We start from the raw sequence: 144,179 nt of genomic DNA on the forward strand, positions 1-144,179 counted from the left end.
GACGGGGCCTGGAGGGGTGCCTATCCCTCTTCAGGCACACTTGTGTGCTTGTGTCTACCTGCATACACACACTCACACTCATAGTGAGCATACATCTGGGTCCTATGAGATGGATGTCTGTGGACGCCCAAGGCTGGGTCCATGCCACTGCCTGATATCAAAACCACCAGAGGACTGCCACTGTGACTGTTCAGTGAATGATCTTGACCAAAGGGGCCAGGAGACACAGGAGGAGGGCCAGGGGATGCAGACCCCTTGCAAGGTGAGCCCCACCCGGGCCTGCCTCCCTGAGTCCCATCCAGCTTATCCAGGTACTCTTTAGGCTCCCTCACTGACCCCATCCCACCTCAAGCAACTTTTCTAGACAGAAGAGTGAATGAAATAGGATGAACCTTTTGTCATAAAAGACAAAACACTTACTTTCTTTTAACTCCTTACTGGGCATCCTGGTGTGCTCAGCTCCTCTGAATCATAGATTTAAGTCTTTTTGCTTTGGGATGAAAATGCCTTATTCTAGTTTGGGGATGAAGACAAATCAGTGGTCCAGGTGGGGAGACTACCACTCTGGGGTGAGATGGTCTGAGGGTCCAAGGCGCAAAAGGTGTGTCTCCGCTTGAAATGCTTGGCTGGAAGCCTGATGGTCAGCCAGAGGGGCCCCTCGCCCCTGACCTCTCCCTACACCCTGCATCAGCTGCAGCCAGCCAGGGTGATGCCCACAGTAGGACGAACGGACCACAGGCTCACTAACAGGGGCTGGCTGGGCATCATGGTCAGAGGTGTGTGAGTACTGGCTGCCTGAAGGCAAAGAGCTTTAAGGGGAACACAACTCAAGCACGCTTCTTTGAGCCTGGCTGTCGCTTGCCGCCAGGAGCTAGTGAGAGTCATGGGACGTGAGGTCAGTGCAAAGAGTAAACCTGGGAGCTGACAGGACCCTGGTCAGTGTGGTCAGTGGGCTCTAACAGGGCTCCCTCTCCCCTTCTCTCCCTCTCCCCATGTATCTGCTTCAGTTGTACGGGGGTCACAGCCCATCTGATGAACATGAACGGAAGGCCTGGGATTTCCTTGCAGAGGAGGAAAAACAGCAACAGCAGGTGGTTCTAGACACAGTTCCTTTATTATCATGCGCCCGAGCTAGAGACCAGCTAAGGAAGGGGCGTATTTACCACGAGAGCACTTTCTCCATATGCGACAGGTTAAGGCAGCTTCACTGTCTCTAAAATATTGTGACAACCCATACCCAGGGCAGCCAGTTCCAGTTGCCTGTCTGGCTTCAGTAACGTTGGGCTGCCTGGAAGTATTCGTGGTGCTTGCACTGGTGTCTGTGGTGCCCAAGCAGGAGGGAAGAGGGCACAGGAGGCTGAGGGCACATGGGGCTGGGCATTGTGCTGAAAGAGAAGATGGGGGCTGAGAATGGAGTGGGGCAGGAGGCGGTGGGAAAATGGGGCTGGACTGTGAACCTGTTCCCTCTGGGCAGAGGACCTGGGCACCTGCTCTGCCAGTCAGGGTCACAGACCCACTCAGAGAGCCCCACTCAGTCCTAGTCCAAGGTCAGGGCTGGTGCTGCAAGAATGCGCAGCAGGAGAGGCACGTTCCTGGCTGCGATGAACTGCCCACAGAGGCACCATTTCACCCTTCCCGCTCACAGAGTGGGACCCAAGCTAGACATCCTGATGGGTTTCTGATCCTGGGGCTGACATACCAAAGAAGGTGACCAAGTGTCCTCCTTAAGGATGTGATCTAGAGCAGCAGTTCTCCAGGTGTTGTTCCAGGGCCAGCAGCATCCACGTTACCTGGGAACCAGCTAGAAACACAAATCCTTGGCCCCATCCCTCTGATTTGAAGCTGGAGGGGAAGGAGAGGGCAGTGATCTGTGCCAAAAAGCGCTCCAGCCCGGCTAGCATGGCTCAGCAGTTGAGCATTGAACTATGATCCAGGAGATCACACTTCGATTCCCAGTCGGGGCACATGTCAGGGTTGCGGGCTCGATCCCCAGTCAGGGGCGCACAGGAGGCAGCTGATCAATGACTCTCATCATTGATGTTTCTCTCTCTCTCCCTCTCCCTTCCTCTCTCTGAAATCAATAAAGATATATTTTTTAAAAGCCCTCCAGGCAATCCTCATGCGCACTCAAGTTTGATCACTGCCATCCTTGGCGGATGTGAACGCCACTCAGCGGTGACACAAGATATGGGTGTTCCTCTTAGCCAGTCAAACCACCTTCCCCATTTCTGTCCCCAGGCCCAAAGTGGCCAGTAAGTAGAAAATGTTTTCAAGGCTGACAGTAGGATGGGTGGTGGTGAAAGTAACTTGCAATTCACGTCCTCTGCCTTGAAGCCCTGAAGATGGACCTGGAGTAGCAGATTCTGAGACCAAAACTGGCCATGGGGCATGAGGGTCCTGGGGACACATCACTCTGGCACAGCACCCCCACCATCCTCAGTGCCAGGCCTGTGGCCATGCACAGGGTGGGCATCCTGATGAGATTCCAGGCCCAAGACAGCTCACACTGTGCCCACCCAGAGCCCCGTATTGGCAATAGAGGGGAGGGAAGGAAGGCAGGAGGTGGTCACCTCCACCACCCAGGGACTTCCTCCCTGCCCGGGGTGGCTCCCTGAGTGCATGAGGCCTCACGGGGCTGGGAGAGGCATTTCCTTCTCTCTTGCCAGCCCTCCATGCCCCAGACAATGGTCTCCACAGGGGCATGAGATTTCATATCCTGCTTGAAGATTCTGCTTGCTGAGGGAGGTCTGCGGCCACTTTGGTGTCAACGCTGGCTCCAGAGGTGATAGGCCAGGTGCTCCCATCAGCAATGGCCCCCAGGCTCCTGCCTGAGACACTTCGCCAGGGAGTCAGCTGTCAGCCTGAAGGAGTCACACTTCTCTTCCAACCTGGACTGTGCAGGGCTCCAGTGCTGGGGCCAGGTGGATGGTTCCGTCCAACTTGGGGGGGGGGGGGTGAGGCTGCCGCTATTCCAGAACACCCCCCCAAGGGACACGCTGCTCCTGAATGTCAGCCTGGCAGTTCATTACAGAGATGGAGAACTGGGGATGCTGGGGAGGGAATGGTGTGACAACAGCCATTGCTGCTGACCAGCAGGTCTCTTTTTTAAAAATATGATTTTTATTGATTTTTTTTTTTTAGAGAGAAAGGAAGAGGGAGAGGGAGAGAGAGAGAGAAGGGGGGGGGGGGAGGAAACATCAATGATGTGAGAGTCATTGATCGGCTGCCTCCTGCGCGCTCCCTACTGGGGACTGAGCCCAAAACCCAGGCATGTGCCCTGACTGGCAATTGAGCCGGGGACCTCTTGATTCCTTGCTCAACGCTCAACTGCTGAGCCACACCTGCCAGGCGACTGGCAAGTCTCTTAACTTCTCCGAGTCTTAATTTCCTCATCTGTGGAGGGGGGGAGTATACTGCAATCCCTACGTGACTAACACATTCTAAGCACACAGTAGGTCTTCAGTAAATCCAAGGCCCTGGACACCCACCCCTACATGGCTCTGCCTGAGGAGCTCCTGGAGCTGGGGAGAGAGAGAGAATGGTCATATTTTAAACAAGCCTTCATCTCCCGACTAAAGGCCAAGTTACACTCCTGTCTCCCCAAACTCACGTTATCCATGGAGTAGGGGTGTGCCACTCCCTCTGGGTGTGGCTGCCCTGTGAGCTGAAGGAGAGAAGGGCAGCTTGGGGAGTTCAGGGTGAGGGTGTGGTGACCTCAGCTGTGGTAAGACCTCTACAAAATGCTGGCTCCCTTTCTGGACCTGGTGTGCCAGGCCTTCTGCCTACACAGGACTGTGATTGCTGTCAGCAGGCATGCCCTTCTCTCTCCCAGGGGTACTAATGACAGCAACAGCCTCCTAGCAGTGACCTGGGGGAGCGGTCCTGGGTGCAGAACTGCATGCTCACAAGCAGGACCACACACCCTGTAGGGGACGTGGCCCCAGCTCTGACTCCAGCCTTTGGGTGCCCCTTGGGGATCCTGCCATACCCTGGGCTCAGTTTCCTGTCACTGTGTCTCATTGCCCAGACCATTGGCATAAAGTAGGTCACAGTTCCAAAAAGTTCTGAGCTGTTCTCTCCCTCTGCAGCTTGGACCAGCCAGCATCCTTGGTAACTCTCTGGACAAGATGATGCCCAGCCCAGGAGTCACAGCTCATCCTGCCCTCTGCCAGGCTGCCTAGTGTGACAGGAAGTTGGGCAGGATGTGGGGCTCCCCTGGGTCTTCCCCAGTGACAAAGTTGTGCAAGTGATGCCCACCCAGCACCCCTATCCCCATCTCCACAGGCTGGGTGACCTCAGTAAAGAATGAAGGGACCCCACTAGGGCAGTCATGTAACAGGCCACAGCAGCTCCCTCCCACTGGCAGCAAGAGAGCACGGCTCTCTCTTTCTCTCACTTGGTGAGATTTGTGGGTCTGACTCCTGGCCCTGCAAAGAGCTTGGGAGTCACCGTCACCTTTTATTTATCTGCATGAATCCCGGGAAGCTGGAAGGCAGCAACTTCCCTTGGAGGACCACACCACTGTTTCTTTTGTCCTTGGAAGAATCTGGGATTTTTAGGAAAGCTGGTCTCCCTCCTAATGAATTTGTATCAGCCACCCCAAGGACCTCTAGGTGGGAGAGCTCAGCCAGCCAGGGTCCCCACCAGCCCCTGGAGAGTCTCCAAGGCAGGGAGGCAATGTGCCCTGGGAAGCTGGTCCTCCCTTTGTGGGGGAGGCCGCCTCTGTTCTGAGCGTGTGCAGTTTCTGCACAGTTGAGGGCTGTGCTGGGGACAGCAGTGACCGTGTATGGGAGAGATAATACCCTTCACCCAGGACTGACCCAACTCAGCCAGAGCTGAGCTCATCAGACTGGGGACTGGACCCAGTGGGGAGGCAAGGGTGGCCTTTCTTGGCCTTGGTTTTAGCATAACAAGAGCCCACCTCTTGCAGGTGGAATGGAAAGAATGGAGGAGGGTCTCCAGGACCCTGAACTGCAGGACTCAGTAGGAAAGTGTGGAAGACGTGTGGGGTTTTCCTGTTTGCGCCTCCCACTTGTCACAGCCTCTTGGAGGGGTCTCTGTAGCTGTCTTAGAAGTTGACGCCTATTCTTTGCAAAACTGCCGGCATCTACACTCTGTATTTTCTAGGATTTGCTTTCTGTTCTTAGTACCTGGCAAAGTTCTTCCTGAAGATTCCCCAATTCAGACACACGAGACAGAACCGTAGGAAGGGACTGTCTTCACTTTGGTGAGCAGAGCGAGGCCCCTGGAGGCTGCGTGGTGGTGGTCCCATGGTCAGGGAGCGTGGACCCAGGACAACAGACAGGGCAGAGCACCCCTCTACTTGGAGCTTCACCTTCTCAGTGGCTCCAGCTTTGCAGGCTCTGCAATTTGGTCTTCACCGACATTAAGAGTTAAAAGTTTAAAACCTTGACAATCCTGAGAATCAGGCCAGAGATGAGAGAGATTCCTAAGGGGCAGATTCCTAGAGGCTGGGGCTTGGGGCCCTGTCTCCCTGGGGTCCTCTCCTGGGGAAGGCCCCCAGGCGGCCAGTTCCAATGCAGCATGTGCTGGTGTAGCCAACTCTCCCCACCTTGTTCCCTGCCTGCAGCTCCACCAGGCCGACCACTGCCCAAACCCGGCTCCTGGCTGCCTGCCTCAGTTCCCTCCACTCCCAGTCCCTGCAGCAAGGAGCCAGGCCATCGGGATACTCCTTTCCCTAGAGAAGGTGTTTGCCGGTGGGCAGATCAAAGGCCTGGGCCTTCTGGGGGCAGAGAGAACACTAACTGCCCCACCCTGACGCATTTCTGGAGGCTCGAGCAAAGCCCCCAAAGCCTGCGCAGAGGGAAGAGGAGGGCTGCTTAGCTCTGGTGGGGTCACCCTGAATGCCGGGTCAAGTGGGGTCGAGGTTTGCAGCCCTTCGATGTAGTTTCAGGAGCTGGGAGGGAGCAGAGTCCAAGTCTCTCTCACCTCCCTGTGGTCCATGGAAGCCTCTTGTCTGTTGTCCCTGGCAGGGTCAGTCCCCTCAGGGGGTTCTCGCAGGGAGCACTCAGAATTGGAGGGAGTTGCTGAGGGTCCCAGGAACTGCAGGAGCCATGGTCTTGGGTACTTGGTGGGTCTGAAGGGGGTGGGCACAGGGAATGGGGACTTTCTGGGGGTTTCTAGGTGAGCTGATGTTGACTCCACAGGTCTGGCAGATAGGATTTGGGCCCCTGTCCTTGTGAGGGGCAATTTGGAGGGGGACACGGTTGGCCATCAGTGAAAATGCAGCTGGAGCCTCCGGTGCAAGCAGCAGGTGAGGACCATCCCACAGGTCTGCCAGGTGGAGAAAGCAGAGGGGCAGAGAGATCAGGACCCCAGAGTTATGCAGGGCAGTGCCCTACAGCTCCCTTCTTATGCGGAGTGCACACCTGGGACCTTGATAAAGGCAGGTTCCCACTCGGGAGGCTGGGGTGGGGGATGGTGCTGAGATTCTGCAATTCTGACAAGTTCCCGGGGATGCTGGGGCCTCGTGCAGGGGGAACATGCTCTGAGAACTATCACCCAGGGACCTCGGTTTAGGGCAGATGACAATCTGTAGGCCTGAGTGGGGGCTGAGGTTCTGCACTGCTAACGATCTCTCAGTTCTTGCCGCTGATCTGTGGTCCAGAGTTTCTCCAGAGACAGTAGACTGGTGCCCGAGCGGCCTTTCTCTAGGAGAGTCTGCCTGCATCCTGCTGCTCCGACTCCAGAGCAAAACCAGTGGCCACCATGGATTTTGGCTGATGGACAGAAACCACTGGGAAACCGAGGCTCTGGGAGGAGCAACTGGAGGTCACCAGCTCATCCTGTAAATCAGCATGGAACGTAGCACCAAACAAGGCCATAGGAGCCTGCCTGACAGCCCCATCCTCACACCCACTGGATGACAAGGGGCTAGAGCATCCTGCCCAGAGCAGGGCTGTGCTGGGAAGTCGCTTTTTCCTGGTCTCACTTTCTAGTCTCTATACCGCAGAAGCCCATTGCTCTCCGCCTCCATTCGCTCTTCATTTGCCTCCTTCCTCCTTCTGCCTCTTCCTCTCCTCGCTCCCACCCGAGGATGCAGCAAGGACAAGACCGGGATGTGTTAGACCAAGGAGGCCCACGACTGTGATCATGCTCCTGACTATGCTGTTGGATCCTGGGGCCTGCCTGTGGGAGAGGGGCACAGCCTGGGCAGCCCCGTGACCGTCCTGTGGACATGGGCCAAGGTGCATTTCCCCAAATATGGGAACAGTGCCCCGTCTTCCCCAAACCTTCCAATAGCTGCTGCTGACCAAAGGGAGGAGGGCAGGCTGGTGAAGGCTCCTATGGGCTGGGGCACTCAGATTCTCTCCACAAGGCTGGCTCAAGGAGGTGGTGAAGGATACCCCCTTCCTCCCCCCTCTCCACCCAACGTGGGAGGACGGTGGGGCCTGTGAACAAGAGCAGAGCTAATCCACCGCAAGTTGAAAGGCGGCTTGAGAGGCTATTTTGTCTCCCACTGGCTTTTAGCAGGCGGTTGTCACAGCCATTCCACCCAGATGTCATGCAGCGTGCCCTCTTCTCTGTCCTCCCTCATGGTTTAATGGCCTGTCCTGTGGGGTTATCTGGATCTTTCTGATCCTTGCTAAGGGGGAAGCCAGAGGGAGCAGGTAGATTAGCACAGACTTTTGGCTACATCTCTTACACCTCATGCCAGAAGAAGACCGGGAAGGCTGAGCTCCCCAGCATGCACACTCTGGTATGAGATGTGTGTTCCCAGGGTGCCTCCCAGGGTAGGCACAGTGAGGATGGAGGTGTGTGGGCCAGAATCTCATCAATGCATGTACACACACACACACACACACCACCCTTATGCATGCAGTGTACAGGGGTAACGGATGCACTCATCAATGTGTGTGCACATGTACACACTCGTGCACACACACACCACCACCCTGATTCATTCAGAAGGGTAATGGACACTGACTATCAGATCCCTGAATGAGCGGCAATGTCTCCTTCCTGGCAGAGGACATCCAGAAATCAGCACAGACACTCAAGCAACCAGACCAGAGTGAGCAGAGAAAACACACAAGTTGACTGCAGGGGTGGGAGATAGCAGATGATGGGTCCAGACAGGCCACCTGGGCCCAGCTTACGTGGGATATGGCGTCCCCTTCTAACAGCTGGTCTGGATGTAGCACTTGGCACACACGGGGCTTTTAATCCGAGAAGCCCACATTCTTTCAGCTTCTTTTGAGGTTTTTGAGCCAGCACCTGGCTGTCATCAAGAGCATCAAGGAAGGGCCAGAAGGCCCCAGGAAGCCATTCCAAAGTGATCTTTGGTTTCCCTTAGTGCTAGATTCCCTGCAGATTCCAGTGTCACTGTCTTGTGAGTTTTCTGGGCTCTGTGACATGTTTCTATCCTGCAGTGTGGGAATGTTAGGATGGGGTTGGGCTAACTTCTCTTTGGAGCTGTGTGGCCTTGGGTGCAGTTACATCCCTCTCTGAGCCTCAAATCCCCTTCTATCAATAGGAAAACCTCTGCCTTCAAGCTAGATTTCCTCCAGTTCCTGGGGACCAGGGAAACAAGACACCATCTTGGCCCTGTCTATCCTGAGCCTTGAGGACCTTTGAAATGCCAGGCTGGACATGTGTGGGAAGGTGCCTGGTGCCTGCTCCAGCCGGAAGATGACTGTGAACCTGGGGACAGGCCTGGTGTGAGCCCTCCTTCAAGGCTGGCAGCAGACCTGGACTCAGGTAGCTTAGTTCCAGCACTGGCCAGCAGAGGGAGCTGTAACCCGAAGCTTGGCTGCTGCAGAGCCAGCTGCAGAGAAATGGAGGGGAGAAACTGGGCCAGGACTTGGGGTCCACGGTGGTTGCCAGGAGAGGTGGTGGCCAAGCTCTCTCTGCGGGACAGTAGGAACAGTTCCACAGTGAGCTGGACCAAGACTTCTCATGGTGGAGGTATGAGTGGGGAGGAGGCATCTGTGGGCCTGCAGGCGTCCTGCCAGACACCCTGCAGGCAGTGTGCACTTGTGCCACCTTGACCTTAGGCTCGGGGCACTGGCCATCAGTCCCTCATTCCTGTGGCTCCACTGCCTCTGTCTTCAGCTTCTCCAGGTTCTCCAGGCCAGAGAGGTAGAAATAAATGGATGGAGAAATGATCCCGGCCGGTCAGCGTCCATGCGGAGCAGGCCCCTCAATGCCTGAGGCAAAGAGCAGGTTTCTGGAAACCTCAGGTGATTCCAGAGCTGAGCAGCCTCTTTCCCAGACCCCACGGCAGCTCCCCTTGGGGATCAGTATGTGGGCAGAAGGCCTGCTCTGGGGAAGTACAAGATGGGCCATTTTACTGCCACCTGGGGTTCCCTGGGCCTGCTCCTGAACGGGGCAAGCTGGTCTGGCCAGGAGATGACCAGGGCTTTTGGGAGATATAATGTGCCACGTGGAAATGATAAAAAGAATGATGGGGACTGTTTACTGAGCACCTGCTATCTGCTCGGTGGTGAACCATGTGGTTTACATGTATATTGCATCATCCTCACTAGTCACCAAACTAGGTATAATTAGCCCTCTATCACACATGAGGAACTAAGGCTCAGAGGTGGATAACTGGCCCTAGGTTGTCTTGTCTCCCTCCAGAAGGGAGGGCCCAGTCAGCTAGCCGGGAGCTGGGCCCTCTTGGCACTCAGGCTGGTGCGGGCCAGCAGCAGTGATCTGGGAGACACCCACACTGCTCGCCACCGCCACTCCTGCTTCTCTTCCCATGGAACTGTGTCAGGGGAGGGAGTTTGGGAAAGCAAAGGACCAAGGAGGCCTGGGTCACAGCTCAGAATGAGACCCTCAGTAAGTCACCTCTCTGGGTCTCAATTTTCCGATCTGTAAAATGGGGAGGAAACTGTTACTTGCCCAGCTGGGTCTCAGGTTGTGGGGAGCCATTGAGGGAAAGTATCGGAGCCACTCTGAAGTCTACAGTTTCCACTATGGAGGCCTTCACCGGTGCTGGGTGCTGCTGGTGTCGAGAGCACCACCTTGTTCTTATCTGGTTGGGGAAATGATCCACGTTTTGCAGGTGACATTGAGGGACAGGGAAGTAACTGCTCAAGGTTGCACAGGAGCAGAGGCAGGGTGGGACCCAGGTCCTCTGACGGGGAGCCACTGCTCTCACCTCTTCCCTTGATGGTGCTTAGAGTACCGGGAGTGGGAAGGGTGGAATGGGACTGAGCTCCCTCTAGAACCTGCTGGGCTGCAGCAGGAGTGTCAGGCGAGGTGGGCATGCAGGGCCCTTGCTCCCTGTATCTGCCCCTGCCCCTGGGGGTGCCCTTCCTGACTCCTCTCCTCTTGACCTGGGACTAGAGTGACCCATGAGAGTGACACTAGCTTCCTGGATGGTGGCTGGGGGAGGGGCGGAGTGGTGAACCAGAGCAAAGGGAGTGGCTCATGCTCAGAGCAGAGCTGGGTGCACACAGGGGAGCACATATCCATAGGTGTGTGCACATACATACACACATGCACAAGCACACCTAAACACATATACGTGCATCCAATCCCCACCATGATGCATGCGGACACACCCAGGGCCCCACACATACACAGCAGGCTGCACACACACCCGCACGTGCACACACAGGGGTGCATGCACATACCTGAGCCCACACTCACACTCCTCTCAGGTCTCTGTTCCTTACAAGTTCAAGTGGGACCCCCGGCCCCAGGCATTTTCCTTCATGTCTCTGAGAAAGAGAGTAACCATGTGACTCATCTTTGGCTGCAAAGGGAAGGGAAGAGGAGGGCAAAGCAGAATGTGGGTGTGCAAAGGGTCAGTGGTTTGAGATCACAGCCCACGGAACAGGGGTTCAGACTCTGCTAGACAGCCCCTCTCCTCATCTCCTACTCACTCACCTGCAGGCAGGCCACCCCGATGCCCACCGCCCCCATGAGCAGCAGGTGGTTGGCCAGGAACTGTTCCAGTTTGGTGATGCAGCCTCCCTGTAAGGTAACAACAGATCACACATCTTGACCCAGAAGTGGGCGAGGATGGGGAGAGAAGGGCTGGCTGGGGTGCTGCATCCAACTGACTGAGGGAAGGCTGGAGACTTAAAGGGCCTGGCCCAGCCTTTCAATGGCCCACAGGCTCTTTGGGTGACCTAGGGCAGGCCATGGTGTCCTGGAATCTCTCAGTAGCAGGTGCTTGTCCCTGTGGCTTTGTGCAGATTTTTGAAGGCCCAGCACGGTTGCTTTCTGGCCAATAAATAAGTGGGCTCTGCTCCCCCTGTCTGCCCTGAGCCTGCCTTTCGGGGCACCTGGATGGCCAGCTGGGCCCTCTGCATGCGCCAGCTGGAGCTAGGTTGCTCACCTCCACCTTGTAGATGTTGGAGGGGTGGGCCCTCTGGCCGCAGCGCACCACCACCGTCTTGCAGCAGCTGTCGGGCACCAGGCGGCCCTCGGCCTCCCGAGACAGGATGTAGGCGCTGTGCCGCCAGTCTGCAGAGCTGTTGCTTCCGCAGCACTTGAACTGAGAGAGACAGAGACTGGGGGTGAGGAGCATGCATGGGGCAGGCTCCTCCAGCAGCGTGGCTCCAGGGAGCAGTACCGTTATTCAATAGTAACCAGCCCGTTTTGCTCTCGCTAGGATTCTTCCCTTCCCTGGTTTGGAGCAGGGGTTGGTCTCATTTCAGGCAGAATTTGCCTGCAGGTCACCTGAAGGATGGTATTAATGACTGATAATGCTTAGCGGATTACCCTCCAATGGACAATTGCTTTTGAGCTCAGCATAAAGCCTAACTTAGTTCAACAGAACAAATCACTACTGATTCAAGGTAGACTCTCCAATTAAACACCCAGACATTTAAAGAGACTATGCTGGTGCCTTGGGGCAGGGAGTGTGTGTGAGAAGATGGGCCTCGAGGTAGATGCAAGTGGGTCCCAAGAGTGTGGGGCTGTGTGCTTTGGGGGTGGAGCCGAGGGTAGGGCCATAACCATAAGAGATGGTTTTCTGGTCATCCAGGGAGGCAGAACCCCAGGGACAGGGACCCAGCCTTGCCAGAGGTTCCCAGGGCCCCATTCAGGCCTTGAAACCTCAGAGCCCCCAGCCCTGCAGGAACACAAAAGGTATCCCAGAGGCTACGGGGCAGGCAGCTCAGCAGTGACCAGAGGGGAAGGGTGTGAGTGTTGACTTGGGCCCTGCGTCTTGCTGCACCACCCCAGGGCAGGGACTTGCCAACCCAGGTCTAAAGTGATTATAAAACAGGAGATTGGTTATTTCTTGCCCTTCTGGTTTGGGGACTGAGACATACAGACAGTCCCTACCTTGGCCACAGGACAGGGCTGTGTGAGGTGGTCTCTGGAGTGAGAGGTGCAGGTGGGGTGGGAGGTGCATTTAGTCTATTCAACAAGTGTTTGTTAAGCACCTACTGTGTGCCAGGAGTGAAGCTCAGCACTGGGCTGAAACATGAGTTTATCAAAGCTTATCACTGCCTGTCCACTAGTAGGAGAGACAACAGGGGCTTGTGTGTGGCAGAGGAGGAAGCAACCAATGGCTCTGCTCATGGGACAGGTCCAAGGACGAGGAGACGTCCCAGGAGTCAGCAGAAGGAAGAGCACATGGACAGAGCCTGGAAGAGCAGGGCCTGTGCCAGGAGTCCTGTGCATCTGTATGTCTGCGTGTGCATGTCATCTGGACAGGTAATTTTGCCTTTCTGGGCTTCACTTTCACCATTTGTAAAGTGGAGATAACAGAGTGCCTCACACCGGCTGCTGTGAGGACTATGAGGCGGTTCACAGACAGCCCTTAGCAGAGAGTCCTGCCCAGGGTCAGCAGTCAGGGAGAGACATCTTCTGCATGAATCTTTGTCACAACTGCATGAATAAAGGTAGGCGGTGTCATTCAAATATTCGAGGTGAGGCTTGCAGTCACTGCCTTCTTGGGGCTCAGTTTCCTTGTGCCTAACATTCGGGCCTGGGCCCACGGTCCGTCATGGACCTTGGGTTTTAACTGCTCCTTGCCAGTGAGAGGACCCATGTCCCCATGCCCACCCACAGAGGACTCCGGCAGTGGCACCATGCTCGCGCCCAGCTATGCCCTTCCACCTGGGCAAACCCAGGCCCTCCTTCTTGGTCCCTCCAGGTGACCTCCCCAACCATTCCCTCCACTCTGAGGGTCCCCCCCACCTAGCACTGACTGCATGTCACCTGTTGCCCGGAGGGCAGATATTTGGGCACAGTTACTCATGTGGGAGGCCCAGCAAACATGGACTGAACTTTAGATGGGCTGACCAGCAGGGAGCGGGCTAAGCATACAGGTGTGGGTGCACCTGTGTGTACATGGGTGACATTGGCCACTAGTTGAGAGGACAAGAGACCCCTTCATGTGGAGCTGACCCGGAGCTGTGTGTCTCAGGGAGATGGAGAAGGTGCCTCCCAGCTGAACTAAGGTGCCCCTAGAGCTCAGAGCCAGCCACCCTCTACTTCCTCTCGTTGCCTTTGTTCCTGCAAAAAGGTCAAGGTCTCAGGCTGGGTCTGTAGTTACAGGACAGAGCAGAGACCAAAGAGTGTGGGTAGGGTGGCAGAGTGGGCAGGCGGAGCTGCCTCAAATGCTCAGACCAGAACCACCAGACCCTGGAGTCCAGCTGTCTAATAGGAACTTCTCTGATGACAGGAATGCCTCTAGCTGTGCTGTCCAACTGGGAGGCCACGGGCCAGGTCAGCCGTGGGGAACTGGAAGTGAGGCTAGTGAACAAGGAACTCACTTTCATGTTACATTTAAATAGCCACATGTGGCTAGTAGCCACCGTTTGGGACCACACAGGTCTGAGGCCTGTTTGTCCCTCCCCTCCCTCTGGCACGACCGTGGGCCTTCAGGACAGATTGTGGAGACTCTTCTTGGAAAGTCCCAGTGTTCTGCCAGACGGTGCACATCTTGAAAGTTCTTGCAGTGGCTTAACCGAAATACCTCTGCCTGTCACTCTTATGGGGCCTCAGCTGTCCTCACCTCTCTTCCCCAGGGAGAGCAGGTAGCCCAACAGTGGAAGGAGCCGGGAGGTGGAGCTCTCCTGGGACAGCCAGAGGGAAGGCGGCAGGGTGGGGTTCAGAGGTAAGTCCCCGGAGCCAGGTGGAGGGGAGGGCAAAGGAGGAGAAGGAAAGGTCAGGACTCAGAGCCCTTTTCACGGTGGTGAGGCTTCTACATACGTACACACTTAATGCTCACGCCCTATGAGCTACTGAAGTCAACAGAAGGTAAGTGACTTGCCCAGGGCCACACAGACAGAAGAGACGGAGTCAAGATTGGACCCATGTCTGTGTGGCCTTCAAGCCCAAGGGAGGCTTACGTCCTGCTGTAGCCGGTCTACCGAGGTGGTGATCTCCGTGGCTCCAGGCTGCCCATAGTTCTCAGACAGAGTTTGGGCCAAGTGCTGCTTCAGTTCATCACTCAGCTGGAGGGTGGAAAGGGGAGGTGGATTAGCAGAGCCCCCACCCCCCCTCTCATCCTGGTCTCCAGGCCAGCTCCTAACCACCCCAGCTAACTCTAGAACCCTGGGTACTCCCAATGGTACTATGTGGTGGTTTCCCAGAGAGTGTCACGGGACCCTCAGCACACAGAAGACAAGGGCAGAGGTGTTGTGGGCAGAGCTGAGAGCCAGGCTGGGGGAGGTGAGATGATATTTTATGAGATGATGTTCAAAATATTTACAATCATTATCCTGTGGACACCCATCAGTCCTATAGGTGCTGGCTTGAAATAACCAGCATGGTCAACTGTCCCTACCAGCTGAATATCAGCCTGGTCGTGACGCTGAACCCCTGGTTCAGAGGGCACCCAATGGGAGTGGACCTGACTGGCCCCTTCCTTGTCTACGCAGGCAGGTGAAGCCTGGTGCTATCTTCATAGTCAGCACGTAACCCTGGCCCACGCCTTTCTCCTTGGATGTCCAACGGCCGGATTCATGCCCCACTTCTCCTAAGAAGAGGAGAAAACCACCCCCTTCTCAAGGAAGCTTCCCCTCCTGGCTCCCATGTCGAAGACATCTGCATGGACAGATGGATGAGAGAACTACTGGAGCTGGGACAAAAAGCAGGACCCAGATGTGCCGAGGGATGCTGGGGTCTGGGGAGCAGGATGGCCCTATGTGCTGCTGTCTCAGTTTCCCTGTCACGCTGCACCCCTCCCCCATGCCGTTGCCTCCTGGGGTGCTGATAGGGAACGTAGAGGAAGAACTTGCACTCACCCTCTGGTAGTACACGTGGGCCAGGACCCCCGCCACCAGCTCCACGAGGAAGATCACCAGCAATAGGCAGAAATACTAGGAGCAAGGAGAGATGGTCACTACGGGGATCGGGCCTGGGGAGGCCAATGGCACTTCAGGACTTCTATGAAAATGTTTTCCTAAAGCACTGAGCAGGAAGGGTCTACCTGTCAGGGACCCCACCACCAGGTCATCTTCCTTTTCCCAGCAGCCCTGGGCATGCCCACCTCTGCTGGCTGCTGGCATGGAGTTCTCCACTCACCAATCTGCTGTCAACCAGTTAATCCATCCATCCATCCATCCATCCAATACTTATTAAATACCTACTATATGCAGGTTTCATAAGTAAGATGGTTATTGCCCTCAAAGTTATTGGTGGTAGGGGGACAGATAAATAAATAATCATAACGATGTATTCTAAATGCTACTATGGAGCAATGCCTAGAAACTATGGGTGGTTCCTGGTGGGGGCAGGCAGTCAAAGAAGGCTTCTTGGAGGAGGTGACACCTGAGAGGCATCTCTAAGGATGAGTGGGCATTTGCCAGGTGAAGAAGTGTATGCCAGGCAGAGGGAAGAGCATGTGTGAAACCCGGAGAGTGCAGAAGCATGGGGTATTTGAGTTCAGGGATATGGCTGGAGTGTAGGGGCCACAGCAACCAAGGCTCTGGAAAAGCACAGGCAGAGACCCCAGGAAGGGCACTGCAGGGGGTTCTCAATTCCCTCACCACTGTCTAGCCTGCTCCAGGCTCGGGCCGCTCTGCATGCTTCACAGCCCTGCTGACGCTGCTGGCTGGTTTCCTGGCCATGTTCTCAGCTGTGACAGGCCGCATCCTGCTCCCACTCCCACCTGGTTTTACAATGAGGGGGGCTCGGGACAATGCTGGATCCTGGTGTGTTCTTGAAGGAGACAACCGGTCAGAAATGCGCGTCAGACACACGTGACTGGGAGGGGGCAGGGTGAGGGAGATGGTGCAGGCTACAGGGAGGGAAGAGGGAAATAAGGGGGGTACGGAGGAACGAGAGGAAGAGGGGAACACGGTTGCCTGAAACTGTCCCTTCTGTGCAAGCACAGCCCCTTCTCCTGAGCTCTGGCTGGTGCCACCTCCTCCCCGCTCCAGGCACTGCCCTTCTGCCTGGCCACATGAGGGCAGCAGCCCACGGTCCCTGGGTCACTGGGCTGTCTGCCGGGAAGGGCCAGCCTGCAGGTGAGCTCTGCAACGCCAGGGTCCATCAAGTGTGGCAAGAATGTGGCCAGAAGGGCATGAGGGCAAGTAGGAGACAGCTGGCAGGGGCTCCCCAGGGTTGACTAGTGGGGACAGCAGGAGGGCAGGGGCTGTCTGGCCATCGCAGAGGCAATGCCAGTCCATGGGCCTGGCCTGTAGGCCTTGCCCACTGGCTCCCAGGGTCCAGCAGGGGGCTTAGCAAGGGCAGGATTGAAGCAACACAGGGGAGCGGGCTTTTCACAGAGAAAGAACTTTGACTCTAGAGCAAGGCTTCCTTTTGAGTTACGTGAACCACCTGCTTCTCCCTCAGGCGTTTTATTGATGATGGCTGGGAGCCATCATCTCCCAGCACCGGAGCTGCTGCCACCAAGCGAGAGGGAAACCTTCAGTCTCTCAGTAATGGTGCCAGGCCTGTCCCTATCCCCATCACTGTGGGACCCCAAGCAAGAGGACAAATGGAGGTTCTTGGCCCCCCTCTTTTCCTGCCCCAGGCTCTGTGCTGCGCCAGGAAAGGCCCCTGGACTGCACGTCGCAGTTCTGTCCGCCCTCCCCACGCCCAGGCCCCGAGGTTCCCCACTTGGTGAGGGTGTGGAGGAGGCTGGGTGTGGTGGAGTGTGTGTGTCGGGCTGGGGGGGAGGGCACACCAGCCTCAGGAGCCCTGTGCAGGCTCTGGACAGAGGCTCGGGTATCTGCAGAGGGTGTTCCAAGCTCCTGGCCCCAAGATGAGGTCTCAAAGTGGGGAAGGTAGAGGCAGGTTCCTTGGGCCCCATGGATTCTTCCTGCCATGGGAAGGGGTTTGGGTAAAGGGGGCTGGGTTTGGATAAAGGGGGCTGTGTGTGCCCGGGTTCTCAGAAGGTGCTGAATGTGGCTGGGACCTCTCTGCTTGAAGAGCCTGGGTGTCTGATACAGGCCCTGAAAACCTGAAGCACGGTGGTGGCATGTCAGCTGACTTGGCTTGAGTCCAGGCTCTTCCACTTGCTGGCTCTGGACGGGTGGGTGACCTCTGGCACTTTGGTGTGAATGAGAATGTGCTCCAACGAGAAGAATGTGACTCAGTGAGTTGGGGGAGCTAGATTTCAGCCTCCCCGGTTCCCTGTATAAGACGCAACCTCCAGGGCCATAGGCGGTGGCCCTGCCTGTGCAGCTGAGCCAGTGGGTGGCTGAATCCTGCCCTGCCTGCCCCAGGAGGACCCGACGGGAGGGGAGTTATGCTTCATAGCGATCTGACCTGCTTCCTGCTCCCAGAGCTCATGGCGAGAGCATGAGGTGAGCCGCACTTGTCAGCCAGTGGCAGGCAGTCACCCAGGCCAGCTGGTTGCCCTCCTGAGAGCTGCCAGCCCACTGGAGAGAGCGTGCCAGCTGGTTGCCCTCCTGAGAGCTGCCCAGCCCACTGGAGAGAGCGTGGCTGCGCTGACACCCACCCCCCCGGTGCATGCACTGCAGGGCCTTGGGGATGTGCCTGACCCACAGCTCCTCTCGGCCATGGGCGCACCTTCCTGCTGGCTCCACATTTATCCCCTCCCCCTGCTCTGGGGGAGGCCAGCGCTCATCCTGCCACAGGAACGTTTGGGCAGCGGCTGCCAGTTGCTCCCCAAGCTTTCTGGTGCACCCCGCGTGTCCTCTGTGGTGTGGGAGGAAGAGACGACGGGGCCACTGCCAGCTTGGAGGGCAGCATCTTGCTACCTTCCTTCTGCTGGGGGCGGAGAGGCTTCTCTCTCTGTCACTGCTGTTGGGTGAGTGTCGCACATGGATGGCGGCCCTGGGGAGGTCGTGTTGTGCTGCTCTCTAGGAAGTCATTGCCACGGTTGCTACTGAAGCCCGGGGGGCGGCGTGTGCTGAGGAGGCGGAGAGACTGAACCATGTCCAGGATTCAACGGCCAGCATTTAATGGATGAGCACCCCTCCTGCCCAGAGCTCCAGCTGTAAAGATGCCCTTGGGGATAAACCAGGGCCAGGTTGGGGCTCTGGGGGGACTAAGGGTGGGTGCCAGGGATTGGACCTGCTGGGTGCTCAGTGAGCACAGGCGTTGGCTCCAGGCAGCAGCTTCAGCAGGTGTGTGACTCACCTGGCAGGGGAGGCCCTGAATCACACCTCCTGGCGACAGTCCCTGAGAAGCAGGTTCTGCTTCCTGGAATCTTGCACTGAGGGTCCTGGCATCCCTGCCTCCGGACAGAGCCTGGCAGTGGGGCAGGCTGATGAGGCTCCTGCCTGGTGAGGCCATGAGCGCTAACAAATGCCCCACCTCTGCGTCTCTGCCCTTCACTTCACTGGTCTTCCCTGGCTTCCTCCGTCCAGCCAAGTCATCACAGGGTCCTAGGGCACGGCTGGCCTGCAGATCTGCGCGCGAGCATTCCTTTTGTTCCTGCACAGTCCCTCCCTGTCCCTCAGTATGCAGCTCAGTCATGGCCTGCACCTCCCGCCCCACGAGGGCTTCGCCTGCCTCGGCGAGGACCTCCTGCTTTGCTCCTTCGCTCCTCGGCTAGACTTGGATCCACCTGTGTCCTCCAACTGCCTGCATGCTGTTCCTCACGGGACAGTTCCTCGTCAGCCTTGGCTGGATGAGCCACATAACATTAGTCACTGCTCTGTAGAGGTGGCTACTGCTTCAAGTGTCACCCCTTGGTCACCCCAGAATGACTGTGAGCTTCTGGGAAACAGGGGCCACTGTGCAGCTCCAGGTCCAGCCGCATGCACGGTGGACATGCCTGCTTTCAGATGTGCGCACATCTCACAGAGCACCCTGTGACACAGCGGGGACTGGCCGGAGCAGGCCAGTGCTTGGGGGCAGGAGCCTAATCTTTCCTGGTCTGTGGGTAGCACAGGATTGTTACTTTAATGTAAACCAATGTCTGGAGACTTTTATGTTGTTGTCACAACTGGCAGAAGTAGTGCTACTGGCATCTGGTGGGTGGGGCCGGGATGCCACTGATACCCCACAGTGCACAGGGCAGCCCCCCCAGGAGCTCTCAGGGTCTAAGGCGGATGCTGGAACTCGATTTGCATGTGTCCCTACGCACTATGGGAGGCACAGAAAAGATCTAAGGAAGGTTATCCAGGCCCTGAGAAGCCTGAACTCAACACAGAAGTAGATGAGGGGTTTTACTCTGTACCTTCCCCCCCGAGGGGTGGAACCTTTGCGGCACCCTCACCTACACAAGGGCCAGTGAGGCAGAGAGAATGCCACCAGTCCAGGGACATCCAAGAGCTCTGGGTGCTTCCCTGGGGACAGTGTGTTGTCTGAAGCAGCTGTAGGTCCCTCCCGCTGTCCCTAATGATCTGGGCAGTGGGACAAGCTGCCATAAAGGGTATCTGACAGATTGACTAGGAGGCCTAAAGGTGCTGGAGTTCTCCTTTGCCTTTAAGTTTGGTGTTGATTTTGAATTATTAAACAAAAGTCAGTAAAAAGTTCTGATACCCTGTGTAGTATTTCGAGCAGTCAGTATTTACTGGCCCCAGGCCATCCTGCTTCTCCCCGCTGACCATGCCAGGCAGGGCCCTGCTCCTCCAACGAGCCTTCTGCTCTCTTGAGAATCCATCTCCCAGCCTATGGCCTAGGTTTGGAGGTGATAACCCAGCTCAGGTTGCTGGCCTCGTTTCTCAAAACCGAGCCGAGGAGCAGAGGAAATGCTGTTTTCCTACAGTGGGAGCAGTGGAGAGGCATCCTTTACACACCCCCAAATAATAATAACAATCCTTCCATGGAGGAATCAGCGTATTATCACCTGGGTGGCCCCCATGAGAGCAATGCCAGCACGTACCAGCTCTCCCCAGGTGCCAGCCCCTCTGTGAGCACTTCCCATGCCTGCTGCAGCCCCTCAGATGGGAGCAGAGCACCACTCAGCACACCACCGGGGAGGGCAGCAGCAGCCCCACTGAGTCCGTGAGCGCGTGTGCATGGAGAGCTGGAGGAGCCTGTCCAAACGCGATTGGCAAGAACATGTTCGAGTCAGGACTGAACACAACGATTCTGGCTGCAGAGCCTGTGTGCCTCCCTGCGGTGTGCTGGCGTCTCCTAACAGCTGGTGGGTGGGGGTGAGCTCCTGGAGCTCCTTAGGGTGGAGCCAGCAGGTTCAGGTGGATACAGGTGTCAGGAAAGGTGTGAGAAAGTTGTGATGGAGAGACCAAGGGGACATCCAGGAAACCCCTAACCCTAACACGTGAGGATCTCTCAGTCCCCATTCCTCCCGGCCCTGCCAGGCTGCCCTGTTCCACCAGGTCCCCCCAAGTCCCCTCCACCACCTGCTAGCAATAGCACAGCAGTGGCACAGCACGGGTTCCAACGCCTATGCCGGCCCCCTCTCCCCTTCGCCTTACTCAGCCCAGCCTAACTTATCTCAGAGCCTAGTCACTATCTGCACACGCTGGGCTGGGCCACACTCCCCGCTGCGCACGGTGCCTGAGCACAGTGAGGCCCCCGCTCTCCCTGTGCAGCCTGCCTGGGGCTTGTTGCCCGACCACGTCTGTGTTTCACAGCTATCAGCCATCAGCCTCAGCTCGGGCAAGGCCCACAGGGCCCTCCCTGAGCTAGAAGTTCCTGACCTTGACCTCACTGCCGACATCCTCCTGAGCCCGATCTGACCCGCGGGCCTCACACCGGTCCCGCTCCCGGGACTATGTACACTCTGACCCTTGTTTGCCCTCCTGCTCTGACCTGCATCTTGTTCTGTCTTCACAGGCCCTGTGCATGGGCGTGAGCCTAACCCTTCCACCCCAACTCCTCCCTGGCCTCCAGCCCACTCAGGTTTTTGCGCCGGGCCTACCCCTGCTCTCAGGGCTGCCTCCAGTCCTTCCAGAAGTGGCCACCTGAGTCTTGGCCGTTCGGAAAGCAGAATGAGAATTCCAAAGAAAGCTCTTACAGCTTCTGCCCCAGAGCCCTCAATAAGAACGATGCTATTTCAATATGTGCCCAACTGGACCCCAAACAGAAGGAACCGTTTGGTAAGCACGAAATGGGCCCCAGTCACCTCCCTCCTGTACCATTTACAAAAAGTTTTTTCCTTTAATTCTTTAATGGAACAGTTTGAACTAGAAGTTGGATATTTCCTAAAACTATATATAGATCCAAAATAAAGCTGGGCCAGCACAGTACTTTCTGAATCAAACCAACACTTTCCTTAATGAGAGGCTCTGCAGGAAATATGCAGTGATGTTTCTCACTGTGACATTATGGTGACTAATGATAAATTGAGTCTTCAGAGGGGCTGAGGAACCTCCGATGCATGGGATGAGCTAAGGTCCAGGTATGGCTTCTGTCACTGGTGCTATAAGACAAGGCAGCTCAGCATCAGCTGGAGCCATCCTTGAGGTAGGTTTTAAGAACTTTATACAACTGGGCTTCTGGAATTTCTCCATTGGACTGATTCTGCCACGAAGAAGGGAGCTTCACCGAAGCTTTGCTCCTCTGTCTCCACCATTCTGCACAACTATAGATGGAAACCAAGCTACGCTCAGAAAATGGAGGCAGAGTGTCCAGGGACGGGAGGAGGAGCACCAGCGTGTTCTCAGGGCAGCGAGGCAACAGGCAGAGAGAACAGAGATGTTGCCAAGGTCAAGTGGCAGGGAGAAGGGCCAGCCTGAGGCTCCCTGCTCTGCTGTGCGTGAGAAGATTACAGCGTGAGCTGAGGGAGAGCAGGGAGCTCAGAACAGCCAAGGCCAAATGGGAAAAGATGGAGCCAGCTGTTTAAGCGGCAATGACCTCAGGGTGCATTATTTTCTGGCCATTAACCATGGGCTGGAGGCAGTCAGGGCTCAGAGGTGCAGCTGCCTGGCCTGCTTGTGCAGAAAAGAGAGGATGTGGATTTGGGAGCCTCAAGCCATTCCTGCAACAAGATGTCACTGTTGGAAGGATGAAGGTGACCTCCATCCCTCCTGGCCCCAGCCCAGAGCTCACAGCCTGGGCCCTGCAGCCACAGCCTGCTGAATGCTGGGACTCAGCCACCACACCTGGGGCTGTTCTCCAGGAGGACTCTGGGGTGTGCTCTGGCTGATGGCTGATGCTAATATCCAGCTCTGGCCCAAGGGGTCAGGAGCAGAGAAGAGGGCCAGGGCTGGGGCGAGGAAAGCTGGGAGACTGAGTGGGGCAGTTGGAAGAGGGCAGGGGAGGCGCAACCAGGCCCGGGGAGGCAGGAGATATTCAAGAGAATCAACAGAAGGCAGCCAAGGCCACCCAAAGTCCCAGCCAAAAGGTTGAGGGGAGCAAAGATCACACTGTGGGGGTTCTCAGGAGGAGAACACAGTTTCAGAACTATAAGCCAGAGACAGGCGTCCACTGGATATCATGCCGGGACAGCTGAGTCCAGACTGACTGGGCTGAGACAGCAGGTTCCAGTGGACAGCAGGGCCTGGCCAGCTGGCTGAGGGACGACTACCAGACTTCCCTGAGGGCACACAGCCCAGGGAACTCGGAGGATGCTGCTGCCCAGTGGATTTGGCCGTAGGGCAAGTAACGAATTGCTGCCTCCTACTAGCCCCCCTGGAAGAGCCTAGAGGTTCCTGCTGGCTCTCTTCTCACAGGCTGTGGACAGACGTGGTGCAGCCTGCAGCCACCTGGGCACATGCCTGGAACAGAAGGGATGAGCATGGGCCAGGGCAGGACAAACAACTGTGGCAGGGATGCCAGGACGGGAGTGATGATGGTAATAGAGTTGGCTACAGGGGGAATGGGAAGGCTGAGCAGGGGAAATTCCTACCTCGCCTAGAGGTTAGGAAAAGTCCTAGGGCTCAGAGAGGTAAGAGCTCTGATCAAATTCAAACAGGAATTTAACCTCCACATGGTCCTTTGTCTTTTAATATAGGCGTTTTGTCTTCCTCTCTAGACTCCAAGCCAAGAACCAGGTTTTAGTCTCTTTTGTGCTTCCTCCCCTTCTCACCCCGTCTTGTGCCCAGCAGGGCAGGGAGTTTTGGAAATGTGTTGGAAATCTTGTGGAGGTTGATGAATTAGGCAGCCTCATCAATGGAACGTGGTGTATGAGTTGCCAAAAATCAGAGAGGAGGAGGTGGTGGAAATTAACTGGCTGTGAAAATTGCTGTGTATGGAAAATTTGCTGCCTCAGGTGGGCAGTGATCAGGTACATCCCCTGCAGCCGAGAAAGGTGGATCTTGAATCCAGGATGGTGCTGCTCAGAGAAAAGAGTGACGTCACACAGGTGCTCTGGCTTGGGAGCCCAGGGCCAGCTTTCTTCTTTGAAGATGCTGTGTGACCCTGGGTGAATCACTCACCCTCTCTAGGCATTCTACTCAAAATGTGGGGCTTAGATGGGAAGAATGCGTTGGTGCTGCTGCTCCATCTGTCTGTGCAGTGTCAGGACCAAGCCTCTTCTCGCCTGGCCTCCTACTTTCCAAAGGGGACACCTGGAGGAACACCCCTGCTTCTCCCCCTTTCCTTACTTGCTGATCCTCTTATCTGTTTGGCGGGAAGGCCTCCTTCCCTCCTCAGGACAGCCTGTCATCAAGATGCCATATTCTCTTGCCCGGCCGGGCATGGCTCAGCGGTTGAGCATCGACCTGGGATCCAGGCGATCGGGGTTCGATTCCCGGTCAGGGCACATGCCCAGGTTGTGGGCTCGATCAATGACTCTCTCATCATTGATGTTTCTCTCTCTCTCCCTCTCCTTTCCTCTCTCTGAAATCAATAAAGATATATTAAAAAAAAAAGAAGAAAAAAAAGATGCCATATTCTCTGCTCTCCACCATGCAATGAGTTTCGTGAGGCAGTTCAGTGAGGTGTGCAAGCTTGTCCTTGCATAACCAGAGCTGAAGGGTTGCTAAGGCTTCTGCTGCAGGGATAGAGCCACACACCCCAGCCAGCAGCATTAGTACTAAAGATGACCTTTGACGGTCATCTCTCTATCTCCGGGTCTCATTTTCTTATTGATTCTAAGCTCCTCTAAAACAGTGTGATGTATGGTTTGATGGGGCAGGGCACTGAGAGTCAGATAGAGGCACAGCTTCCCAGAGCCAGTACCAGGACCTGGCACGAGAGGAGCATGTCCAGACAGCTACCCAGCCACCACTCCGGCCCTGGTCCCACAGGTGTGGGGGGATGTGCGGCTCTGAGTGGGTCCTGCCCTCTCTTCTGCCCATGGCTCTTGGCAGGGAGTGCAGTCAGCTTCAGCTCCCTGGTAGGGAGTACCAAGCAAAGTGGGGTACACAGTGAATCTTTAAATGAGTGACTTGCCTCCACATGCCCTTTTATCCCATCAGCCCGTGAGAGCAGAGAGGTAATACCGACCACCCTCAACAACCTCCACAGGACCTATGTGGAGATTTTCCACCCAGATCAATTTCCTCCCTGCCAGCCCACTGCCAGGCCATCCTTGGGGGGTGCTTGTGCAATAAGGTTCATCTTAACATCAACAGGAGTGAAATGTCACTGGGAAGGAAAAACATCTGCAGGGACCCATGGGCTTCCCCATAATTGGTTGAAGGACCACCTGCTGTTTAGATCATCTATTCTGAAGCTCCCCTCTCTCAAGAGGCTCAGTTATCAGGGTACTGATCACTGTGCTTCCTTAGGTTACAGGGTCTGTAGCTCGTCTCTTTCCAGTTATGTGGTTAAACCCAGAATCCGCCAAGGAAAGGAAGCTGAAGGACGGAAAGGCAGTGAGTGATCCCCAAGTAAACTCTTGGATTGGGGATGCAAACAGATGCTGCTTACCTGCCACCCCCACCTTCCTGCAACACAGACACACACACACATAGACACACACAGACACAGACACACAGACACAGACACACAGACAGAGATACACAGACACACACATACAGATACAGATAGACACATACACTCTGTCCCTCTTGGTCCAGCCCTGCTCTGAGATTTGCTCAAGGCTCAGGTTAGGAGTGGGGAGACAGGGAGCCCCCTATGGCTGATACCGTCCCACATAAGCTGAGTTGAACTTTTCTCCAACTAGGTGTAAACACTTTCCATGGCGCACTAACAGCTGATTTCTGTCACACTGCCAGCGCCCTGAGGCTTGCTCTCCACTGCTGAGTGAATCTGGAGGCAGGCAGCTAGATCACCGACCTCCAACCCTTACCTCAGTGCTTCAATTTCCAGCTGGCAGGCAAACCATGGGTCCTGCCTGAGTCATAAGAAAGGTCAGTCCCGTTCCCTGTGTGGGAGGCACCCCGAAGGAGGGGCATAGGCCAGCCTGGGGAAGCAAGAAAGGCCATGGAGCAAGCCTTGGGTGTTGACCGGGCCCTGCCAGCTCCTGGCCTTGCAACCTCAGGCAAGTCTCTCTCTCTGTGGCTAAGGAGGTGTGGGGACCCTGGGAGCAATGGCCCTATGAATCACTCCATTTGTTTAGGTCCCTTCTCAAAAGAGCTTGGTCATCGTGATGGTGATGTAAATGTAGTTACAGCCACATTTTATGATCTTTACCTAATATGGTGACTCGTTCCCTAAGACCTAAAGTGCCTCCTCATTATCCTCACACCTCACCCCATATAAAAATGGGGATGTCAAGGTGGCCAGGGGTGGCCGACTGACCTCCCTGAGGTCCCAGAGCACTTTGGGGAAGCTACACTACAACCTGCTTCCAAGCCCTAGTCCTTGAGTCAGGACCTATTGCCCTGGTTAACCAAGTCTGCATGTTTTTGATGGAAGTGTTGCAATTTGCAGGCCCCTCATTTTCAGAAATTGGTTCTAGAACTTCTTACTTTTTAATCCATCCCATAAATACAAAAGAGCTCCTGACAAAGACCCAGGTTAGCCTGGGCCATCTATCATAATCTTCATCTGGCTTAAGACATAACTGGTTTCAGGGCCCATGTTCAAAACTCTAAAAATATCCCTTTCTTTTGATCAGGGTGGCATCTGTCCTGGTCATCAGTCTCAGGCTTAGACGGCCTGAACTGTCTGGCTTTCTCATGCAGCCTTCCCTAAAAAAAGAAGGGCTGGTGTGAATAATTTAAACCCCATTCCCGTTCCCCTTTCAGGTTTCTGATGCCGAGTGATCATCATTTAAGCACCAGCCAGGATGTGCTATTCCTGTCCCTGATGAACATTTCCTTCTCGGGAAAGTGGCTTTGAGGGGCTGCAGATGTGCCAGGAGGAAGGGCCCAGGCGGGCATATGTGCGCCTGTGTGAACTGGATGGCCCTCCCCCAGTGGTTCTTGGGACCTTTTGATGCCAGGTCCCTCCCTCCCCCAGTCCAAGTTGGACGCACCTCATACAGATGCCTGGTCTTTCACCTTTCCCTCTCCTCTTGGGAGACCACTTTGAATAGAGCTCACAGAGATAGACTCACTGCACGTCTCTTCTGGAGTTTCCTTCAGCCTTTAGCTGATTAAAGATTTCAAAAGAAAGTTAAGACAGGCATTGAAAAAAATGCAATGAGACCAGAAAGGAACCTTCAGGAAGCACAGACACGTTTAAGTTGCCTTAAGCACACCACTTGCCTCTAAATGGGAGCCTGGGTTTTAAAAGTCCTGCTTGTGTTAGCCCAAGAAAGGTCTTGCAGCCACCTTCTCAGTTTACACAATGAAGTGCTCAGTAATTCAGGGGCTGATGGGCCAGGATATGGGATTCCTCAGGACCCGCTGCTGCACCTGTATTCTGTCCTTGGGCCAGTTCTGCCCCTGGGTCTTTCAGAGGGGTGCAGGGAAAGCAAGGGAACAAGACTCTAGGCTTCGCGGTTTGCTGTTTATTAGCCCCTGTCTCCACACTCCTGGACTGGGGCTGTGGGCACGCGTGTGTGCATGCATGTGTGCGTGCATGTGTGTGCGCGTTTGCACTTTTCCCTGACCTCACTTTTGAGCTGGTGCCTCTCTGATGTGTTTGGTTAGTGATGTTGGAGCAGAGGATTCTTCAGTTCTGTGTGAGATGGGAGTAAATGCAGGCAGTGGGTGATGTGGCTCTGAGAAGAAGGAAGGTATCTTGCCTGTCCTGCAGCCCCTGCGCCCCCAGCTCTGCCTCAAGGCCCAGGGGGATAAGAAGGTCCCCCTGTTGGCTGACCCTCTGAAGCTGGGGTGAGAGGTGTGCACCAGCTGCAGGCAAGCCTGAGGCCCTGGCCTCCTTCAGTCTCTTCTTCCCTGCACAGCCCTGGGCACAGGGCTTGGTTCCCTGACCCAGGCCTCAGACCACATGCCTCTCAGGCTATGACTGTTGACTCCTCTTTTCTTAATGGCTCAGCCTAGATGGTGGGACAAGTCTTGCCAATGGGTCGTGTAAGAAGGGAGTGAAGAAGGGGAGGCCATGATTGGCGGCTCAGGGAGCAGAGCACTGTCAGTTACAGCGCCTCAGATTTTCCTTCTGGTCTTTGAGACTGCCAAGGGGAGGGGCTCTTCCATGAGACCGTGGGCACGGGGAAGCAGGGTAGGGAGGGCACATCCTTCTTCCCGCCCCTGACTCCTTCCAGCTCAACCTGATTTCTCGTGGAGACCTGGATTGGTTCCGGCCCTGCCCTTCCCTGCTGATGCTCTGTAGTCTCCTCTGCCCGCGCTGGTCTTGGCCCTCAGGAGGAGATTAAGGGTGGGGGAGCCTGTCCTGGCGGCAAGTGCACGGGAGTTAGAGGGTTGGTCTGGCAAGTCCTGACTGGACTCTGGCTCTGACCCCCGCAGTCACCCTGCCTCCTCTCTTGACACCCTGAGCCAGGTGAGGAAAGCTGAGGAAGCCTGTCCAGGAGCCCGTGCTGCCCATAACACCACCCATGAAATACTCTTGTACAAACAATCCAACATGAATCCAATCAAGCTTCTAGATTCATACCAGGAGAACATGTTAAATAGCATCACAGGGATGTCATCGGAAAAGCCAGACTGGGAGAAACTATAGCACATGTGACCTGGGTCCTTCAGCAAATAAATAGCAAGGGAGAAAAAAGAGAGAGAGATTGATGGGAGAGCTTAGAGACTAAGAGAGACCTAGGAGACAAATGGACCGATTTTAATAGATGGACCTAATTTAGATTCTGATTCAAACAAACTTAAAAAAAAAACAGAAAACAGTTCATGGGTCAATTGGGGAAATTTGAAAATACCTAGTTATTTCATGATATTAAGGAATGACTGTTAATTGTTTTTTTTTTTTAAAAGAATAGTTTGTTGATTTTAGAGAGAGGGGAAGGGGGAGGGGAAGGGAGAGAGGGAGAGAAGGAGAGGGAGAGAGAGAAACATCTATGTGAGAGCACAACACTGACCGGCAGCCACGACCCAGCATGCACCCTTGACCTGGAATCGAACTGGCACCTCCCCGAGTGGAGGACAAGGCCCAACCGATCGAGCCACACGGCAGGGCATCTGTTCACTGATTTTCGGTGTGATAATGGTATTGTTATGTTTTCTAAAAAAAGGACCCATAAGTTTTCTAAAATAGTTCAGGTACACCCTGAACTATTTCAGATGACCAGATGCCTGGGATGTCAGGGCTGGGGAGGTGCCAGGTACAGATGAAACAGGAATGGCTCTGAGAAGAGTGTTGTTGAGTCTGAGAGATGGGGCGTGGAGTTCCACTATGACATTCTTTTCATTTTTGAGTAGCTTTGAAAATCACCATGATAAAATCTGGGAGAGGAGGAAGAGAGGAAGAGAAGGGGGAGGAGAAGGAGGGGGGAGGGGGAGGAGGGGGAGGGGAGGAGGGAGAGGGGGAGGGGAGGAGGGAGAGGGGGAGGGGAGGAGGGAGAGGGGGAGGGGGAGAGGGGGAGGGGAGGGGAGGAGGGAGAGGGGGAGGGGGGAGGGAAGAGGGGCGGGGAGAGGGGCAACAGCAGCCCTGGCAGGCCTGAGACCGCCCCCTTGGCTTAGCTCCCAAGAACCCCGAGCCTGAGGCGGGCCGCCCACCCGCGGGCAGCGCAAGGCCCGTCCCAGGCTGCGGCCACCACCATGGGCGGGGTTCTCAGGGCAGGAGCCTGGCTGGGGCACAGGCCGGCGGTGGGGGCTCCCGCTTGGCTCCCCGAGGCCCCCCAGGTTCCCTCCTCCCAGCACAGCCCTGGGGGGGGCACTCACCGTGGAGAGGCAGCCCCGGTCCTCGCGGAGGATGGCGCCGAAGCCCAGGAAGCCGGTGACCATGACGAGCGCGCCGGCGAAGAGGAGGATGTAGGCGGAGGCGGCGAAGGTGCTGGAGGCCAGGACGCCGAGGTAGCCGCTCTTCTCCACCAGGGTCCACACGCCCACGGCCAGGCCCGCGGCGCCGCCCACCTGCGGCCCGAGTGAGAGCAGGTGGCCGGGAGCCACCGCCGCCCCTGAGCGAGCGCCCGCTGCCCCCGCCGCCCCGGCGCCTCATCTCAGCGTCCTCCGGGGAGCCTGCGAGGACGGCGGGCCCCGCCTTTGGTGAGGAACGCGAGGCTGCCGAGGCCGGGACCGGTCCGCGGTCACACGCCCGGGTTGCAGGGGCGGATTCTGAAACCAGGTGTGACTCCCAGGTCTGTGCTACTCACCACGTTACCTGTGAGTTCCCGTCCCCGTGAGGTAGGGGCACGACAGCAACTGTGGGACGACCTGCGTTTGAGCCCCTTCGCCTGCGGATTCCCAGCCACCCTGTGCCCTTCCTCCCCCAGGGTGCTCCTGGCTCTTGCCCACATTCCCCGGGGGCACGTCACCCCCCCCCCCCCATTTCATCCCTCTGTTTGCCCGTGGGGGAAGCACCAGGGGCTTCCGTCTCTCCTCTGCAGGCGAGGAAATGGAGGCTCACAGAGGAAGGGCGAAGTGCCCGAGGGCCTGCCTGCCTCTGGTCAGAGGCAACGGGACGGGGCGCCGGGCAGGGACAAGAGCTCAGGATGCGGCCTCCAGGGTTGAAAGGATCTGTACTCCACAGCTGGAGTCTCTCTGGGACCTGGGAAGGCCCAGCAGGAGATTTTTCTTCTTTGCTAATTGTCTGATTCCCTTTAGGCCCTGAGAAGGGGGCAAGGACAAGACCCTGCTGATTTGCAGGTCAAGGGTGTGTCCTTAGGGAGGGTACCTGGAAACAGAGCTGAGGTGGCTCCTTGCTAGGTGCTTTGTGCAGTGGGGCTGAGCAACCCCTGTTGTGACCGTTAAGCTCAGCAGAAGTGTGTGTTCCAGATGGGGACTATTAGGATGTGTGCCCAGGGTTGGGGTGGGAGCAAGACCCCTGGGACCTCTGACCATTTCTGCCATCTGCTCCTGGGAAGGCAGACTTCTGTCTGGCCCCCGTCTCCTTGCCACATTTAGGGATGAGTTTTCTTCCTCAGTGGGTGAAGACTGCTCCCTCGGGGGTCCTGAGTGTGGCCAAAGTGAGAGTAGCCCCACTGGGTTCAGTCCACATATGCTGGTCCCTGCACGGTGTTCCCATCATCCCCAAAATGACTCTGCATGACCCACCCTGTTACCTAACAGCTCTGTTCTCAGGAGTCACAGGCATCAGCTGAGCAAACAGAAGGTAGTTCTTAGCAATTAATATGCACTAGGCACCTACATTACTCAGCTTACCATTTTATCTTCTGAGCTCTGCAATAGTTCTGTGAGGATATGGGGGGCACATATTATCTTTCTTTTGATGAAGAAATTGAGGCTTGCAGAGAGTAAGAATAACATGCTCAAGATGACAACACTGGGAAGTTTCAGAATTGAGATTCTGAGGTTTGATCCAGGACTTTGTCCTTGGATCCCACAGATTGGGCTCCACTTGCTCCACTACTCATTTGTGCTTTTAAAATAATCTGTTTTCTTCAAAGTGCCATTTCATCCCCCTTAGCATCTCCATTAGGTAAGAAAACCAGGTGGAAGACACACAGCTGTGTGGCTCTGGACGGAGGGGAGAGGCTAATGTGAGACATTTTGGTTCCATTTTTTTCCTGACGTTTTTACATCTCTAAAATTGACATGCATCTTGTGATTAATGGCATCTTACAATTACACTTGGCAGTACTTTTTCTTAGTGGTACAGAAAACAATGATGTATCTTACAATTGATGTTATCTCAGCTTGAATGAAATCCTGGACTACAATAGGCTTGTAAATTCTTGGCGAGTGTACACCTTCTCTGGCCCTCACAACCCCCATGACCAGTGAGGAACTTCCTGAGTCTGGGTCCATGGAATTATGTTAAGTGAGAGTTTCCAGCAAAATGTCCTGTATATTTTATTTCTGCCCCTACAGCATGCCTAAGGGTAAGGGTCCTAACTTTGCGTAACTAACTGTGTGACCTAAAGATAGTACCATGACCAATCTGGACCTAAGTGTCCTCATCTCTCAAATAAAGGGCTTGTATTAAACCAGTGGTTCCCAACCTATAATCACCAAGGACCCCTTTAATTACTTTTTCCAACGGATCTTGTGTTTTGAAGGTTTTTGCCTACCAAACCCAGTGCATTAATCAAGTAATAATTCATTTCTCATTTTTTATTAATTAATCAAAGGCACATGACAGTGTCAGGAAGAGATTCTGAGTAGCATGAAATAGTCAACGTGACCGCACTGAGTTGATCTAGTTTTTAATTGCTGTAGGCTCTTAATAGAAACCTGCACATTACCCATTATCCATTAGGCTTGTCAACCCCATAGCTGAGCACCGGATCTGACACTACCTACAGGGGCACATTTGGACTGGACTGGGGACACTTAACCGGTTGGGGGACATGGAACCCACTGAAAATCTGATAAAAATACTTTGGATGCTTTGCCCAGAGAAATGGTGAGAGTTCAGGTTTGGGGGCTGGAGCCCAATCTGTCCCATGCAGGGAACCATCCTGTACCGCATTGTCGCTCTAAGGCAGTGTTTCTCAGCCTGGATGCACAGTTACCTGGGAAGCTTTGTAAAACCTCAGCCACATCCCAGCCAGGTGACATCTTTAGGAGTGGGACATGAATATTTTATTGTTTCCATGCGGTTCCAGTTGAGAACCACTGTGTAGATGTCATGTTTAATAGAGGGTCAAAGTGTCCTGCTCCTCTCTTCCAGTAGGTGGTGCTGTGCTGAATTTCATAGACCACACTGCTTCCTGGAAGCTTTGGGCCCTTAGCCTGCGGACAGGTGTCTTTGACATTTGTTCAGGATTTGAACTCTATCCTGTTCCATCTGTGTTAGGGTGTTTGCTTTGTTAGAAGGTGAGGTAATGAGGAGCAGAATTTTCAGTCCAAAGGGGTGAAAATCAGATTATGTAAGACAGGAAAAAATCCATGGCTCCCCAGGAAGGAGTGGGGGGGGGGGCTCTGAGAAATGCAGCCCCAGGAGAGGAGCAGTACTGATCCCACTAGGACAGGGCTTGCAGTCAGAGAAAGGGCTGAAGTCTTGCAAACAGGCAGAGCCTAAAGGTCAGCCAGGGTGGCAGCAGGGCCCCTGGAGGTAAGGGAGGGTCTGAGGGGTATCTGGAGGGACAGAAGAAATCAGGAGGTGAGTATGAGTCATTGGGGACCCCCTCCCCTCACCTGGGCTGTCACATCTGGTGGACACCGAGTGGGATTTGCCATCAGGAGCAAGAGGAGTTTAAGTCCAGGGGGTCTCCTGCTTGGGACTTGGTCAGCTTTTTAGAGAACAGTCTTTCCTCTGGATAGGAAAAGTAAAACCTGCTAAATGTCAGAGTGGGGCACCTGAGGGTCTTGGGAGGGTAGAAGCCAGGAGGCCCAGGTGCTACCCTGGCTGTGCCCCTCACTAATCACCTGACTGTCTGCCAGACACTTCCCCTTTATAAACCTTAGTTTCTTCTTCTGTAAAGTGGCGGTGCTGGACAAGATGATCTCTGAGGTCCCTGCCACGTGGGTAAAATGTCTCTATTACTTATCAGGGGGACAACCAGTGGCTCATCGCTTTCACTCAAGCCATGTGGAGACTGCCTAGGTCAGCAGAATGAGCAGTGGAAGGAGAACTGAGGGGAGGACTGAGGGGTGGGGAGAGCTCTGACCCCAATGAGCTATTTCAACAACTATTTGCATAGAGTTGTTTCAACAGTTTTTGGCTCTTCACAGAAACTGTGTTGGTTTTCTGTGGAATATTAACTACATTTTCAAAACCAGAGCCTGTAGTCAATTAGCCAGAAAACCCTGCAGAGGGTGAAGTTGGCCTTTTTACCAACAAGGACACAGGCAGGCCAGGGGGCAGGCAGGTCACCCATGTCCTGTAATTTTAGGAACCTCCCATTTATAGAAAAGAAACATTGCCACAAAGTTGCTCACGTCCTGTGGGGAGAAGGATTAGCCTTAGTAGTCACACATGCTTGGGTCCTGATAGACATCAGGCAACAGACTGGAAAAAAGCAGGTGGAGAGTGTATTTCTTTGTTAGGGTACCAAAGGGTTTCTGTGCTGGAACCTGGGGGAAAGACCAGTGGGATGGAGCAGGAGCCAGGACCGTGGGGGCTCCCAGAAGGTGGGATCCCCCTGGGAAGAAGAGGTCTCTGCCTTAGTACGAGGGGAGCCACTGCATGGGTAGGCGCAGGGGGTGGTGTGGCTCACTTCTGTAAGTGTCTGCTGGGCACCTAGGTGCCAAGCACCACGCTGGACTGGGAAGGGTTCTGGGCAGGATATGTGTTCACCCATTTGGAACCTCACTTGTCATCTACGCTCCTCCTCCCCTGGGCAGTCTCATTAACAGCACCACTGCCGGCCCACACCAGATCCTCCCAGGTCACTATGGACTCCCTTCTCTCCATGCAGGGACAGTCAAGTGCCAATCCCACCCAGCTCCATTGAGACATGCCATTCACTGCCTGGCTTTGCCCCGTGCCCCCCCCCCCCCCCCGTATTTGCCTCCTGGCCTCTGCTCAACCCAGGGGCCAGCTTGTTGTGGTGGTGTGCTCCCAGTGGCTGAACCACCAGGCATTCCTGGTGGCAAATCGCCTCGACCTCCCCAGCACCCAGAGACTAAGCCCAAAGCCCGGAAGGGCCTCGAGGCCCTTACATATCCAGCCTTAGCCTGATTTTTGGCTCCGTCTTCTTCCCTTCCTCCACATGTGGGCTTTTGTTACTATGAACTAAGTAGTTGCTTTTCCTGAAAACATTGCAGGTACCCAATAACTAAGGTAATAAAGTACAGTGCTGAAGAGGCCAGTTGCCAGTGCCCGAGCCCCAGCTCCCCTATTGGCTGTGTGAATTTGGGCCCCTTACAGAGCTTCCCTGGGCCTCAGCTCTCTCATCTCCCCTTGAGGCCCCTCCTTTCTCACACTGTTCTGTCTGCCCTTCCTCTTCCTCTGGCTCTCTGGGCCCGGGGTGGGGGGGTGGGGGGGGTGTTTCCTGGGCCTTCAGTGTAGCTCTCAGCATGAGTGGGAACCACACCTTGCTCCCCAAAGAATCCCCAGCTCCACACATGGCCTGGCACACAGGAGCCACAACAGTGGGGGTGGACTCGGTGGGTGGGACTTGGGCGGAGGGCGCGGGACACAATACAGTGTGCTGCCCGCGAGGCCTCTGTAGGCCGAGCCCTGGGCAACATTATTAATTCTTGTCCTTGTTTTCTGGCAATTTTTAATTTCAGGGGGAGTCTGAATCTCAGAGGGGAATGGACTTTTCTGCAGGGCCCTAGGAAGACCTTGGAATGGCCTGGGGTAGCACCCACGGGTACTTAATGCAGCCGAATGCTTCACTACTCTCCTTCTCTCTCTTCCAACTGGCATCCTGGGCGCGCCTACTCTGACCAGGCGCAGTGCCGGTAGCGGGGCCCAAGCCTGACGTGGTCTCTGCCCCATGCTGCTTGCAGGTGACTGGCTGAGAAGACCCTGACTAATCACAAGGTGATTCCCATTGTTAGGAAGAGGTGGGGGCTCAGGGAGAGGGCTGGAGACAGGGTCTGAGCAAGGCTCAGTCTGCTGGGGCTGGCTGAGTCACTTCTAAAGAATGGTTCCCCATTCCCGAATCCAGAGTCAGCTGAGCCCAGGGCTGCAGCCCCTCGGTGTATGCCGAGCCCCCTGCTCACAGGGCTGGGGTGGGGGTGGGGGACCACACTCCAACCACCCCCAACGCCCTTCCCGGGGAGCACAGGTGAGCTTGTGTCAGGGACTGCTTGCTCTCCACCTTATTAATGAGCAGCACCTGCCGGCACCTGGCGGGCATCTCTCCCAGCTGCCTCACATGCTTGTGACCTTGGCACTAGTTCTGTTTGCGCTGAACCTTCAAGGATAAGCTTATTATGCTAAAGGCCACTTTCCATGCAAGGCATTCTTTTCTTGGCTCTTTGACTTTAAAGAGCCCCTGATAAAATAAATCAGCACTACCTTCCCCTCCTCGCCCTACCCATCTACCTTTAGAATAAGAGCAGGCCTCCTAGGACTTACTGAGCTGGGAGGTAGTAAAGATCACCTGTTCCTCTTCCACACCCTGCTCCGAACCTGGAGGGAGCCTGCCTTGTGCCGTCACTGCCCCCACTCCCAGCAAATCCTTGTGTCCTCCCTGCTAGCTCCATGCCTGGGTACAGGTTTCTATGGTTACACTCATCACAGCATATCTGCTGCATTTGTTACTTTGTCTCTCCTTTTAGCCTTGTGGTTAAATCTCATTCATCTCAGCGTTCCTGGCGGAGTGCTACACATGGTAGATGCCCAGCAACTCCCCACGGGAGGAGGGAGGAGGGAGGAGGGAGGAGGGAAGAAGAGCAGAGGGAAAGAATCACGTCTAACCCCTTTTATATTCTGAATGAAGAAACTAAGGCCCAGAGAGAGGCGACTGTTCCAAGCTGCCATTACTAGCCAGAGGAGGAGTGGGGACTAGAACTCAGAACCCGTTTTACCAACTGGACTGCTGACCCACACAGAGCTCCTTTGCCCATGAAGCAAGCCACCTGGTGTCTGGGCCACAGGCAGGCCTGGAGTCTCTGAGTACAGCAGGGGCAGCTCAGAGCTGTCCCCACAGGCTTCATCCTTGAAAGGTCTCATCTGCAATGGCCCTGTGCAGACCCCTCAAGTATGAGCCTGTCCCCCAGCAGCTCCTGACAGCACAGAGGCAGAGATGCCCTGAACACCTTGGGGGTCTTGTGACTTCAGCACCTTAAGAAGGGGCGCAGCAGAAACACCAACCCAGGGCCCTCACGTGTTCCCTCTCTGATGACATGGCTGCGAGGCAGGCAGGGCCATGTTCCCTGGAGGAGGATGGGCTAAGTGAAGGGCTTTGTGGTAGGAAAGGAGTAGAGGCTCTTCCCTGACAGTGGCCCCAGGGGATCCTGGGGGGATGTGTAGATGCCCTTCAGCCCCCTCACTCTCCTGGCTGGCATGAGTGCCCCAGCACCTCTGCCTCCTGTCTTGACCCAAGTTCCCCTTAAGGGCTCCCACAGGTTTCCTGGAGGCTGAGCCCCCACTGGCCCCCAAGGGAAGCACCATGGCCTCTGCCAATGCCCCAGGCAGGACAGAGCTTCAGGAGCAGAGGAGCTGCTCCAGGCAAGGGAGCCGCCACTTCCCCAGCTCTCTCTCAGCCTGGCACAGCTCCTGGGAGGCTGGAAAAGTTTTGGTTATTAACACTGCCAAGCAGCTAATTAAAATAGTAAATTAGAGAACAACAATGCAGGGTGATGGGAGGTGTATGGAGCGGTGCAGGAAGTGGGAGGAGGAGGAAAAGCCACATAGGAAAGCCTGGGTCACATTTTCGGTCCAGGGTCATGAAGGAGGCACGAGAGTGTTGGCATTTTTGGTTTCTGATGCAGAACTATATCCAACGGAGCCTCCCCTGCCCAGTGAAATGGTCACGATCAACAATGAGTTAATCACAATCCAAAGGGGGTGGGGTGGGAGTCAGGGATAGGGTGATGGTAAAGGGTGGGGGCTCAGGCATGGGTTGAATGTTGGGGGGTAGGGGTCCAGAGGTGGGGTGGAGCTGAAGGACAGGATGTGGGTGTCTGTTGTGATACTGCTTAAGTCTTGCTTATATTCTTCATACTCTGCATGTCCAAATGCCCCTACTGTCCTTGAATGCCCCATCAACCTTGAACCTTGGGGACATTTTTGGATTCCAAGTAAGCATCAGATCAGTGGGCCTAAGGCTGTGATTATGAGTCAGTGGTCTATGGGAAGAGCACTAGACTGAGTTAAAAACCCAGAATTAAAATAGAACTTTGCCAATCATCTGAGCCTCAGTTATATCATCTACAAAATGGGAATGAAGATAATTATAGAGTGGTTGTGAGAATAATCTGGAATGTAAAATGATTTATGACCCTCAAATTATGCTACATTGGCAGCTGGTAGAGACTTGGTTTAAAGTCTCATCAAGAACACCAGGCCTGGTACAGGGTCACAGGCACCTGAGTTGTGCCACATCCAGGTGGAGGTGATGACTGCTCCCACCATCCTACTGCTCTGGATTTTTCAAACTTTGGAATGCCACCCATCAAGGCTGTGAAATAAATGTGGTGGGTTGTAACCTGCACTAAAAAGCAAACCCCCCAAAACAAAACAAACCCCACAAAATAGAAGAGAAAATATCAGTAAGGGCATCGCACACAGTAAGGGTAAGCTTAGTTTCATGAACAATGCTTCATATAAGCATTTCTTTTGCTTCCATGTATTTTTTACATGGGTCATTATCTCCACAATCTTAAAGCCAGTGCTATGGACAGAGAAAGCTGTAGGGTGAGGCACACCCCTTAGTCTAACCATAACATTTGCACATAATAGCTAAGCACCAACTATGTGCCAGAAACTGTGCTAATTGTTTCTCTAAATATTAATCTTTGATTCTTACAGGTACTGACACTCCTATTAAATGTATGAAAAAAGTGAGGCTCAATGAGATTAAGTGATTTGCTTAATGTTTTATAGTCTGTTCAAGTTGCCATAATAAAATACCACAGCTGGGTGGCTTGAACAACAAATTTATTTCTAATTCTCATGGATCTGGAGGCTAGAAGCCCAAGACTGGCTGATTGGGTTTTGTTGAGGACCCTCTACCTTGCTGACAGCCTGCTAACTGTGTCCTCACATAGCCTTTCCTCTGTGCATGCTTAGGTAGAGATCTCTCTCTCTTCCTGTACTTGTAAGGCCACCAATCATATTGGTTTAGGGTCCCACCCTAATGACCTCGTTTAACCTTAATTACCTGCTAAGGCCCCATCTCCAAATACAGTCACATTGGGGGTTAGGATTTGAACATATGAATTCTGAGGGATCACAATTTAGCCCATAGCACCCAATGTCCCACGGCAAATAAATACCAGGATCTGAATTTGAACCCAAACTGGAGCGGCAGTCTTCCCAGAATGCTCTGCTGCCTGGCTAATCCATGTATACCCCCAAAGCCACTGCAGGAAAGTGTGGGAGTGGAGCTGGAGGAACAGAGCCTGGCGGCCAAGCACACAGGCTTAGGGGTCAGAGAGAGCTGGGATCCGGCTCTGGGACTTTGGGTAAATTGCTTTCCACTCTGTAAAATGGGGCTCTAAGAGAGTCACTCACAGCGTCGGGGTGCTGGGAGGGTTAAATGGGACGATGCAAGTGGAAGGACAAGCACAGAGGAAGCCTACAACAGTGAGCTCCAGGAAAGCTGGGGGCTCTCTCCTCTGAGGAAACCCCAGTGCCTAAAACAGTGCTGCGCACTTGGTATGTGTTTAGTAAACATTGAGGAATAGATTTTTTCATTGTCATTATTAGCGACCAGAATACCTGGTTTGTCAGCTTCGCTTATCACCACTATAGTACCCTGGGCAAGATTCTGAACTGGGTGAGCCTGTCCCCGTCTGTGAAATGAGGATAATAGTGACCGCGACTGCCAGGGTTGACGTGAGGATCACATGCGGTCTTTATCCAGGGCGCCTCACAGATGCTGGGCACCATAACCACCGAAGACACACCTGGGCTTCCTAGCCTCTCAGTGCCGGATTTTCATAGAATGTGGCAAGGTGCTATTCGGCAAAGAATCGCTGTTCTGGGGAGAAAGCAAGTTTGCGGGTTCCCCCCAGTCAACGGAGCCAAGAGCATCCCCCTCTGCTGCCAGGCTCACCTACTGCGTCTGTGCAGCGCAGCGGTGGGCAGGGCGCTGGTGACCAGCGGAGCGGCACTGTCTGAGGGCCCCCTTGTTGAGGTGCATTTCGATTCTCTGAAGAAGATGGAAGGGTGGGAACCACGCGGGGCTAGGGCAGCACTGACCAGTGTAGAAGCTAGCATTTCTACGTGTCTTAGAGGGGCTCAGTGGGGAGGACCAGCAGCTGGACTCGGGGGTGCTGCACGGAGGGAGCCTTCTCCTGTGGGAGGGATGCAGGGGTCCTCATGGACAAGGCCCATTCTGGTAAATTCTGGTAAATTCCCAGGGATTTTGTGCGCTGCAGAATGTGGTGGTGTTGTGGGAAAGATGGGCCAGCAGTCTGCCCATATCTACTTATGAGAAGATCATAGCAGGTCCAGGGGACAGATGCCAGGAAGAGGCAAGGAGAGATTCTCAGTGTCTCAGAGGGAGCACGACCCTGTTGACATCTTGATTTTGGACTTCTACCCTCCAGAGCTGTGAGAGAATAAATTTCTGCTGTTTAAAGCCACTTAGCTTATGGTACTTCATTATGGCAGCCCTAAGAACCTAATATCGTGAGATACTGGCAATTTTTATTTTCTTATTTATACTTTCCAGTATTTTAGAGATTATTTGTAGTGGCTACAGAAGACTTTTCTGATCAGGAAAAGCATACTTCTTCTTCTTACTATTACTTTTAATTCTCACCTGAGGATATTTTTCTGATTGCTGAGAGTGGAAGGCGGGGGGAGAGAAAGAGAGAGAGAGAGAGAGAGAAACATCAATGTGAGAGAAACACATTGACTGTTTGTTACTGGCTGCCTCCTGCACTTGCCCCGACTGGGGGCTGGGAGGGAACCTGCTCTTGACCTGGAATTGAACCAACAACCCTTCGGTGCAGGGGCTGACACTCTAACCACTGAACAACAACAGCCAGGGCAAAACATACTTATTATTTTTAAATATGTTTTTATTGATTTTTAGAGAGAGAGAAAAGGAGAGGGAGAGATATTAAATTGATGAGATCCAGAGAGAAACATCAATCTGGTTGCCTCCTTCATGCCTCCTACTGGGGATTGAGTCTGCAACCTGGGCAGGTACCCTGACAGGGAATCGAACCAGGGGCCTTTTGGTACATGGGCTGATGCTCAACCACTGAGCAACAGTGGCCAGGCCATACTTAGTCTTTAAAAATAATCCTCATTCAGCAAGTATCCTAAACACCCTTCTGGATTTATCTCTGAGAATCAAAGCTATCTGCACCCACACAGCTTACTGATCAGATCAACAGAGCTCTATTATTCCACTGTCTTCATCAACACAACTTCACTATTTCAGGAAACACTTGCCCAGAAAGATAAAAATTGCAAATCAGGTCATTGTTTGTTTCAGGAACTTCGCAGAAAAAAAACATTTAAACAAACATTAAGTTGTTCGACTTGTTAACAGCATCAAATGACCGTCTACTCTCCAAGGCTCTTTGGAACCCTTGCCTTATTGTGTCCACCAATCCTAAACCAGTGATCGTCCCCAATCTTAACCAATTTCATCAATCTTAATGAAATACCCTGAAAATGCAGATGGATCCCATCTCTGCCTTTGCCTTTCTGAGATCTCCTAAGACTTTGTCCAGGGGTGAACCCCTTCCCATGGTGAGCAGGCATCTCAGCTTGGCCTCATCAGCATGTTGGGTTGGTAGTATTTTCAGGCCTTCTACATCTAATATATCTGAAATACTGACTTTATCAAATGCCTTCTGTGTGCAGAGACTGCTAAGCACTTAATATATACCACTTCAGGGTATCTGCTAAATGAACTGTTAAAAGATAAACTGAGGCATATTAAAAAGTTTAAGTTTATTTGACCAAAAATCAATTCAAATCAGGCAGCAGGTAGAAAGGAGCTCCAAGTCTACAAAATGAAAGACATCTATAGGCAGAAGGGAGCCAGAATAAGGAAGTTATACCAGACAAAAAAGTAGATTGGTCACTATAGGGTTGCTTCCTTTTAGGGGATGGCAGGGATCCATCTAGCACTTAAATAGTGCTGATCAGGTGATTCCTGGTAAACTGGTTTAACATCCATTTCTGGGAGGACCAACACTATCATTAAGTTAAGTCCCAGTTTGGGACTGTTGTCTTGGTTTTGACAAACCCCAAGAGTTTAGGAATGACCCCTGTTTTGTAGCTGGGGAAACAGACTCAGCCAACATAAGTGGCATGCCCAAGGCCACACCATTAGAACAGTGGAGCCTAGGTCCACCTGACAGCAAAGCCTGCACTCTGAGTGCCTGCCTCTCCAAGTTCAGTGAGACTGTAACACAAAATATACCTATTCCCGTGCATGACTATTTTGGGGAACTAATGGTACTCTCCTCCCAATTATCCTGATAATTGCCTCAAGAGGACAGACTCCACTCCTGGAAGACCTCACCTTGTGGGTTTCCCAAGGGGAGTTGCTATAGACCATTCCCATCTCACACAGAGGCAGCCCCCACCCCCAGGACTTCTGTTTCCCTGCCCAAGCCTGAGACTGTGAACCATGGAAGGAAAATGGGCTTTGGTGGAAAACAGGCAATTATGTCAGGCAGTCACATTTCCCACAAGGCACTGGTGCAACAAGTTAGCACGGAAGAAAGAGCTGGACCCTTTGTACAGCCAGCAGGAACACAGAGCTCATTGTTATGTTTATGCATCCTTCATTCAGATGGCATGTGGTACAGACTCCATGCCAACCTGCAGACCGGATTCTTTTCTTCCCCCTCAGTAGCAAATGTACATATTTGCTTTAAAGTAGGCAGAATTTGCCCATGGGTGGTCTTTGATTTGGAAGAAATCAATACCAGAGTGGTGACTCACAAAACAAAGGTAGCTTAACTCATTTGGTGCTGGGGAGGGGTATGTATGTGCAGAATTCACTTACCCAGAAGAAGAAGTTAAAGACAAAGAGTAAATACTTCAGGTAGACGATCAGCCAGTCATCCTGCTCAGCCTTGTAATGGGCCATGGTTGCTGGGCCTGCAAAAAGGACACACATGCTGGGTTGGGGGTCTGCAGAGAATCTCATCCTTTCCAGAGCCAGAGCTCCTTGGCAAGGTGCCCCTCAAAGGGCTTGGTAGCCTGTCTGGCCAGGGGAGTCTAAGGCTATGGATGTTAAACCTTGAACAAAGAGCAGGGAAATGCAAAGGCTACTGACACATGAAGGTGAGTTGTGCAGAATTTTCAAGATCTTGGTTTTGTCCCTTTGACACAGGTCTAACCTACAAGTCTTCCCAAAGACTTTGCAATAGCCTTGTATGTTCTTACTCTCTCCCCCCGTCTCATCAGGTTTGCAGGACACAAGTTTACTTGTCTTATATGCGTGTATGCACGCACGCACGACACACATCCACATACCCCATACCTGCTTTGCGTAGGAACCCTGCACTCTGCATCATTTGAATTGGACCTCCGCATGCATGAGCCACAAATCACAGCATCTGTGCTGGAAAGGACTTTGACAATTGACCAGTCCACCCCACCTCCCCCTGCATCTTGACTTTCCAAATGAGGAAGCAGGTCGGCAGGCTTAGTAGTTTGCCAGGGAGAAGTACAAGAGCTCTGGAGTCTGACTCCCTGAGATCAAACCCAGATCTGTCATCATATGTGTGAGACTTCCAACAAGTCCTGTTCCTCAGTGTCCTCATCTGTAAATGGGGATAATGATACTGACGTTGCAGGGCTGTTCTGAAGGTTAAGTGGGCTAACCTGTGAGAGGTGTCTGGCACCTCTGTGGCACAAAGTAAGTGCTCCATAAATGTTAGCTATCATTATTACATGGAGCAGAATGAGAAACCACAACTCCTGCCCTAAGGTTCCTAGTCTTTGCCCCAGAACCATACTTCCTTTCCTTGCCCTGATGCCCACTGACAGACTCTCTGGGAACTGTGACATCAACTGGTGACAAAGGTGGAGAAGATCATTGTGCCCAGAGTCCTGTTTGCCTCTCAGTAAGTCTGAACAACAGCCTGTGTGGTTTCCTCTTCTCCTCAGGCTCCCTGTCCCCAGCACCTACACACACATACTCTCACACTCACAGAGAAGTGGCTCCTTAAGAAACCATCCCCTTCTAGGGGACCTCTTTTATTCTAGGACCATAAGCAGTGAGGCATTGGTCTGGCCCATTGCTGTGCATTTTCCCTCACTTCCCACCTCCGTTTGGGCCCTCTGTGCCACTACCCTGCTCCTTCTTGGCTGGTGCTGGGCTAAGCCCAGATGACTTCCTCCTGAGCCAGCGCTCTGCCTTTTATTTCAAGCTCCTGGGCTCCTGGGACAGGGACAGCGGAAGACAGAAAAGGAAAGGTGGCTGTCTTGGCATTTCTATTTGCAGACCTTGAAGAGGTAATTTAAGACTTTTAGTCTTGTTAAAAAAAAAGACAAAACCCATTTTTCTCTGATTTAGTCTGAGACGCAGGGTAGTGGAAAAAAATACAAAAGGAGAAAAAAGGAAGCCTATAAAAAAGTCTAAGCAACGGTGACAGATAGGGTCAGCCAGGCGACTGCAATGGGAGCTATCATAAGGTCCTCTTGCAGGAGGCCTCAACAGAGCTTCTCTGGGCCACTGCAGGCCAGTGGTAAAGTGGCCATTTGTTTGGGGCCTGGCTTTTCCTGTCCACTTCTCTCCTCCATTTGCCTGGCCCCTCCAAGCCAGGGCCCACAGGACTCATGTCACAGAACATTCTCTACACCTGCAAACCAAGGGGTCACAACCTGTTAAAGGAAAATTTTTTTTTCTAAAAAAAGTTCAGGAACAAGACAAGATTTATCAAAAAGAAACACATTTCTAATGGTAAAATTCCAGCCATTCATGGTAGAGACGACAGAACCACAGAATGTCAGGGTAAGGTAAGGGGAAACCTCTGGGCTCATTTTAATCCAAACTTCTGCAGAAGGAATGAGAAGTAGACACACGTCTGAGTTAATATACACATTTTTAAATGACCTCTCTGAAGTCATAGGCTAACTGTTGGTAGCAGTTTCCTATCCCCATTGTTCAGCGCTCTTTCCCACCATACCTCATGGGATGCAGGGCCTGTGCTGGGTGGCAGAGGCCCCACAGAAGTATCAGTGCCGGTTTGGAGCCAGATGCTTGGGTCTGAAAGCGAGCCTTGTCCTTTACCAGCAGTGTGACCTTGGCCAAGTAACTTAATCTTTCTGTGGCCTCATCCTTGGTTTCTCTTGTCCTCTCTGCTCTTTTTCTTGGTGGGGTATGGGTAATAGAACAGCCATGGGCTTTGGGAGACCTTTAACTGTCTTTTTTTTCGTTTATAAAAACATTAAACTTCAGTTCCAGAGAAACAAAAATCGCACATTCCCACTGAACACTACTAAGGGTCATGTCTTCTTCATAACTTTTCTGTTTCTCTTTTGCTCATTAATGCTTTTAAAAACAAATGAGTTTTGGAGAGATTAAAGATGGTGGCAGAATGAGTGGAAGCTACACTGACATTCTCCTGGGACCAAACTGGAATTACAACTAAAATATAGAAAAAATCATCCTGAATAATCAACTGCAACTGAAGACGAGCTAGAGATTACCCTCGTAACCAAGGAGGAAAAATGGAGACCACACAGAGACTGGTAGGAAGTGTGGAGGCGTGAGAGGGCTGGCCAGGCTCCCACAGTCAGCAGCTGAAGGTCTGGAGGGATATCTCAGATGTGGAGGGATCCCACTGACGACTTTGGGGCCTAAACCCCAGGCTGGGCTTCCCAGCCAAGAGCATCAGAACTGAGAAAGGTGTTCACAGAACATGTGGCTGTGAAAAGCAGAAAGGTCTCTGTCTGCCAGGGAGAGATGGCTGGAAATGCAGGGACCCTCTTAAAGAGGCAACATACAAAGTTTCCTGTGCAGCCACTCACCTTGGGCTCCAGCAGAAGGAGGACAGAGTGGACTGGCACTGTGTGAGTAGAATCTGGGGTTGTGGGCTCTGGACATAGAGCTCAGAGGGCACCCCATCTGGACTCTTGTGCTGAGACATTCCCCCATACTGCAGAGGCAGACATTTACCTTCTAAGCAGCTTTTGCCTGAGGGGGAAGCAATTGCCCCACTCTGCTGGAAAACTCTCACTCTACCCTGTGGAGTTTCTACAGTCTGAGGATCATTAAGAGAATCAGATTAATCAGCCTGCAGACAGAGGCAGACTTCAAAGTGTTTTGAGTCTTTGCCTGATCTGCTTCTGGACCTGGGCCTTGGAAAAGGAGACTTTGGTGTGCATCTTGGTCCTGTCCAAATGCACCCAGCCCCAACAGAAGGGACCTCAAACTGTGGGTTGTTGATAGCTCCAAACAGGGTTCTCAAGGCCAGTCACAAAGAATGTCTGACACTGGCCTGTGCCAGAGACCTTCCAAAAAAGACTGAGAGTCCTCACAGGCCTACCTAATACAAAGAAATAAACCCAAATAGGCAGCCAAAATGGGGAGACAAAAAACAAGCCCCACATGAAAGAACAAGAGAAGTTGCAGAAAAAGAGCTAAATGAAATGGAGATAAGCAGCCTATCAGATATAGAGTTCAGAATACTGATTGTAAGGTAGCTCAACAGCATGAAAAAAAAGATATGGAAACTATGAAGGAAATTAGGAATGACATAGCAGAAATAAAGAATACATTGCAATGAGTAAACAGTAGATTACAAGAAGCTGAGGATCAAATCTGTGAATTAGAAGACAGGGTAGAAAAAAATCAATCAGAGATCCAAAAAAGAAAAAACAATTAAAAAAACAGGACAGTCTAAGGGAGCTGTGGGACAACACGGAACATAACGATATTCGCATCATAGGAGTTCCAGAGGAGGTAAAAAGTAAGCAAGGGTTGGAGAATCTGTTTGAAGAAATAATGGCAGAAAACTTCCCTAACTTGGTGAAAGAAAAAGTAACACAAATTCAGGAGTCCCAAGCAAGAAGAATCCAAAGAGGCCCACACCCAGACACATCATAATTAAAATGCCAAGAATTCAAAACAAAGAAAGAATTTTAAGGCAGCAAGAGAAAAGCAACCTGTTACCTACAAAGGAGCTCCCATAAGGCTGTCAGTTAACTTCTCATCAGAAACTCTACAGGCCAGAAGAGAATGGCATGAAGTATTCAAGGTAATGCAAAACAAGGATCTGAAACCAAGAGTACTCTATCCAGCAAGGCTATCATTCAAAATAGATGGTGAAATAAAGAGCTTCCCAGACAAAAAAGGCTAAAGGAGTTTATCTCCCTCAAACCAGCATTCCAGGAAATGTTAAAGGGACTGCTATAATTAGGAGTAGAAATAGAAGCATTGCAAGAAATTGTTAAAGGGACCACTGTAATAACAATAAGAAATAGAGAGAGAAACAAAGACATAAAGAATTAAAATGGTAATAAATAAGGACTTATCAACAATAACCTTAAGGACTTTAAGGGAGAGATCAACCAATACAGTCATAGTCATGGACTTTAATACCCCACTGACTTCATTGGATAGATCTTCCAGACAAAAAGTCAACACAGAAATAGTGACTAAATGGCGCACTAGATCAGATGGATTTAATTGATATTTACAGAACATTTCACCCTAAAGCTGCAGAATCTACATTCCTCTCAAGTGCACATGGGCCATTCTCAAAGATAGACCACATGTTAGGACACAAAACCAGTCTCTACAAGTTTAAGAAGATTAAAATCATTATCAAGCATCTCAGGTCACAAGGCCATGAAATTAGAAATCAACTACAGTAAAAACACTCAAAAACATTCAAATACATGGAGGCTAAATAATATGATCTTAAACAATGAATGGGTTACCAATAAGATCAAGAAAAATAAAAAATTCCTGGAAACAAATGAAAATGAACACACAACCCAAAATCTATGGGACACAGCGAAAGCAGTCCTAGGAGGAAAGTTCATAGCACTGCAGGTCTACATCAAAAAGCAAGAAAAATTTTTAGTAAACTATCTAACCCTACAACTTAAAGAATTAGAAAGCTCCTGTGAAGCCATTTAGACCAGGGCTTTTGTTTGCTGGGAGTTTTTTATTGCTGCTTCGATTTCATCAGTTGTTATTAGCCTATTCAGGTTTTCTGATTCTTCCTGATTCAGTTTTACATGATCTCACTCATATGTGGAATCTAATAAACAAAATAGACTGAGGAACAAAATAGATCCAAAGACATGGAAGCATGGAAGAGACTGATGAATCTCAGTGGGAAGGCGAGGGTGGGGGAGTAGATGGGGAAAGATTAATCAAAGAACTTATATGCATATATGTATAGCATATGGACACAGACAATAGTGTGGTGAAGGCCTGGGGGGTGTGGATTCCGGGTGGAGGGTATCAATGGGGAAAAAGGGGGGGGGATACTGTAATATTTTAAACAATAAAGATAAATTATTTTTAAAAAACCACACAAATGAATTTTTATATGAAGTTTCTTTTGTGTTTTTTTTTAAAATATATCTTTATTGATTTCAGAGAGAGGAAAGGAGAGGGAGAGAGAGAGAGATAGAAACATCAATGATGAGAGAGTCATTGATTGAGCCCACAATTCCCGGGCATGTCCCCTGACCGGGAATCAAACTCCAATCGCTCAACCGCTGAGCCACGCCCGGCTGGGCTATATGAAGTTTTTAAAGTGTGTGGGGGAAAAAGAATTATCTTGAGGGCTTGATAAAACACAGACTGCTCTGCTCCACCCCAGGGTTTCAGATTCTAGGCTTGGGGTGGGAACCTGGGTAATCCTGGGCACACCGTGATGGTTGGCCACCCTACTCCCACATGCTGCTAATGTGGGGTCTCGGGACCACACTTGCAGTCAGGGTTCTTTGAAGCCCCTTCTGGTTCTGAAAGCCCATGACCCCGCATGTAATTATGCTCTGCATCTGAGCAAACATAACTGACTGGGGTGGCGGGGGAGCACCACATTTAGGGCAGTTCCTGATGAGATGTCAAAGATTTCCCAGACAGCCTGGTAATGCAGCCTCAGGGCACCAGCTCCTCCAGGCCAGGCTCTGGCTGCAGAACAAAGCTGGGATTCAGGGCAGCCAGCAGGCTAGGGGCTGAGAATGGCACAGTCAGGACCCACGCCATAGGCCATCTCAAAAAAGCAACTGCAGATGCCTTGATGGTGAAGTGATGGATTTGGGAGAACTTCACCAGAGCAGGACATGTAGAGTCATGGGCTGTGGGACTTAGGCATTATTGTCTCTTCTACTGCCCCCACCCCCATGTGAACTGAATGAGTCTCATAGTGCAGAGAAGACAAGGGACGTGCAGAAAGAGCCCAGCTGGCTGGCCAGATGCATTGGTGAGCAGGGCAGGGCACAGCAAGGGTGTGTCCAGGAGCAGAGTGGACCAAGCTGGACGGTGGGTGGGGGTAGAGCTGAGTCTTTCTTGGTGATGGGGGGGAGGCAGGCAGGGAGTCTTTGGGAATTGAATGTGCACATTTCACATGAATACAAGGTACTGTTGGCCCTGGGCCAGCCTCATCCTCCACTCATTCAGCAAACATGCACTGAGTCCCCAGCTTGTGCCAGAAGCTGTTCTTAAAAACTACTGGAGCTTATCCTTAAGGAGCTCACAGTAACTGTGGCAGCACAGAGGAAGTGGCATTAATTCTACCAGATTGGAATGGGGATGGAGGGGCAGAGAGGGACATTTAATCTGACCCTTGAGGACAGGCAGAAAAGGAGAGAGGGCTGCTCAGGCAGAGGGAACAGTGTGAGCAAAGGTCTGGCGGTATGGCTGAGCCCAGTGGCATGGGCTGCAGAAAGACTGAAAACTCAGGTTAGGGGTCCAGGGCAATCCTGTTGGCCACACATAGTTGAACTCTTCCCCTTTCCCACACACTCTACCCAGGGTTCTCACCAGCCTCTTATTCTTGGTCTGCTCCCATGAGCAAAGAGCTCAGGTTGGGGGTGCCCTGACTCTCCATTCCCTAAGGGGAGAACACTCCATATCAGGGGTGGGGCAGGTGGGCTCCTGGGGAGCTTGGTGATTCTAAAACTAAAACAAAACCAGCCCCCACCCCAGCCCCACCCCTTCAGTTAAAGAAGTGCTGGTTTCCACCTCTGGGTTCTTGGCCAACAAGAGGCCCTGCTACATGATGGTCAAAAACAGCTGGAAAGGAAACAACAGTCTAAGTGGTTTAATGTGTAACTTAATTTTGGCTCCTAATGAAACCTGGTTGCAGTGCTGCATGGTGTGTTTCCCTCCCCATGAAGACAGCCGTGTCCTTCCTTGTCTTCATCTCCCTCTTATTTAATTTCCACTCTTCTGACCCAATCCTGGTGGGGGTGGGATGGTCCCTCTGGAGCAGTCACAAACGTGGGGCTTCCTCAGACCCTCTGAGTGGGACGGTTGGAAGGAGCCAAAGGATCTCTAGCTTGGCCCCTTGGAGAACTGAGACAGGCGAGTCCAGAGGTGGGGGCTTTGGGGGAAGTCACACTGCTGATTAGTGGCAGGGCAGGGACGGGGACTCCTGTCACCACAGCCACCAACAAGATTTTGATTGGCTAATATAATAATAATGATAATAATCAAATAATGATTTTCTACATGTAACTAGGCACTGAGCTATATGCATTAATTAATTAAATACTTGAAATAATCCCATGATGAGATTATTACTCCTTTTACAGAAGAGGAAACTGAGTCACAGAACTAGAAAGTGGAGAGAGATGTACAGAGTGGGGACAGATGTTTTACTTTCCTCTGGGCAGTTCTAGTTTTGGCTTCTTGCAACCTCTTTCAGCCTGGTAGCCTTTGGTTGAAGCTAAGAATGAGGGAATCTTTCCTGGGCAGAGATCCCAGTCGGGGGCAGTGTTCTCTGATCCTGGAACAATGCGGGGTTGGGAGGACCATGGTGCTGTCACCACCAACACACCAAATTGCTTGGGGAAACACTCTGGGAGGATCATATTGTTTTCCCTGGTCCTCCATCTCCTTGATTTCCAGGCCAGGGATCTGGTGCTGCTGGTGCTATGGTGAGACGGGCTGGCCTGGGGTCTCTGGACGACCACGGGCTCTTTCTTTTACGTCACTGTGTTTGTTGTGTAAAGGTAAATGAATACAGGCAGTTCTCTTAGACCAAACTTAGGGTTTGATTGCTAACTACAGCAGCATGTGGATGGTGCTGTAGGCGGAACCTGAATTAAAATTCTAGAACTAAGAATTTTTAGTCTTTATGCCCTGAGATATGTTTTCCTAAGTACATGACTCTATTTTTTACTTCATTTTCAAGTGCCAACATGGATTTTATGGATTAGTCAGGGCTCCACCCATAACCTTAGACCCATGAAATGAGACTCCCTCAGTGCTTGTGACAAGAATCAGTGAACAAACAAAACAGTATTAGGCAGCAGGTTAGAAGATCTGGGTGTGAATACCAGCTGTCAATGACAGCAGTGTGACCCTGGGCAAGTCATGTGACCTCTCAGGCCTCAGCTTCCTCCTCTGTGTAAAGGAGCTGATGTTGGTCCAGCTTTGTATCCCTTGCAGGGTGGTCGTGAGGAACAAATGGGATGGAGAATTGCAAGAACTGTGTGGTGAAGGGATTGTTACAACTACCTCCTTAAGAGATTCTTGAACGAAGGAAATGTGTGGGTAACCCTATAGAAAGTCAGAGGCCACATATCTGATAGCTGGGGACAGTCTCAAGGCCTCTGCACCTAAGGCCATCTTCCTGCTAGTGGATTTCACCTACATGGCCACCACTGGAGACCCTGTGTCCAGGTGACCATGAAGAATTCACCTGTAGAAAATCAAGACCTTACTTTAAAAAAGTTGGCTGGTTCAAACAGGACAGTCATTTAAAAAGACGGGGATAAAAATATTAATAATATTTAAGGTTAATATTAAGATGAGCTTCAAAAATTATGAGAATCTATAAAATAACCAGTGGTGGAAGGATGCAGGGTAAGAATTATAGAGAATTATATTTTCTATAGAATCATAGAGAAATAAATTTGAGATTACACATTGGAAGGCAACTGAGAGTTGAAGGGGATGTTTTCCAGTTTTTAATGGCATTTTGCTTGAAAGTGTGACAAAAATCACTTTAGTTTGATAAATCTTTCTCAAAAGGTAGACATAGCTGAATGTTATCTCTCATTTGTAATTTAGTGTGATTTAAATCAGATAAAGGCTTTTCTAACCTTTCAAAATTAAAATTTAATAAACATACAATAAAGTATAGAAATCTGAAGTGTATAGCTTGATGATCTCTTTCAAAGTGAATATACGCATTTTTAAGGCTATGTATTTTCCTCTGAGTACTGCTTTGGCTGCTTTCTGATCATTTTGATTTGTTGTATTTTCACTATTCATTTCAAAGTATTTTCTAATTCCCATTGTAATTTATATTTTGATCTAAGAGTATATGTGAATTGCTTGATTTTCAAACATTTTCAGCTGTCTTTTTCTTGTTGATTTCTGGCTTGATTCTACTGTAGCTGAAGAATATGCTCTATATGATTTCAATCCTTTGAAATTTGTTGAGACTTGCGTTGTATGGTTCAGCAAATAGTTTCTTCTAGTGAGTGTGCCATGTGCATTGAAAAGAATGTTTATTCGGCAGTTTGGTTAATCATGTTATTAAAACATATATTTCTATTGAAGAAAAATAGATTTTAAAGGGGGAAAAGGCAACAGTTATAGTGAACATTAAGCACCTCATCTCAGTTCTCAACACAGCAAGGCACTGCAAGAGGAGCAGTGGGGGTGGGAGGAGGTGCTCAAAGACAGGGCTTCAACCTGGGAACCCATGGGTGGGTGGGTGGGAATCCCTGGGGCTGCATCTCCAGGCCTCTGCCATCAAAGCTGGGCTAATGAGGTCATTTAACCCAGAGGATGTCAGATGTCACCCATACCCACTCCTTTCCCCCACTTTGACTTAAGGAGGACTGGGCTTGCACCCAGAGACCTGGGTTCTAGTCTCACTTCTGTTTCTATCTTGTTCTGTGACTTTGGGTCTCAGTTTCCCTCATCTATAAAACTGGAATAATTCTATCTCCCTTGCTGGGTTGGGTAAAGACACAGCTCTCTTGCAGGACTTAGAGCTGGTATAGTAATTTCTGACCACTCCTGCATCATCTAAGGCTCTGTGTACATCATCATGTGCCTAGGAATAACAATGGCTAATACTCATTGATCACGTGCCTTGCGTTGGGTATGGTTCTAAGCACTTTGTATGGTTCTAAGTATTGCCTTTTTAATCCTCACAATAACCCATGTAGGCATGGCCATCACCCCCACGTTACAGATGAAGAAAGGGAGACAGTTTATAGAGTTTGCTGAGGCCACACTGTTAGTAAACCAAGGGTGGGATTTGGAGTCAGGCAGTCTGGCTTCAAAGTGGACTCCCCATAGGGGACCACGTGTTCCAGTTTGCCCACAATGCCAGTTTCTCCAGGACAGTCCCAGTTTAAACCTACTGTCTTGGCATGATTATTGTGGTGACCCTTTTCACTTAAAAATATCCTGGTTTGGATGTTCAATCCTGGCTCTTCACCGCTATGTTATATTGCTTGTCAATGAGAGTCAGCATTCCTCAAGCCTCTGAATCATTCTGCCCCACTCCCTCCACACGCTGTAGGTTTCTGCAACTTCCTGTGCTTACACACAGGGACACGAACACTCCCATTAATTAAGCCTAAGGCATTTGCCTTCACTATATTATTTGCTAAAATATGAGTTCAGTTCTGTGTCCTGAGTATCCACCACAGCTTCAGATGCACGGGAGTCAGATGCTGAGTGAATGAATGAACAATGGACATGGGCACTAAGGAGCCATGTGAAAGCACCTGCCCTCTTTAAGAGTTATGCAAATATTTCTCACTCAGTCCCCAGGACACTTAAGTCAAAGGTGATGAAAAGGAGAGAAGCCAAACTCATAACGTCTGTGGCAAGAACTTATGTGAACGTGGAGAGCAGTTCTGTGTGGACAGTTTAGCACAGACATCAGCAATTCCACCAACAGGGCCTCCCGGGAGTCTTGCACTAGTCAGCCCAGGAAGCTCCTCTTGTCTTTTTCTCCCAGAGCTTTCTCTGTCTTCTCTGCCTCATCCTCTCATTTCCTTCATCTTTCAATTCCATTCTCAGGTGAGAAACACAGACCTATATCCATGGCACATCAAAGTAGAAAATCCTTTTGGAAATAAACGGAATGAAGCACAAATAGAACAGGACAGCTCTACTGGTGGCAAACCCCTGGGGCATAGTCAGAGGCTTCCCAGAGGAGTCAGACCTCTGTAGAAACCACCCGGGGGGGGGGAGGTAGCTTTGACAGGCACTGACGATGAACATTCATCTTCCCCTTTTCCAAGCCCCATAACCTCTTTTCCTCACCTTTGCTCCAGCCCTTAAAAATGGCTTCTAGCAGAGGCCAGGAAAGCCAGGAGCCCCTAAGCCCACCCCAGTGGGATCTCAGCACTGAGAGCACAAGTGGCGTCCTCCCCCACCTCCAAAGATGCCCAGCATCACAGGCTGCAGAGCTGTGAGAGATGGAGTGTGTGTGCACTGGATCTGAAAGTAGCTTATTGAAGAAACAAATACCAGATCCAAGGGAGGCAGGTCATTCTGCCTCTGTTCTAGAAACCTATGATTTCCTAGTCATGAAAACAAGGTGTTTTAGGGCCCTGAGAAGCCTCCTCCAGCTCCAGTGCCTCTTCCAGACTCTGGCTGGCAGTCTGACACCCCAGCACCTTGCAGCTTCAGCCAGCAAATAGTGGTGGGGCTCCTCATTGGGGTCATTGTCTCAATGGCTCAGTGAGGCAGGTGCTTTCACCACTATTTTATGCTTGAGGAGGCTGGGAATGAAGCCCCGGTGTCGCGATGTCCTGGTCAATGCCTCGCCGTTCTGTCTTTTAGCAGGATTGGGGGAGAGAAGTCATTTCCATTTAGAGTTGATTTCTCTGTCCAGGGTAGGTTCCTGGACCACCGAGATGGTTCTTGAGAAACCTCTCATAGCAAGGATTGAAGTTTCAGCAGTGGCCCCGTCAGGCTGAGCTCAGGATCTGTACGGCTAGGAGCAGCAGCAGCAGGAAGGCCCCAGAGCTCAGGGTGTTGGGGTTCAGCAGAGAGGTGGCAAATGGGGATGAGACAAAGACGGGGTGGCCACATCAGCCAACTCCAGGGGCGCTGTATACATCAGAGTCCCCGTGAGTGGCTGCCCCTGGGTGGTGCAGGGCACAGTCTATGTAGGTGTGCACAGCTGCTAACTTAACAAGCTGCTTGTTTTTCTTCGCTCTCTCATTTCCAGTGGACCAGAACCCTTACCGCCTATCCTCCCTACCGGGCCCGGGCGCCTTTCTTCTGATGGGGTTGGCTGGGTGAAATTCTGACTTTTATTGGAAGTTGCCAAACAGGGACTGGGCGGCACAATATACAGTAGACGAGCAGGTAAGGATGGTGTCCACAGGCTGGGCTGCCCAAACCCAGTGAGACTGGGCAGACATTTGGGGGCTGGTATAGCTGATCAAAAACCCCACATGGATTACTTCAAACATACAAGCCTTAACTGGGTCTGTAGGTATATACCCTTCTCATTTTTCTAGAGGATGGGAGGTGCATTAAAACTCACTTAAATTTGATTCATAAGGTAGCCAAGACTGCAAGTGGTCTACCAAAAGTTGTTCTCGCCTTCCTCCATTATAATGAAGTTGTAGTTGGGCACATGGCCACCTACCAGTTGCTAAGAGCATGGAGTTTTAATTGTGACAAACTGGGTCTCAAAAACATCTTTAAAAAAGAATGCATTGCCTAGTATACTTACTACTCCCTCTAAAACTGGCATAATTATAGAGAAGAATTCAGTCTATAATTTTTCCCACACTCAGAGATGGATCTGTATTATAATTTCCCCGATCGTCTCCAATGAATGGATCTATGATTTCCACCAAGGAAAAACTGCTCCTTTCATCACCCACCTGCAGACACGTGCGCAAGGCCCTGTCCAGGGGGAGCTGCTTGGTCATCACCCCGGGGGAAGGCTGGCACTTGTGTGCTCCTGGGACCCAGGAGAGCTGTGGTATTTACAGTGGCATCGGCAGACAGTGGGACAGGCAGAGGCCCAGGTGTCGGGGGGGGGGGGGGGGGGGTGTCTAATTCAGGATTTCCCTCCCTACTTGCCAGCACCTTGGGCAAGCCACTGCCCCTCTCTGAGCCTCAGATTATTTATCCATACAATGACAAAGCAAGTTCTACCAGTACATTCTTTCAAATAGTTTTTTATCCTCACCTGAGGATATGTTTATTGATTTGAGAAAGGAAGGGGGAGAGAGAGAGGGAGGGAGGGAGGGAGGGAGGAAGGGGGTGGGGAGAGGGGGGAGAGAAACATGGATTGGTTGCTTCTCTTATGTGCCCTGACTAGAGATTGAACCCACAACCTGGGTATGTGCCCTGACTGGGAATCGAACCGGCAAACTTTTGGTGCACAGGACAATGCTCCAACCAATGGAGCCACCCAGCCAGGGCTGAAATAAATTTTTATGTAGAGCTTTGATACATAAAACAGATAAAAGTGTAGCTCCTCTGGTTAAAGGGTGTGCTAGGCCCCCTCACTTACTTGATTACTGTCTCCCTCCCCCACTCACCCTAGAGCTGGAACCACAGAGAAACCCAGCTTCAGCTGAGACCAACGTGCGGGCCTCAGGTCCTTATTCTGCAATCGCACATTGATGCCCGCCCTGTCCCTGGTCAAGATGAGCTGGGGTGGGGGGTGGGGGAGCTACAGGGGTCTATACCATAGGCCCACAAGATACTTTTAGAATTAAAAGTGACTTCCCAGATCATCTGAAAAGCCCTTCATTTAACAGATGGTTCAGCTTCTGTGGATCCCCACCTAGCCCCAAACTCACCCCCTCTTTATTTTTTTTTATTGTGGTAAAACGCACATAAATAAAATTTACCTCTGTAACCATCCTAAATGTACAATCTGGTGGCACATTTATATGTGACACATTTACAATGTTGTCCAACCATCACTACTAACTATCTAGTACCAGAACTCTTCCATCACCACAAATGGAAACCTCATTCCCTCCCCCCCACCCCCAGCTCCTGCAAACTCTAATCTTCCTGTCTGTGTGGATTTGCCTAGTCTGAATATTTAATGTCAATGAAATCATATAATATGTGGTTTTCTGTGTCTGGTTTCTCTCACTTAGCATAATGTTTTCCAGGTACATTCATATTCTGTCACTTATCAGTACTGAATTCCTTTTTATAGGTGAATAATATTCCGCAGTATGGGTATGCCACCTTTTGCTTATCCAGCCACCTGCTGACTGACATTTGTGTTATTTCCAACTTTTGGCTGTTGGGAATAGAGCTGCTATGAACATTCATGTATGAGTTTTTGTTTGGACACACGTTTTTAATTCCTCTGGGTAATACCTAGTAGGGGAATTGCCGGGTCATATGGTAATTCTATATTTAACTCACTGAGGAACCTCCAGGCTGCCTTCCAAGTCCAGCTCATTTTCTGAATATGGCACCTGCCTGGGAAAGTGGGCACAGCCTCCTCGCCCGGAATGGGAGAAGCCCCTGCATGCTGGCACATGGTTTGCTATTTAGAGTAGTTCTGACAATAACTAAGAGGTAGGTACTCTCAGGATCCCGGGGTCACAGATGAGGAAACTGACTCAAGGACATGCAGCCTGTCTGAAATGCAAATCCACCCCACACCCCCTCCCTGTGCTGCTCTAGAGGAGCCTCCCCTGGCTTCGGGAGAGCCTGGCAGACAGTCCTGCCCGTGCTCCTGGTGCCTGCCTCCCAGGAACACATCCCAGTTTGGCTCCTCCAGGCCAGTTCAGGAGGCTGGGCTGTCTTCCAGGTTCTGTTATTACATCAGGCTCCCAGTTTGCAATGAGAACCATCTCTGCCCAGGAGCTCTGACACAGCTGAGCCCTGCTCTGTGCCCTCGCCTAGGGCCAAGGGAACTGGGGGGGGGGGGAGGGGACTGGCCCCAGCTCCCACCTTCCTCTCAAGGCACCTCCCAGCACTTTCAGACTCACACTATGGACAACAGCTTTCTGGACCCCATGCTCAGGCAGGGAAACCTGGGCTGTGTCTTTGGAAGCTGCTCCCAGACCTCAGAGTCTGAGTCCACGTGACTACAGCAAGGCAAAAAGGCTGCTAACCGCACACAGGCCCAGGGGAGGCCAGTCAGCGGCGCCCTGCCCAGTCGGTTCTGCTCCAGCCCTCTCGGCGCAGTTAGGGTAGAAGCTTCTGCAGCAGGTCTTTCTTGTCACTCTGCCACCCCCCATGGGTAGTCAGCCAACTGCACACTAGAGCCTAGCAGAAATGACAGAAGGCCTGAAAGACTGGGTGACCATGACCCCGAGAGTGGAGGGAAAAGCTCCAAACATCCCCAGTCCCCAGTGAGCCAGTCCCCACAGTCACCAGATGCAGGAGACACACGCTGGGCCCAGGGGCCCCCAAGCTTGGATTCAGGACTCAGGCTGGAGCTGAGGCCCATGAGCCATCTGCTCTTAGGTGCCAGGGTGTGCCATCACTGTTGTGTATATGTGAGAAGGGAAGGGGCGTAAGACACGGCTCCTCAAAGCAGTCTAGAGGACGTGGGAGATATCCAGGCCCCAACTCAACAATGATTCCAGCTTTTAGACTCAATAAGGACTCACCATGCACTTGACCCAGGGGACCCAGGTCCTCAGATACAGGAGCCCAACAACACTGTCCCTGCTCCCAGGGATCCTAACTGAGTGTAACTCCTCAGAGCAGCCCCTCCCCAGGTCCACAGCTACAGCAACTCTCTGCTTGATGTGATAGTTTCCAAGAGCTGCTTGGGGAATGCTGGTTAGAGGGTAGAGGACCCATGAGCTTCAGGGAAGAGGTCCTCACAGGGTGGCTGATGCACAATCCTGAATGCAGGATGGAGGGAGCTTTTCTCCTGCCACCATGCCATGAGAGGAGCAGTGGGCTGGCAGGAGGGAGAAGAGGAGGGCAGGGGGGGGAGTGGGGGGAGTGATCTGGGAGTGAACATATATGGGGGGAAAATTGTCACCCTTATGGACTGTGTGACTTCGGGGGACTCATCTAACATAAGAGGGCAAGAACCCCCAGGAAGTGACTGTGAAGGCCAGTAAGTGCTGGTGACCACAAAGCCTGCCCTGTGCCCATCACACCAGCATAGCAGGCTCCATCAAGGGGATGGTGGCAGAGACCAGCCAGGCTGGAGGCAAGGTGCTTTGGGCAGAAGGACCCCCAACCCCACAGAAGCCATCATTAAGGTGCACAGTACTTCATGCTTAAGTACATTCCCAACCTGCTTGCTGGGAATCAGAAAGGCACAGACACTCCTTCCAGGCAGTAGGAAATGAAAAAAATGCCTGAAAGACACAAAAACTCATCTCCTTTCCCACAGAGGAGGATTTGTACAATTTCTCATTTGCTTTCAAAATAGTGCCTGTCTTATCTCTGGAGCAGGACACCATGGGTTAGCAGTGAGTCTAAAACACCATTCTTTCAAAGGACTTAAAACTTGGGGGGTGATGAAATTGTATGAAAAGACATTTCCATTTATGTGCTGGGGCTCCATAGGTTTTAGTGGATGCCCAAAGGGATCTATGACTTCCCCTCATGAGAAGGTTCAGGCTCCTTTTTGGGTAGGAACAGGCAAGGCCCAGACTCTCAACTCCCAAGAGAAGGGCCATGTTGTGGGCACAGGCTCAGAGACCTCATGGGCCCATGGCTGCCAGCAGAGACAGAGTGGGACTAGATGGCAGGTCTCCAGGGTGCAGACCTCTGGTTCAGCTTGCTGCCTACACAGCACACAGACTACAATCTGTGTGTGAGGGTGAGGGAGAGAACACTCATGCATCCGAGTTTAAATTCCAATTTCCACTTTGGGACTTGGATGTAAATCTGCTAGGTCTTAAGTCCAGGAGGGAATGCAATTTACTGAAGAGAGTTTGGAAGCTGTTAAGCTCCCTGATAAATAAACTGTGTTTCTTCATCTCAGGTCTGTGAAAACATATTTTCTGGGAACTGAGAAACCCTCTTGGAAAGTATTAGAATCTTCTCCCTGCAGGAGAGCCAAACGCACAGATAATTGTCTTTTTAAAGCTGCTTGACCTTTCTGGGCAAGGAAATAATGCACTCACATGGCAACTAACCAATAACTCTGCACTGTTACCCTAATTCTTTCTAAAAAAGGAATAACTTTAGTCCCATGAGTTATAGAGGGAAGATGCTATAGAAACAGTCTTGGCATCAGAACATTCTAGATGCTGCCCACATTGGCTCCCTAACCATGTACTAATTACATCATCAGCATGATCATCAGTACTCACTGTTTTCAAGGTTTGGGAAGCCGCCTGTATGTCCCAGGACTGAAAGAAAGAGAAGGAACCTTTGAAGTCAGACTACTCCCATATGTTGTCTGGAGAGACCCAGAGGATGAATGTCATTTCTCTATTCTCACAGAGCAAGGCTGAGAAGAGCTGTGATTCAAAACCTTATCTCTGGTCCCAGCTCCCACCTTCTGGGTTTGGGGGGCTGGCAGACTCACAGTGCTGCCAACAGTCATGATCTCTGAGCTTCCCCTGCCTCTGGTTGTAACCAAGGCGAACAACACTAGGACACCAGGAGCTAATGTGTTTATGGTGCTTTGGAGGTGCAAAGAGCTCTAAAAGGATGCCCTGTTATTAATGATGGTAATGATAATATGTAATATTTATATACCACTTTGGCTGCTAATTTCCAAAATGAGAATGGAAGAATTTAAAGACCCAGGCAGCTCTGTGGGTAGCAATTGTTCTTGACAACTCAGATGGAATCTTTATCTCTGGTTGCCCGGTGTGCCTCAGGTCTTTGAATTTGTTCTAAGATGGCAGGCAGCAATCCAACCTTTGGATGGTGTGGCTCACACCCTTCCAAGGACACACAGGACACTGAGCAAGACTTGGGAGAGCGGGAGATAATTGCTTTACATGTTCACAAGTTCAGCCAGTTTAGATTTATTGAACTGCCATGTCATACCTGTTCATGAACAAGCTTCTCCACCTCAACGCCCACCAATTTTAAGGCCAGACCTCCCTGGGTTTGAATCTCAGCTCTGTCATTTTTTAGCTGTGGGATTTGGGGAAGGTCTTTAACCTCTCTTTACCTCAACATTCACAACTGTAAAATGGGGATAATAGCACTGAATTTATAGGGTTGTGATAATTATAGGAGATAATATATGTTAAAACCTCACAAAACTTCTGGCACATAGTAGGCCATCAGTAGGTCTTAAATCCTATTACATTCTTATAAATGCTGCACATGCTATGTTGTTGAAAGGCAGGCAACTGGGGCAAAGTACCCCGTGGGAATCTGTCCTTCCTGGGCTGAGGGGGACGGTGGTTGGGACAACAGAAGTCACCTATCAGCTATGAGGTGAAGGCCAGCAACACAGCTTTCCTACTTCCCAGGTACATACAATGTTTACTTACATTATGTCAAGTCAATTCAGAAGTTGTAGTTAACCCCGTGTTTGCCAATGGGTACCTTCTATAAGTTAATATACCAGAGACATACATGTAGTAATGAAAAGTAGAGCCCAAAGCTAAGATTATTATTAATGACAACTTTCATTAGAGACGAGTCCCTGACTGTTGTTGGTGGTGTTTTCTTATCTCAAGCTCTGGTTCCTGCAGCTCATTTCCCCTCCCAGGGCCTCAGGTGAGTATAACATAACAATTAAGGTGCCAGGCCTTTCTGGTCCACCTTGCCAGCTTGTCCCTTTGCTCCTGCTGTCTCCGTCCAGCCCATCTGCCCATGAGCAGGTTTGGGTTTGAAAGGCCAAGCCTCAGAGCAGTGTTCTCACACTTGAGGTGCAGCAGAATCCCTGGAGTGTTTGTTAAAACACAGATGCTGCCCCTGTCCTCCTCCCCCCCCCATCGAGTTTCTGAGTTAGCAGGTGGGGATGGGGCCTGAGATCCATATTTCTAACCAGCTGGCGGCTGTTGAACCTGCAGGACCTCACTTCGAGAACTACTGCTTTTGGGCAGCGCTTTTCAACTGCACCCCAGGTGAATTCAGTCGGGCTGTAGAGCGCAGCAGCAGAGAGAGACCCTGGTTCAGAGGCTGGGCTGCCCTCTAACCACTGTGCCCTCTGTTCAGAGCCTTGGGGTTGCTGAGCTGTCAAAATCAGGAATCACAGGCTGACCCTGGGTGGATTAGGGCTCAGCGCACTTTCTATAAATGACCAGTTAGCAAATATTTCAGGCTTGTGGCCCATGTGGTCTCTGCCACATATTTTTCATTCTTTGTTTGTTTATTTCAACCTTTAAGATATGTAATATTAGCTCGCAAGTTACAGAAACACAGTTTGTGAACCCCTGGAGAACAGCCAGTCATGAACTATCAAGTTTAATGATGAAAATAGTTATTCACAGTTAGCATTACTTATACAATAAATTAAAACCAAGGTAGAATATAGATTTAGAGGAATTAAAGGTACAATGTAAATGTGGCTTCTTCTAACAGTTTTCCTTTATACATAAAAAACCGATGAGGGGCTTCCTTCCACCCTCCTTTTCTAGTTCATGGTATTAGAACAGCAGGTCCTCAAACAACGTTGTTTCATTCAACGTCGGTTATAGAGTTGATGAGATGCCATAAGAACTTAACTCTGGTTTATAACAATTAGCTGGCAGTAACACTGATTTCACTATGAGTCGTTTCACTTACAGTCTCAGAACATGTCAAAGACTTACTGTACTTGCTTCCTAGTACCTGCCTGGAACTTGGGTTCAAAGCCCTTTAGCTATCTGCTCAGCGTGATCAGAGAGTGTTAGCTGCCTTCTGAGTGTTTCATTCTCTCCCAGGGCTTCTAGTCCTAACTTCCTGTCTCACCCTCCCTCCCCACAGAGAAATTTATTTCTTCTGGAAGGCCTAGCTTTCCTAAGTCTGTGTGCAAAAAGCACCCCCAAATCTGGAGTCACATGGCACTTGCACATGGCCCCTCCCCGGGCTTCTCCTCTCTCCAACCACAGAGCACGTGCTCCCTCGGAAACTTCTGCCTTCCCCATCCCAGCCTACCTGTGACAGGACTGTGACCAGAGCAGCTGGCCAGGGGCTCTGAACAGTCCTAAGAGCTCCAAGCTTTTTGCTTTTCAATCTGTTCCAAACCTCAGAAAATGGACAGTAGCCACCTCTACTCCTGTCCTCTGTTCTTTTCTCTTGAGCCTTTTAAACACACTAGAGCCTGTTAGTAAATGACCGAAGCTGACTTTTAAAAAACAAACGATTTAAAGCAAAAGGGTGGAGACGTGGGTAAGGAAACAGAAGCCTCCGCTGTTTTCCAAGGACGTAAGTGGCTGACTGGAACCCGAGGGCACTTGAATGGCCCACCCATTTAAAGGATTTGTTCTGCCCTAACTAGGCTACTATCCAAAAACATGACTAAAACTGGAGGCCAAGGGTTGAGGCCTTGCTGGCTTCACGGGCCAGCAGTCTGTGGGGCTGAACGGAGCCAGCGCTGAAAAGGGCCTTGGGTGGGTTAATGCCCTGCCGAGGGCATCTTGGTGGGCACCACGTGAGCAGCGGGGAGATACACGTTTGTGTGTCCCGGTTCCGTGCTGCCTCGTCTGTCCAGTGTTCATGATGCCCGTGAGCACAGAATCCCATTTAAAAAATGTAAATGATATAAAGCAGAAAGTAGACATGAACAGTGAAATCACTATCAGTTACATGGTCTTTGATTACTTTTTTCAGCTGCAGAAACAAATTTTCATTTATATTATAGTTTGGCTGACAAAAATCTTTCAAAGCATGAGGTCAATTTAAAAAAAAGAAGAATCCATAGTTAGGACAAGCTGAGAACCACTTTGGGTTACTCCCTCTACCATCAAAGAGGATCAGGGAACGACTTCAAAGCAGACCAGGCAACCAGCAGATCAATTTCCCTTAACATTTCCTGACCCTCTGTAACTTCCTCAGTTCTTGAATTTGTGGTATTTTACAGTAAAGCTCCATAAGCCTGTAGGAAGGGCCATATGCATGCACAGGGGCAGTGAAAATGGGAGAGAGACGCTGTTCAGATACAGCTGCATTCCTCCCAAAAGCTGTGCACCAGAAAGGCACCCCAAAAAGAAAAGGGGTGCTTGGCTGGCCTGGGGCATAACCAGCAGGAGCCACGCACCCCCTGACCACTGCCAGGGGAGATCTGTTTAGACACAATTGTACAGCAGTTACCACCCAGCAAGGCACCTTCTCACCATGAGCCCTTTTCCAAACCGTTCACTGTTGTCAGCAGATGCCTGGGCGCTCCATGTCCTCGACTGAGTTGAGCTTTCCAGGCTTAACCCAGGCATCCGTACACTAGGCGAGGAGTCACGGATCATTTCCTCTGTTTCCAGGATGAGGAAACTGAGTCTTAGTGAGGTCACAAGGGAGGAAGGGGCAGAGCCGGGACTCTAGGCTGGGCTCTCCGCCCTCGGCTGGCACGTTTTCCTTGCCATCTCTGAGCTCCAGCCATGGCTGGGTGAGAGCCACGCAGTGTGCACTCAGCTGTGTTCCCATCTTTCCCTGGGAGAGATGGAATCTCCCCAACAATAGATGCTCGGAGGTCAGGGACTGGGTCTTTATGTATTTCTCAGGCCTGAAGAGTCAAGGCTCCTAGCAGGCAAGTGGTGAATCCATGTATATTAATACCCCCACCCCCGTCTGCTCCATGGTGTGCTGTCTTGTAAGTACATACTTTATGAACCTGGGAACCCACAAGTGTCAGCCAGAGCAGGGACATGTACAAGAAGCAGAGTCCGTAGTCCAATGGAATGAACGGGATTCTGATCTGTACTCGTCTCTTCTCTGCACTTCTCTCCAGAGTCCCCTCCTTAACCAACCACCTAAACAACCCAGCGAAACAGCCAGACCGCCTCAGCCCATGGGTATACTATTAATGTAGAATATCGTATATAAATAATAAATGTTAGATATCATATAACTATTATAGTATACATGGGATACACTAACTCTCATGGGGTTTAGTAAAGGTGGTGGTAAATACATATTCTGTCCCCAAAACCCGGCTACAGTGCTGGACACAGGAGCCCCACTGCCATTTGTAAATGTATTTATAGGAAGAGACATCATGAGAGGTGTTTTACATGGAGCTGACGTGGCTGCTGTAAATATGGGTCAGGGTAAGCCATTATGATGCTGTGCTCAGAAATCACCCAGAGAGAAGGGCTCCTCTCTGCTGCCAACTACTCAAAGAAAACGATGCTGAGTGGACACCTCCTGGGCAGAAGGCACATCTGGGCAGTTTGCCTGGGAACACACCCAACTGAGGACAGGGATAGACACAGTCAGTCACCTACAAAGGCAGCTTCGTCTATCAGCGTGTGGCTTACCACTCTGTGGATATTCAGTGTGTCCTCCAGGTCTAGTGCTTGTCCCACAGGCTTCAGAGTTTCCCACATACCCCTCATTGCTGTATTGGTGCAAAATCATTTTCATATTAACCCTGGTAAAAAATTCAGGGAATTAAGCCAGTTTCAAAAAACAAACCTATATGATGAATTCCATGGCCAAACCTATATGATGAATTCCATGTCTTTGGTGCTCCTTGAGGGCCAGGTGTGCATTATTACTATTTCAACTTGGAGTTGAAAAGGCCCCTATGAGTCTTCTGATACAATGGTTTCCTAGTTTTCAGTGGGAGGATGCTCTCTTCAAAGGACATCCTACCTGGAAGCCAACCCATAGCTCAGAGTAACCCTGATCAGTTGGTGCTCCCAGAGCCCAGCCTCTAGGGCTTGCTCCTCCCTCAGAAGCTCCTAGGAGCACAATTTGAAAACCATGCAGCTATTCCCCTGTATTGAGTCATTCAGTCACTCACTAACACAACCTTTCTTGAGTACTATGTGTTCTGGGTGCTGGTGAGCCTGCAGATAACAGGACAAGGGAGGCCCTGCTGCAGAAGCTCACAGTGTGGTCCAATGGGACAGACAGAAGTTCAGATGGTGGTAAGTGCAGTGAAGCAATTAGATCAGGGATGTGATTGTGGCCAGGAGGTGGCTACTTTAGATTGGGGATTAGGAAAGGCCTTTCTGATGAAGTGAGACATGAGCTGAGAGTAGAAGGACAACCTGGAAAGATGCCCTGGTTCTGACTCAAAGAGGAGAGTGACTTTCCCAGGTCACACGCGAGGAGGAAGCCGAGCTGGGACCTGACCCCAAGTTTCCAGGCTTCCTGCCAGGGCTTTTTCACAGTGTTTACCAAATAGCTACTACACTCAGAGAAGTGGAGGTGACAGGTGACATCCAAGGGCTGACAACCCACCAACCACATCCTGGTGTTCGGGGCTGTCTGTCATGACTCTTGACCTCCTACCTGCCCTCCTCAGCCCCTTACAGCCTGGGGGCTCTCTAAACCAGAAGTTTGACATCCTGACCTGTGACCTGGTTGGGAAAGCTTCCTCCTCTCCTGTCTCCCTGGCTGCAAACTGTGGAAAATGCTCCTTACAGCTTCCACTGTTGGCAGATGATAAAAGCAAGGCAGTGGGTATAAAGCCTCCTGGCTCACCTGCAAAAAGGGTCCCTGGAAGTCATGCTACTCCAGGGCTCTGACTTCAAGGCCATCCAAGCCAGTTTCCCCTGCAGAAGGGTTCACACAATGGCCCCACATGGACCTGCGTGTGTATCACACACCCGAGTCCAAAGAGCTTCACAGGCAGACACTTCCTGAATATCACAGGAAGCAGCATGCAAATGGCTCCCTCTATGACCCACAAACCAAACAGCTCCAGGCCCCCAAGTGTTGCCCACACCTCCCAGTTGGCACTGTGGGTCCAGCATTCGCCCTTTGCCCTCAGAGCCTTTCTGCTATCAAAGCACTTTCCAGACAATAGCTAATTTGAGCTTCATGAGGTAGGCAGACAGTGGCTACCAGTTTTGCACATGAAGCAACTGAACCTCAGAGTGACCTGTGCAGGGAACACTGCTACTGACCAAGTAACAACCACTAAATTTTCATTCGAACGCAGGTCTCCAGAGTCCTACAGATTCTTTCCACTATAACCCAACTGCCCACCAGTTAAACACAGACCATCCACCTTGACTTAATACCACCTTCATTCTCTTAAGAGTTTTTCCAGAAGCTGCCTCTTCTCTCCAGCCACCCCTGCCTCACCATGTGCCAACGTGCTGGGATCTCTGGAGCACTTACCCCTGCACACTCAGCACTGTGGCCCAGCTGAGATGCTCTCCCTTCCAATCCAGCTGAGCTCTCCTCCCTTTTGTATTTTCCAGCCTATCTATGTATGTGAACCCACACACATCACTGGTGAAAACCATACACTAAAACCTTCCACACCTTCCTTCTTTCCATACCAAACTAATCAACTGCACAGGCAGAAATTGGCAAACACAGATGACAGGGTCTGCAGCACCATGTTCCCCAAAATACACAGCTCTGCCCATGGGACTGGTAGACAGCCCTGCCCAGGCAGACAGACCACTGAGGACAGTCCTGTGCACACAGGAGGCGCACCAGCTGCCGGCATTTAGCAAACCCCACTTTACATGGGGAACAGAGCCAAAGGACTGTAAAATTTTAGTTAGGATCCCTCTGGATCTGTCACCTTATGCTTAAGAGCCAGTGACTAGAATTCAGGGTGGACAAAGGGAATGACATTTTGAAGAGAGACAGACACGCACTGAGCAAGCTGGACAGCACAAGGCACTGACAGGCCCGGAGCGCTCCCCCAAGGCCCGCGCGCAGAAATCAGCAGCACAGTTGTGGACACAAATGCTGGGGACCCCGCACAGACACCAGTGCATACGCACATCTGTCCTGAGTGTCCCAGGGTTCCTGCCCCACTCCTCACCCAAAGTCTGCCTGCCCCTGCTCGCCAGGGCCCCTTCGGTCCAGTTCCCGGGACCAGACAGGGGAAGTGGGGCGCCTCCGCCCAGCGACCCGCCGGCCTCGCGGGGACGCCCACCTCCCCATGCGCCCCAACTCCATCGGGCCCTCCGGAGGCCGACGCACTGCACTTACCGGCCGTGGGCCGCGGGGCTCGGTTAGCGGCGGGGGAGCGGAGCCCAGAGGCGGAGCGGCGTGCGTAGGGCGGCCCTGCCCGCAAGCCCCGCGCGCTCCCGCCCTCCCGCCCCGAGAGGGTCTGGGCGAGCGCGGCCGCCCCGCCCGGAGCCCGCCGGCCCTTCCCGCGGCCCGCGCCTCCGCCCGCCCCGCCCCGCGCGTCCCCGCGCCCACCCCGCCCGCCGCGCCCCTCCGTTCCCAGGCTCGCTCTCCAGCCGGCCGGCCGGCCTCCCCAGAAGCCCTGTGTGGCCGCGTCTTTGTTTGGAATTGGCCTTTTTTCAATTCACAGCACACGGAGCGCATTAAGCTGGAGTTAGGGGCAGCTGTGCGGTTGCCGGGGGATCCTCGTTAGGAGGCGGTGGGACGGCCGGGATGCGGGGGCGGCCGACCGATCGCCCAGTCTGCCCGTCGCCTCTCCCCCGCCCCGGCCTTGCTGCCCCCTAGGTCAGCCCCTGGTGGAGCAGGAAAAGGGCAGGGCCCCGGGAGACGTTGGCGCAGGAGGCTCAGGACTCCGGGGACAAGCCCAACTGGTCGCAAACAGCCTTCCGTCCCTCCTTTCCTCCTTCACCCCAACCGTGCGCGAGGAACAACACTACCATCACCGCCCTGTTCCCCTGAGAGTCCTGCTGACCCTCAGCTTTACATTTGCTGGGCCCAGGGAGAATCAAGATCTCTTTCTAGATGGGGGAATGGAAGACTAGGCAGAGCTCTCTGCCTGTGTCCTGGCCAGAGCAGTCACAAAGCTGCCTACAACTGGCTCTGCCCTTAACAGTGGGGCAGGCGTGTGTTATTTCCCAGACAACAAAGGCCTGTGCTTATCCAACCATGTTCTTTTGAAACTTGACTGCAGTGAGCAAGGTTACCCATTTACCCGGTTGCTGGGTCAGGGAGGCCATGGGAGGCAGGGAGAGCTCACAGGCAAGGCATGGGGGCACCAGCCTTCTAAATGCCCTGGCTGGTGAGAAAGGATGAGCAGGAGACGCAAAGTGGGGGTCTTCAAAGATGATTGCAATAGTCCCTGTGAGAGGAAGACCTGCAATGGGTGTGTGTTTGGGGGTGGTGGTGAATATGGAAGGTGTGTTTGGGGGGGGGGGGGTGAATATGGAAGGTGCAGCAGAAGGCTGTAGAAGGAGGGGTACAGAGGGGGGGTCTCAAGAAAGAGGCCCATGGTGGTGGTGTGGGTGTGGAATTCAGAGGAGGACCTGGAGAGATGTGAGGCTGAGAGAAGATGAGATGGGAGAGAGTGTAGATAAAGTAGAGAGGCCCGGGTTGAGGACAGAGCCCGGGTCTAAGCAGGCAAAGCAGCCAACGAAAGGAACTGAGACCATCCAGGGGGGTCAGCACTGTGCAGGGAGACAGCAGTCCAGAGAAGAGGGCGTGCTCAGTAGGGGCCCGAGCTTCAGGGTGACCAAAGAGGAGGGTGCACAAGAAAACAGGAGATCTTTGGGGACTTTTGAGAGAATTAGTGTTGGAAAGAAGCCAGATTGCCCATCCTTGGGGACATCTGGACATGCAGGTAGCCAAAGGCAGATCCCTTTGCTTCCGCTCTAGAGGGTCCTAAAGGGCTATCCCAGCTCCAGAGCTTCCCAAGGGATCAGCTGAGGCCTCTGTGGAAACTTCATCTCAGCTCAAGTTCACTCTCTGCCCAGTCCCATTTCCTCACTTTCTTACAAGTGGTGTTCCCGAGTACGTCCCAATGGACCTACTGCATGCTGATTTCCATCTCCATTTCCATGCGGAGTCTGTTTCCCAGAAACCCAACCTGAGATATAGGGCCGCTGAGAAAGGGAGAGTGAAAGAAAGAAAAGGTGAGGTGGTTACCAGCCTTGTTGTGGTGACTGCTTTGTAAGGTATGTAATGTGGAACAGCTATGTCATACACCTAACACTAATGTAATATTATATGTCGATTATAATTAAAAATAATTTTTAAAAAGAACATAAAGAAAACAAAAACACTAGGTGCATGGTGGTAAAAGAAGACAGCATGAACAGCCCATGAGCATCAGGGGGAAAAGACCAAGCAACGTGGTGGGAGAGAGGCCTGAGCAAGCACAGAACGTCGCCTTTCCCTCTGACTTCCTGCAGGACCCCTGATGAAGCAGACCCCCAGTGCAGACCTTGACCTCTAATGAAGCAGTTTTAAGAGACAGAGATTGTCAGAAAAAGAGAGGTGGTGTTAAAGGAAAAGACAGAAAGGGGGAGCAAGAAAAGAGTTATTCATAGTAGAAATACGATTGCAATGGTTCCTGTGACAGAAGACGTGTAGGTTTTCAAAGCACAGTAGAGGAGAGGGGGGGGGCAGGCCTTTGGAGGGAGAAGATGCTATAGGCGGGGCAAGGATGAGGGGAAGCGAGTGTTCACTAAAGTTAGTAAGTTAAAACAGGAAGGAGAGGGTTGGAAAATGTGCTGGAGGAACCTTTTAGCAGTATGAGAGGACAAGTGAGAAACAAACCCGTGGACCAGGATATCCTGTCTCCAGCACTATCCCTACTAACATTAAACACCTAGAGCAGTGAACCAACAGAAATATGATATGTAATTTAAAATCTCCCAGGAGCCATGTTCAAAATTATAAAAAAAAGTAACAGATGAAATTAATTTTAACGATACATCTTATTTAACATAATATATCTAAAATACATTTATTTGATTATGATTATTTCAACATGCATCAATATAAAAATTACTTATGAGATGTTTTACATTTTCTTCCTACCAAGTCTTCCAACTCTGGTGTGCATTTTACACTCCCAGCACATCTGAGTTCAGACACTACCTTTTCATGGAAACACCTGATCTGTATTTAGATTTCATAACATTTATGTTTGAAAACATAGATTTACAAATCTAAGTTGCCACATACATACTTATGCTTTCCAATAACCAAATTAAATGATAAATATTTTTATATTAATTAAACTTAATTGAAAGAAAAATTTAGTCTTTCAGTTGCACTCAGCAGAACCTCAAGTCCTCAGCAGCCACATGTGACTAGTGGCTACCCCATTGGGCCTCACGGGTCTGGAATATGAATTCCCAGACTTCTGGATTTGGGCCTTTGTTTTGTCTTCACCTTCTGTGAAAGAAATGGCTCGCCAACCACCCACCAAGTGCTGCCCCACTAACAAGACCCTAATCCGTCCCATCTTATTTCACAGAACGCACTTGAAGAAGATGAGGGAGAAGGCTGAAAATCCAACATCTGGAAGGGAAATGAGGGTTTGGCTTGGACAAATGAGTCAGGAAAGTGAGATATGAGTTGGAAGGATCCCATCCTGATTGTTACTCTGCTCACACGAGGACTCTGTGGTTTCTTTCCAAGTCGAATGCTCTGGAGATTGAACGGATAGTGCACAAAACAGCTCTTGTTGATGCGATCTCCTGTTTTAGTAGTTCCCTTGGAGCTCTGAGCACTGATTGAGTCCAAGACACTTGGGTGTGGCTGCTAGGTCTGGTCCTAATTTCCTGCATCTGCAAAATGGGGAAAGTAACCCCTTATTTGGGGCGGGGGGAATGGGAGGGATCAGAAAAATCCCAATTATGAAGATATAGAGAAGGAATGTTAGTCCCATGTTTGGAGACCGTGCCCTCATCCAGCCCGTGGCACATCTTCTGCTCCCCACTGGGTGCTGGCAGCCTCTGCTTTGAGCCCACACTCGGGCACAGTTTGCCTGCCTTACATCTGATAGATTCATCATGGGATGCTGGAGTGATGGAAGTTCTAGAGACTCCTTTAGAGATGTAAAAAGAATAATAACACAGATTTCCTTCCTTCGCTCTGAGGGTTCTACATCTATTACTTGGAGGTGCGGGTAGATCTGGTGGTGATACCATTGTAATTAGCTAACTATTATTATTATTATTATTATTATTATTATTATTATTATTTTAATCCTTACCTGAGGAAATTTTTTCCACTGCTTTTTAAGAGAGAATGGAAGGGAGGGAGGGAGGGAGAGAGAGAAACTCTGATGTGAGAGAGACACATTGATTGGTTGCCTCCAGCACTCACCCTGACTGGGGCTGGGGATCGATCTGCAACTGAGGTACATCCCCTTGGCCAGAATCAAACCCAGAACACTTCAGTCCATGGGCTGACACTCTAACCACTGAGCAAAACTGGCTAGGGTGTAGTTAGCTAATTATTAATAACAAGAAAGGAGCAAAGGGAAGGCCAGACATTATAGAATGCTCCCTGCAGAACACTGGGGGAAGGGAACTGGACAAACAGAAAATAGATGCATTCCCAGTAAAGTTGGGATGACATAGGGAAGGTGCTTGCTGTCACTCACACCTGGGAACAGAGGTCATTGACCAGAATGGGTATGGTCACTGCAAGCCCATGAAGATTTGGGATACTTAACCCCCTAAACAAAGGATTTTGCTCTCTTGGTCCCTCTTGGCATGCTTGGCTCATGGCTCATGCTTGGCTTCCTAGCAGTCTCCTGTGTGGGCCACGGTCATGTGGCCCCTACGCACAATGTACTAATGGACTTCAGCTAGCCTGATGCTATACTGGACCTGGCTCCAACGTGGAAAGGAAACTCTGGACACTGGCTCTGTTTCTGAACCCCAGCTGCATTTCTTCTATGACTGGACCAAGGGAAATAGGACTTTAGAAATAAAGATTTAATTCCACACAAATAAAAATCACTCGTTCTCCTGTGTGAGTCTCAGAAAATTCTTTTTCTCAGGGTACTGTAAGAACTCCACTCCAGCAGCACCCAGTGGGGACGAGGACCCCCCCCCCGTTTCATCTGATACCAGTGTGACCCCCTTCACACCAGCACTGGACCTGATAGCCTTGCTTCCCAGCAACAGCATCTATAGCCATTTCTAGAAATGGAGTCGCACAAATGGATGGACACACACACCACACGCACACATGACACTGATGAGCATGAACCAGTATTGTTTGCATCCCAGGATATATGGCACATTAACTTAATATTCAGGTTGTACCCTAAACCCTCACAGGTCAGAAATGTAGAAGTTGTATTTCTCCATCCCCTGAGTACAAGCCTGTTTTTCAAAACAATGTCTAGTCACTACCTAGGAGGGCTGCAAGGAAATGAAGTTTCCCGTAACAGCCTCTGCTCCTGTCTCCCTGACACTCCTGCTTGGTTAAGCTGCCGTCTTGATGTGGCTCTGATAAGATCTCTTTGTATGGATTCTGAGCCATCTCCAGGAAAAACAGCTATGTTCTCAGAGGTAGAAACACCCAGGTAGAAAGCACTCTCTTCCACATACACATCACACAGCTGTCAACCTGTTTCCCCATTTTTAAAATGAGGAGAAACTCATGAGATTTTTTTTACCATCTTAGGTAGTGGAAACTGGCTTTTCATCTGTGTGAAAATAGAGCTAAACAAGCTCTGATCAGCACCTTGGCCTCTTCCAGAAGGACTGGGAAATAACCAGATGTTAAATAATGACCAATTAATATTAGCTTGAATTCAACCTGCGTTTAACAATGAACTTAATGACTGAGCTTACTCATTTTTGCCACAATGCCTGGCACTTAATAGAGGTGGCAAATAAATGGTTGTAAAATTGAACCTCATGGTCTCAGGTATAATTCCCATGAAAGAGATGTTCCACCAGAATCGAGGCATATGTCCAATGACACCAAGGACATTAGTTGCACTAATTAGTGCTTAAAATAATGATTGAGCTTCATTAAAAGCATTGTTCGGATGTCCAACTGCTTGTCATGCTCTCTTGGCATTCTACATAAAGGACTTTACAGCTGGGTTCTTTCCCAGGAGAACATTATTTAAAGCAAAACACAGAAAACACATTTAGGGTACAGAAAACATAAGTACAGACAGCTGAGTAAATATATAAATAGTATGCAAAATGACACAAGTCTTTAGAGCTGGGACTTTTTGATATATGTAGCACACACTGCTAATCCCTCCCTTCTCTAAGAAGTTTTCTAGAGCCTGCTCTGCAACTGGGGCATAGGCTTCCCGGCGGCCAGGGTCACATGCCAGGGAGGAAGAGAAGCCTTTGGATAAACACCGTGAGTTTTCTGCAGCACCTGTGTTACTTATGATTTATATTTTGGGAATAAGGTTTTTAATATTTTAAAAAGTATAACATCTGTATATCTCGTAGAAAATTCTATCACTATAAAATATTAAAGAAAAAGTAAAATCACCTGAAATCTTAGCTATCAGAAATAATCATTGTATTATTTTCTTCTGTGGGTATATATGTGTGTGTATGTGTGTAACCTGATTTATTTCACTTTAGAGTATATTCTAATCATATTTTTATGTCAATAGGTTTAAGAACATATTAATCACTTTTGATGTAATATTTGGATATACTACAATTTATTTAACCAACACCCTATTCATGGATATTTAGGATGATTTCAATTTTAAAAATATTTTACAATGTGGTCATGAAACACTTTTTCATATATATCTTTGGCAACTTATTCAAGTATTTCTTCATGAAAAATTTCTATAAATGGAATCACAAAAAATATCATATATATTTATATAAATACCATGTATATGTATATAAAACATTACGCATAGAAAAAGTTGGAAGAATATGTTTCAAACTTCATGTAGTCATTACCCCTCAAGAGGGGACTGGGATTGGGGATGTAATCAAAGAGGAATTTCACCAAATCTATAATGTTTTAGTTTTCACAATGAAAAAAAATATCTGTGTAAGTTATAATTACAGTAGTTACAATTTAAGGTAACACCAGTGAAAAGAGAGAAGATAAAGTAGTTATCAGCTGATAAATCACACATCATTGGAAATAAAACTGTCCACTTTTTTCTGCTGGAAAAAATTAAAGGTAAATACCAGAAGAATAGAAACAAGATAGTATAAGAATTGTAAACTACCAAAAGAAAAAAAAAGGAGACACAACATCTAAAAGCTTGATTAATGCAACAAAAGTAAGGAATGGAAAAAAGAAACAACAAGAAAATATAGAAAGTACAAGTCTGTGGACAAAGTAAGTCTAGCTATACCAATGCTCACGATTACTGTAATTTGGTAAAGTCCCCCACTAAGTAGAGCAACTCTCACATCAGGTAACAAAACAAAAGGCAGTTATATGTTGCTTAAGAGGAACACATAAAAATACATGACACAGAAAGCTGCAAAATAGAGGAATGGAAAAGACCTATCAACCAAGAAAATGCTAACACCAAGAAACAGGTGTGACAATATTACTATAAGATAAAATGGATTTCAGAGACCAAAGAATTAATGGTCCAAGGAGAGGTTTTTTGTTTTGTTCTTGCCCCCTCTCAAATCTTTGTGCACAGTTGCAAAATGTATAAAGGAAAATGACCGCTCAAGTAGACAAAAAATAACCAAGGATTTACAGCTGTGTTGTCTGACATCGTAGCCACTGGCCACATAGTATAGCCAGTAGCCACCAGGCTACTGAATACTTAAATAAGGCTGGCCCGAATGGGGATGTGCTGACTGTGTGAAGCAGCTGGATTTCAAAGACTTGGCATGAAAAATTACGTAAAATATATCATTAGTATTCTAAAATTTTGGTTACATGTTGAAAATATCATATTTTAGATTTAAGTTAAGTAAAAACCTATTAAAGTTAATCTCACCAGGTTCTTTTTTCTTATTTTAATGCGGCTATGGAAAATTTTAAATAATGTACATATCTCACATTATATTTCTATTGGACAGCACTGAAGAGGATTTGAATAATACAGTTAATAAGTATAAACTAACAGATATATAAAGGGAGAATTTTGACCTCTCAGAGATTTACGCTCTTTTCAAACATTCATGCAGGCTTCACAAATTGATCAATTATCTGGTAGCCACATAAAGATACCGAAAATGTCTAAATAGGCTAATAGCTAACCACAGTGACTTCTCACAACCTCGGGGAATCCTTGGTGCGTAGCTCAAATGCCGTTGCCCTCCCCAGTGACTATAGGGAGGTGTCTGTGCAGGGTGGGTCTGTGGGTGGCAAGCCCCCCATGGTGGAGAATCTTCATCTAGGAGCCCAAGTTACCTGAGGTCCTGCTCTGCCTCTTGGCCCCAGCTCACAAGATTTGCTGCATCTGGACTCCCCTGCCAGAGAGCAGTGATGACAGCTTTACCCTGGGGGACAATGCCCATCGACTAACTGTTTCCTGTTTGTGGAAGACTGGCAGGGGCAGGCCTGACTGGCCAGCTCTTCCGAATGATTCAGCCAGGAACACTGAGGAGGATCCCCGGCTCTCTCCTCTACGTGGATCTGATCACTCAGCTCTTGGAGAACGATTCTTACCTTGAGTAGTTTATTCCACTCATGTTTGACTTGAGGTTTTTAAAATTCTTGTTTCTTCATCGATCTAATTCTTAAAAAAAAAATCACCCTCAATATTTCTAGTGTACAGGAGGCATCTTTCCTTGATTTGCAGCGACATTATAGATCTACATACTTTTCAAATGATTTCTGTTATTTCATGGGACTTTGTGAGTAGGTGGGGATGCAGAGGCTGGTATCCAGTCTGTCTGACACCTTGTAGATAGCAAGTTTTGTATATTTGTCTCATAACCAGTCACCTTCCTAAATACATTTTTCATATTAAAATAAACACTTATATGTCATTAAGAAGAATGCAAAATGTGCATGCATTTTTCAATGACACAGGAACCGTCAAATGAACTCTATGCTTGTGGAGGGTTGCTCTGCCCCAGATCCCTCGTGTTATTAGGGATACTTTGAGGACCAAATTTTGAAAGTTCAACTAAAAAAAGGATTTTGACTGCCTTGAGAGGCTCTCTCTCTTGCTCTCTCTTTCTCTTTCTCTCTCCACCTTTACCTCACCTTCCTCTCTTATCCAAAGAAATAAATCCATATCCCAATAAAGAGAAAAACTTACTATTAAGGCTTCCTGGTCTTCCTCAACTACAGGGCTGGCTTATGGGTATGCAAACTATAGTCACGCAAGGCCCCCTGCTTAAAAGCCTGTACTTCATTGAAGGCTCGGCTTTTGCTATCTTGAAATTCTTAATTCACACACTGGGTAACTGATCCTGAATATACACTTTACTTAGCAGAGCCTGATCCTTGATATTTCTGCAAAAATACTTAGCTGGTGTTACACATTTTTCATCCAAATTAAAAGGTTAAGGGTTGAGGCATTTTGCTGACCCCAAAAGAAACTCCATTATGTGTGTCTTCAGGATAATCTCACCTTTCGGCAGTGGTGGGGAAAAGTCTGATCAGAGTCACGGCCATTAGTATTCTTTTGTGAGATGGCTTCACCTTTACCTCTTGACACTTTTATTCTCACTTTTCTTTCCAGCCATATTCCCGCTTGCAGTTCAGCACACAAAACGTATTCTTTCTCCCACACATTCACTCACGTGGTCCCCATTGCTTCTGATACCCTTCCCCACCTATGCGCTTGATGGGCACCTACTCCGTCTTCGGCCTTTGAGTAGTTATAACCCCCTCTAGGAAGCCCTCCTCGGCCTCTCCAGGCTGAGCTAAGTGCCTTGCTCCTACTGACCTAGTGTCTCCAGTGAGGACTTATCATGGAGCTGGAATTCTTATATACCTCTTTCCCACTAAATTAGAGGTTTCCAACATTTTTGTGTCTGTTTAGTATTTGTGTGTGTGTGCAGCACATTTGAAAGCATTTAAATACTAAAACACATTAAACAAGTCAAGAATAATTACGATGCAATTACTGCTGCACTGTAGCCGGATCTCGGTGGATGTAGCAGCATCGCTGTTCCTGCACGACCACTTGGTCTCCCTTCAATGCTAGTTTGCTGTTCTGAATACGAGCTCTTGTATATCTCACATGTTACATTTTCTTATGTTCCAATAAACACCAAGTTGGATAGATTTTACATTTCTCACCTTTGGGTCTGTGTTCTATTTGACAGACATTGCTAATATACATATTTCATTAGAGCAAAAATATGTGTTCGACATCGATTGAAATCTGACAGCCTCTCATGACCACCAGGATCAGTACACAGATTGTTTACTGTACCAGGGTGCTCAGCTAAAAGGGCCAAGGGAGACCAATGACCAGCTATAATCTGTCAACAGATGATGTGCCCACCAAATTGCATCTGCCCAGAAAAGGGCCCCTTTTCCTGATTTGTGCAAAAGGTACCATTTGGACAAATGGGTGCTCTGACTCAGGACATCCAGGGTGCTACACAGATCAGCTGGGAACTGCTGGAGAGCAAGGACTGGGTTCTCTTCACCTCTACTTTGCCAGCATTTACCACAGTGCTTGATAATAACAGACCTTAATAAATGTGGAACCAATTATAAAACAATCAGGAGGCTCTGCTGATAGCATGTAACATAATATGGGCCTCTTCGAAAGCATTATTAACATAAATTTCCTAAATCTGGTCTGCTGGGGCGCTGGCTGTTAAATGTGTTGGATACACTGGCGTGATGTGATAAAGTTACAGCTGCTCCCGCCCCATCCCTCAGGCATCATACAGAGTCCTGGGTCCTTCCCATTTGTCCTGGGAGTGTTTCAAGCCCTTAGTCATTATTCATCCAGTGTACTGATGTTGAAAGAAAGGAAAAAAGAACATACAACGGGGTAAAGACAATCTATTCAATAAATGGCGCTGGGAAAATCGGACAGATACATGCAAAGAAAACGAAACTAGACCACCAATTTACACCATACATAAGAATAAACTCAAAATGGATAAAAGACTTAAATGTAACACTCAAAACCATAAAACTCCAGAAGAAAACATAAGTAGTAAAATCTCAGGCATTTCTCTTAGTAATATTTTTTCTGATATGTCTCCTCTGGCAAAGGAAACAAAAGAAAAAAATAAATAAATGGGACTATATCAAACTAAAAAGTTTTTGTACAGCAAAGGAAATCATCAACAAAATGAAAAGACAACACACTGAATGGGAGAACATATTCGCCAATGATACATCTGACAAGGGGTTAATATTCAAAATTTATAAAGAACTCATACAACTTAACACCAACAAACAAACAAACAATCCACTTAAAAATGGGCAAAGGACATGAACAGACACTTCTCCAAAGAGAACATACTAATAGACATATGAAAAGGCACTCAACATCACTAATCATTGGAGAAATGCTAATTAAAACCACAATGAGATATCACCTCACACCTGTCAGAATGGCTGCCATCAGTAAATCCACAAACAACAAATGTTGGTGGAGAAAAGGGAGTTGGTGGGAATGGAGATTGGTACAGCCTATAGAAGGCAGTATGGAGGGTTTTCAAAAATTAAAAATGGAGCCACCTTATGACTCAGCAATTCCACTTCTGGGCATATATTAGAGGAAACCCAACAAACTAATTCAAAAGAATATATGCACTCGTATGTTCATTGCAGTGTTATTTACAATAGTCAAGCTATGGAAGCAACTCAAGTACCCATCAATAGAAGAGTGAATAAAAAAGCAGTGGTACATATACAACAATGGAATATTACTTGGCCATTAAAAAAGAATGAAATCTTACCTTTTGCAACAGCACGAATGGACCATGAGGGTATTATGCTAAGTGAAATAAGTCAGTCAGAGAAAGACAAATACCATATGATTTCATTTATATGTGGAATCTAACGAACAAAATAAACTAACAAACAAAATAGAAACAGACTGATAGATACAGAGAACAGACTGATAGTTGCCAGAGGGGTGGGGGTTTATTGGACTGGGTGAAAAAGGTGAAGGGATTAAGAAGTGCAACTTGGTAGTTACAAAATAGTCACTGAGATCTAAAGCACAGCATCGAAAATACAGTCAGTGCTATTGTAATAACTATGTGGTGCCAGGTGGGTACTGGAAATATCAGGGGGACCACTTTGTAAAGTGTGTGATTATCTAATCACTATGCTACACATCTGAATCTAATACAAAATAATATTGAATATAAACTGTAATTGAAAAAAATAAATTAAAATAAATAAAGAAAGAAAGGCCAGGAGCTGCTGTACTAACGCACTCCCTTCTCACAAACAGGAAGCCCCACGACCTCTCTCCCTGCCCCATTTCCTGCAGAGCACTCCCAGAGTCTTAGTGCTGGAAGATGGCTTATGGGTCACCTTTCATTCTTATTCACAGTCAGGAGACTGAGACCTAGAGAGCAATGTGCTATCACACAGTCAATTGCTGGTAGAACAGCAACTAGAACTCAGGCTAAGACTCCCTCCCTCCTACAAGCCATGAGTATGCCTTCTTGTCCTTCCTTTTATTTGGATCTATTGCAGTCCCCTCCCCCCCATTCCATGAGCTGATCTCCTTGGTCATTCCCTAATCCTACTCTCAGAGATGGCAGAGCTGAGCCCAAGGAAGGGTAGGAATAGAAAATGGTCAAGAGGATGATCTTCTTTTCTCTTCAAAGTGCCAAGAGCTGTCCTGGGCCTCTGTCCTGGGACATCACATTGACACTGCCAGGTTTTGTGCTGATAAAGAGTGCTTTGTGCCAGACTCACAGGACAAGGGCGGCGGGAGGGCGGGTTGAGGGGAAGGTTGGCTGAGTGAAGGGACCACAAATGAGAAGTTAGTGTAGTGAGTGGCTTACTAACATCTGGCTTTATGTCAAGTGCGGCATCTAGAAACAAAAACCTCATGCCTTCAATCACATAATTCCTACCACATCCCTCATTTTGCCTCAGTGTTTGTATCTGGAGCCTTGAGTGGAATAGTGTAGCTGGTAGGCTTTGCAAAGAAGTCTTTCTGGGTGCCTGTGCATGGGGTTTGGCCCATGGAGATCGGGCAGGGTGTAGAGTTTCTCCCTCATGCTCCCTGCCACTCTGCTCCCAGTTTGACATGGGGCCTGCAGCCTGCTGTGGGACCCTCTGAAGCACGTCTGGACAGCAGAGTCAATCTCTGGGGGCATCTGGGCACTCCAGGGACCATGTGCTTCATTCCATTTGACAGATGGGGGACATTGAGGCTTCAGGAGAGAGGAAGCAACTCTCGAAGGTCATAAAAGGAGACCCTGTGTGAGAACAAGACCAAGGCCTTACATGCTTTGAGGGTCATCTGCTTGCACCAAGGGTCACAGAGCTTGCAGGACATGGGTATGGGAGAGAGGGATAGGGGTAAGAGACTGGGTCCCTGGGCAAATGTTTGTTTGAAGAGAGAAAGAGAGGAAAACGAGGAGGGAGAGCAACGGAAGTATGTCACTAGTATGAGGGCCCTTGGTCATCTTAAAGGTTATCATCTGAGACACAGTCCCTGACCCTAGTGATCTAAGCAAGGTGATCTCTGTTCTTTTCCACTACAGCCCTTACTACTAGTTGTAACTGCATGTTTCTTTGTGTGTTTTCTTGTTCTGTGTCCAGGTCATTAGAAGGCAGGTCCATGAAGGCAGGAAGCCTATTGTTTGTTTGCTCCCGGACCCAGCAGTGCCTGGCATGTTGCAGGCACGCAACAAATATTTGATGAGACAATGAATAAAGATTTGTTTTCGGTTTCATTTTTTAAACATTCATGATTAAGTTTGGACAATGCCATGAACTGAAACACCACTGATGGTTGAATGGCTGCAACTTGAGCACTCGGCATTAGGTGCGTGTTTAAGCCAGATATAAATGATATAAATGATTTTTTGCATCATCCATGACTCTTTTTCTAAGTTCTGGAGCAGACAACCAGGGGATTAATATGTTTTCCAATGGACACAAGTTACTTAAAGGTACAAGATTATTTTAGATTATATTATACCTCATATTTATTTCATTGCATAATTCATGATCCTGTCCTAGACATAGTGATTTGTAGTTTGTCTTACTTTAGTGTAGAGAAATGTTGTTAAAGGAGTTTTATTTTGCTCCTTTCACATGAATACACAGGGTTGTAAGTGTCTTTGAGAATCATAAGGGACTTAAAAGCTCAGGCCTGCTCTGCACAACTTCAGAGGATATTAATATTGTATTAGAGTTAGGTGAAGGGAGCCTGGAGATGGGCGTGTGGTTGAGCCTGTGAAAACTCCAGGTTTATTGTTTAATGGGGATGTGATCTAGAGGACTGTTGGCATTGCTGGTCAGCTCATCTCCCTCTTTTGGTTCTTGCCCCTTTTCTGTTCTTTCCATGACATCCAGAACAATCTTTTCAAAGCTTAAATTAGAGTATGGAGTTCATGTGCTTAAAAACCCTCAGTGACTTCTCATTATTCAGAACAAAAACAAATGCCTCCCACTGGCCGACAGGGCCCTAGAGGATGTGCCCTTGGCCTGAATGACCTCCTTTCTCTTCCTGCTGTAGTCAAGAACATTCCCTCTGGGGGCTGGCACCATTGCATTGTCTGCCAGGATGCTCTTCCTCTCCATCCTTGCCCAGCTGCCCTCTTTCACCATTCAGTTCCTAGCTTAATGTGACCCCCAGGAAAGCTCTTCCTTCACCCCAATTCTAAAGTACACCCTTGGTCACTCTCCATAACATCTTCCTGTTTGTCTTTCCAAAGAACTCATCGCTATCTGATATTTTCTTGTTTCTCTCCCTTTATTTACTTATCCTCTAGTATATTCTTATATACTAGAATATAAGCTCCATGAGAACTGGGTCATTATCTTTGTTGTTCTTCGCTGCATTTCCAGTGCTCAGAACAGTGCCGGGCCCATAGTAAGTGCTCTAGAAATATTTGTAGAGGATCGGATGAAAATCCACAGGGCAGTTGTTAGCGTGGCTTCCCAGCCTGGCCTGTGGTTGACCTGGAGACTCCAGGTCAGGAGTCTCCATAACAGTAGGAGCCTGTTATGCTGTCAAAAGCAAGTGACCTAAGAGTTAAGTGGCCTGACTCCTAGGCCCTTTTCTTATTGTTACCACTGGCTTCTTTCCAAGGGTTTCCGTTTCCTCATCTGTCCCGTGGGGGGATTGAATAGGGCAGTCTCTGAGGTCACATCTTGTGGACTTTGTAACCCAGTGCTCCACCCTTCAAGCACACAGAGGCCAGCTGCCTGGAGAGCAGAGGTCTGGGGGTAGCTGCAGCTGCAATACCTCCACTTTTCATAAGCTGCTGATATTGGAGGAGATGCCTGACTTTTTTTTAAAAAATACATCTTTATTGATTTCAGAGAGAGGAAGGGAGAGGGAAAGAGAGAGATGGGAACATCAGTGATGAGCAAGTCATTGATCGGCTACCTTCTGCACACCCCTTACTGGGGATCAAGCCCACAACCCGGGCATGTGCCCTGACCAGGAATCGACCCGAGATCTTCTGGACCATAGGTTGATGCTCAACCGCTGAGCCACTCTGGCCAGGCAAGGTGCCTGACTTTTTTGGCCTAAAACTGAGAGTTGAACAGCAAACAGTACTTCTGGAGGCAGCGAGTTGTACTGGCAAGGGTACAGGCACCAGATGGACCTGGGTTTGTGCCTCAGCTCCTTGCTTATCAGCTGGATGACCTTGAACATTTTCTTAATTTCTCTGAGCTGTAGTTCTGGGTGATAGGAATACTTATACCCTGTTTGCAGATTTGCAGCAAGGTTTACTTAAGTTAATATAGAGAAAGTGGACAGAGGTTGGCCCCCTTCCCATCATCTTAGAAAGCTTGAGCACATCCACAGGAACGGCCCAGTGCCTGGGTGACAGAAGCCAGCTTACAGGTTGTTCTCATTGACGCTGGCAGGGGCTGCAGGGCTATGACAGCCAGAGTGACAATGGGAGATGGGCTTAGCTCTGCCAAGGAAAACCAACAAAAGAAACTCATTTGTGAGGATTGCAAAACAGCTTGTTTATTTCTTTTGCACCAGAAACTTCTGGTGTGTAAACCTACAGATATGGCTGTGCAGAGCTGGAAAGGAGAGAAGTGTGTTTATCACTCTTTCCTGGGCAAACCTCATTTGCATTCCTAGAGAGTGTAGATTGCAGTGTTCTAAGAATTAAAATTGTTTGGTGGGCTAGCTTACCCCAACACAAAACACTCGTGTTTTTGCTTGCATGTGGAGGTAAAGAGCTGCTATTTGGTGAGCTCTACTATGGGCCAGAGACTGGGCTAATTCTTTTACATACTGAGGCAGACACGACAGATTGGGTCACTCAGCACCCAGTCACCTTCTTTCGCCCCACTCCTTTCTCTTTTATAGAGCTTGGGAACCTGAAACTCTACAGATGGCCATGTAGCATGGTTTTGGCCAATAATGTGTAAGTGGAAATTTCTTGGAGCAAAGAGAAAACACTTTATCTTCTTCTCACTCCTCCCTTGCTCTTGCCTGTGATACGGGCGTCATGCTCGAAGGTGCAGAAGCCTTCTTGTAACCATGAGGATGAAAGCCACTAGGCTGAGTCTAGTCCTTGATGACATATTGCCTTTCATTAGAAACACAATCAATATTGTAAAACACACCATTATTGGTACCATTAGGAAAGACACAATTAATGCTGCTCATTAACTACAGCCTGTTTAAAAGCACAGCCAGATTCCCAAGACATTAAAATGTGGAGTAAAAACAAAACAAAACAAAAACATGGGTCTTAGAATCAATGAGAATTGAACAGGTACCTGAAAACTGGAATATCTATCTCTAGATTTAAGTAAAAACAACAAACCCCTTCTTTTAGGTATGGTTGTTGGGCTTTTTGTTACTGATGGCAAAACATATTTCTAACATTGGCTCCTCATAATCACCTCCTAAGATGGGTATTAATATCTCTGTTTTACCAATGAGGAAACAGAGGCAGAGAAGGGAGATGGACTATAGAGCACAGAATCACACACACTGGAAATGAGAGCTGAGCCCACCTAGGGGTCTCCAAGCCTACCGTACTTGACCCTGCTCCTGACCTGCGCTGTTGCTCTTCTGCCTTGCCCGTGGCCTTCAAGGCACAGCTAAGAGGGCTGGTCAGCAGCTCTGCAGCTACTCCCTTGCCCCTGTTCCTGAGGACACTGCCTGTAGCTCTCCAGGACACGAAATTTGATCCTGGGAGCTGGGAGCCAGGACCACAGTGTTTAGCAATCACTCTGGCACAGGGTTTCTTAGTCATTTAGGCAATTTGTTTTCTGTCCTGCTTCTGCTTTCCTTCCTTGTCCCCTATTGAATGAAATCCTAGGATGTGAGAAAGCTCAGTGTATCTCTGGGGGAATTGCATATTCATACACTCCCTGGCTTTCTGCTGGTTTCCTGTTAGCCTACAGGCTTCTAGTATGCGGGGCCCAGGAGGCCACATGCGAAGAAGTTTGCAGAAGAGGAATCCTTGGCCAAGAGCCTCTTGCAAATCAGTCAGCTTTCCTTGGTCTGGTGAACCCCGTCTTGAGGACAACCTCCTGGAGGACAATGGGTGGAGAAAGGCCTGGGAGGGCCAAGCTCTCTGGACCAAGGATCACAGCTGAGGCAGTGACCTGCAGCTTAAAGAAGTGTTCCCTCCAAACTCTGATTTTTGTTTTCTAAAGCAGGAGGAGAAGAAATTGGTGAAAAACCGTTAGTGTTAAGTAAGAGAGAATGGCTTTTCCAGATCTCTGCTATCTGATTGGTAGAAGCTGAGAACGTAGGGGTAAATTAAATGGGATATCAGTTGGACTAATACATTAGAACATTATTTTTTAGTGTGTTGTTTATGGAATCACTAGAAATGCTTAAGGAGCCCATTAAGCAGAGGATTGCTCCTTTGGGAGTGACTCCTGTAAAATGGGCCCCACGCAAAAGCCAGGGTGAGCGGTGCAGCAGCCCCCAGGGAGGAGGAGAGGCTGCGCTGTGCTTCTTGTGTGGCCGTCAAGTTTTTGTCTCAGGGCCAGAGGGGAGAGCTGGGGGCGGAGGGCGGGGCAGGGGCTTCGTGCCATCTCCTCTGGCTTCCAGCTGAGGCAGGAGTGGGAGATGTGGAAAAATCCTATGGGGTTTTTTCTCTGACGTGAGGGAAAAACACTCAAACGACCCTTTTCTGAGAAAACCCATTGAGAACTGCCTCCCCCCCCTCCCCCCCACGCCAAGATCTACACAGTCCAGTCTGTGGGCTGGAGAACTGACCTTTAAAACCTTGTTTATGCACAACCATACCTTCAGTCTGACTCCAGCCTGGCCTGGCATCCCAAACCAAGGAGTTCCCGTAAGAAATGTTATTAAGGGCCTGCATACCTCACAGGAAGCCTTAGATTGCAAACATATGCCCAAACTGCTGACTTTGTGTAAATGGATCAAATCACGGGTCTGTGTTGGGGGGGCCAGTGTCTGCACAGGGAGTGGCAAGGACTTGCTATTTGTGCGCCAGGCTGAGTGGAGCTTCTGGCTTCAAATGGATTCAGGCTGAGAGCGGTTTCTTTTGTAAATCGGCTTGTGTGGTAGTTCTCCTCTCTTCTATATGCAAGTGAAATATCAGTGCACGTTTATCCTGACCCCACGCGGGGCTGGCTCACTGGCTTTTCCCGCTTATTCCTGTACAGGGCCTCCTGTTTCCAATCTCCACCACACTTGCTATGGGCTTCCAGGATCAACAGATCTGTTGACTGGTGCAGTTTTTAAAGATTAAACTTTTTATTTTGAGCTAATTGTGAATTCGCAGTTGCAAGACATAATGCAGAGAGGTTTCCTTTTCCCATTTTCCCCAATGGTAACATCTTACAGAACTATAGTACGATATCATAAACAGAATATTGACATTGAGACATTCAAGGTATAAGACTTTTTCACGATAAGAACCTCTAATGTAGCCCTTTTATAGCCACGCCCACACTCCTCCCTCCCATCCCTCCCCTCCTTTACCCTTGACAACCACTAATCTCTTCATTTCTATACTTTTGTCATTTCAAGAAAGCTATATAAATGGGATCATATAGTATGGAACCTTCTGGGGGTGGATTTTTAAATTTTACTCAGCATAATTCTCTGGAGATTCATCCAAATGGCTGCATGTATCAATGGTTCTTTTTTACTGCTGAGTAGTATTCCATGGTATGGATGTACCACAGTGTGTTTACCCATTCGCTCATTGAAGGACACCTGGGTTGCTTCCAGTTTTGGGCTTTCGTGCATAAAGCTGCTATGAACAGTGGTGTGCAGGTTTTTGTGTGAATGTAAGTTTTAATTTCTTTGGGATAAATGCTATTCCCTTGGGTCATATGGCAGTTGCATATTTAGTTTTTTAAAAAACTGCCAAATAATTTTCCAGGGTGATTGTACCATTTTGCATGACCACTGGCAATGTGTGAGAGATCATTTTTTCTGCATCTTCACCTGAATTTGATGTTGCCACTACCTTCTACTATAGTCGTTCTAATGAGTGTGTATGATGTCTTAACATGATTTAAATTTGCACTTTCCTGCCCTAGCCGGTTTGGCTCAGTGGTTAGAGCACTGGCTTTGGACTGAAGGGTTTCGGGTTTGATTCTGTTCAAGGGTACAGACCTCAGCTGCAGGCTCAATCCCTGGCCCTGGTCAGTCTCATGCAGGAGGCAACCGATTGATGTGTCTCTCTCATACAGATGTTTCTCTCTCTCTCCCTTCCACTCTCTCTGAAAAGCAATGGAAAAAATATCCTTGAAAAAAAAAAAAGAAAAAACATCCTTGGGTGAGGATTTAAAAATATTTTTGCACTTTCCTAATAGCTAGTGATGTTAAGATGTTAAATGTCTTTTCATGTGCTTATTTGCCATATGTATATCCTCTGTTGGAATGTTTGTTTGTATCTTTGGCCCATTTTCCAATAGGATTGTTTGTGTTTTGTTATTGAGTTTTAAGAGTTCTTATATATTTTAGATACTAGCCCTTTGTCAGATATGTGGTTTGCAATTTTCTCCCTGTTTGTGGGTTGTTTCTCATCCTCCTAACAGGGTCTTTTGTGTAGCAGAAGTTTTAAATTTTGATGAAGTCTAATTTATTAATTTTTCCTTTATGAAATATGCTTTTGGTGTCAATTCGAAGAACTCTTTGCTTAACTCTATACCAAAGATTTTTTTCTGTGCTTCTTTCTTAAAGGTTTATAGTTTTATATTCATTTAAGGTTGTAATATATTTGAGTTAATTTTTGTATGCTGTGTAGGACTTAGGGCAAGATACATTTTTTTTTTTTGGCCTATAAATGTCCAATTGTTCCAGCACCATTTGTTAAAAAGGCTATCTTTCCTCCACTGAATTGCTTTTGTACATTTGTCAAAAATCCCTTGGGCATATTTGTGCAGGTCTATTTTTGGGTTCCCTATTTTGTTCCAGTGATCTATGTGTCTATCCCTCTACCAACACCATCCAGTCTTGATCACTGTAGCTATATATCATGATATAATGTCTTGAAGTTGAGTAGACTGATTGCTCCCAATTTATTCTTCTATTTCAAATATTGTTTTAGCTATTTTAGATCTTTTGCCTTTCTAAATAAATTTTAAAGTAATCTTGCCTGTATCTCTAAAAAATCTTACTGAAATTTTTATAGGAATTGTGCTAAACCTATGTAAAAATTTGAAGAATAATTGACACATTTATTATGTTGAGTCTTCCAAATGATGAATGCAGTATGTCTCTTCATTTATTTAGATCTTTGATTTTTTTCAAAAATGTTTTGTAGCTTTCAGCATAAAAGTCCTGTACATGTTTTGCTATATTCAAACTCAAATATTTCACCCTTTTTAAGCTACCATAAATGGTAATGCATTTTAAATTATGGTGTGTATGTGTTCATTGCTAGTATATAGAAATATAAAAGACTTTTGTGTGTTTATTGTGTATCTTGCAACATTGCCCAGCACAGTTTGGTGTTTTTATTTTGTGCATTTTTTGAAATTTTCTACATAGAAAATCATGTCATATACAATAGGGAGAGTTTTCTTCTTTTCAATCTGTATGCCTTTGCCTCCCTTTTAAAAATTGTGTTAAAAATACACATACACTGCTCAGTGGTTGAGTGGTTGAGCATCAACCTATGAACCAGGAGGCCATGGTTCGATTCCTAGTCAGGGCACATGCCTGGGTTGCAGGCTTCACCTGGGTTGTTTGCAGGAGGCAGCCAATCAATGACTCTCTCATCATTGATGTTTCTATTTCTCTCTTCGTCTCCCTTCCTCTCTCTGAAATCAATAAAAACTTTTTTTTTTTTTTAAAAAAAGACCACTTTAAGACACATACACAAACACACCATAAAATTTACCATCCTCACAAGTGTACATTTCCATGGTATTATATATAGTGGTACCTCAGTTTTTGAATGTCATCCGTTCTGGAAGACCTTTCGAGTTCTGAAACGTTAGAAAACCAAGGGATCAACAGCAGACAGCTTGGGCCTCAGGATCTTGCATTCAGCGGAAGCTGTGTGGCACGTTCGACTTCCAAGGTGGGTTTGAAAACCGAAGTATTTACTTCCAGGTTTAAGGAGTTGGTAAACCGAAATGTTCCTCAACACAGACGTTCAAAACCCAAGGTACCACTGTACTTTCACACTGCAAAACTGAAACTCTATATCTATTAAACAAGTCTCCATCTGCCCTCCTCATAGATCTTAGCAAACGCTATTGTACTGATACTGTTGTGATTTAACCTAGTTATTAATAACTGGAAAAGAGCAAAGGGAAGGCCAAATGTTATAGGCATTCATTTGTGCAGCTTTACCAAGAAGCTGCAGTTTAGACACATGCCCAGTAAGGTCTGGGTGACATAGGGAAGGTGCTTGCTTGTCAGTCATACCTGAGAACAGGTCATTGGCTAGAATAGGGGTGGCCACTGCAATCGCAGGAAGATTTGAGATACTTTAGCTCCTAAACAAAGAACTTTGCTCTCTTTTGCTCTTGGTTCTCACTCTTGTGCTCTCGATTTCCGGCTTTTGGGGCTCTCATGCTCCTGCATTAGCCCACATGGCCCACAGCCACTTGGGTCCCACACAATGGACTGATGGACTGTAACTAACCTAATGCTGTACCAGACCATGGAAAGGAAACTTTGGACACTTGCTTTGTTTCTAGCTTTACTAAATCACCAGCTGAATGTCTTCCAGGACTGGATTAAGGGAAATGGGACTTTGCAAGACAAGAGAAGTAATTTCATGCAAATAAAAATCACTCATCCTCCTATGCAAGTCTCAGAAAATTCTTTTACTCCAGATACCTTAAGTACCTGACCCCCAGCACCCACTAAGGAACAGGATACCTCACTTTCACCGATAACAGTACTTTCTCTCTTTATGATTTTGACTACTCTAAGTGTCTCAAACAAGTAGAATCATACAGTATTAGCTTTTTGGTGCCTGGTTTATTTCACTTAGCATAATATTCTTAGGGTTCACCCATGTTGTACCATATTACAGAATTTCCTTCCTTTTATTTATTTTTTATTTTTAAAAAAATATATTTTTATTGATTTCAGAGAGAGGAAGAGAGAGAGAGAGATAGAAACATCAATGATGAGAGAATCGTCATTGATCAGCTGCCTCCTGCACGCCCCCTACTGGGGATCGACCCCACAGCCCAAGCACGTGCCCTGAATGGGAATCGAACTGCCATCTCCTGGATCCTAAGTTGATGGTCAACCACTGAGCCATGACTGGCCCGGCCAGAATTTCCTTCCTTTTAAAAGGCGCAATAACATTCCACTGTATGTATATAACACATTTTGCTTATCCTTTCTTCTGCTTGATGGAAACTTGGGTTCTTCCACATTTTAGCTATTGTGAATAATGAATGGATGTACAAATATTTCTTAGAAACCTTGCTTTCAATTATTTTGAGTATACACCCAGAAGTGGAATTGCTGGGTCATATGATAATTATATCTTTAATTTTCTGAGGAAACTTCATACTATTTTGCACCACGGCTGTACCATTTTACATCCCTACCAACAATACACAAAGGTTCTAGTTTCTCCATATCCTCACCAGCACTTATTGTTTTCTGTTTTTTTGGTAGTAGCCGTTCTGATGGATGTGAGGTGGCGTATCATTATAGTGGGTTTTTTTTTTTAGTGTTTTCTTAAACCTTCACCAGAGGATATTTTTTCCATTGCTTTTCAGAGAAAGTGGAAGGGAGAGAGAGAGAGAGAAACATCAATATGAGAGAGACACACTGATTGGTTGCCTCCCTTACCCATCCTGACTGGGACCTGGGACATGCCTGCAACCAAGGTACATGCCCTTGGCCGGAATCGAACCCAGTACCCTTCAGTCCATGGGCTGATGCTCTAATCACTGAGTAAACTGGCCAGGGCTCATTATAGTTTTGATTTGCATTTCCCTAATGATTAGTGATGTTGATTATTTTTTCATGTATTTATTGGTTATTCATATATCTTCTTTGGATAAATGTCTATCCAAATCCTTTGTCTATTTTTGTATGGAATTGTATGATTTTTTTGGTTAAGTTTTAGGAGTTTTCTATCTATTCTGGATATTAGTCCCTTATCAGAAATATGATTTACAAATATTGTCTACCATTTTGGAGTTTGCTTTTTTACTCTGTCGATAGCATCTTTTGATGTTTGAATTTCTAAAAACTTCATGAAGCCCATTTTTTCTATTTTTTCTTTTGTTACCTGTTGCCTTTGGTGTCATAGCCAAGACATCACTGCCAAATCCAACATTGTGAAGCTTTTGTCTTGTGTTTTGTTCTAAGAGTTTTATTGTTTAAGGTCTTACATTTAGGTCCTGAACCCACTTTGAGTTAATTTTTGTATATGGTGTTAGGTAAGGGTCCAACTTCATTATTTTATTTTTTATTTTTGTTTTATTGCACTGAATAGAACTTCCAGTATTATGGTAGTGAGAAAGGACATCCTTGCCTTGCTCCAGATCTCAGGGAGAAAGCATTTCATTTTTCACCAAGTTTCATGGTAGCTGTAGATATTTTTGCAGGTGCTTTTCATCATGTTGAGGAAGTATCTCTCTATTTCTATTTTTGAGAGTTCCTTTAAAAAAAATAATGAATAAGGTTGAATTTTGTCAAATGCTTTTCTGCATCATTGATATGATTATGTGAATCCTTTAAACTTTTTTAGGCCAAACAATGTATAATTCAGGATGCTTTGGGCTGCAAATAACATATCAAACCAGATTAAAATTTGATTAAGTTCATAAGAAATGCATTCTTTCTCTGAACAGGGTGTCTGAAAGTTGGCAGTTCCAAGTTTGGCTAATTTGGCAAGCCAGAAATGTCAGGACACTGTGTGTTCTCTGCTATTCTCTCTCTTTTTTTCAATTTATTTTTTATTGTTGACAATATTATAGATTTTCCATTCCCCCACTTTGCCTCCCTCCACCCAGCCTCTGACTGTCCCCTCATACTTGCAAGTTGGCTACTGAAGCTCTGAGTGTCATAGGTAGGCAGGAAGGTAGGAGATGTGTTCCTCTTTTTATCATGAGGAAAATCTTTCTCTGAAAATAATAAGCTTTTATGTCTTTCGGCCAAAATGTTTAACCCTAAACCAATCTGGCAAAAGGAATGGAAAGGGAAATGGAATTCCCACGAATAGTTTAATTTTGTATTTCTCAGTGGGGGCACTTTTGGCATTTTGGTTGATAATTTGTTGGACTGTCCTTCTCACTGCAGGACATTTATAATATACCTGGCCCTCACTTACTAAGTGCCAATGGAACCCTTGAGTCACCATGAGAGGTTCTTTCAAACTTCCTCTGGTGGGGATACCACCTCCCATTGAGAGCCATTGTTTAGTTTAACGTGATTCGCTGCCAGGGGTGGGGCCCATTTTTACCTTATAATAGAGCAAAGAAGGAAGACAGAGCTGCTGAGTAGATTGTCAACAGCGTCAGCCATGGGGGGGGGGCAGGAGCATCTTCAGGTGGAACCTGAAACATAATTGGATAAAAGGAGATGCCAACATTTCTTCCAGGGCCTCCAAATCCAGTGGGACTTACTCTTTCTGCCACCAGGTACCTCCAAGGTAGCAGCAGGGGCCCAGACTTTTCACCAGCTCTGGCCATAAGGTCAAAGACTGCAGTGGGAGAGGGAGCCTGTTCTGACCATGCTGACTTTTTCTCTCTCTGGTATCTTCTTCTAATAGTAAACAGTCTTAGCCTGGAAGGGACCTTGGAGATCATGAAAATTATTTCACAGATGAAGACACTGAAGCCCAGAATGGTGAAGTGATTTGCTCAAGGCCAGTCATAGAATGAATAAGCCAGGACTGGTTAGCTGAGCAAATAAATTATATATATATATATATATATATATATATATATATATATATATAGAGAGAGAGAGAGAGAGAGAGAGAGAGAGAGAGAGATCCCAATTATCAGTTTTTCTTTTATTTCTCATCTCTCAGTGATGTCTAATATTTATTGGGTGCTTACTATGAGACACAGTGTACTAATTGATTTATATCATTTTTCATTTTAATCTTTATAACAACCTTATGAGATATATTATTGTCCCCATTTACCAATTAGAAAATTGAGGCTTAGAAAGATTCAGGAAGTCACCCAAGGTCTAATTCGAGAACTGTCATGGCTCTCTTCTACACCATACCACTTTCCCAGTAAAATAAACCTTTGTTGCCCTTTGCTGTCATTTATTCTGGGTGGATTAGTAAGACATTATCCAAGGCCAAGGAAATCCTTTTAGATTGTACCAACAATTTTGGTCCCTCCCTATGTAGAGGGGAGATGAATAAATTTACTCCAGTTCTTTGTGACTGAGAAGGGGTAAGAGATGAAGACCATAATTCAGCCATATTACTTTGCTTTTTCTAAAAAGTCCTTATTAAAACAAAAGTTTAACTATTAGGCTATGCTAGGGTTTATGGTTCTTAAGAAAAGATATGATTAGGACAAAATTAGAATATGGCAGTGAGTATAAGTTGTCTCATTCAAGTACTGTTTTCAGTTACTCCTTATCTAAACTTTGGCTTTCTTTACTCTTTTGTATTTTCAAAGTGATTCCAGGCATTGTAAAGCTATTTTGCCTGTACAAGGCTTCCAGGAACCAAAATCAGCCACCAGCAGCTTTGGTGTAGAAACATCCTACAGAAAACAATCCCTTGTGCATTTCTGCTTTGCCTGTGTTGAGATTATTCATGACTGACTTCTCCATTCTTTTGTCTGCTTGTTTATCCATCCATCCATCCATCCATCCATCCATCCATCCATCCATCCATCCAGTCAGCTATTCTTTCATTCAACAGTGATTTAGCAAATGTGTACTTACTATGACGCTGCTATGTTTTATATGGTATACAATGTTCATAAAGACTTACTTAAGAGCTAGTTTTTAGTTTCAGACTGCCTTTCTCCTGTTTTTCAACTGTCACTTTGGTGGGGAAAATATATAGAAAATATCTTGCAACCAAGCTGTGGGACCCTCAGGCCAAAGGCAATGTCTTCCTGCCTTTGCATCCCCAGGCTGAACAGTGGCTGCAGTGAGGCGCATGCTCAGTGATGTTCGTGGAGCTGAACTGTGCTGTTCCTCTTCCAGGAGGTGTTGTGATGCTCTTTTGATTCAGAGTAGGTTTACCTAGGTGATTACATAATAACATTGCATTCTTTTTACTTCTTCCTCTCAGTGGGACAGATTTTATTAAAAAGGAAAATTATTTCTTACATTTTTATGTTCTTCTACTAAGATGCTTTTTATCCCAGATGAGATATTTTTGGTCCTTTAATATCCAGTTCAAATATCAATAAACTAGAGGCTCCCCCCTCCCACTTGCTAAAATCTTCATGTAGAATTAGTCCTTCTTTCTCTTTGTTCCCATATCATCCTCTCCATTCTTTTGTCTGCCCATTTATCACCATCCATCCATCCATCCACCCACTCAGATATTTTTTCATTAACAACGATTTAGCAAATGCCTACGTATTATAACACTACTATATTTTACATGCCTCACGATGTTCATGTGGGTTTTCCAGTTTCTTGATTATGTCCTTTTTCCTTTGACAGATCATGAGCTCTTCAAGTAGGACATGCAAGGGGCTCACTACTCTGTTGGTGCCAAATGCCTGAAACAGAGAAAGGTATTCAGTCAATGTTTGTAGAACTGTATTATCCATCCATCAGTGCCTTCTTTTCAAGTTTATTTAAATGGACATTTCTTTTCCTTTTTTAAGTTTTGTAGAACATTTAAAAAGCACAGAGAGACAATAATTTCATCAGAGTCTGAAACTTGCAAAAAGAGAAAAATAAACCAGGACAGAGTTCATATGAATTATCAGAGAGTGTCACCATCATAACTGCAGCAACATGGATGGATTTATCCCAACCCAAGAGATAAATTGGGTGTAAAGTTTGGGTTGGGTGTAAAGTCTGACTGCTTCATCATACGTATAATCTTTATCACCCTTTCAGCATCTCTCTTCTCTTTGGTGTTCCACATATGGATTGAATGTTCTTCCTGCATTCTAGATGGGAACACTGAATGCTGAAATGGCCTAGTGGCTTAAGCCATCTAACCATGGCAAGTCAGGAACTGAGAAGCAGGGATAAAACAGACATTTTTGGATGCTAATAGTGTCAATCAAATCAAGATTATCACCTGCCTATCATATTTACTATTTATTAAGCTCTTATTAAGTGCCAAGAGAGTTATATACCTTGTCCTTCCCCCAAAATCTTTATTTAGAAAAAATTTCAAACCTACAAAAAGTTGTAAGAATATACAATAAAAGATCAAGTTTCACTAATTGCTTTCTTCTTACACCTTGTTTCTTAGAACCAGTTTCACAGTTTTGCTTTAGTCCCTCCTCTCCCAGCCAAACCATTTAAATTACATGCAGACAGTGTGACTCTTGGCTACTAAACATTTCAGCATATATCCCCTCAGAACAAAAGCATTCTTCTACATCATTAAAATACAGCTCTCACGCTGAGGATGTTTTCCATTGGAATGATTCTGTTATCTAATACGTATTCATTATTCGAATTTTCCCAATTTTTCTAATAACCCTTCTTTCCTTCCTTCTCTCTTCCAATCCAGGTTCTCATCAAGGATTATGCATTGTATTTACTTTCCGTACTTCGTTAGTATCTTTAATCTAGAACAGTTTCTCGGGCTTTTTTCTCCCTTGATGTCACTGACTCTTGTGAGGAGCCCAAGCTAGTTATTGTGCCAAATGGCTCTCAATTTCGGATCTGTTTAATGTTTCCTCATGGAAAGTTTGGTGTAAATATAGATCAGAATTTACATAAGCGATGCTCGTGTCTCTCAGTTCATCGCATTTTGATAATTTGTACTTTATCTTTTTAAACTTGCATAATAACCTATGAAGGAGATAGTATTGCTCATATCTTTACAGTGGGGAAACTGAATTCTTAGAGAGATAAAGACACTTGCTCAAGGCCCCACAACTAGTAAGGGACGGAGCTGGGTTTTCAACCCTGGTCCGCTGTCTCTAAATTCCTCTGTTCTTATGACTTACTACACGATACTTCCCGGAGGTACATATCTCATCTTTTTTGCTCCAGGCAAGACAAGAAAAAGTGATATTTAAGATCATATAAGACACCAATTTTTTTTCAACTCCTGAGTCTTTTCCTTTTTACTCCCTAAGCACTTTTGTTTGTTGAAGCCTGATGCCTCTCAATTCACTTTGCTCTGGTTATTACCTAAAACTTGGTGAATAAATTATACTTTTGTCCAATGGTCCCTAGACCATGAATTTCTACTTTGATTTGATCTCAGGGTGCTGGGGACCCTGACGCTTGCCAGCACCACACTGTGACTGATGCGGTTGCCTTCAGTAATGGTGCATTCAAGTGAAGACCATGACATCACTCCATAGGGATGATCACGGCGAACTTCTCTCTAGTTCTTTCATAAAGGCTGACTTACGGGGTCTTGGGGTGGTGGATGGGAATATATTTTTCTATAGAATCAAATTTGCCAGCCAAGAATTGGATTAAAAAATCATAATATATTAAAACTGGAAGCAATCACCTGGCCCAATCCCTTTCTTTTTGCATGAAGAAAATGAGCCTTAGATGGTGAGTGGTGGCCAAGGTCATAGCAGGTGACCCACAGATCTGGGGCTGCAGAGATTCCATGCAGACTATGCTCCGAAATCACTAAGGTTATGCTCTCTCTTCGCCTTGCCGGGGGCCAACTGAGCCAGCTCACCTGGCCCTTGGTCTGAGTGCTGCCCTTTCCCAGCCTTTCCCTTTTCAGATTTGCCCTTTGAAGGCATTTGTTCATTCTTTCCTCCCTCCCTCCGCTGGTTTATTCATTCCTAACCAGCATTTATTATCCTCCTGCTGTATGCCAGATTCCGTGCTAAGCACAGGAGGTACAAATCAAAAAGAAACACATTGTCAGCCAGCAGGAGGTCACAGCCTGGATGGGGCGGGGAATACAATCCAACAGCCATGATATTATGTGATACTATAGTGACACTAGAGTGACACTGCTCATCTCGTGCTCCTGGGAGACAGAGAAGGGAAGGCATGTAAAAGTTTGCTGGAGAAGGTGGGACCTCCAATGGAAAGGGAAGAAAATACAGTATGGGGGGAAAAAGAAGGGCAGGGCAGAGTTTACTACACATGTGATGAGAGGATTCTGGAAGGGACCCAGAACACACGCTCTCACAAACCCAGGAGTAATTGGTGGGGTGGGGTGGTTGTAACTGCTGCTGGCGACTAGAAGCCTAGAGCCAGTTATTGGCTCAGCTCAGCTTAAGAGCTCCAGGGTCCTGCAAGGCTGCTGGGTGTCCAGAACCCTTTGTGCCTGTAGACCTGGGGGAGGAGGCAAGGGGAGGAAGCCGGGGAGGAAGCCGGGGAGGAAGCGGTGAGGCTGCTGAGAAGCTGGAACACACTAATTGCTGCTTCAGCTGCGGGAGGCCCTGTGATCTTCCTGCTTGCTGCTCAGTACGCTGCATAATGGACACTTAGCTATGGGATCTCACTGAGGCCGAACCTTATTCTGCACAAGGGAATAATCGTATCACGAGCTGGAAGGAAGGAGTTTAGTGCTGATTAGACCAAGGCATACGCAGGCTGCGAAAAGTTCTGGCTGCTTTTTCCGCTCTTGCCGCTGACTGATTGCACAATCCAGGCCAATTAGGAAACAGCTGCTTACATATATCAGCGAGCTGATGTAATGACTTCATATGGCATGGCCTTGGGCTGTGCTGCACCTCTCAAGTGGCCCTGCTTCTCTTAACAACAGTCAGCACAGCAGTTACAACTGACATTTTCCTGTGCCAGACAGTGTAAGTTATTTATAAACTACCTGTTTAATCCTCACAGCAACCCAAATAGTTAGGCAGTACTAAGAATCCAAATTCTCATAGGAAGAAACTGAAGTTCAGAGATGTTAAATAACTCGCCCAAGGTCACACAGCGAATATGTAGTACAGCCAGGACTGAATCAGGAAGTGCGATTTCTGAGCCCATGCTCCTGCCCACTAGGCCATATCGTCTCTTAGTCCCAGGAGGATGTGACTAATGGGCAGGTGTTCTAGTGCTTGTTAAAATGTGCAATTATGTTGTTCATTCACTTTTCCGCCATTAGATGATAAAGTACATGAGGGCAGGGAATAGGCCACTTTGTTCTAGGCCCCCAGAACCTAGCACTTTCCTTGGCACACAGTAGATGTTTAATACATCTTTTGGGCTGAATGAATTTTACTTATTTCTTGTTATGGCTCAGGCTACATAGCCTATTTTATATTTTGTCATTACCCGAGCAGGAGAAACCAGTGAATAACAGGTCTTTCTCTGGATCTGTATTTCTCAGTTATGTGAGCCCTGGGGTCTTTGGAGAGAGTTACCAGAGCTGTTCCTCTCTTCGCCCTTACTCTCATCTCCTGTCTCATGCACTCATTCTTTAATTAACTTATTTAACAGATATTTAAGGAACACCCATGCCAGATACTGTGCCAAGTACAGCAATGAACAAGACAGATAAAAATTCCTTCCCACATGGGTTTGCAATTCCCTGGAGGAGGCAAACAATAACAAGAAATAAGTAAAATGCACAGTATGTACAGTGGGATAAATGCTTAGGAAGGGAGATATGAAGTGTCAGGAAGAGAATGAAAATTTTAGACAGGTGGCCAGTAAAGGCCTCATGGAGAATGTGACATTTGACAACAGATTGGAAGGAAGTTAGGAGGCAGGTCCTGTGAATACCAGAGGGAGGAACTTTCCAGGCAGAGGAATAGCAAGTGCAAATGTCCTGGGGCAAAACCATGCTAGGTACTAGATGAACAATGCGGAGGTCAGAAGTCACTGCAGTGCGAGGGGAGAGTGATGGGAGAAGAGTTCAGGGAAGGAATGGGAGCCAGGCTGCGTAAGGGCTTCCAGACCAGGGTGGGTAGGAAACCACGGGAGCATCTGGGCAGAGGAGGGACATACTCTGACTTTCCATGTTATTCCGTAATGTGGTTGTGTACATATCTATCTCTCCTCCAGATTGTGAGCTTCTCAAAGCAGTAACCATGTGTATGTTCCCATGGCTGACTATGGGGCCTGGTACATAGCAGATGTTTCAATACACATGTAACAAATGAGTCAACACATGAAAGATACAAAACAGAATGAAACAAGCTAAATTGGGGTGCAAACAGAGGCCCAGAAGGAGGGCAAATACATTCTGACCTGAGGAATGAGGGATGTTTTACGGAGCAGATGCCTTTGAACCTAGGCCTAGACACATGAGAAGGCTCTCCGTCAGCAGAGAGGAAAAAGTACTAAGTTGAGCAAGGAACAAGAGCAAAGGTTTGGAGGCAAAGGCACAGGGAAAACTGACAAAAGATGGAAGAGATAAATATTTCTGGTGCACAGTGGATGGGAGGTCAGCATTACAGACGGGCGGATCACGTAATGACGTGCAGGCCAGGGTAATGAGCTCGGCTTTCCCAGTGCAGGCAATGGGGAGCCACTGCAGGATTTTACAGGTGTGTGTATCCATTTTGAAGGATGAGATTCAGCCCATTGGGTTTTGGCTGTTAACTCAGCCATGGCTTGCCGCCAAAGGGGGCAGCTGGCCATGCAAGAATGGTGTACAGGCAGGCAGTGCCTCACATCGCTGCCACAGCGTCACCCTCTAGAGTCTAAAATATACAGACCCTGTGTAGAAATACTGTTGGCGCAGGGGAAAGAGCCCATCTGTGGAGCCCTCTGACTTCGCACAATGAAGGACTTAGCAGTTCACTCAGGTGTGTTCCAACAGGCGCCTGTGTCCTGCTCGGGACCAGCTATGATTTCCTTACGCTGCTCACGCAGCCCCTCCGTCCTTATGTAGCATCGGTCAGCCATAGGCGCCAGGGTTATTGAATTTCTTCTTCTGTGCGGGAGGAGGCTGGCTGAGAGTCTGCACTGCCTGCTTGGCCCCCGAGTGGTGTGTGGCTCCGTTACTACCCAGTCCTGGAGCAAGGGAGTAGTCACAACGACTGAGGGACTTCTAGATGGGGAAGCTGAGGCTTCCACTTCTCATCAGGGAGGGGATGCCAAGGTGGCCTCTGCTGGGCAGGCCTGGGCTGTTCTGGCTTCTGCGTGGCTGGGGTGCTGCTGCTGGTGGGGAAAAGGCCTTGGGGAGGCCCTTTCAAAATGGAGATGGAAGTACAGGTCAAGGTGAGAGTTGTCAGCCACCCCTTGGAGGGGATGGGTTTGCTCCCACCTTTCTGCCTTGACTCGACACTACTACCAGGCTGTCCCGCTCTGTCACCTCTTCAAGCCAGCGTGGTCCCTCCAGGTTAACTTGCATGGCTTCATGGTGAAGCAGGCCTGGGCACAGCTCCCAGTGTGCAGCCTGGGCACAGGCTGTAACTGTCCCTGGGTGGTACACGGTTTCACAGACCCACGGGCCATACGCATGTCCTGCATGTGCCCAGGGCCGGGGATCGAGCCTGCAACTGAGGTGCATGCCCTTGACCAGAATCGAACCCAGTACCCTTCAGTCTGCCGGCTGACACTCTAACCCCTGAGCCAAACTGGCCAGGGCTACTAAAGAACTTTTTAAGAAATAAAAGTTTACAGATACAGTTGAGGCCTGTTTTGTATTCTTCCCTTCCTTACCTTTCCAGAGATAACTGTTTTGCTGAAATTAGTAATGTACTTTTTCCACCCAGAAATTATACTTTTTACACACACACATGTAGATCTCCATAAAAGTTATAGAGCATTTTAAAATAATTTACAGAAATGTTAACCTCCTGCAATGTGCTGTTTTCACTCAATACAATTTTCAAGATATCTATAGATGAAATTGTTTTTTATTGCTTTATGTAAGTATTCTAGCTACACAAATACATTTAATAAACTTTAAAAATAAAATTATAATGGTTCAAAGAGTTATCTCTAAGGGAAAACACCCATCTGATTACCTCCCAGGTCAAGAAATAGCTTTACCTGTACCCCAGAAACACTCCCTTATGCCCATTCCCAACAGCTATTGCTTTCTTTTCTCCCCCAGAGCAGCCACTGTCACTATTTTTAATAACATCATTTTGCCTGTTTTTGAAAATTATATAAAAGGGTATTCTACACTCACCAGTTAGTTCATTTGCTAGTTGTGTTGTTCATATCTGCCCTTCTTAATTATTATTATTGTCATTATTATTATTATTTGCTTCATTATCAGATATTGAGAGAGAGGTATTAGACTCACTAGGAATGTGGATTTGTTGTTTCTCCTTTTAATTTTGTCAATTTTTGCTTTAAATATTTGAAAGATACGTTATTACATGCATATATAGAGTTAGAATTGTGATAGCTTTCTGGTGAATTGACCCCTCTATGATTATGAAATGCCCCTCTTCACCTAGCAATGTGTTTGCCTTAAAGTCTACTTTCTCAGCTATAAGAATATCTACCCTAATTTCATTTGGGTAGTGTTTACACCTTTCCCTCCTATTTCATCGTTTCTGTGTACTTATATTTAGAGTGTCTCTTGTAAGCAACATATGGTTGGTTTTTTAAAAATCATTTTTATAACATACTACATTTATTTTTACATTTAATCTATTTATATTTAGTATTTGGCTTATTTGCATGTAATGCAATTACAGAATATTTGGGTTAATATGTGCCATTTATATATTTGTTTTCTCTCTGACCTACCTGTTTTATATTTCTTTTCTCCCCTTTTATGCCATCTTTTTGAGTCAGCAAATATATTTATTACTTCATTATTTCCCCTTGTATTTACTTGATGGTTATACATTCTTTTACTATTCTTTTAGTGCTTACTCCAGAAAATGTGCATCCTTGACTTAGTTACAGTCTAATACAAACCATTATTTCACCACTTCCCTAATAATGTTGGACTTAGAATATTTTATTTTCATTCACTCTTTCTGACCTTTTGTGTTGTTGTTTTCATGCATCTTAATTCTACATATGCTTTAAGACCCATTATATGTTAATATTATTTGGTTTTGTAAAGTCAATATTAATTTGTATTTCCCACATTTTACCTTTTCTCTTATTATTATTTCCTTCTTATATTCCCGTATTTTCCTCTGGAATCATCTTTCTTTTGCCTGAATAAGCTTCTTTCAACAATTCTTTTAAGGAAGGTTAGATGGTAACAAGTTCTCTGATTTTGTTTGTCTGAAATGTCTTTATAGTGCTTTAATTTTTGAGGACAAGTTTTGGTGTATACAGATTTCTAGATTCATCGTTATTTCATTTTGGCCCTTTAAAGCTGGCATTCTACTGTCTTGTGCTTCCACCATCTCTGGGCGAAGTCAGATTAAAGTCTTATTGTTGCTCCTTTGCAGGTAATGTGTCTGTTTTTCTCTGACTGCCTTTCAGATATTTTTTCTTGTTTTCAGCAGTTTCTCTGTGGAGCCCCTAGACATTATTTTATCTATACTTACACTGCTTCGGGCTCTTAGATCTTCCTGATTCTGTGAGTTGATATCCTTTATCCGTTCTGGAAAATTCTTGGCCATTATCTTTCAAAAGCTTTTTTTTTCTTTTTATCTCCATGGGAGTCCATTTTCATGTGTGTTAAAATTTCTCGCTCTAACTCCCAGTCTTTTATGTTTTTTGCATATATTCCATTTTTTAAAACTATCTTGTTTGGATATTTTCTATTGCCATGCTTTTAAGTTAATATCTTTCATCTTCTGTGTCTAAATTGCTATTAAAAATTTTGTTGCCTGACCAGTGTGCCTCAGGAGTTAGAGCATCGACCCGCACACCGAAGGGTTTCGGGTTCTGTTCCCAGTCAAGGCCATGTTACCTGGGTTGTGCTTTGCTCCCTGCCCTGGTCAGGGCGTGTGAGAAAGGCAACCAGTCGATGTGTTTCTCTCACATCAATGTTTGTCTCTCTCCCCCCTTCTCTCCCCTCTCCCCCATTCCATTCTCTCTGAAAAGCGATGGAAAAAATAATCTCACGTGAGGTTAACAACAACAACAAAAGTGAGTTCTTCATGTCAGATGTTGAATTCACAATTTCAGGTATTGTCTTTTGCGGTTCTATAACTTCTATTTGCTTCTTTAAAAAATAGATTCTAGTTCTCAGTTGAAATTTATTTTGTGTGTGTGCTAATCCTCACCTGAGAATATTTTTTCCATTGATTTTTAGACAGAGTGAAAGGGAAGGAGGGGAGAGGGGAGAGAGAAAGAGAGAGGGGAACATCGATGTGAAAGAGACACATTGATCGATTGCCTCCCGCATGCAACTCGAATGGGGCCAGGGATCGAACCTGCAACCCAGGTACATGCCTTTGACCGGGAATCTAACCCGAGACCCTTTGGTGTGCAGGCCAACACTCTAAGCACTGAGCCACACCAGCCAGGGCTCAGTTGGAATTCTTTATAATTTCATTTCTTTTTACCACCTTCCCCTCTGCTTCTCAGAAGATCCTCATCATGCATATTTTATAATCCTTGTTAACTAACTTCAACATCTGGGTAACTGACAGTCTATTTCTTTCATTTGCTTTTATTCATGGTGTTGGTCCTATGACCCATTTCTTACAATTGGCATGCCTTACAATTTTTTATTGAATTCTAGGTTATCATGTTTAACATTTTTTAGAGACTCTGGAGGTGATCAATATTAGAGAGGTTTCGACCTTTCTTCTCCTAGAGTGGAAGCTGATCACCTTGGTCAATTCAGGGACTAGACTGAGTCATGGCTGTGTTGCACTTTGGTAAGGCTCTGTCTACTTCTGGTCAGCTCCTACCCTGGGGCAGAGACTACAAGGTTTTCCCAGTGAGTCTCTGGAATGTTCACTGGTGCCTTTTTCCCTGGCAGATCTTAACCTCTAATCTTTGCCTCTTTAGCACCCTAAAACCGCCAGAAATTCTCTGCTTGGAATTTTAGCCTCCTGCCCTGTGAAGTTACAGAATTTGGCAGATGTATTAAGGCAAAAACCAGGCATATTTCTGAGGTTCCTCAGGTCTCCAATTTTTGTCACTTCTGAAGCTCTGATGGTTTCTCAGTTCCCCTGCAGTGACCCACTGCCTGGGAAAAGCATTCTCAGCTTTTTCTTGTCCACAGAACTGACAAAGGCCCCCAGGGAAACAGCAGCTGCAGGTCATCAGCTTCCTGTCTGCAGTTCTCCGCTCCCTGGAATCGTGTCCTGGATGGTCCTGGTTGGCACACAGCCTCTCTGCTGCCTTTAAATAAGATGTTTGCATTTTGTCTGCTTTCCTAACTGCACTCTATGGGGCATTGGTCTGCCACAGCTATTCCATCCTACTCAGTAGCGAAAGTCCTCTGGGCCTCATTATCATCTCTCTATATATTCCCAACATTTGATGTATATCTGGATGCCCAGCATTGTGTTTTGGGAAATTATAGAGGTAATTTGAGGTTCTGGTTGCTGTTATCTTCCCCTAGAGAAGATATAGGCTTGCTTCTGGCTGTTAGCTAGTCTGAGGGTAGGTCACCTTGATGCCATCAGGAATTGACTATTTGAATTTGGGCTTCAGTCTTTCTGAGGGCAGGTTTACTCTTGTGACCAGAGGATAGCCCTTTGGGGTCCCATCTGAATTCCTGGGACATTTCCCAGGCCCTTCCCCCCTCTCCATTCTGGTGATAGCAGTCCCACAGCCTATTGAAAGCTCATTGATTTCTCAGCCCCAGTCACTGCTTTTCTTAGGGAATCCAGCTCTTGCTTTGAGGAACCCAAATTCTGGGTTCATTTTTTATTTCCTTCCTCTTTCAGATGACAGCATTCCAAAATTTCACTGCCTTGATAATCTTCCAGATGCCTTAAAACAGATTTTGTTGTATGTTGTCAAGCTTTTCTAGTCCTCAGTGGGAGAGTCGGTCCAAACCCAGTCCTAGTCAATCAGTAATGAAGTTGAATTCTCAATAACACTTTTATTTTTTTAATTTTTATTTCATTTTATTATTGTTTAAAATATTACAGATGTTCCTTTTTCTCCCCAATGACCCGTTCCACCCCGTTCCTTCTCCCTCCCCAGTCCCTCTCCCCACCATTGTCCATGTCCTTGGGTTGTGTATATATGCATGTAAATTTTTTGGTTACTCTCTCCCCCTCCACCCACTCACCCTCCTCCATCCCTCTGACATTCATCAGTCTCATCTATGCTTCCATGTCATTGAATCATTTCTGTTCATCAGTTTATTAAGTTCTTTAGATTCCACGTATAAGTGAGATCATGTGATATTTGTCTTTCGCTGCCTGGTTTATTTCACTTAGCATAATATTCTCCAGGTCCATCCATACTGTCCCAAAGGGTACGAGATTTTTCTTCTTTTCAGCTGCATAGTATTCCATGGTGTAAATGTCCCACAGCTTTTTTATCCACTCACCTACTGATGGGCACTTGGGCTGTTTCCAGATCTTAGCTATTGTAAACTGTGCTGCTATGATTAAAGTGAAAGCGAAAGGCAGGTTTCAAAATCAGCATGTGCTGTGTGGTGCTAACTTGGCTAAAAAGAAAAGCATGTGAATATGCATGTATATGTATAGGTGGTTCTCTTTGGTTGATTGGATTATAGATGACTTTCATATTGTCTCTGGTTTTCTGTGTTTTCCAATTTTTCTATAATGAATGAGTTTTTCGTATTAAAAAAATGCTATTTTTGAGAAAGACAACTACCAAAAAATAGTAGGCAGAAGAAGGAAGAAAGCTAGAGAAAAGAAAGTACACCTGAGAAAAGTGGAGGAAGGCGGGGCTACGAGATTACTAAATAGCCCCTCAGAGCTGGGAAGGACTCAGCTCTTCTTAGTCAAACCCTTCATTGTACGATGAGGAAACCGAGGCCCAGGAAGCAGCATGGCTTTCCACCTGGGGAGTGACAGCACTGATCAGGAGCTAGGTCTTCTGGAAAGGCTAGTGCTCTTTCCAGGGCAATTTGCCGAGTAATTGTGGCCCATGGAGTCACGGTTGGTTCTCCACACAAAACCAGGGCCAGAGCCTGGGGCTGGGGCTGGAAGTGAGGGCATCAGGCTGGCTCAGCGGGCCCTTCTCAGGCAGAGAACTTGCTGGGGCTATGGCTGTTGGAATCACCTCACCTCTTGCTTTATTTAGATTTTGTTGGTGAGCAGTTATCTTCTCAAGGGATGGTGCTATCTACAAGACACATTTCTTAGCTTGACACTCAGAAGCCTTCTGTCTGCAGAGGTCCCCTTATTTCACATAGTCCTCTGCCTCTTTTACAACTCTTCTAAAGCCCACAACCCTATTCTGGTCATTCCATGCTGAGTAGTGGACTTACCATCCCCCGTATGTTTGGGTCTTTGCTCACGTGATCCCTCATCAAGAGCACCTTTCCCCTTCTACTCTAATTCTACCTGTCCCTCCAGCTTTAACTCTAACCCTCAAGTTCTTCAACCAGTAGCATCTGAGTCTTCATTTGGGAAGGATTCTGTAGGCTTTGCATTTTCTTTCATTAATTGTCAAGTCTCATTGTTGAGACTCTAAAGTCTAAGAGGCAGGGACTAATCCTTCCATATCTTGGCATTCTCCCTGGCACAGAAGTCCATGTCTTGCATGAGGTGGGCACGTGAGGAAATACAAATGGTGAAGCAAGTGGTGAGCTGTTTGAAAGAAACGTGATTGTGAGAGTCTGGGGCACTTCTAGGAGGAACTGATGAAGAATCTCAATGGGCAGCTGGAGAGGAGCAAGCAGCACAGAGCTCACTGTTGGAACCTGTCAAAGGCTTTCTGCTGGCTGTTCTTGTTTCCTTTGATTTTGGTGTTGGTTTCAGAAGGATGTAAGAGGACCCTGAGTGGGGAGGGAACTGAGGTGGAAAGGAGCAATATGAGTCATGCTGGTTGAGGTAAAGATAATTTAGAGAGGAAGTGATTAAGGGAATTTAGGTCTGGAGAGATGGGCAACTGCCTGGAGCGAGATTGCGCCCCAAAGTATGAACACATTTCCTCAGGTGTGGGGTGGGCTGGCCTCACAAACAAAGAACTGGAATGTGAGTATGGGCAGAGAACAAACAGCATGTAAGAGTTTTGGTGGCAAATAATAATGACAGGTCAGTGTGTTTGGGGTTTGGGGAGAGGAGGTACTTTCTGTTCTTTTGCAGAGGAGGCCTTATCGAGGGACCTATTATATTGATCTGAAGCCAGACTCAGGTTTTTGATGTTTCCATTAGGTACCTAAGCAGAGGCGTGTGGTTGAAGGGGAAGCCTAGGAGATTTTAAACCAAGGGCGTTTGGATGAGAGATTTGGAGTTCATAAACCTTGGTGTCTCTGCTTTGCAGCACTGAGGTTTATTTGGGGGAAAGGATTCGAAGTCTGTCATATTAGAACTAGCTGATGTAACAATCAAATGTCAGACCTTGGCCTAGAGATGGGGCGAGAGGGGAAATCTTGTGTTTACCTCGAATAGGAAACTTTGACAGATTCTCAGAGGAGAGGCTTATAGGAGTCACTCTCAGAAAAGAAGTCATGCCACAGAATCTCATTCAAGGAATTATCGGGAATGCAGAAGAGCACCTAGTTCTCCTGTTTCTTACAAACAAATAAGTTCCCTGTGGGCTTTTGAAGGGCACCCAAAGTGTCTCACTTTGGTGATATATTTGAGGAGAGTGAGAAAAAGGTACTAGTACAGGATGAACTTTATGTATCATGAAGTAGCATAATCTAAAGGGGTGATAATTTGGGCCAACTTAAAATACAACCTGTGCTCAGAAGCCACAGTGTTGGAAATTTCACCGTCAGGCATTCATTCCCTTCCTCCACCCTTATCCAGTGGAGTAAGCTCACAGAATTCCTCTCCCCACCACTGAAGGGGCTGAAGACAGCACCTGGGAAAAGAAGAAGTGGGACTAGGAGATGAAAATTCCACCTACTTGACCTCTTTTGCCTTGAGAGTAGCCTTGGATGTGGTTTGTTTTCAGAGAGGCCCTATTTGAAGCCACCTGCCTGGTTTCAAATCCCAGCTCTGCTGCTTTCTTGCTCGGGGACTTGGGGATAGCTAGTTAATCTCACTGTGCTTCAATTTCCATCTGTAAAATGAAGATAATAATAGTATTTAGTTCCTAAAGTTGTTGTGAGGATTAAATGAGTTAATGCGTGTAAAATACTTAGAACGGTTTCTGGCACAGAATAACTGCTCAGTAAACATCTGTATCATTATTCATATTAGCTTTCAGCATGGTGGCACCTGCTGTCTAAGGGAACATCCCATCTAGGTCCCAGCCAAGTGTGAAGGGGCCCTGGACTAAGGCTGCAAGAGGAGGAAAGCATTTCTGAGTTCTCTGTTTCCCAACTGCAAACTCTTTGAAATGCCCCTCAGCCTGTGTGATGGAAGGAGTGATGTGGGGACGTGAGCTAAGTGGTCAGAGAGGGAAGGAAAATCAAATACACCAATAAGTCACAGGCTAAGGGAAGCTGGGCTAAGGGTTTTTAAGAGAAGTTTCCTTGGAACACAAACTTGCACATCAGGTTTGGTCATCAGGCAATGAGAGGGCCCGCTGAACCTCTCTGCTCTCCTAGCTCCCTTCACGGCTCCTTCTACAACCTTGTGTTTACGACCGGGCATTGCTGGATGTTTTAGGCAATATTTGCTTAAGAAATATAAAAACAGTGGCATGAACTGAGTGTGGTTAAGGCCAATGCTCCTGACGGAACAGTGCAAACCCTCGGTCCTGGTCCTCCCATGATGAGCTTCTGGTCCAAATGAGCCATTGTATGGGCTGGAACTCCAGCTGGTCCAGCCCCACTATTGATGACATCAGCATTCCAGCCAGTGACAAGAATGGCTCGAAGTGGATCCTGAGATTGGCATCCTGCAGAGATCTTCCCCCTATTCTGAGCCTTCAAGCCCATGGTTGTGGTGGTGGTGTGTGTACACGTATGTGTGTGAACTCTAAGCGTGACTCTAAGTCCCTTCCCCTCCCTTCACTGGGTCCTAACTCTCCCTTCCCTCCCCTGCCCTTCGTCGTTTTCATTTAGATGCCCTGCTGCTTTCTCTTTTGGGAGGTGCCTGGAGCAGACCCAGCAAGGCGGTGTCTCTGGTGGCTTTTGTCTCCTGCGGAGGGCAGGTGGGTGGGGCTCTTTGCTTGAAGAGAAAAAGAATGAGTGTGCAGGGGAAACAGGTGATGCAGGGATGGTGAAGTGGCATGGGAGATGGAGGATTTAAATGTTAAGGGTGGGTAGAAAATGTACCAAGATATTTTGAGGGCTAAATTTGTGCTGGAAGTTAAATGCATAGAATGTGATGAATCAGAAGAACAAGAACCACTTAAGGTTTTTAAAGCTGTTGGGTTGCCCCGGCGATATGTAGACATTTCTGTGGAAGGTTTGCTATTAGCAGTAAACATTTACAGAGCACTTCACTTTCTCAAATATTCATCCACAGAACCCTGGAGTGTTATTGATGGCCAGGACACTGAGACCCAGGAGGACACATGATTTGCTTAAGGTACAGAACTAGTGTGCTGTGGAGCCGGCAGGAGATCGCAGGTCTCCTTACTTGCACTGCTCCCTGCAATGGGCTTCACTTTGCTGCTCAGCTTGCCTACATGCCCATGTCTTCAGACCCAGGACCAGAGAGGTCGGAAGGGGCACGATCCACATTGGCTAACCAAGGGGCTGTAACTGACCTTTCAGCTTCCAAACCTCCTGCTGAGCCCTCAACCCCTAGAGCCTCGCAGCTGGCTTTCCTGCTCACCCACCAGTGTTCTCTCTCTTGGACGATGAAACCACCGATCACCCAGTTGCCCAAGCAATTTAGCTTTTCCCTTTGCCCACTGTCCCCCCACCTTTTGTTTAATCAAATACTTTTTAATTCCATCTGTTTAATATTTATTGAATCTCTCCTTTTCTCTCCATACCCACTCCAACCACCTGTCTACCAGCCTACTAATTAATCTCTTTACTAATTAACTTCTTAATTTTCTCCTATCCATCCTCCAACTTCCTAAAACTTCATTAGGTCTCTCTCTGGCTGAAAACCTTTCCAAGGCTCCCACTGATCTCCAGACAAAACCTGAACACCTTATCACAGGCCCTGCCCTCTCTCTAGACTCATTCACTGCCCTGTCTCACATTCTACTCTCAGGCCAGAATGAAGTTGTGTTCTCTGAGCTCACCATGCTGTGGGTACTTCAGCAATGGAGCCAGAGAAAGAGCACAAGAATGGGTAAGGAGAGGGGGAAGAAGGCTTAGAGCCTGGGCCTGGGTTATACTGAGCCATTGGGCTGGAAGTACCCTCTTCATTGGAACATTTTTAACCTACAGGGCACTGTCATCAGACTCAGAGGTGGGTAGGATTTATCAGAGCAAAACTGTAAACTCGAAGCTCTCTGTCTCTCCAAACACCATGTCCTGGTTTTGTGAGCAAAACACAGTGACTCTTAAGAGGCTTGACATTTCTTACTGGCTGTGTGACACTGAGCTAGGCACTTAATGTAAGGAGGCTGTGAGTCTCAGTTTCCTCATCTGTGAAATGGGAATGATAGCTGCCCTACTGTGTGGATATTTATTTACTTATTTTTTTACTTTTTGCTGCAAAGCATATATGCTGCCCGCTTTTGGGGGGGGAATTCTTTGCTGTGCCAGCCTCCAAGGGAGGGAGGGTCCTGCCACCCACTTGGGAAGCTGAAAAAGCCATGTACTGTCACTGACCCTTGCCAGCGAGAGGGTGAGATATTCCTGCCTGGTCTCTACATCGGGAGCATAATGCAGAGATGTAGGCACAGCTGAGAGTCATCCCAGAGACAGTGGAGCAGCAGTGACAATGACAGTGGAGGTAATCACCAGGGTGTCCAGACCTGACTCTTCTTGAAACATGATTTTGGTTCTTGTCTTCTTTGGACTTCAAGTTAATTCTGGGAGCTGCCAGATCTCCTCCCAGTAAATTCCATCCCTGCTCTTCAGTTGGCTAGTCCATTTCTGTAGAAAGTCTCAGCTCAAAGACTCACCTACTTCACAGGATGGTTGGGACAAAGTGGGACATTAGATGGGGCTGCTTTGGTGAAATGAGTGCATCTCAGGGTGGGGGGAGAGGGAGGGTCTGGGTTGGGGAAAGTGTCTACTGCACACATACTTTTACAAAAGCTGAAATTCAAGTGGTCAAAATCATATTCAATACCAGGCAATGCGCTGTGGGGATGAGACATTGTGACTGCTTTGCAAAGGGCAAGAAGAATGTGAGACATTCTCTTATCTTACCAATAGAGAGCCCTCCCACTCCTCCTCCTCTATGTCTTAAATTTAGCTTAAAAACATAATTGTTCCAAAAAATGGAGAAAGGCATGGGCCCATTTTGGGAGACTGTCAGCATCTAGGGGCAGGCATTTATTTTCTGCACCATGTCTCACAGGATGGAGAGCCCGGTTTTGGCAGCCTTTTGTGTCATTTTTATGTGGGGTCACAGAAGGCCAGAGAAACACCCCTGCAGCTGTGGGGCCAGGCTTCCTCTCGAGTGGAAACCTTAGAAGCTGTCTGCTAAGGTTTCGGCCTCAGTGGGCAGCCCCCGATCCCCTTGACCTGCGTGGCGAGGATCCCGAGCTCACATCTGTTGGTTTAGCTCCTCAGTCCTCAGAAAGCAGGTGCAGGGGGAGTGTGAGGCCAAGCTCCAGGCGATTTTCCACATTAGCCGGTCTGGGCTGGACATAAAAGATGTGGTGGTCTAATGCTCCCCTCGCCCACGTGCTGCTCTTTCCTCCACTGGAAAACATTCAGGCACAAGAACGTGACCTGTGCTTCTGGGGACAGAAAGGACATGCCATTGAGCCACCATCCCCCCTAACTGCCATCTTTGGGAAAGAGGCACTTTGAAGACACAGTACTTAATTATAGTGTTTTTTAAATTAATGTTTACATTTTGTAAGAGAAAGTTGTCAAGTGGCTTATATGAAAGTAGATCCATTAACCCCCCGAGAACAAAGTGCAGTAGCCAGGGGCCCCAGGCCAGGCTGCTGCTGAGGGGCGTCCGCAGCTCTCTCCACCTCCGCAGGGATGTAGGGCCAACTGCTGGCTCCCTGAGTGCTTTCTCACCCAGCACAAGCCTTCTGCTTCTTTGGGGCAGTGGGTGGTGGCCTGTGGGGAGACAGGGTCTGAGCTGGGGCACTGGCAGTTGTGAGGTCCCATCTGCGGTGGTGGTGCAGTCCAGCCCTGGCACTCCCTTAGCTCTTTGGGCCTTGGTGTCCTCACCTGCAAAGAGAGGGAGTAAGACTCGGTGATCCCCGCGCTCATTTCCAACTCTAGCTTTTCTTTGGTAGATCCGTATTTCCCACAAGCCTCTCAGGTGTCAGGCTGCTGGGCTGTGGTTCTGGAGTTTGGGCCATAGTCATTCTCTCTTTTATCAACCACTATCTTGGCAAAAGCTGCTGCCCCCCCCCCTCCAGGTCCCACTGCCCCAGGGGAAATGGCTCCCTGCAATTGCATCGGTTTATCTTGGTAGTAAACAGGGAAAGCTGGAAGAGCAGGTCCCGGTTGTTCTACCTGCTATTACCTGAGACCAAACTGATGAGAGAACCCTGGCGAAGTTACACTGTCTGTGGATCCCAGACGTCAGACCATCAAAGTGCAGGGCAGCAAAGGAGGGCAATTTGATTGTTTAAAAAATAAGAGTAGAAACAAAAATCCTAGCTGTCCAAAAATATTCCATTTTAACCAAATAAGTTTATTTGGTTACACAGAGTACTAGTGAATTTAAAGGAAGGTAATAAGAAAGTTCATATGTTTCCTTCCAAGCAAAAGCCAGACAATATAAAGCATTTTGTTAGTGTAAGACAGACAGTGGCAACAAAGAGGGAAGAAGTCATGGCCATATTTGCTGAGATCTAGTAGTTCAACTTTTAAATCCACCTTCTTACACTGCATCACCCGCCTCCCATCCTTGTTACCTTTGTGCAGGTTGAGAAAAAGATAAAGAGAAGGCATTGTTTTTGTTACTCATTCAGCACCTGTTTGAGTGACTCAGAACCAAGGACTTGCTGGGAAAAACATACTTGTTAAGGTTTTCCAGTTTAGTCACCCCCTTATTGATGCTTGTACCCCACTGTTCACCACCTCTGCTAAAGGGCAACATGTGTGTCACACTCCACTTCTCCAGCTGGTGTGTGTCACACTCCACTTCTGCAGGCATCCCCTTTCATCCTGGCCAGAAGGTCCTTCCCTACAGAGAGCAGAAATAAAATCCCGGTCACAGCCCTCAAAAGGTCATGGAAAACAAATCTCTCTTGGTAACGGCACTTCTGTCCACTCAGTTTTCCCAGAAATTGTGTTCACTCTCCCATATCTCATCTGCATATCCAACTGAACATCAAGTTGTGTAATGCTCCCTCATAGGAGCCTATAAAATCCATGTCCCTCTCAGCTTTCCCACTGTCGCTGTCCTAGTTCAAATTTTTGGCATCTCTCACCAGCACCATCACAGTAGTTTTGTCACTGGTCACTCTGCCTCCTCCTCCCCCTGCATTCCAACCTTCACCGTTACCTGGACAGTCATTGGGCAAAAAGCAGTGGAGAGAACATGAGCTTTGGAATCAGACAGAGACCTGTGTTTAAATTTGGGCTTTGCCACTTAGTTGTGCAGCCTCAGCCAAGTTAATTTTTCTGTGCCTTAATTCTGGACCTATGAAGTGAAGATAATATTGATTTCAGACTATTATTTCAGATGAAATAATATTTTTTAAATACCCAGCCCTGGCTGGTGTTGCTAAGTGGTTAGAGCATCAGCCCATGCACCAAAGGGTCACGGGTTCAATTCCGGTCAAGGGCACATACTTGGGCTGCAGGTTCGATCCCCGGCCCCAGTTGGGGTGTGTGCAATCAATCAATGTGTCTCTCTCAAGTCAATGTCTCTCTCTCTCTCCCTCCTTCCCTCTCTCCCTTTTACTCTCTCAATGGAAAAATATCCTCAGGTGAAGATTACAACAACAATAACAACAACAAAGTGCCCACTAAGAAGCCACAAGTAGCTCCCCAATAAACATTGGTTTCCTTTCCCTTACCCTATTTCTAGCCATTTTAAAAAATATATATCTTTATTGATTTCAGAGAGAGGAAAGGAGAGGGAGAGAGAGAGAGACAGAAACATCAATGATGAGAGAGGCATTGATCGAGCCTGCAACCTGGGCCTGTGCCCTGACCGGGAATAGAACCCCAATTGCCTGGATTCTAGGTCGACACTCAACCACTGAGCCACGCCCGGCCAGGCCCTAGCCATTTTTTAATTTGTTACGTGACATAGTTTCAAGTCACTTTATTGCACTGGTTGATATTATCTAAACCTTTCCAATTTGGCACCAAGAACTAACCATAATATAATATACATGAGGCAAGATTGAACCTCCAGAGAGTAAAACATCCATCCATCCACCCACCCATCCATCCATCCATCCATCCATCCATCCATCCATCCATCCAAACATCCAACATTACCAGAGCAACTGCTAGGGCCCAAGCACTGTGAGAGATACTGAAAAACACTGAAACAGAGGACTGAGCTTATAGCCTAGTAGGGGAGACAGTCCAACAGAGCATCAGAAAACTGCTAAGAGGTGATCCCGGAGGCCTCTTGGAGCTGAGGGAAGAGCAGGGGTGGTTCATGAACGGTGTCCTGGAGGAGGGGTGTCTGACTCTTGAGGGCTGAGATGAACAGGAAAGACTTGTGGCCTTAGCAACGAGGAATGTCCAGACCCATAGGGCCTGGTGTGCATGCTAAAGATATAGATTTGAATGTGAAATCAATGGCAGCCTTAAACAGAGGACTAAGATTTTTATTCTAGAACTATCCCTTTGCCTGTATTTCCAAGAATGAAATGGGAGAAAGCAAGACTAGGGGCAGAAGGACCAGTTGGGAATTCACAGCAATGGCTCAGTTTGAAAAGAATGGGGGCCTAACCAATGAAGTGACAGTGGGCATGGAGAAAGGGACCAACCTCGTGAGGGCATGAAGGTGGAGTTGCTTGCTCTTGGTGACCATTTGAATGTGGGACGTAAGGCAGAGAAAAGACTCAAAAAGACTTCCAGAAGGCAGAGGCCTCCAAGTCGGGTGGCAGGTGATGTCATCCACTGTGGTGAGAAGCTTGGGAGGTCAGGATCAATGAATCAGAAGGGGCAGTGCCAAGTTTGAGACATGGGGAACACTCATATTTAATGTTTGGCAGAAGGAAGTGGGCTGGAGAGAATGGAAAAACCACGAGGGGGGGTGATATCCCAGAGATCAAGGAAAGATCAGGCTTCAAGAAGGGAAGGTGCATAGTGTCGAAGGCTGCAGTCAAGCAAGATCAAGGCTGAAAAACTTTAATTAAATACTCAAAGTCAAAGTCACCAGCGACATTGGCATTTCAATGGAGAGTCAGCCATGGGTTGCTATGTGAATGGGAGGTGAGCAAGAGGAGAGCTTTGCAGTCTGTTCTTTGAAGAAGCTTGTCTTTCTAGAGCAAGTGAGACATGGGATGGTGCTAGGGCGGGGGGGGGGGGAGCTCCTACAGTGGGGGCAGAGGAGGGGGCTGGAGCATATGGATATACTTGGGAAACAACCAGGAGAAATGAAAGTGAGCGGCACCTAGCAGGGGGAGAGAATGCTCTCAGCAGGTACTGTGGGCATTAAAGGAGTAGCGGTTTTCCCACAAGAATAAGGAGTTTGGAATGGGTTGCAGAGTTTAAAAAATGTGGAAGCTCCTTTGCAGCCTGTGGGGTGAGTGCCCCTAGCAGGCACCAGGAGGGGATGTGACATCCCCACAGTGTCAGAGGAGGCACCCAGTTGAAGTGGAAGGCACAGGTTGGAGGGGCCTTTGGGCAGAGGCCTAAGATGGTGGCATGGGTGACAGGGCCATTCATTCACTACCAGGTCGGGTTCCTGGCTTTCCTTCGGTTCCACTTTGTTTTGAAGAAAGCCATCACCACTCTAGCCCGTTGAGGTGTTTTTGGACTGCGATTCTGTCACCTATATATTGGCTGGCCGCAGAGTGAGACCTGCTCTTAAGGACCTTATCATCGTGGTGCAGAATGGAAAGACTTTGAAATAACCATTCACAGAAATGTCTGGTACAGTTCAGGGGAAAGACAGAAACAGTCAGAAAACAGAAGAGCTAAAGTCTGTACCTAATCCCAAGGCAGCGCTAGGCAGGAAGGGCTGGAGGGAGGGAAGCTGTTTGGGAGAGAAGGGACTAGAGAGCAGCAATAGGAAGGGTGAGAAAGGCTCTCCCAACAGTCTGCAGGACTCGGGCCCTTCTTGGCTTTCCACTAGGTTCTCATCCTTACAGCTCATCTGACCCGAATTGGTCTCTAACTCGAGGAAAGGATTCTTCCTCAGTGTTTTGTTTTGTTTTGTTTTAAAGCAATGCAGCCACGAAGTAAGCTGGTGCACGCATGGAGACAGGTCAAAAATAGAGCAGGACACTGAGTCAACAGGTGGGATGAACCACTCTGCTTCCAGAAGAAATGATCAACCAGCAGGGATGCTGCCCCCTTGTCCCCAAACCAACTTGGAGATGCTGGAGAAACCAGGGGAAAGTTGGTGGGTTCAAAGAATTTGGGGGGAGAAAGAAATTGAATCTCAGTTGGGGGAGAAGTGGGAAAATGGTGGGTGGTTAGAAAGGAGGTGGCCAGATGCAACTCCCAGGGAATAGGCTGAGGGAAGGAGAGGCTTTGCAGATGAGTCATATTCTCGCTCTCCCTGTTATAGCCACAAGGCAGGAAAATGGCACATCCAGTGCAGGGGTGTGTGTGTGGGGGGGGGGGACCATTAGGACAGAGATGAAGCCAGGCTGGGCTCCAGTGAAGGTGGAAGGTACTAGTGATTGTTAAATCCTCTCTGAGGGTGGCCTCCTCCCTTCTCCAGCCCTAGGGGAGTGGGCTGTACAGTCACAGTCGAGGGGAGAAACAGCTCTTAAAAAGAGAAATGCCCAACCAGGACATTCCTAGAGGAACAGGGTCTCCTGGCTGGATCAGGGAGGGGCAATCTGTGCAGGGACACAAGCTAGAGCCCAGGATCCTCCTCTTCCCCGGCATGTTTATGTTACTTGCATAAATAGTTGATAGTCTTAAAGAAATAATAACTTCCAGGGCAAATTATCCGGATGTCCAAAGAGAATAATTATTAGAGGAAGGCTTAACGAGTTAAACACACTTAGCTGGACGGGACAGAATTAATATATCAAGTGAACAAGAATTTAAAATAAACATTATATCTTCAAGAAAATATGAGAGGATGTTGTAAGCCTGAAGCAAAAACAAGCAGTTATGAAAAACTGGAAAATTTATTTAGAATGTGGACAATATAGGTAAAAATATGAAAATTAATAAATCACCACTAGATATATCTATGGTGATATTTAAGAACATTAAAACTTTCAGAAAGAAAAAAGCAAATAACTCACAACACACACAAACATCAAAGAATCAAATTGACATCCATCTTCTCAATAGGAAAAAGAAAAGAAAAAAATTCTTTTTTTAAAGAAGAAAAGTGAATAATATTTTCAAAGTGTTAAAGAATATAGAGATCTTAGTAATTAATACAAGATTAGCACAAGATGCTAACATGGTTAGGTGGGATCAAAGAGGCTCTGTTCTCTGACCATAATGCCATGAAATTGGTAATTACTAATAAAGATGTAGCTTTAAAAAATTTCCAACTACCTGGAAATAATCCCTATTTAAAGAGGAATACACATGAAAAAGTACAAAATAGCGAAGAGCAATAGTGAAAGCACACTGAGTGGAGATTTGAGAGACGTAGCTAAAGCAGTACTTCGCAGAAATGTGGGACTTCAAAGAACACATTTATCACCCAACCAAAAAGACTGAAAACAAATGAGTCAAGCAGTCAACTGAGGTATTTAGGAAAAAGGCAACAGAGTTACCAGATACAAATAACATAAAAGAAAATAATAAAGATGAGGACATAAATCAGTGAAATAGAGAACAGCAACAAGAGATGATTAACAAAACTAGAGCTCATCTCTGAAAACTAAATCTCTGACAAAAATGACTAAGAAGAGATGACATGTAAACAAAACAAAGGCGGGAATAATTGACTAAGTAACTGACTAGCACAAGAATAATATGAAATAGAAAGCCAGAATTTTGAAAACCTAAATGAATTGGATGTGTTGTAAATTATATATATGTAATTTATATACATACAATTACACAAGAAATAGAAAATTTGGATAGAACTGTAACCATTAAAGGAATTGAAAAGTAATAAAAGCCATGCCCTATCACCCCTAAGAAAGGCCTAGGTCCACAGTTTTATAGGCTAGTTTTACTGAACTTTAAAAGAACCAAGAATCTCTATCTTATACAAATTATTTCAGAATTTTAAAAGGGAGAACCTTGCCTGACTTATTTTTATGATACAAGTATATATCATTGACTCCAAGAGCAGATAAGGACAATAAAATAAAAGAAAGTTATAGTTCTATTTCATCTGAATTTCCTAATTAAATATTAACTCACTGAATCCAAGAGTGTATTTAAAAATGTTCAATGGACTAGGAGATTTACTTCAGAAATGTAAGGATCATTAAAAATAAAAAAATACATCAAAGTAAATGTCCATAAAAATAGAAATAGAACTTCTTTAATTTGATTAAGGCTATATAACAAGAATTTACTGCAGATATATACCTTAAAAGAAAAACTATTAATTACTTGAAGATAATTAATTACTTGGAACAAGATAAGGTGCCTACAAAACATTGTTACTATTTAATTCACTACTGAGGTCCTGGCCAATGTAATAATACATGAAAGTGAAGAAAAAGTATAAGGATAGAGAAGGAAGGGACAAAATGCCATTTGTAGATCATCTGATAATTTATGTGGGAAATTCAACAGAATCAAGAGACAACCTATTTGAACTAATAGATGTCAGCAAAGTTATTGGAAACAAGGCCAACTTAAAAAAATCAACAGTGTCCTTTATAACCAACTAGAATGTAGAACAGAGAAAAAAGATATTCTCAGAGCAACAAAAATTATGAAGTACCTAGGAAAGTGTCTAACAAAGAATGTGTAACACTTTTAAGGACGCCGATTTTAAATCCTATTAAAGATCATTATAAGACTTAGGTAAGTGGAGAAGTATACCGTGCTCATGATTTTAAACCAAAAATGTAAATGCTCCACAAATTCATCCATAAATTCAGCAAAATTCCAACAAGAATTAAGATAGCGTTTGGGGACTAGCTTAACAAAGTGGTTATAAAATGACTATAAAATAATAAAGGTCCTTCAATTCTAAGACAATTTTGAAAAGAGAAAATAGGAATGTTCGCTCTACCACTTACTATAGATATGGGACAAACTCTACAGTAATACAATGAGTGTGCTTCTGGTGCAGGATCAGGGAATTATGCCCGTGCAACAGGACAAAGTGTACAAAAATAAACTCACTACGAAATATGTCCATGTGTTCTCTATATGAGGTAGGTGGCATACACATCAGTGGAAAAAGGATGGCTTATACATAGGTGGTATTTGGAGAACTGGTTTTAGTATGTGGAGAAAAATAATTCAGATTTCTATCTTCTACCATATACAAAAATAAACTCTAAGTGAATTCTAGACCTGATGGATCCATGGGGAGGGAATTGATTGTAGACCTAAATGTGAAAGGTAAAATTATATTAGCAAGATGAGGGAGCTTGTGTGTGTATGTATATGTGACTTGGGGGTGGGCATAAAGGTGTTTAAAGCAATACTCAAAAAGCACAGATCATGAGGGGAAGAAACTGATGGACGTGACCACATTAAGAAATTTTGTTTGGTAAAGGACACCATAGATAGATGTAAGTGACAGACTGGTGATAGACTTGAAAATATTTGCAACTTTTAAAACTAACAAGGAATTAATTTCTAGAATATACCAGGAACTACCACAAATTTAGGAAAATTAAGGAAACTTTTTAGAAAATTAAGCAAAAGATATGAATTTGTAGGAGGCTTACAGATATATGAAGAGATGCTCAACCTCACTGGTGATGAAAGACACACAAAACAAAATAAGATGACATTTTCTATCCATCAGATTAGCAACCATTGGAAAGTACAATATCACCAGGTGCTGGAGAGGATTTGGGGAATGAGAACTCTCAAGACTGCTGGTAGGAGTGTAAAATTGGACACCCTGGAGAGCTGTCTGGCATTTCTTTGTAAAATTGTTTATATACTCCATAATTCACAAATCCCACTCCTGGTATATGCCCCAGAGAAAGTCATGGACAAGTCTAAGAGGAAATATCAACAAGGATGCCCAATGAAGCATTGTTTATGGTACAGAGAGCTGTCTAACCAACACACCTTTCACAGGGAAAGGGAAGTAATAAATAATAATATTAGCTAGCTAGCTTTTTGGTTTTGAGCACTTAATTATGTTCCAGAGCCAAGCATGTTTCTAAGCAATTTGGATACATCAAAAACTCATTTAATCCTCAAAACCACCCTGTGATGTAGGTACTCTTAGTATCTTTGGTAGCCAGAAAGAAACCATGAACTAGATTTAACGACAAGATGTTAAAAACACAGTGGTGAGTGAAAAGTGAGATGCATAACACAATACTACTCTTGCAAAATAAAGACACATATATTCACCAAAAATATTAGGTGTCCTTTGGTAAAAGGATGTATGTCCAAGGACATTTGAGTGGGTCCTTATAGGTGGCAGTGAGGAGGGGAGATGAAAAATGAGCAGTTTTGCACACAACATTGATAATCATCTATCTTGACCTGGAGGGCATGATGGACTCTGTAAACCAGAGATCCAGACATTAAAAAGGAAACCAGTCCTGCCCTGCTTGGTGTTGCTCAGTGGTTAGAGCATCAGTCCATGTACTGAAGGGTCTTGGACTCGATTCCCAGTCAAGGGCACATACCTGCGTTTTGGGTTCAATCCCTGGCCCCATTTGGGGCATGTATGTGAGGCAACCAATTGCTGTGCCTCTTTCACGTCAATATTTCTCTCTCTCTCTCTCCCCCCTCCCTTACTCTCACCCTATCTCTGAAAAATCAATGGAAAAAATACCCTCAGGTGAGGATTAACAAACAAACAAAAAAACTGAAGCCAGTGCCATTAAAACCCATTTGGGCCTGGGGTCGAGGCTGCAACTGAGGTACATGCCCTTGGCCGGAATCAAACTTGGGACCCTTCAGCCTTCAGGCTGACACTCTAACCACTGAGTCAAACGGGTTAGGGCATCCTGAAACACTAATCAGAAAGAATATATGCACCCTATGTTCAGAGCACCACAATTTACAATAGCTAAGATCTGGAAACAGCCCAAGTGCCCATCAGTAGATGAGTGTATCAAACAGCTGTGGGACATTTACACCATGGAATACTATGCAGCTGTAAAGAAGAAGGATCTCGTACCATTTGGGACAGTGTGGATTGACCTGGAGAATATTGTGCTAAGGGAAATAAGCCAGGCAGAGAAAGACAAATATCACATGATCTCACTTAAATGTGAAATCTAAAGAACTTAATAAACTGATGAACAAAATAGATTCAGTGACACAGAAGCATGGAACAGACAGACGAATCTTGGAGGGAAGGTGGGGGTGGGTGGGTAGGTGGGGAGAGATTAACCAAAGAATTTATATGCATATATGCACAACCCATGGACACAGAAAATAATGTGGTGAAGGCCTGGTGTGGGGAGTGGGTGGGGGGTGGAAGGGGTCAATGGGGAAAAAGGGGGACATCTGCAATACTTTCAACAATAAAGGTAAATTAAAAAAACCAAAAACCGTTTGGGACAGTTGAGGAACCAAGGACAATGTAGTGTAGAAAGAAGGTCGACCCTGAGGGGCCCTTACATTGACTCTGTTCACTGAAGGCTACTAGGCACAAGCAGGAAAAGATAGCTGGGAAATGATTTTGTCAATTGCCATTTTCTTTATAGTTTATCCACATGCACAAAATTAAAAGCAGGCCAATGTTCTCCTTGCCATCTAAAAAGGTTTCTAGGCCACCTTTCCTCGCTGCTGTTTCCTGGACATACTAATTTTAACAAATGCGCAGGAACAGGTATTTAGGGAGCAAAAGCTATTTAAAATCTCTCTCTCTCTCTCTCTCTCTCCACACACACACACACACACACACACACACACACACACACACACACACGTGTGTGTCACTGCTTCCAGATTCTCTGCAGTTTCATCGGTGTTTATCCCTCTCACAAGGGGCCATAGCTACGTCAAGTTATAGAAGGAGCTTCCCAGAAAATCTAGCTCATGGGAGGGGTTGTTTCCAGACACTGATGCATAGAAGTGGGTGTTCAGATGTGATGTGGTGTGGGGTAGTGTGTGTGTGTGTGTGTGCATGTGTGTGTGTGTGTGTGTGTTATGTGTTTGGAGGATGGTGATCATGGGTGCATCTCTAGTTTTTTTAAAAATTTTTTATTACTTATAACTCGCATTCCAGCTGAGATTTCCACAGGGTCTGAGGGTTTACGTGAAGCCATGATGGAAAGGCAGGCTCACGGGAGGGCCCCTTGAGGGTGACGCTGATTCAGGGATGGATTGTCCAGGTTCGAGAATTCATCTCTCAGACCCTGCAAAGGTGTCACAAGTAGAGGCATCTCTAGAGAGGTTTTCTTTGCTCTGCTCTTTAAGTACTGCAGTGAGAGCAGCGGGCTGGGGAATTTCTGAGTTCCTAGTTATGGCTCTGCCTGTCCCCAGCTGTGTGAGACTTCCTTCATGAATGAAACAGGAATCATTAGGCCAGTCCCGCCGACCTCTCAAGGGGAGAGGTGTGGTGTACAAGGTTCATGAGTTTCAACCTGCAGAATGCTTTCAAAACCATGAAGTGCTATAGAGAATGCTTTTTTTCTTCCTATGATAACAACATATGTTTTCATCTGTACCTTCCTGGGACCTCACAGACTCTTGGATCCTTTCCAAGGCCTAGCAGGGGTGGGGTGTGGGGTGGGGAAGGGGAAGCTTGTTACATTTCACCCATAGGAAACCCAGAAACTGTTCCCAGATGACACCTTGTATCAGTAAGGCAACCCAAGCCCCATGTCTGATTGATTCCTTTTTAGGAGGAGTGATGTTTATTGGAAGGAGGGGTGGGGATGGTATGGGTCCAAGTCAGAGAGTCCAAACCTGTGCGGAGGTTGGCCTAAGGCTGGTCCTTGGCTGCCCTGAGTGAGACTTACTGGGTTCTTTGGGTTCCCCTTTTTAAAAAGTCATGATTTTGCCCAGCTGGTGTGGCTCAGCGGTTGAGCATGGACCTGTGATCCAGGAGATTGCAGTTCTATTCCCGGTCAAGGCACATGCCTGGGTTTTGGGCTCGATCCCAAGCAGGGACAGGAGGCAGCTGATCAATAGCTCTCTTTCATTGATGTTTCTATCTCTCTCTCCCTCTCCCTTCCTCTCTCTGAAATCAATAAAAATATATATATATTTTAAAAAGTCATGATTTGGTGAGGATGAGAAGGATCCAATTATGCACTGAGTTCATTTCAGTGTCCTGGAGAAATACTTGGCTTTTCTTGTCACACAATCTGCCTCACATTTGTCTCTGACACTCACTTGCTTTCAAAACACTTCAATACAGTTACCCCCAGAACAGTGGGTAACTTTCAACTTCGTGCCTTTGAAAAGCAACAGCTCTCCACCTTTTCAACATCAGCGGCTGCAGGTAGGCCAGGGGCTGAGCTACTGTGACGAAATTCCGGTTTCATCCATCAGAACCCAGGAAGCTGCTTTCTCTCTTTATGCACTACTATTGTCAGAGTGCAGGGATCTCTATTAATAGACTAAACATTTCACGCTGACAGTGATTTTCTAAGAGGAGGCAGCCATGCAGCCAACCAGGCTCTGCTGGCCCCTTGCGCATGGAGGAGTTTTGGCTGGGTACGTGGCCCTAATTGCATTATGGGGATTCTAATATGATTATGCTGCCTGGAAATGCAAAAGCCATGAGTCAATTAAACATCAAGGTGAAGTTATTTCCAGCCCATCAATTGCAGCATCTCCCAGCAGTGTTGAGGCCTGGCTGACAGGAGAGATGGATTTAGCAGGCAAGGCTGCTCTTTCCACCAGTGCCCGTGTCTTTATCTTTTTTTGTTTTTTCAAATACAGTTTACATTCAGTATTATTCTGTATTAGCTTCAGACGTACAGCTTAGTGGTTAGACAATCATGTACTTTACTGAGTGCCTCCCCCGCCCCCTAATATTTCAAGTACCCACCTGGCCCATACATAGTTATCATGATATTATTGACTCTATTCCCTAAGCTGTAATTTACATCTCTGTGACTATTCTGTAGCTACCAATTTGTACTTCTTAATCCCTTCACCTTTTTCACCCAGCCCCTCAACCCCCTCCCTTCTGTCAACCCTCAGTCTGCTCTCTGTATCTATGAGTCAGTTTCTATTTTGTTTATTTTGTTCTTTAGATTCCACATATGCGTGAAATCATATGGTATTTGTCTTTCTCTGTCTGGCTTATTTCACTTAGCATAATACCCCCTAGGTCCATCCATGCTGTTGCAAAAAGTAAGATTTCATTCTTTTTTACGGTGAGTAGTATTCCATTGTATGTATGTGCCACAGCTTTTACAACAAAGCAACCCAAGTGCTCATCAATAGACGAGTGGATAAAAAAGCTGTTGCCTTTACCTTTGGAAGCACAGACTCCAGGTTCCTGCTCTGAGAGGCCTGCCTTGCTGGGTGTGGACTCCCAGCAGAAAGGAGGGTTCAACAGGTTCAATTTGAATCAATTCAGCAAACATTAAATCAACTTCTACTGTGTGCCCAAAGTACACAAAAACAAGCTTCTTCCTTTTCCTTTTAACTTATGAATATTAAATATTCTTGTTTTAACAATTCAAATGATAACCTAGACATTCTCTTCCCCTAAGCCCACCTCTTTGAGGTACACAATGTTGAGTTTTATTATATGCTTCCATATGTTTTCTATGCTTCTACAAACATACTTATGTGTAGAAATGTTATCAAAATAAAAACGCTTAACACACTATATATTTTCTGCAACTTCCTTTTTTTCACCCATGTAACATGAATAATTTCTAAGTTAGTACATATAAATCTAGCTCATTTCTTTCCAACAGCTGCATATAGTTACATACTATGGGTATTGCATAATTCATCTAGTCATTTCCCTTCTTATATACAGTCGGTTGTTTATAGTTTTTTGTTTTCAGATGCATTTTCTGGAAGTACAGTGTGCCTAAAATGGGGCCTTTGCGAGTAGAGAGACTTGGGTTTGAATCTCAGCTTTGTATTTACTGTGTGACTTTATAGGTGTTCTCCAAGCTCCTCTAGCCTCAATGCTTTCAGCAGCAAAAGGGGAGCAGCAAACAGTGCAAAGTGATGTGGTGCAGGTCAAATGAGATGGTTCACACCAAGTATTTATAAGAAAGGCCTCACACACCTGTGTGCCCAATAAATGTTAATGGTAACTTCAGGTTTGGGCATCTTCAAACATTTTGCCAGAATTCTCACTGCTGTAATTAAAGGAGCTGGGAATCTAGAGAGAAAGTCATTGAGAAGTGCAGATCCAGCTTATGCCAACTCTACCATATCTGTAGATAAAAATGCAGCCTCCTCTGAGGGGTGGAGGCTGGGGGAGGCTCCTGTGTCGACCCAAGAATGAAGTGGGTTACCTGCCTCTGCTTTTGAGAATTTCCAGTTACCCTAGGTGGATACATTATGTTCAGAGAAGTGGAAGGGTCTTATGCAAGGTCCTTATGCAAGGACCCTCTCCAGCCTAGTTGTGATGCCAGATATCCTGTGCTCTGCCATGTGGCCAGTGGGCTCCTTCCGCTGCTATAGTCACCTATGTGAATAATTGGAGCTACTGGAAGTTCTCCTTAAGGGCTGTGTTAATTTGTCTAGACGGCCTCGATTCTCAGTGGTTATAATTCTCAAGTGCCGTAAAGTTAGTCTTGTACCATTAGCTTCCTCTGTTGAAGAACTTAGAGCACTTGGGGTCTGGCTGTCAGCCCCCTGTATCCTACAATTCAGACCTCAAGGTAGAACACTCTTCCAACCACACTTGTATTCATAGGGTGGCTCCCAACCCCTTCACCTTCGACAAGATGTTGACATGTTTTTTTGTAGGACCTCTTCATTCTAGGGTCCAGGGACCAGTTGAGTGGTCCCAGAGTCTTTTCACTGTTTCTCTCAGGAAGTTCCAAGGCCATCAGACAGGTGAACCCTGGTGGCCTCCTTTGATTTCCTAGAAATCCCTAGGTGTTTACACAGATTAAGCTTCTCTATCAATTTACACAGGGTTACCTATGTACTCAGAATATTCTAGGCTAGTGGTTGGAATAGTGCTCCACACACTGGTTTCAGTCATTGGTTCATGGTGAAATGAGAAAAATAAGAACAGGGTGCTGAGTTTTCATAAAGCTAAGTGCATTTGACTTAAAGGATTCTTCTTTACCCTTTGAGATTGAGAGGTTACTTTTTTTGGCATTAAAATGTCCATTTAAAAATGGTGATCATTTCTTTTTTGACAAATGGAGGCATTTAATTTTCAATGATATTTTAATTTCTGTGATTACTCTGCTTAAGAAATTCACCCATATTTCCACTGGGTGTTAGTTTTTTTATGTTGATTTTCAAGATATTCTATATTTTAAAAACATTAACCCCTAAGGAAAATATTTGTAAAATATAATTTGTTATGTCACTTAATTTTATGTATCATGCTTTTCAATGTGTAATTTATATTTTTATTTATTCATTCCCCTCCACTTTGCAAGTGAGATAAAATTAATGAAAATAGATCTAACTATACATTTTATTTCAAATTTGTATGATTCTTTTCACTTAAACTTTAATAAGTCTGATTTCTCACAAAAGACCCCAAGTAGCCACAACAATCTTGAGAAAGAAGAACAAAGTTGGAGGTATCATGCTACCTGATATCAAACTATACTATAAGACCATAGTAATCAAAACAGCACGAAACTAGCATAAAAACAGACACATAGATCAAGGGAAAAAAAATAAAGAGCCCAGAAATAAACCCACATCTATATGGTCAATTAATATATGACAAAGGAGTCAAGAACGTACAATAAGGTAAAGACAGTTTATTCAATAAATGGTGTTGGGAAAATTGGACAGATACATGCAAAAAATAAAACTAGACCACCTTGGCCTGGCTTGTTTGGCTCAGTGGTCAGAGTGTCTACTCGAGCACCAAAGGGTCACAGGTGCAATACCTGGTCAAGTGCACATACCAGAGTTGCAGGTTCCATTCCCACCCCAGTTGCCCAGGTCCAGTGTGTGTAGGAGCACCCAATCAATGTGTCTCTCTCACATCAATGTTTCACTCTCTCTTTCTTTCCCCATCCCTCCTTCTCTTCCACTCTCTCTAAAAAACACAACAAAAAACAAACAAAAAAATGGAAAAAAATATCCTCAGGTGAAGATTAACAAAAAATAAACTAAAAAACCCCACAATACTAGACCACCTTATTACACCATATACAAGAATAAACTCAGAATGGATTAATGATTTTAAACATAAGATTCAAAACCATAAAACTCCTAGAAGAAAACATGGGCTGTGAAATCTCTGATATCTTTCTTAGCAATAATTTTTCTGATATATCTCCTCAGACAAGGGAAACAAAAGAAAAAGTAAGCAGATGGGACTACTCAAGTTAAAACTTTTATGCAAAGGAAACCATCAACAAAACTGAAAGACAGTCTACTACTTTGCCAATGGTACATCAGATAAGGAGTTAATATCCAAAATTTATAAAGAACTCATACAACTCAACACCAAAAAAAATCCAATTAAAAAGTGGGCAGAGGACCTGAATAGACACTTTTTTTTAGAGGACTTACAGATGACCAACAGATGTGTGTAAAGATACTCTACATCACTAATCATCAGAGAGATGCAAATGAAAACCACATTGAGATGTCACCTCACACCTGTTAGAATGATTATCATCAATAAATCAACAAACAACAAGTGTTGGTGAGGATGTGGAGAAAAGGGAACCCTCATGCACTGTGGTGGGAATGCAGATTGGTGTAGCTACTATGAAAAACAGTATGGAGGGTCCTAAAAAAATTAAAAATGGAAACTACCTATTACCCAGTGATTCCACTTCTGGGTATATATACAAAGAAATCCAAAACACTAATTCATACCCCATATGGTCATTGTAGCATTATTTACAATAGCCAAGATATGGAAACAATCCAAGTGCTCATCAATAGCCGAATGGATAAAAAAGTTGTGGTATGGCTTTCTGTCAAGATGGCAGAGAGTAGGAAAATGTGGTACTCATATCCTCCCACAACCACATCAAAATTACAACTGCCAACCAGCGTGACTCAGTGGTTGAGTGTCGACTTATGAATCAGGAGGTCACAGTTGGATTCCCAGTCAGGGCACAGGCCCAAGTTTCAGGTTCAATTCCCAGTAGAGGGCATGCAGGAAGCAGCTTATCAATGACTCTCATCATTGATGTTTCTATCTCCCTCTTCCTCTCCCTTCCTCTCTTTGAAATCAATTAAAGAAAAATTACAACTAAACTACAGAAAAACCATCATTCAGAACCTCCTGAAATCTAGTTGAACAGAAGTCCTATAACTAAGGATATATAGAAAAAGCCACACTGAGACTGATAGGAGGGATGGAGACACAGAACAACCTGGTCTCATACCCATGTTTGGTTGTAAAAATTGGAAGGGATATTCTGGCTGTGGAGATTCCCTTTGGGAGGGGACCCAGCACCACACTAGGCACCTCACCCCAGGGTTTCAGTGCCAGGGAGAGAAGTCCCATAACTTCTGACTGTGAAAACCAGTGAAGATTGTGGTTGAATGAGAGGAAGGGCTGTTGGAATCCCAGGCTTTCCTCTTAAAGGTCTTGTGCAAGGACTTAATGGACTCAATTTCCTCTGAGCTCCAGTGTTAGGGCAGCAGCTAGAAAGGCACCATGGACATATGGGGAGGAACTGAATGGTCTGGATTTGGAATGAAGATTAGAGCAACAGCTTTCTCCCAGACAGAAGTTCTAGTGGAGGCTGTTGTTCCTTTGCTGTGTCCTCCCCCAGCAGACCCAGCAGACAGAAACCATATCTGGGTCTTCATTAACCTGGCTAACACTGTTTGCCCAGCCCTGGTGATTCCTTGATACCCTGTCCCACCCAACTTCAGGCCCACCAAAGCCATTGCCAGTCGCCTTTTCATACAAATGACCCATCTTGGCTCATGCTTCAGACTTTTCTAAAATCTCTCAAAGGTTCACAAAGCTCAAACAAGCAGCATCTGGCCTGTGTGCCCTGTATCTCTTGCTAAGTGGCCCCATGCCCAGCACTAGCAGCAGTCAGCCTTAGTTCACAGCTTGGGTATCTCCGAGCCCAGCACAAGTAGCAGCCATCTGCAGATTGCTTTGTAGCTCATGCCAGGTGGCACTGAACAGGCAGCTCCTGGGTACCTCCAAGCCCAGAACAAGTAGCGGCCATTTGCAGATTGCTTTGTAGTTCATGCCAGGTGGCACTGAACAGGGCACAGGTGGCAGCTGATCTTGACCTGTACTTTCTGAGAGGCCCTAGGGCCAGCACACACAGTGAACAGCCTCAGACCACACCAGAGCACCAGCAAACCACCTCCAAGAGCAACACACTCAAGGGGCAAACTACTGAGACACCAGAGCCCTGCTGAAGCAAATTCTGCTCTATGGGGTCAGTTCCTGCAAAACAGCTCCTCCATTGTGATCTTTGCCAGTCCTCACAGTTGATTAGCCTGGGGGTAAATTCCTCCCATTGACATGACAATAGCAATCAAGGTTCAATTACAACAGGAGAATGCACACAACCCACATGGGGGTATGTAGCTAGAGTGCCCAGCTTGGCTGACCAGAAAGGCTGTGCCAGTAGGCCCTATAGGACACCTACTACATAAAGTCACTCTAAGAAGACCAGGAGACATAGTAGCTCTACCAAAGAAACAAACACAGGGAGGCAGCCTAAATGAGGAGACAAAGAAACATGCCCCAAATGAAAGAACAGAACAAAACTCCAGAAAAGAATTAAACAAAATGTAGACAAACAATCTCTAGGTGCAGAGTTTAAAACACTGGTAATAAGGATGCTCAATGAACTTAGGGTAAAAGTAGTTGGAACTTCAAAAAGAGATAGTAAACAAAGAACCAGTCAAAAATGAAGCATACAATAACTGAAATGAAGATTACCTTACAGGGAATCTACAGTACAGTAGATGAAGCAGAGGATCAAATCACTGATTTGAAAGATAAGGAAGCAGAAAACACCCAATCAGAAGAGCAAAAAGTAAAAAGAATCCAAAAACATGAGCATAGTTTAAGGATCCTCTGGGACAACTTCAAGCATGCCAACATTCACATCATGGTGTGCTGGCAGGAGAAGAGAGAGAGCAAGGAATTGAAAATTTATTTGAAAAAATAATGACAGCAACTTCCTTAACCTGATGAAGGAAACTGACATATAAGCCTAGGAAGCACAGAGAATCTCAAACAAAATGAACCCAAAGAGGCCCACACCAACACACATCATAATTAAAATGCCAAAGGTTAAAGACAAAGAGAATCTTAAAAGCAGGAAGGGAAAAGCAGTTGGTTACCTACAAGGAAGCTCCATAAGACTATCAGCTGATTTCTCAACAGAAATATTTCAGGCCAGAATGGATTGGCTTGAAATATTCCAAGTGATGAAAAGCAAGGACCTACAACCAAGATTGCTCTACTCAGCAACACTATCGTTTAGAATTGATGATCAAATAAAGAGCTTCCCAGATAAGAAAAAACTAATGGAGTTCATCACCACCAAACCAGTATTACAAGAAATGTTCAAGGGTCTTCTTTAAAAAGGAAAAAAATGATTAAAAATATGAATAGTAAAATGACAATAAATACATATCTATCAATAATTACTTTAAAAGCAAATAGATTAAATGCTCCATTCAAAAGACATATGGTGGCTGAATGAATGACAAAACAAGACCATTACCTATGATATTCTACAAGAGACTCACTTCAGATCTAAAAACACACACAGACTGAAAGGAGTGGGAAAAAATATTTCATGAAAATGGAAATGAAAAAAAAGAGGAAAATCTGGGGTAGCAATACTTATACCAGATAAAATAGACTTTAAAACAAAGGCTATAATAAGAGACAAAGAAGGACCCAGCAATTCCACTTCTGGGTTTTTATTTGAAGAAATCTAAAACACTAATTTGAAAAGATGTATGCATCCATATGTTCATTGCAGTATTATTTAAAATAGTTAAGATATGGAAGCAACCTAAGTGTCCATCAATAGATGAATGGATAAAGAAAAGTGGTGCCCGGCCGACGTGGCTCAGTGGTTGAGTATCAACCCATGAACCTGGAGGTGATGGTTCCATTCCCATTTGGGGCACATGCCTAGGCTGTAGGTTTGATCCTCAGTAGAGGGCGTGCAGGAGATTCTCTCTCATCATTGATGTTTTTATCTCTCTCTCCCTCTCCCTTCCTCTCCCTGAAATCAATAAAAATATATATCTTTTTAAAAAAGAAAAAGTGGTGCAAATATACAATGAAATACGATTCAGCCATAAAAAAATAATAAATCTTGCCATCTGCAACAACATGGGTGGACTCTAGAAGGTATTGTGCTGAGTGAAATAAGAGACAGAGAAAGACAAATACCATATGATTTCACTTAAATGTGGAATCTAAAAAGAAAGTAAATGAACAAGAGGACCAAAACAGATTCATAGATACAGAGAACATTTTGATATTTTCCAGATTTGGGGAGGAGGGGTTGAGAGGGCAGGAAAGATGGGGAAAGTATTAAGATATAAAAATTGGCAATTACAGAATAATCATGGGGATGTAAAGTGTAGCATAGGGAACATAGTCAATAATATTGTAATAACTATGTATGGTGTCAGATTTATCTGGGTGACCAATTCATAAGCTATATAAGTGTCTAATCACTGGGCTTTACACCTGAAACTAATATAATATTGTATGTCAACTGTAATTGAAAAATAAAAAAAGTTATTTTAAAAAAAGGACAGAGACACAGAAAAGTTGGGAGGTCACTTTGTAAAGCATATGATTATCTAACCACTATGCTGTACACTTGAAACTAAATAATATTGACTATAAACTGTAATTTAAAAATCACATTTAAAAATCTATTGGTTTCTCACCTATTTGTTTTTATGTCTTTATTTGAACATTAAGAAATAGGCAATCCTAGATGGAGTGCCAAACTTTCAGACATTCTCCCAATGTCTGGCGAACACTTTCTACGTGGTCTCTATCCCTTCCTGCCTCTCCTAGGTGCTTCAGGTCTCAATGGAATGTGCTTATCAGTATTGTAGCATGTCATATAAACCTGAGAACTGTCACTGTCACAACGGGGCTATATTGTCTATTATTCTGTGATCAATTTAAAAAAACAAAAACATATGTTCTAATAACTTCCTTATTTCTCTAAAACCTTAGATTTACCTTTTTCAGCTTACATCCCAGGGTCTCTTCCGACCGACTCATTAGCATAAGACTCCATTGTTAGCTCACCACTATTATTCATTCTCAGCTGCTGCAATTACATCTTAAGCTTTTCAATAAACACGAATTCAATACATTATAACTTCTGATTACAACTACTGTGGTTACCATCTGACTCAGTGATTCACGTGAGAAACAAGGATGGGGTGACTCGTGGGGCTAACACTAATCTGATAATACCCCAAAATTGTGCCTCCTAGCTCACCTTTGCTGCTGGATAAACTCCTTCTCATCTACCCATTTGCTCCAATAAGTGAAACTGTTGCCTTAATTTTGGAGTGTTTATTGCTTTTGGTGGTCATTAGGGGTCTCAAACAGGGCCAGGAATGGAGAGGGTGGTCGCGGCAGAAGTATGAGTTAGGCATCATGGTCGTGTGGAGCGCACTGGGCATTTGCTCCAATGGTCTCTTATCCTGACGGTAATGCTTAATTGCGGGACCTGGAGTAAATCATCACTTCTCTGCACCTCATCTTTCTGCATCTGGAAAACAAATAGTTTGGTCTCTACATACCACACAAACCACTGAGGTATAAAATAAAGATATTAGGCCTCCTATGATACTTATCTTTAAAAAATCTATCTGAATAGTGACTGGTGCTCCGTCAGGCACTCACCTCCCCTATATGGTAGTGTGGGAAGGGGGAGGTTCATTATTTGAAGGTGCTGGCAGTGGTCTCCTTACTGATTTGTGAGCTTTCAGCAGACTGCTCTGTTGTGCAATGTACCTGTGCCTCATTAAAATGTATTATCTAGTTTGAACCAAATTAACCTTCATAAAATGGATGAGTGACTTAAAGATTACTGCAAAGAAATTCATGGAATAAAGATAATAGTAATTTCGCAGGGACAAGAAAATAGCAAGAAAAACAGCAGAATCGCCCCGTCTCCTGTGCCTGGAACAATCCCTCTGTCAGTATCACCACAAGATAAAAGATCTAATTGCAGATAAGAAGTTGACTTAAAATCCCTGAATTAAAAATATGGACTTACTTCCTCTGGTCAACAATGCGCTTTGTGTGCTATGTCCATTGTGCTCTGTGAGTTACCTCTCAGCTCTGATAATTAAAAGCAAGCATGAAAATAAACTAAACTTTTTAGCTGATGTATCAGTAGTTTAATATTTGAGACATTTTAATTGATATCTTTCAAGGTATAACGCTAAAGTTAAAAATGATACAAATTCTCCACATTGTTCTCACTAAAAATATAGTTATGGGTAATATTTTAATGAGAGCAAAAAGCTCTGCATAATTAATAACTGAATTTAAATATATTAGGAATATATTTTTATTTTCATGGCATCCTCTAAAGAAAATCTTTGTGTTCACTTTATAATGAATTTATTAGTACAGAAATACTTAATTTATAAAGAAATATATACGTGGGATATAAAACAGAAAACAACAAATGAACAAAACAAACAACTCATTGGCAGAGGCCCCAGTGCGGTGGTTACCAGAGGGGAAGGGGTGTTGGGGGAGTTAAAGAGGGTGTAGGAGGTCAAATCAATGGTGATGGAAGGTGACTAGACTTTGGGTGATAAGCACACAAATGCAATATACAGGTGATGTATTACGATATTGTACACTTAAAACTTGTATAATCTTATTAACCAATGTCAAATTTAATTAAAAACTTAAAAAGAGAAATATATATTTGGGGTGTGGGTCAGTGTTTTTATAATAGAGAGATCCAATCAAAGAAGAGTGGAGATGTGGATGAGGTGATTGGGGAGCAATCTTCTTGTCACGTTCTCCCTGGGTTGCCTTCAGAAGCCAGGTCAGTTTCAGGAAGAAGTATGTGGGGGATTCCATGTCAGGGTTTGCCATCTAAAGAAGTTTTTTTTTGTTAATCCTCGCCGAGGATATTTTTTTCATTGATTCTTTAGAGAGAGTGGAAGGGAGGAAGGGAGGGGGAAGAGGAGGAACAAGAGGAGGGTGAGGAGGGGGAGAGAGAGAGAAAGGGAGGGAGAGGAAGAGGGAGAGAAACATCAATATGAGAGAGACACATCGTTTGGTGGCTTCCCACACAAGCCCCAACCAGCGCCAGGGATTGAACCTGCAACTCAGGTATGTGCCTTTAATTGGGAATTCAACCCGGGACCCTTCAGTGCTTGGGCCAGTGCTCTAACCACTGAGACACACTGGCCAGGGCATAACATTAACTTTTAAAAGGTCAATCATAATTTATTGAAACCAATAAATAATCCACCTTTGTATCACGGTGGAACACAAACATCAATGGAGGGACATGGTTTTTGTTATTTCAAATGTTCCTCATTGCTGAACAACTCATAAATACTATATATATTTTTAAGGACTAGTGGAATTGATACAGGACACTAAATAGGTCTGAGGTCACCTATCACTGCTTGAGCCAACTTAAGCAGAGACAGGGTTGAATCTATATGAGCATTTATTCCAATAATGCCAGCAATAGGAGGAGACCAGTTGGTCACCCTGGAAATTCTGCTCTGACCCCCTGGCCTGCTGGCTGACTATATATGGGCTAGGGAGAAAGCTACATGCAGCTTCGAGCTGTGATTGTAACAGGGAAAAGGGTCGGTCTACAGTTCTGCAGTCTGGCCTTCAGGATCTTGAAACCTGATAACAAGGTGGCTCGTCTTTTATGTTACAAACAGTGCAGCCCATTCCTGGGACCAGAGAATGTTGAGCATTCCTGTGGCAAACTCCCAGGGTGGGGTCAGGGTGCAGAAGCAAGTAAGTCAAAGCATGTCCTGTCCTTGGTCTGCTTTTAAAATGTATTTCTTTTCTGAGTAATGGACCCATCTGGGCTTTGGGGCGTCTTATCTTTTCACAGCCCTGTTTTTCTTCTTGTAACACATGCTCCAGCTTCCCAGGGTCTGTAAGAAAACCTCTTATCTCTGGTTAGTAAGGTGAATAGTCATTAAACAACTGTGGTCCTATTCTTGTCATAATCAATCATCAAGTGAAAATTGACTTATTATTTTCTAAAAAGTATTACAGGACAGGGACCAGCCAAGCAGGTCTGCCTCAAGCCAACCCGAGTGTGAGGATGCTTGACTTCATATAGGAAAGATTTCACAACACAAGTGCAGGTGATTTTGAAAGTGCATTTATTAAAGCTGGGGACAGTGAAACAAGAAAGGACTTAGGGTAGAAGAAGCAACAGGAGAGAGCCTAGGCGGTGCTCTGCTTTTGAGGAATCAGAAATGGCCAGGCAGTTTAGGATTGGGGAACCTGAGGAAAAAGGAACCATGCAAAGGTGAAATGTTCCAGGCAAACAGCAGATGAGAAAAACAAGTTTGCCCTACACCAGGCCCCCTGAATGGGAATCAAAAAACAAAGAGAGATTGGCTGTTACTAAGGTAGAATTCTTAGAATGAGCCAATGAAGAACAAATATAGGAAATATAAACCCCTAGATGAGTGATCTCAGAGAAAGTCCTTTTCCAGACCCTTCTCACATGCCAAGGGCTTTGCTTTCTTTGCACAATAAATCTTTATACTCTTTCCCTTACTCTTCCATTGTCCATGAATTTCATTCTTTAACTCCACGAGACAAAGAACCCAGTAACACCCAGTAACAAGAAAATTTGGTATCTCTTTGGCTCTCTAGAAAGGTTATAGAAAAGCAGTGAGCCAAGGTAGGATTGCTGTTAGCTCACTGGGAGGTCAGAGAAAAGGGAGCCTTGGAGACAGGTGCAGGGGTGAGCCCGGGATGAGCTGCCACTGCCTGCTGCTTGGTGGACTGCAAGTCTCATGGGGGCCCTTATAGCTTAGGGCAAAGTAAAAAGTTCATGCCTGGGAAGGGGCATGGGCATGCTCTAGAGCAGGGCTGGGGAGCCTTTTCTCTGCCAAGGGCCATTTGGATATTTACAACATCATTCGCAGGCCATACAAAATTACCAACTTAAATTTATTAGCCTGCTATATTTTGGTCAAACATTTAATTAACTCACCTCTAATGTGATGGCTGGAACTGCTCCTCTTTGGCGAGGCCTTGGCATGGCCAGACCAAATGATTTTTGCAGGCCATATATGGCCCCAGGGCTGGGTGTTCTCCATCCTTGCTTTAGAGAGAGCCCGCACTGGCTCTTCATCTTGATGGTTTTTATCTTTTGCTCTGTAGGCAAGAATCCTCTGGGAGGGCTCCAGCAGAATATTCATCAGCTTTCCAGGTGCATTTTTAATATATGCTGATGCATCAAAATGAGCCTATAGGGGAGTTTTGGATTATTCCTTGGTCTGTTTTACTGTTTACCTTGGGTCTGTCTGGCTATAATGGGGATTTTGTTATTTGTTCCCCTGACTTCATTTGTCCTTGGGTTTAATTGGCATAAATAGATTAATTGGATCAAAATTCTTTATTTCCCAGGCCAAGGTGATTTAAGCTATGTATTCTCTGGTTAGGGAACAGAGGTATAAACCATTTGCTCTCAAGTGTCCTTGGTTGGGGAAGATAAGGTCTTGGGATTCACAAGCTGGCTGTAAATTGTTCAGATTGTTTCGCCTTGTTTAATTTTCTTGTCTTGGATTCCCCATTCCACTTGCCCAGAATATTTCTAGCTTCTTACTATCCTGCCTCAAAAATATAATGTAACAGGAACAACTTAAATAATCTTTATTTTGTAAAACTGTCCTGAACTTTATAATACTATCAAGATGTAAGTTAAGCAGAAGTACAATTACTACTTAAAGTTTTCTAAGCTAAAAATAAATGTAATTTAAAAGTATTTTGAGAAATAAAATGTCATAAAACCTTCTCAAGTTTTGTGATTTTAACCAGTAGGGCCACAGCCAGGTGGAGGCTCAGGGACCCTGGGAGGTAACTCACTTCTGTTTTTTGAATGAAGGTGTCCAGGGGAACACCCGGCTCCTGAGGGAGGAGGACCACCAAGCCAGAAGTGGGCAGAGGGAGCCCACTTTTGGGGAGGTGGTGGTCCACTCAACCTTCCTGGAGGGCAGGTGGGCCTCTTGCCATGAACTCTCTTTGTATCCACTGAAAACATGGGATTTGGGGATGAGTGGGGCGGGGGGTGGGGGGCGGAGTAGGAGCAGGAACAGGAGGAAGGGAAAAGGAAGTCTGGCAGTCAAGAGAGGGTTCTGGGGGGAGGAAAGTGAGGCTTCCCTGTCGTGGAGGAAGTAGCACCCCATGCCCAGGGATCGGGAAACAATAGTTCTCTGCCAGATGCTCTGCCTGGATTATCAAACGCACAAGAATGCACTTCTAGACCTCGAGTTTAGTCATGTTTCAGTTACTGTTTCTCAGACCTGCCTCAGCCGTCTCCAGACAACGAGGCTTCTTTTATCATCCCGAGCTCTAACCCAGCGGTAACCGGTAAGACAGAATCTGGCTTTGAAAAGAAAAAAATGTTTCTTTCCAGGTTTCTTCAAGGTCTTTAAATGGCTTTCTGTCGGGCTCCTCACCTGCAGGGCTCATCTTGTTGCTTGCTTCTGAACACTCCTACTTTTGCTCCCAGTTGTTAGATAGGACAAAGATCTCAAGGTCTGGGCATTTCTTATTAAATGCTATTCTTACTAAGAGTTAACATGTAGCACAGTATTTTGTAGATGCAGCTATAAACAGGATGAGCTTGACAATAACTCAAGGGAGGTCTGCGAAGAAGAAATCGACATGTAATTGACTAAACAGTATACTGAAGCAATGGCTACGCTGCCCTTGGGGAGACAGCTTTGGCTATGAATCCCCTTTGCTTTACTTGGTGCACTTAAACAAAACTGCCTCGCCACACCTTGAGACAACCACATCTTGTTCTTGAATAGAGCGCCGGGAGCAGGAAATCCTGTAGTTAGTTAAGAAAGCCATGATCTGCCCAGACAGGTAGTATTCCAAGAAGCTCCATTATTTTTTCTTGACAAATTTCAGTGACTTCGTTTACTCTCACTTGAAAATTCTGATCTGTACTTTTGAGGCTTGGTTTCCAGTTTTCTGCCCTCTTCTTCGGCAGTATTGCTATAGAATAGATTTTTCTGTCTGATTTGGGTGTTTAGGTGTGCACTTGACTTTGCCGCATCAGTCAGTTTCCTCCCTGGTTCCAAGCAGAGGAACCCAGTCATCTACATGGTTGCCACCTCCTAATTTCAAGCTATCACCTGTTCTCTTCTCTGAGGGAAGCTGTGGGTTCTTTTCTCTTTAGCAAGCATTCCTGCAGGGACTCTGTCCTAGAGATAAGTACGGAGATCCTGAACATTCCTTCAGTTGCCCATAATAATCTTAGGCATATTTTAGCTTCCTTCTTTTGTCTTCTGATGGATTTAGTTTCTTCTTTCAGAACTTGAATTTTTAAAAAAGCATCAGACGTCAGCTCTTCTTGACCTGAACACTGACATTGTTCTTCCATTCTACCCCTTGGTTTGCTACGAAGAGCTCGGTGGGCCAAATCGCAGGGTTGGGCTTGTCCAGGGCTTTGGGCAATTCTGGGCTGTCGTCTTTTTTCATCACAGGGTGAAACTAGATGAGAGCTTTACATTTTACTAGAACTAGTGCCCAACTGCTAATGATGTGTTCCTCATCTCTCTGCACAGAAACTAGTTCTCACAGGCTGAAAAGTTCTGCTCAACATCAAGAAACACGTGAAGTATCACATCACACTCCCCTATCCGTCACTGATATTCAGAGAGTGACACCTGATCTACCCCTCAGGTACTTCTTCCATGACACTCTGCAGTGTCTCTGGAGCTCACCCACAGTGCAGACTCACAGAGGGACAGAGTTCCTCCACAGAGACCCAGTGGCCACCAGGGCCAGCTGGACCACCTTACCTATGGAACTCACGCAGCAGGGTTCTGCCCAAACCAAACCTGCACCAGGTAACCAGGGAAGAACATGCCTGGTGAGTGGGGGAGTGGAGAAAACAGAAACAATGAAGGTCAATCAACCCTCAACCCTGCCTGGGGCTCCTTTTCCTTACACTTGAACTTCTTCAGTGGCCCTCGAGGAACTAACCGTTTCATCCTTGTATTTGCTGTCCACTCTACCTGGAAAGACTGCTCTCAGGTGCCCATGTGGCAAGCACATATCCATCCTTAACCATTGGACTTTGTCACCTGTATGTCCCCAAGGGCCAGTGAAGGGCCTGGCACAGAGTGGGTGCTCAGTTCTTCACATATGTCTGGAATTAATGCATGAGGAGGGAAAAAGCCATCATTGGCAGTCCTTGAAGATTCGCACATAAGGTTCTGCTGGCTCAGCAGATGATTCCATTTGGAGAGTCTAAAATTCCCGTGGGTATCAAATAACTGTGTAATGCAATTGAAAATAGTCCAATGTTCAACATTAGGTGACCATAAACCAGTCCTCACTGTTTGAACTACGTAGAAGACCTCAAAATAGTTTGAGAAATAAAATTCTCTGATAAAGATCATTTTTTCTCATCACATTTCAGTAAATTTAGGACATGACAAAAATTTAAAAAGAAACTTTGAATCAGAAAATCACAAATACCCAAACTGCCCAATTATTTAGGAAACACTATAATAAAAACACTATATCCCTGGCCAGGGAGGCTCAGTTGGTAGGAGTGTCGTCCCGTACACCAAAAGGTGGTGGGTTTGATTCTCAATTAGGGCACATACCCAGGTTGTGGGTTCAGTCCCCAGTTGGGACTCTTATAGAAGGCAAACGATCAATGTTTCTCACATTGATGTTTCTCTTTCTCTGCCTTCCTTCTTCTCTCTCTAAAAATCAAAAACATATCCTCAGGTGAGGATTAAAAAAACAACCATAAGTCAAAATCTGTGGAATAGAGCTAATGTTATTGAAAGAGGAAAATTCATAGCATTTAATACTTAACTAAAAATAAAAGTATAGAAATGAATTGGGCAACTAAACATCTAGCTGAAAACGTTTCAGATAAGGAAAAAAGAAACAGAGAATGCAGAGCAATGGAAATAATGTTGAAACAATGTTTTAGAACTTGGAAAATCTGAAGACTTGATAAAATGAAGAGCTAATTATAGGGTGGCTATTATTTTTGTTGTTGTTAAATAGAGAAAGCAGACATACAAAATTGAAAATGAGAAAAAGAAAAGCAAAGACATAGAAGAAAATGACTTTTCAGAGCTCAGCTTCCAGAATTCTGTGCAGGAAGGTAGAGAGATGGGGAGCTGGTGGCAGCTGCCACCAGGGCTTCTGAGCTACCCTCCAATTCCCCCACTGGTCACACCTTCCCCTCCCCTGTGAACAATCTGGTCCCTCCTGGTGTTGATTGCTTGGTTTTCTGGGGACTGTGTGTGTGTGTAAGAAAATTCCCATCTAGGCTGCAAGGTGGCCAGGATCCCAAGGCTGGGCCCAAAGCTGGTGTGAGTCTGTTCAGGCTGGGGTCATCCCTTGGCTGCATCTTTTACTGAGGGGTCAGGAGGTTCTGCTTTGGCTTTATTTGTACTTTTATATGCCTATGTATACTAAGAAAAATAATTTTCAAATAGAGAAATGGCCCATTCTTCTTCTAAAGGCCTCTAGAGGTTGGATTATTATAAAGATTGAGGGTAGTGCAGACCTTCCTTCTGGGACAGATGAATGAATGAGCGGACCTAGGACAAAACCATTGTTTGCTGACCTTGAGAATGACATATAACCCTGTGAGCTCTGCAGATGGTCCTCTCAATAGAGTTTAAAACCCCAGCTCCAAGGAGGAAGCCACAGCTCCAAGGAAGTATTACAGGTCCTAGGATAGCTTTACCTTTTATAAGCTATTAATTCTCAAATTCAACATGTCTAGCCAGAGTTCTTAATGTCAACTCCCAGACCTGCTTCATCTCTCTTCTCCATCTAGCTAAATGGTCTCACCATCTGCCTAGAGTTGCTTAAGCCAAAACCCTAGTGGTCATCCTTGATTCCTTCTTCCCCTCCTGACTCATATCCTGTCTCCTTTGAAGTCTTGTCAAGACTGCCACTAAAATATTTCCCAAATTGGTATGGTTCTCTCTCTTCACTACTTCCTCCCTGGTCAAAGACACCATCATTTCTTGCCTAGAGTACTCTTTGCCCCTGGACCATCTGGAGTTATCTTTCTAAATGTAAACTGACCACCCTCCTAGTAAAAACTTTCCAAGGGCTGTCCTTCAGATTTTTAATAAAATCCAGACCCCCCTTCCCTGGCTGTAACCTAGCCCCTGCCACCTCCGCCGTCACACAGTACACTCCAGCCACAGGGACTCTTTTTTTCTGTCCCCCAGGTTTGTGCCTATCTTAGAGACTTGCATTAGCTCCCTTTCCCACCTTGCATGCTTTCAAATCTTCTTATGACAATCTCTTTTGTTAGATTTAAGTTTAAACATCATGTCTTTGAACCCAATTCAACCCATTCACTTTATCACTTTATATTTTCAATTTACTATGTACAGGGTGGTCTAAAAGTCTTTGTGTACTTCCATACATCTGTGGAAGTGACCACTAATGAGAGGCTCACCTGTCCTATTCCTTCTCAACCTAGAACACAGACAAGGATTTGGGTTAATTTCCTTTCTTATCAGACGTGCTATGGACCTTATTTTCAGCCGTTCTGAATCAAGGAAAATACTAGGTGCTGGTAAACACTCCTGTCCTGCATGCAATGCCTTCCTGGACCTCATGTTTCTAAACCAGGTGATTGCCCTCCCAGGTATTTTTTCCCTTCTGGCTCTGTCATCTTGCTTGTTGTACTATTTTGGCCTGTGGACCTCTGAGGAGATGGAGGACAAGGGGAAAGATACTTAGTCCAGATAACCGTCTTGGGGCCACTGTCTCCGGCCACCCTGGAGCTGGCCTTACTAGGGCAAAATCCTAGGGAGGCAAGCAGCTTTCCTGCAAAGTCACCTACTTTTAGTTTTTTTTGAAAAACCTGATTTTCTAATCATGTCCTCAGTTCCCTCTAGACATTTTGCGCGTGTGTGTGTCACCAGTAAATGCTGAGTGCAAGTCTTGGTCAGAGGGGAAATTCACAGGTCAAATCCATGTGAGAGGGAAGGAAAAGCATCAAGGTTATACCATTAGCATAGTTTCCATTAAAGGAGCAAGGCTGGTACATTTAAGATAGTCTGCAGGCTGCTTAGAACTCATGGGATGAAAGGGCAAAATAAAGAAAAAAGCCAGGCAGTTCAGTGATGGGTTTGGTTTCTTCCAATGACAAGAGCAAAGGGGACCAACGTGGCAGGCAAAAGGTAAGCTGCATCTGCCTGCAGGTGCTCCCACACGGTGGCCCCACAAAAAGCTGTGGTCCTGGAAGGAAAAGCATGTAGGTGAATGAAGCATGTGGTCCTCAAAGCATGGCTGGCTGTGGTGCCCCCAGTTTCCTTTGGGGAAGGTCCGGGGAGGTCTGTGTACCATAGAAATGAAGGATTGTTGTGAGGGGGCATTTTGAGTGAAGCGTAACAGGGTTACATGGTATTGGGAGTGGATAGAGCCTGCGGGGTAGCGGACCTCCCGCTCCTGCTATGAATCAGATCAGGAGTGTAAATAACAAATCCAGAGCTTCAAGCGCATTGCCTCGTGTGTTCTCATTGTCATCACTGCTAAAACAAAACAAACACAAAAGCAGGACATGCTCACCCTCCTGGTGCCCTGGGAAGTGGTCCTGGGAGGGATAATCCGGGCAGCCTCCTGCTTGGTCAGGGTGAGGCCTGCTCAGAGCAGGGAGCAGTGCTGAGCGGATGCCATAACCTTTTTATTATTAGTCAACAAACTCAGGTACATTCAATTTGTTGATTTAAGTTGTTAATAAAGCGTCCTATCAACGACTGCCAGTTAAAGGGGTTAATGTTTGTGAAGAGTTTAGAACAGGGCCTGGCACTGTCAGCAACTGTTTTCATAATAATTATCATTGAAGCTATGGCGTTTCAGCTACTGATTCTGATAGCTCGTATGAACAGACACTTCTCAGGGTTACTGGAGGGTGATCGGGGCAGTGCTGGTGGGTTGTTTGCTTGCCTGATGGGTTTTAACAGGCATGGAGGAGGAAAGGTGGATGCAGCCCTTGGTGCACACTCTTCTGTGATCTGACCTGACATCTGACACTGGCATCTTCTCTAAATGAAATCCTCTCCAGCCTCGTATCTGCCTTTAGCGATGTCCTTCAGGATGTGTGCAAGCTGCACACCTGTCCTGAAGCAGGAACCTACTGGTTTGCAATGTGTAGTAACACTAAGGCGGTTTTACTGGGGTCGGGTGTGAGGCCTGTCACTCCACTTAGGAGGGCCATCTCTGAGCCCTATGACTCCACTGGGATCTAGAGCCTCGACTGCCAAGCCTTTACTCCAGGCCTGCACCCTGGACCAGGAGGGAGGGAAGGCCAAGGCCCTCTGGAGACACAGAGCACGCTGCCCGTGGTTATCTCAGGCACACCCACTGCCCTCCTAGGTCTTGGCCTGTAGACGTTCACAACGTCCAGGAGTGACTCTCCGACGTTGGACTATGGGCAGAGAGTCTGTAAGGGTGAGATCCTTTCAGTTGGGTTGCCTGCCATGTAGCTTTTAAGGGCTGACCTGCTCGCTTGCTCACTGCCCTCACTGGGGTCGGTCGGTCTGCAGTCAGTCGGACTCCTCACTCCTTTGCCATTTGCCCCAATCTGCTCAGAAATTCTTATCTTAACCTGCCTCTGGCTTCCCGCCTCTGTTGACGGTTCTCCTTTTTGTAGAATCACTTCCACCCTCAGATGAACCCCAGCCAGCCCTCCCCTCGTCTCAGCTCCCTATCCTGACCAACATGCGCAGTCTCTGGCCACTCTGCCTGGGAAAACGCTTCCCGCTGTTCCGGGAACATCCCCGTCGAGGTTTGGCCTCCACTGGCCGCCCTGACACCAGCTTGCGCGGGCCCTGGGAGGGGGTCTGGGAGTCAGAGCCCGAGGCTGGGGTCTTGGCCAACCCTGTTGGACGCAAGCGGTGTCAGTCTGCCTTCTGTGGAAGCAGAGTACCCGATGTGTGTCAAACAGGCTTCTGTTGGAAAGGGCAGGCTCTCCGCGGGGACCCTGGGCAAATGCCAGAGTGTCCTATGGATCAAGTCAACCTTTCATGAAGGCTGTGCGGGGAATAGTCGGGCGGTGATTACTGTTAGAGATTCCTCTTCTCTCTTACGTGAAGTAACTAGCAGGGCCTCCTGCCCCCCCCCCCCCCCCCATTTTCCAGAATGGTGTTGACATACTGCTTCGGAAACATTCAGCCACTGTCAC

At 47.0% G+C, this 144,179-nt stretch overlaps 1 protein-coding gene across 3 annotated transcripts; it reads right to left on the minus strand.

Annotated features, from left to right (window-relative positions):
* Nucleotides 1–1,112: 1,112 nt before the first annotated feature.
* On the minus strand, nt 1,113–67,411 carry TSPAN11 (tetraspanin 11). Of its 3 annotated transcripts, XR_013998135.1 has the most exons (10): nt 67,247–67,338; nt 42,155–42,249; nt 29,370–29,561; nt 15,186–15,260; nt 14,289–14,393; nt 11,318–11,476; nt 10,864–10,950; nt 10,608–10,694; nt 1,700–6,294; nt 1,113–1,385 (listed from the first exon to the last, which is right to left on the minus strand). XR_013998135.1 is itself a non-coding variant. In XM_081128058.1 (9 exons), the coding sequence occupies exons 2-8, from the start codon at nt 42,236–42,238 to the stop codon at nt 10,620–10,622; spliced, it is 777 nt and encodes a 258-aa protein (XP_080984184.1). In that variant the 5' UTR covers nt 42,239–42,249; nt 67,247–67,411; the 3' UTR covers nt 1,113–6,294; nt 10,608–10,619. The 3 variants fall into 3 exon arrangements, 2 of the variants coding, with proteins under 2 accessions (XP_080984184.1, XP_080984183.1); XM_081128058.1 differs by having other exon boundaries at nt 1,113–6,294; nt 67,247–67,411; XM_081128057.1 differs by lacking the exon at nt 10,608–10,694 and having other exon boundaries at nt 1,113–6,294; nt 67,247–67,377.
* Between the last annotated feature and the right edge of the window lie 76,768 nt (nt 67,412–144,179).

The sequence above is a fragment of the Miniopterus schreibersii genome (assembly GCF_964146895.1).
Source record: "Miniopterus schreibersii genome assembly, chromosome: 2".
Taxonomy (NCBI): Eukaryota; Metazoa; Chordata; class Mammalia; order Chiroptera; family Miniopteridae; genus Miniopterus; species Miniopterus schreibersii.

Bases quoted from the DNA above. Each gene is read 5' to 3' on its own strand.
- TSPAN11 (XM_081128058.1), bottom strand. From the start codon at position 42,238: ATGGCCCATTACAAGGCTGAGCAGGATGACTGGCTGATCGTCTACCTG. The intron at 10,951-11,317 runs GTGAGCAACCTA...GTTACCTTACAG, and splicing joins CCAACATCTACAAGGTGGAG to GGAGGCTGCATCACCAAACT. The intron at 10,695-10,863 runs GTGAGTGAGTAG...TCTCTTTCTCAG, and splicing joins TCGGGGTGGCCTGCCTGCAG to AGACATGAAGGAAAATGCCT.